We start from the raw sequence: 125,741 nt of genomic DNA on the forward strand, positions 1-125,741 counted from the left end.
ATCAGCAGCTGAATGAACAGTTTAGAATCACTCATCCGTGCTAACACAGCTGATTCTGCCTGCAGCAAGGGGTGGCACATAAATGGCACCAGCAGGAAAACATTGCTCTCCAGAGCCAGATCAGGAAAGGAGACGTCTGCAGCTTCACTGAGTTCACTGCACAACAGCCGTGCAGAAGAATGAAGACCTTCCATCACCGTGTGCTCCTCCACCACCAGACAGCAGGCTCCCTCTGTCACCCACCCTGCTGCGAGGGTTTGGTCACAGTTTTGCAAAGGAAAGGAGGCACGCAGGAGATGTCGCCTCACCCACCTGCATGGCTCACTCCAGAACTCCCCCCTGGGCTGAAGGTGAGAAGCAGCAAGCTCTGAGTGACAGCACGGCAAATGGAGCGTATGTGGAAGCACTGCTACAGATGCAACCCACAGAATGGAGTACAAAGGAAGTCACCTAAAATCACCTGAGGAACAGGAGAAAAACACAAACCCAGGTCCCTCTAGAAGAGCGTTAAGGAGGAGGAGGAGCAAAATTGTGGTTTCCAGCACAATATACCAGAAGCAGCTCAGCTGGTCCTTCCCCAGTCTCAGCAAAAGCCAAGCTGAGTTTCTTGGAGAGCTGCTACACAGCAAAGACTGAAGGCTTACTGCAGCTGGCAGCTGCGTTCGGGCCACATCATCCAGAACACACAGCATCACCTTCAGCTCATCCGGCCCCAACTTCAAGCAGCACACGGAAGGAAGACGACACCAAATACTTATCACAACACATTTAATTGCTTATGCAGTTATAAAATTACAAAGAGCGATGGGCCAGCAGTGAGAGCCACACACCTGGGGAGGCGGAATGTCAGGCAGATTTTTCCACTTATCAACAGAGATATTGAACAGCAGGTGAGAACTGCAGGATGCAGTGTGGTTTTTTTATTTGGGGGGGGGGTTTTTTATTTGGGGGGGGGGGGTGCAGAAGCAAAAGCAAACAGATCCAAGTAGAGAAAGGGTTGAGCTGATGCCCCATAGGAACCCGGAGAGGTGCAGGTTTGGGAACAACTCACCACTCCTGAGAAACGAGTTGGACACATGCAAAGGCAGCGGGGAAGGCAGCACACAACTGCTGCAGCAACAGCACCAGCACACCTGCAACGAGCACAGCTGCAGCTGTTTGCAAGCCAGGATGACAACTTCTCGCCCATTACTTTCAAGGCAGTGGAAGGTGGGGTTGGCCAATCTGAAGTGTGGTAAAAACAAAGGCATGTTACAGTTTGAAATAATTGGAATTTGCTCAATTCCTCTCGTTGGGCAACTGGAATCTGAAAGGATTCGTTTACAGTCTGAGCCACGCTTTCTTCATTGCAAGCCTTCCTTTGTGCAGCACAGACTCCAGAAAGACTGCTCTGCACATGTGGAGATGCCATTCTGCCTTGCTCTCAGATGTTCACATGTTAAACCAAGGAGACTGTTGGCCAGGACATCTGGAGCACAGAACAGGACCTTCCAAACCTCTGCAGTGGTTAATCCCCACCACTGCCTTGGACAAAGCCTCCTGTTGCTCTGCAAACACCAGCAGAATGCCTGCATGGCTAAGTGGTGCACTGAGCAGCTCAGCAAGCTACAAGGAAGGAAATTCTACAGTCTTAGTGCACGCTGCTTTGGTGCTAATGCCATTATCAGAGCCAAGAGAGCACAGCACGGGACGTAAAGCTTTCTGCTCATCAGCTCCTCAGGTCTCTGTGCTAACATACCCAGACCTGGGGGCTCCTCACTCCATCCCTCCCTTTTTCTATTACACTCAGGTCAGACACACCTTTCCTTCATGGTGACATCCATCCCTGTGTTCAGAGCTCTCAGAGATCTGCACTGAGGCCCACGTGGACAACCCCCTCCCCTCTGCTCCCAACCAATCTCCATAGAAATAGGTGTAAGGAACTCACCCAGGACCCGGGGTGCCAGAGGGAGAACTCACACAACTGGTCTTGCTGAACAGAGCCTCTGAACATACAGCCTTTGCTAATCTCACTGCACTTCTCACTTCCTGCTCCTCTGCCAGGCCCAGCCTTGTAACTGCTAGATGTGTATCTATCGCTCGTGTTTTGGAAACTCTGACATAAGAAGAGTCCAGAGCAGATAAAAGCTGTCTGCCTCAGCACATGAAAGATGAAATAGGGTAAACACACAGCTGTCGAGACAGCAGCAAAGCGTGCACACTTGCTGCCTATTTGCACATCAAGTGAAACAGCTCTTTCCCTACAGTACTCACTGGGAACAGATCCCACCGCAATTTAAGACCTGAGTTTCAGATTCCAAGTTTAAAAGCATTTCCCTCCTCCCCTCTCCCCCAGCTTTGGTTGTTTCTGTTGTCCATTTCTGTCCCTAACACTTGATGAGGGTCAAGAGGTACAGCCCAAATCCAGAGATGCTCACTGACACAAAACAAGCACTGTCCTTCCAAGGAAGGTCAGCTGAAAATGAGAGGCTGTACAGTTGCCACACAGCCACCTGCAGGCTGCCCTGGGGAACCTGGGGCCGTAGGACCATCAGAATAGAAACGCTTGGCACCACCTGATCCACGGAGCAGCAGAGTTCAGCTCCACACTCAGCTGCAAAGAGCATTTCTGGTATGTTTAAAGGGAGGAAAAAAAAACAAGTATGCACTCGTGTCATTGGGATGAAACCCCATCCTGAAGGGATGGAAACTTTGGCAGCATACTACAGCAGGGTAGTTACTGAGGGAAATGAGATTAGTTGTGTTTATCCAAGGAAATAAATATAGCCTCATATAATGACCTTGAACACCACCATCAGCTGGGACCACACACCTCCTGCTCCATCCTAGCTCCACGTTGCTCACTCACCTCAGAACACTTCTACTTTTGCTCTCTAAGGAGACCTTCCTTATTAAAACAGGAAAAAACCCCACAACTTGAACAGGCTTCCAATTAGGAGTAAAGCAAACAGGGCTCACAGTGTCACCAGTCAGTCCGTGGCACAGCACACAGCAGCACACAGAAGAAAACTACGGTGAATACGGGATCTCCCAACTCACCAATGCAAAATACCCAGGTGTAAAAACTAAGAAAGGATAAGCATCTGTATAAGTACCTCAGTTTTTGGCAGTAAAGGATAGTAAACATATTAGAGGTGATAGCAGTATCTTGCTATGTAATATGGCCTTTGTTACAACCCAGAAGTTTTGAAACTTGTGCTTAGCATACCTGCCTTGCTCGTGAGTGCTGACTGCTGAGCTGTTTGTAGTCTGCGCCAAGCCTCCAGGTACATCATCAGCAATGTCACCAGCCTTAGTCTGGAGCAAGCAGACATCTGACAGCTCCCATGGGGTTCAGTCTGCCAGCAAAGCTCACATTTAAGACTTGTGTTTTACTCTGCAGTGAGGTGCTTCACAGAAAAGCTGATAGCACTAGTAAAAAAAAGAAAAAAAAAAAAGTAATTCCAGATCATGGAATTTAGTTGTCAGCCAGAGCTTAAAGTTAGGAGACCGTGTGAGATTCCAGCACGGCTCAGCAGCTTGCTTTGGATGTGCTGAACTGTGGAGAGGATGCCACAAACTGATCAAGTCAACTGTTTAGGACAGCCAAGGGTTTTCAGAATACACAAGCCTGATCCCTTCCTTCCCAGAAGTTTTATAAGAATGGTAACAGCAGCCTTGCTGATACAGGTAGCTCCCTTAGGCAGGAGGCATCATTGTTCAGAAACGGAATGGAAGCCCGCCTCACCACAGAGCTCTGGGAAGAACAGCCACAACCGACTGCTTGACAGAAGACCTGTCAGTGGTACCCAATCCTAACAGCACCTAACAGTCACCATTCAGCAGTGGTAGGAAGTTCACACACACAGTGAAGTCAGGGTTCTGCCCTCAAGATCTGCAGTTTCCTTGTCTACTTTCTTTTCACTTCTTTGCAAACAGGCAGCAGAGCCGAGGGAAGCATCCCACATCGCTGCACAAAAGGCAAACCGGGTTCATTTTGGCAAAGGAAAGTCACACTCACCAAATGCTTTGCTAATCGTTTGTTCACTGTTATCCACTTAAGAGAAGGCACATTACAACCCTAAAAACAGACTGCAGCACTGCTCAGCCTTGGGCAGGGTCAGGGCTGTTAAGGATTTATTCCAAAGTTGCCAGAGACAGCCAGTCCTTGGGGAGTAACACAGGAGGTGCTCTGACAGAAAGGGAAATGAAAACAAGAGCATGGTTATCCAACAGAAGAGAACCCAGAAGAAAATGAACCTTTTAAAATCATTTCTATTTACACCAGCATCTGGAAAAAAGCCCCGAACCTTCACTATCAGAGCAGTGCAGTCAGCCCCAAGCTGAAGAGAAGAAAGGACTGAGAGTTATGCCTTCCAGCTGAAAACCTGAAGGCTGTTTAAATAATAGGGCTGCCACACCCTGCAGGAGCTTCCATCTAGTCTGATAGAATCATTGCTTTGGATAATTAATAAAGGTATTAAAAAAAAAAAAGTTATTGCTACTCTGCCAAGGAAACAGAACAACCTACAGGAGAGAAAGTGCATCCCTAAAAACACAAAACAAACATCAGCCACCGTAGGCTACAGATGCCCAAGTACCAGAGGTGTACACAAAGCCTCTAGCAATTCCTCCTTCCTTCCAGCTTTCTTCCTGCAGCAATTCTCTTCCTCCCTGTAAAGGCACTTCCTAGATTCTATATCCTCACGCAGGGAAACATTTCCAGTTTTCAGTCCCAACAAACAGAACACTCCCACAAACACACAACATTCAGAAGGAATTTTAATTAACAAAATGGTCCAGGAAAGGGGAGGGAGAACCCAAAAAAACAAAAAAACAAAAAAAAAACCAAAAAACAAAAAAACCAGGCCATTGCATTTGAAAGATTGCATGTCAGTCACTAGGTATGCCTGCAAGCCCATGCACAGGAAACCATTTGGACCTTTGTCAGTGCAGAACTAGTCTCAGCTTCCAAAACCACTTCTCTGCTCCTTCCTCATATAAGCTAAGTATTATATACATATATAAAAAAAATACAAACTCGAGTTTGTTATAAAGTGGCTTCTCTCTCTCTCCCCTCCTATGCTTGCTTGGCACATGAACGCATGCAAAGCTAGTAGGCCCCGAGGGCTGCACAAACAGCAGGTTTTGGCAATGAAAAAAAACAACAAAAAACACAGCTAAAATAGATAAGCAAGATTAAAAGCCACTGAATTGAAAACCATATATTTTTTTCCAATGGTATAGAATTAGAACTACAGCTACGACTTAAAACTGTAAGAGTCTGTCATCCTCTCTCCCAGCTCATGTCAAAGTTCATAGCAGCATAACACGAGATTCCTCAAGAAACATCAAGCCAGTGTTCTCTGCTTCAGGAGTGAGTTCACAGGTCAAAGTTCAGTCTGTCCGGAGGATCATGGGGGGATGCTCACTGTCTTCATCCAATCTGAGTGAGTTGGTTTCGTCTTCCAGGCAAGCTCCACCCACAGCTCCCAGGTCATCCGGATAAGCTGCAAAGAAAGGGAGCAGGAGTTTGATGATCAGCAGCACAAACCAAGGCTTGGATCCAACAAAGCAGCCATTCCAGCTGAAGTACCAGACGTTATTTGCAACAGTTTCACTGCCACCCTATGTTTGCCTTCATTATGACCACGTTTCTCCAAGCCAAGAGCAGTTTGTGATTACTCTGCATGCGTGCAACGCATATTGTTGCTTCGGGGCAGTTATGTTTTTGTACTCTCTACCCATCCATTACAGCTGCAACTGCAGAATTGATGCTGTATGTGCAGACTGCTTCCTCCACAGCTGAAACATTAGCCCAAGTGCTATACAAAGATGCTAAGAGCCATATACACAAGCTCTACTCACTTGGGAACTCCAGCACAAACTAAATTCTCATCCTCTCAACAGAGCAGCAAAATCAGGCTAAAAGGTCACAATTGCCATAAGGAACTACAGGAACACAACACCACAGACAAAAAAAAAAAAAAAAGTGCTACAAATTCAGACGCTTTGCTGGAGGTCTGGGTTCAGAACTCCTTCATAAAATAATTACAGCACCTCAAGAACCATTTGGCAAGTACTGCAGCTATTACTGAAGTAACTGAACACAGTTCAAGACAACGCTGTGCCCACAAAGCAGCACAGACGAGTGGTTCACCTGCAGAAAGCTGCGTACATGGGAGCGCTCTCCTACCACTCACCAGGGCCTCACATCACTCTCACAGCTATGAAAAGCTCAGCGCTGAAGCAGACGAGCTCACGCAGCCACCTGGAAGGCAGCAACATGCAGAGGCGCTCTGCCCCGTTCCCAGCCTTTTCCTTACCATGCCTTGTGGGTGAGGAAGGCACGTATGTACCTTTAGTCCCAGCAGCGCTGTACGGCTGCGCCACCAGCGGCCGGTCGTGGGATGCAGACTCCAGGATCTCGTTGGCCGGCTCCATGCTGCCATCGAGCCTGCCGAGAAGTGTTAGATGGAGAGGTGAGCTGCCTGGATGTAACACGGCCTTAGCTGACAGCTACACAAGAACATCTCATTAGATGTGCGAGAATACAACAGGATGAGGGTGGTCTCTTCAGGGAAGGCAGTCATCGCTTCCAATTCCATGTGCTTCTGTCATCGTGCAGGGGATATGTAACATCACACCAGGGTTTGATGGTATGATCGATCATGTAAGTAAAGCAATTGTATTACCCTATCTGTTCCCTTCAACTCTTAGAAAAAATAACAAGGCCCTGTCATATCTCCTTAAGTATTCTACAGTACTGCTACAAAACATTATTTGGCTGCTCTACATGCAAGGAATCTTAATAAGGGCACCGAGAGAGAGAGAATACAGATACAATTTCATAGGCCAGATTTCCCCCCATGAAGTTAGAGTAACACTTTCTCGTTCCTCTAACTGCTTGATTTATTGATGAAGGGAACGGTGTCAGATGCTTCAGGTTCTTGTCAAAGTAACTGAACTCAAACTGCAGAGAAAGGGGAAATGGGATCACACAGCTTACAGCAATTGGTTCTTCACTGCAGTTGGGCAGCGTTAAGTTTCTGCTGGTAAAGCAGTGCTCAGTGTAGATGGCACAAGGAAGGGCGGCACAAGGGGATTCTGTAGTTACACATTCATGTCAGAGGTCTGATAAAAAGCCAGTGTAAAGAAACGAGCTGTTCTAAGTCAGACCTCTGCAGCATGGAACTAAGATTAAGAACAAACTGAATTTTGTGAAGCCATAAAAGAAATGAAAAAATAAAAGCAACAGACCTCAACTAAGGCGAACTTACTTGTGCTGCTTCATTAGTGTGCACTCTCCTCCTTCCTGGGGGTCTAGGTTGTACATGTAGAGATACCCATCAGCAGCTCCCACCAATAAACGAGGGATCTTCTGAATTCTAGGAACGGTCAGAGGAAAGTAATGAGAGCTTAAGTGTCATATCAGCACCCTCTCCCCTTCTCCTGTGATTTCAAGCTGTTATTTTCCACACTTGCTTCTCACAGATAGGCAATACTGCTACCAGCTGCACAGACAGAACACCTAGGAAGCAGCTACATGCAAAAATAAGGTGTAACTACAATGGGGCTGATAGGATGCCCTGGGAATCAAGCAGTTCACCCAGGAAAGCAAACTGAGAAGTTACCATCCTGATATCAGCTTCGCACAACAGGTTACAGTATTTGTCTCTGGAGAAGTATTTCCTTTCTTCAGAAATGTTACAAAGCTTAATTACTGCTTAAAGGGTGCTTTGAGATCAGAGGAGAGAGACGCAGACATGAAGCAAATGAAGCACACAAACTCCAGAACCTCCATAAAATACATTTACTACTGCTCAGCTCATTGCTTTGGTAGATGTGCCAAACGGGTCCTGCCTTTGGAGAGGACAAAGAAGGTTATACTGAGTTCTCAAAATTAACTCCAATGAATGCTATGCAGTTTTAGAGACAAGAACAACACGGATTTGCTTTCAAGGACTTCTTTAACCGCTAGTCCAAATTGCTTTACTTTGCAGCAAAGTAAATGCCTTAAGCCCACAGATCTGTTCTCAACAGACTTCTCTGCAAATCAGAAGACATCTTCAAACAACTCCTCAATAGTCAACTGCTTATCCAAACACCGTGCTTTCTGTCTCTCACAGGACCATGAGCTCCAACACAGCTCTTAAGCCAGAAGAGGCTCTGCAAGCATGACAGCAACCCGTTCCTCTGAGTGCTATCCACTCAGCTGGAGAAAGTAACCCTCCAGTGCCTGCTTTGCTGTAGCTCTATGTGGCAACCCAGCGGGTGGTGAATGCAAGTACCATGGCTTTACTCACGTGGCAAGTGCACAGATATTTTTGTGCCCACAGAACGGCAGGCGGACCGTAGCAAAGGCTCTGCCCTGGTTGAACATCTCTGTTACTTGAGAGGGCAGATAGCTTGTTGAGGCCATCAGTACTTTTCCAAAGTAACCTGTCCAGGTTGTAGGCTCTTCCTGAGGTCTACAGTTCGGAAGAAACAAGAGAGATGTGTCGAACTTCGACCTCAAAATGGAGAAAGAGGTGGGTCAACACTGCAAAACCTCTTTTCATTTTGAAAGAGATTAAACAGTTACTTGTTTGTCTTCAGGGATTACTGACAGCCCTGAGATCTCAATGCACTCAATTTACACTGCAGGGCACAGTATGTCCTATAATACCCTCGGCCTGTTGCTAAAGCATGTCCTATTGTAAATGGATACTTCTGTTTATACAGCTGCGTTTCGTAACGGTTATTATACAAAAATAAGACCTACTGTAAAGAGCTGCACTTCCAGATATTATTCACCTGTTTAATCAATAACCAAACCACCGTCTCCAACAAAAGTTATAAATAAGACTGTCTTCTCAAACTGTAAATAGAAACATTTTACAGCACGGTGCTTTTTAGAATCATGAAGGCAGCTGGAAGGTTCTGCTGAGACAGATCTTCCATAATGGATGTCAGAGGTGAAAAAAATATAAATAAAAACAAATTGCCCTCACATTCCTCTGCCAAGGATGCCCAATTCCTCTTTGGCAGCAATACTTATCCTATTAATTACAAGAACAATAGGTAGATGAGGAACAGCTGCTGATTCATGACTGATTTGTCGTGTCCTTTATTTTAAAGCGCTCAAATGAAGTCTGCTCACTCTTTGAAGAGCTCACCCTATTTTTTTTTTTCCATTTCCTTGAAAAGCCCAAGGCACCTCTGAGACTTACTTTTCTTTCACAGTCTCAAGTTTGAAGATATGCACTGTCTCTGTGTTGCTGGATGCAGACAGAAACATGCCATCCATGCTGAAAGCCAACGAGCAGATGCTCACACACCTAGTGGGAAGGCACAGAGAGGAAAGAAACAACAAAGCGTTATTTTTGACCTTCTAATGCAAAAGCATCTGGTATTAGAAAAAGCCAGGGTTAAGTGACTTGTGGGAACTGACTTAAATGGGGATATTTCTTCTTCTTGGTAGGTAGGCAGAAGTCTTCCCAGACAGTCACCACTAAGAAACTCCAGAGCACTCACATGAGATGTGCTGGGATAGCGGGAAGGAACTGTGGCTGCACAGTAAAATCACAAGCTCCTTTTCTTCTGTCAGAGATTACAGGTGAGCTGCAGTTTACCCAAAGTGACTGGCTTGAACAGATTTCTCAGTCAATGCTGCTTTGTAAATAATAAGAAAAAACCCATTTCCACAGTAAAGCGTTCTGAATCTCCCAATATCTTAAAGCTGTTCAAGAGCAAGAGCCCCCTTAACAACACTTTAATTGTCAGTTAACTCTGACAAATACCAGATATGGGGGGCCCAACCAGGAACAATCTGAACTCAGCCTTACCTCTACATGAAGTAGAGTACAGCTAGAGTTACCACCACCACAAACTGCAGAACAATGTCAAAATGACTTTCAATGGCTACGGTACAAGCAGGGTTTAAAAGATGGAGAAAATTAGATGTATTGCTTCCATTTGCCTTAAAAATATAATATATCTTACAAGACTTGATCCACTTTAAACAAGTTTCCTTGCCAGTGAATTTTTAAAATGCGAGAGGAAGTAAAATCCTGACAGGATTGATTTGTAGAATAGTCAAGTCTTAAGAAGAGAAGTTGGAAGACATTCAAACTGAAAATGTGGTAAGCATACAGGCAGGGTTGGAGGAATACAACAGGCAATAATTAAGGAAGCTAGCTCAACCACAGAGCACACTGGAGATCTATTGTAAGGAATGAGCTTCAGATAACCAGCGTGGATCAGCTTTACCTCTTCACTCCCCTCCGGAATTCAAACAGTTTCTGTCCCTCTGGAATGGAAAACACTCTTATCACTGTCCCCTGCAAAGGAAAAAAAAGTCATCTTCCATTATCATTTCAAGTTCTCCCACTGTACATTAGCACTAGTGAGCAGAGTACAACAAACCATTTTGCTGTTAACTTAGCACTTAGCACAGCTGATGCACACCACATACTAGCATGAAATATTTATAGTGCTTGTTTGTAAGACGTGTTTGAAGAATGGGGAAACAACAAGGTGGGAGCTACTCATGTAGAGTACAAGCTGTGCATCAAGAACAGCTCCTCTCATTACATTTGATCATGAAAACAACCATGCTTGTTATCTGTAAGCACACTCATCTGGATGCCTTTTTGCCTTTATCTGGTGCAATCACGCTACACCTTTATATTCTAAGCTTATTAGCCAGACAGCAAAGGCTTCATGCTTTTGGATTTCTACAGTTCAGACCATTTGTCATCATGTGCCAAAGCCAGGCAAGACAACTCTCTGACTTAAACTGTGTGGCTTTCATTAGAAAGATAGCATCAAAGCAATACCATCTGATTTCTAGTAAGTACCTGCACTGACAGCAGCAACACTGAGAGGACTGCCCTGATTACAGCCCGATTACAACATACTTATTCAAATAACCTTATTATCCAACACTTTGCAGCTTGGAAGTTTAGTCAAATATAATTAACAGTTCTTAACTTAAGTCTTGTTACAACTCCAGGCCTTCTTTTTTGGCACTTGTGGGCACAACTGCGCACGCTTAAAAACAAAATTTGTTTCAGACCACTTCAGTTTATCACTGCAGGCAGATCAATAAAAGACACCTTACCTTCTCTGATGCAGTGGCAAGTTTCGAACCGCTCGCATCAAAAGCCAAAGCAGCCAAGGGACTGTCATGAGCTGGGATCATATTAGCAGCTCTCTGCAGGAGTGAATCAATAAAACAGAACCTTAGTACAGCACACCACACGTTCACAGCTTAAATCTGTGTGTGCAAGAGCACTCAATGTAAATATGAGCCTTATTTATGGACAACAATTTCAGTAACTGCTATGTGAAAGTACACAAACCACTGAAGCACACGCACAGACAGTACAAGCACAAGAAAGCTACTTAAAGACAACTCTACTAGAAGCAACTGCACTTCTACTCCATCTATCTGCCAGCTCTATTTGATGGCCTTACTTCTCTTTGTTAACATTATATAATACCTAAGTATAAAGGATACTGCAATTTTTTGTGGTTGGACCTGAATGTCTAGTAATTCTTCTTTGAGCACTTCGAGTCATTTCCAAGAACTGCATCTTTAGGAAGGAAAACAGTCTTCACAAAGACCCTTACCAGATTGATGGTGTCAAAGACCTGTACTTCTCCAATAGTTGCACTCCCTGGATAGGCCAGATAGCAGTTGTCATTGTTTATTGACAAAGCACACAACCCTAGAATGTATTCAGAAGTAAAAACAACAACATAAGAAAAAAAAATAATGAAAACAACAAAGCACAGTCAGAAAGAAGCAAATTCTAAATCTTAAAAGGTGAAGCTTTCTGACCTACGTTCAAACCTCGCAAACATCAACTCAATCATTCTCACAAGGTATCAACAGACACAGAACAGGGATAAGAAATCTCAAGAGCCAATCTGCAAGGACACTTGTTAACACAGCTACTAATAAGGTTTAGAGCAAAGTAAAAATACTGTCAGACTGACACTAACTGACCAAGTAGAAGAAATCCCTCAAGCATTAGCTTGACATAGCTTTTATTTGTGCCAAGTGCCGGAGAGATCCAGCTTGTAAGCACCTCTATTGCTTCCTTCTGACCTAACATTCCAGCACATCTGCACGAGCAGACCAGAACACGGAGGAAGCAGCTTAAGGCAGTTTAACAGCACACTCACCTGCTGGATTGGGTGGCGTCTCCCTGATTGTATGCAATACCTTCATGTCTCGTATATTGTGTATGTAAAGAGACTCTTCCAGACATACTATCAGCCTCTAGACATGGGACAGATTAAATGGTGATATGAAAAGAGAATTTGTATGAAGTTATCGATTCTAAAAAAATAGCATCCGAGCACAGCTGGTGCTTTCCAATTCAGGAAGCTTGTACCAACCTGATGGGAAGATGAGTCTGACATGAGACGCATGAGAGACCTCTTGACGAGGCTTCAATACTGCAGTAGTGCTCTCAGGCACTTGAACTGCCCAGCATACCTGACTTCTCTCAACCACACCATTGTAAATTGATTTAAATGAAAACAATTGACTCTACTAGATTGAGTAAGCAAGCCAGAATCTTCCTCTGTACCTATTTCACCCTTACTCTGCCTGCCCATGTGTATTTCTCTCCCTCTAGAGGCCAATTCACATGTGGGCCCCACTTCCTGCTTTGGCTAGAAAGAAAAATATACAAGACTTTTAAAAACTGTTTATAGAGCCTATTACTTATTCATACTCATTTGTGAGGTACTTCAAAAACAAACAAACAATTAAAGTTCTTCAATGCCTCATCTGCCCTTTGGTGACTGCATCTGGACAGCTGTTTAACGAGACCTGACCCACTTACTGCTACCTCATGGTGTCAGAAACAACAGCAGTCACTGCCTCCTTACAATTTTAAACAGGAATCCCATTACCTCACACCTGATTCTGAGGGCAGAGACGGGCACTAAGAAGAGTTCATCATTCAGATGCTATTTTCTCCACTTCAAATGAACTGGTTGAAGACAAAACCGTATGTGCAGAAGAACCTGCCAATGCCTCAGTACTACAAACACCCAACTTAAAAACTACACCAGATCAGTGACTGCATCTCAAGGATTCAAACTGTTTTTAAAAATGATAAAAACAATTTGAGGTTTAAGTTTTGGCCCATTAGAAATTGTTGCCCCCATGTATTTTCAGTTGGAATCGTCCTGTGATCCTAAACATGCAAGGGGCCATGGCAGGCCTCCAGTGCCACCACCCCCTCAAAGCAGGGTCAGCAACGTGGTCAGACCAGCCTGCTGAAGGCGTTCTGGCAAAACATGTAAACACAGAACCAGAAATTCTTCACCAAACGGGGTTACTCAGATGCCATAAAACATTCCAGCTACAGCTGGAAACATAGAAATTAATTTCAAATAGCAGTTCTGTCACCAAAGGAAAAGCCACCCACCAGAGAAACTGTCGGAATAAGCCCTACAAGCCCTCTTGCTTTCACTACAATTATTACTCACCTGCCTATTGAGTTTGACAGCCAGGATGGTGTTGGAGTAACTGTAGTTGCAAATCTCTGTCCCCTTCTTAAAGTGACAAACCTTCAGCTTGCGTGGAGCTTTAAGGCTGACGATGGCCACCAGACTGCTGGAGAACAGCCTCTCCACAATGCACACATCTTCAGTGTCAGCTGAGGAACCACAGCAAGGGAGGGGAAACAAAACACAGAGGGAGATTTCAGGGAAAGAGAACCATGTGTATTAACAGGGAATGCAGTGCAAGGCAATACAATCTAAGAACACAGACATTCTGGCACAATGGCCGAGTTAAGGCAGGATGGATAGTGAAGATCCAGAAACTTAGCATTTTGTTTTCTTTCCTCTAAAGCAATGCCATGAGCCTGCACCCCGTATTTTCCCATAAAGGAAAAGAAGAAGATTATGTAAAGAAGCTGCTAAACTCACTTGTCTTAAAACTGTTTCAGCCCCTGACATTATTCATGTATTTTTAAATACACAACGGATCACACTGATAACACCTAAAACCAATTTAAACAGCAATCCCTGAATCACAGTCTGCATGCATAACCATGAAACAGCTTTAATTTTATGTTCTGCTACAAGAGCACTGGGATACAGAGGAGGAGCCCAAGCCATCATTCAAAACCTGGGGACGACAGTGGGAGCAGAGCCTGGGATCTCCAGCAGAGAAGTTCTTCCAGAGCATCTGCTCTACTGGACCAAACTGGTAGGAGCCCAAACCCCACCAGTGGCACCCTGGCACTTTTGTCTCTCCTTCTCATGAGGTTTTGACTCACCCTCCAGGCACTGCCTTCATAGCAGCTTTTAAGCAACCCACAGAAACACACTTCAAAACAATATGGGGGCACTTAACACTCTCAGCAGACAGCCTACTCCCTTGCTGGATGAACTGCACTCAGAAACAAAGCCAGCTGCACACATGCTTCTGACACTAGAGCAGAATGAATGAAAAGCTATTCCACATCAAGAAAAAGCAGGAGTTCCCCCATCCTGCAGCTCTCCCACGGCTGCTGGCTACATCTGCCATTCCCTTAGAGGAAGGAATCAAGACAAGACGTGAGCCTGTGGCACTGATCTGTGGAAACGACCACACTCCTCAGAAATGGGAATCTGGATCGGGTCAGTGCTTAACGTGTCTGAAACCACAGAACCGCCAGAAGACAAAAGAAAGCAGCCAGCTTATTTCTGCAGGTTTCTGTTTTGACCCAGAGGCTTACCAAACAGTCGGCACCAAACAATTGGCACTGTTCTCATCACCGATGACAGGAATTCCATGAGAAAAAAAACAGAACCTCCTAACATTCTCAGTGCATTACAATGCCATCGCTGTGTAACACACCAGCTTTGAAAGTGCTTTCTTTGGGCAGTTATTTCAAGAAAACGAACAGAAAATATTTAATTCTGTACACAAGAGCAAGAAAGCAAAAGCCTCCCTGCAGAAAAGAAGGGGGGGTTTATAATGAGCATTTTCAGTCTTCATGCAACATAATTGACTTTTATCCAAATCTAATAAGCAAGATTGTATCTTTCCAGAGAAGACAAAACTGCTCACAGAGGCTTTGAAAATTCAATTTCCTCACTTTTGCAAAAGGGATAATGTGTTTTAGAAACGAGTTTGTTTTCAAGGAATTTCTCTCCATTTTCCAGATGCCACACACAGCACAGAGCTTGAAGAAGATGAACACAAAAATCTGTTTCAATAACCTCATGCATAGACTTCTAGATGCAGAAAAGTAACATAAAAGATTCCCAATCTTTAGACAGTACAGGTTATCAGCCTTCCAGCCCAGAGCCCTCCACAATAACAGCATCCTTTCAGAAGAGCCAGAGAGGAGTGGTGCACGGAGACCCCAGACCACAGCCTGATTGCCCCCTGATCCTTGAGGCTGGGGAGGGAATACTCAGCTTCTTTCCCCATCCAGGGGCAGCTGCTGGGACTTGTTTTGCTCCCAAGAAGGCAGGAGAACTGGTATTTCAGAGCTGGAACAGCAGCAGAGAACCAATGAAGAAGTGCTGTCCTATCCTGTGTTGATGCAGATTAGCCAGCAGGGAAGGACACCATCAGGAACCCAGCTGCTATGGGCATGGGGAAGTAGTAAAACAACAAACCTCCAAAACTGAAAGCACCTAAGAGGTATAAACATTCTCAGATTGTTACCACGAGGAGAATTCCTATACTACGACACAGCGACCTTCCAGAGAAAAGCTCTGTGCCTGTCCTGTAATTCAATTCACTTTAAAAATACAGGATGCACCTCTGTTCCTTTGTCTTCTCCTAACAGGAAGAAATGATAAAAGTCCCTTCACAGCTGCCAAGCCTTTTATGCTTCCTAATGAGCAACCATTCAGAAGCACCAGGATAGACTGCACATCCTACAGCCAGCTGACCCGAATTAATCATATCTTTAATGGAACCTGTTAAGTCCTATAGCAATGCTGTTAACCAGTTTGGCTTCTTTTCCTATTTGTATTTGTTTTACAAACTATATCTATATGCATGTATTTGTATTTTCTATCCACTGTGAGCACCACCAGCAAGTCAGACTGAAAATACAGTAAAAACAAAGAGCTGCAAAACGGTGCAAGCATCAACAGGGAGAGAAGAACAATCAGATGTGCTTCTATTCCATTTTTAATCCAGGTGCATGAAGAAGTTCTAAATATTCATTAGGCCTCCAAGAACTCTCCAATCCAAAACTCATTTTTATCAACTGAGCAGGGAGTCGGGTGATCTGCATCACGGTGATGTCTGTAACAGGGACAAAGAAACCTCCCATTCTTCTTAGTTGTTCTGTCAAATAAGTGACAGCCAGAGCATATGTTGTAATTTACCTCGGGCATCCACATTAAGAACTTGCAGATCACCCAAAGAACAAGGTCCTGACCAGTGCTCACCCAAAGCACAGTCTTCAGAACCACGCAGCCCTGGGGTTCTATGATTCTATGTACAAACTGAACTGGAGGCAGGGGCCTCAAAATACTTTTCCTTCCTAGGAGGTACCAGAAAAGCCCACCACCCCCATGCTGAGGTTACAGTTTTAAACATGCATTGGTGGCAAGCCCAAGACTAGAAACTATTTAACTATATATACAAAAAACTCAAGCATTTAGATGAGCAGAGGCCAAGTCAGACGGCTCACACAGGTCAAACCACCAGGTTTTCTATTAAAAGTCATCTTGCATTCCGTGCTCCATGTCTACAGGCTTAAGGGTCACAGAGGAAAATTTCTAATATGAAAGGTTAAGCTAATGCAGGCAGCCCAGAATAGACAGGACCTGAATCAGCAGCTCTCACTTCCAATCCCAGCTGCTCCACTGCAATATTCTGAATGAATTACTTTATCCTACCTATACTTTGTGTTTCAAGGACTACCTTGAAAGTTCAGCTCAACCTCTCCCAGTACGTTTCTTCAGTGTCTCATGTAACAGGAGTCCTCTTCACTGGGTCTCTTCGGGTCACATCAGGCCAGATACTGCAAGTGCCTAACATACTACAGAAGTCAGGTACCCGATTTCAACAGCATCAAATGGAATTCAAGTCACCCATTAACCAGTACAACCAGACCATGACTCAGAGGGGCAGATGGAGCTGCGACACAATTCACCCGACCACAAGGGCCTCATTTAAACGTCACAGTTACTCCTTTCCACTGACTGTACACCAGAGCAGGCTGTAACCACAGATAATAGCTGATCTGAATCACACACCACTTCCAAACTTCTGATGACACAAGGTCGGGTCACTTTGGCAATGGAGTCCAAAGACAATCCTGCTGTGATACACCAGGACTCCTGAGTGCAGGCTGACGTGGTGGCTACTGGCACTACTGCTTGCCTCTGCCTTACAACAAAGGGAGGGCTGCTTGCTCTCAGCTTTCACTGAACCATCCAACCATCTCAAAAAAGTGGAAGAAAGTTGGGAAAGCAGGGTTACTGCTTCTCCTCCAGGCGTACCTTCATTTTATCTCACATCCTGCTTAACTGTGACCCATACTTGAAAAGTTACCAGAATTTAGATTATCCAGCCTTTTGAATGGGTGAAGCTGCAGCTATTGTGTTTCACTGCAGAGATTAGGATTCAAAAATGATGACCAGGGCTTTGGATTTTTTGATAAGACTATAGGAGTGGTGACTTGCCCCAAAAAAGCCAGTACAGAGACCCCAAAAATACTCTCAAACAGTGTTGTTTTTTTGTTATACCCAGATGCTACATTACTTGGCTGCTGGACATAAAACTAGAAAAGCAAAGAGGTTCTCTTGGCTATTACCAAATTCCACAGCCTACCTTCCAAATTTAAATATGTAACACTGACACAGGCTTACCATGATAGCAATCAGTTGTTTTGTATTTGTGTGTTATTTCACCATACACTTGAGGTTCTGCTCACGTGACATTCAAACAACCAGTGAAAAAACAGAACAGTCTTATTCTTCCTGAATTCAACCAATGGAATAAAAAACATAAATAATAAAAAGGATACTCACTGCATTCATAGATCTGCTCTAATTTGTCCACAGAAGAAAGAGAGAAGAACTTGTAGCCTGATTTACTGCCAACTGCAAGGGATCTGAAAAAGAAACCAAGTCCATCAAGAACATAAACGACACCGGCTGCGAATCCCCCTTGGAGAGACTCCTACCCCATCTCACACCTCGGGTAACCCAGTAAGAAGAGAAAGTTTGACCAAGAAAAGCCATCACACACAGATAATTTCCTGAACTCTTTAAAGAGTTTGAGAATTACCCCAGCTGTGCAGTCCTGATCACATTTGATGAGATTACTGGTCCCAGCTTACAGCCCAATGGAGGCTGATCATTTCCCCAATTCCACAGAAACCAAAAGCTTCAGCGTGGAGGAAAGATGACTTGAATAATGCAACATAAACCACTGCCATCATTTCCTCATCCTGAGAGGTGACCTACAAGACCTTTTAAACTGAGGCTGTCCGGGGATTTTTTGCCTTTTATACTGTAACCTTTCCCAAGCACCCCAGGAGAGCTTTCATATATATATAAAAAAGGAATTAAATACTGCCAAATTTAATTTTCTCTGCTTTTACTTGATGACATTTCAGCATCTCCAAAGAACACCGTTAGGTCTCAGTAGTGCAAACACTCGTGCTGAATCTCTGATCAGAGGTGCTCCCAAAAATGCTCCTCACTGATGTTAAACAGATTTTAACAGCAGCAGAACATTAAAGATGAACGACCAGCCATTCTTTCCACCATTACTCCATTTTCACACTCTGCCCACAGCCCGATGCCTTTTCCAGTAAAAAAAGGTATTACATTCTGAGCTCGAAAAACCTTTAGGCTCAACTGGCAGCTCCTCACACACCAAAGCAGCTACAGAAAATTAACAGTAAACACAACAGTATGGAAGTGCACCACTGTACTTACAGCTCATATTTCTGTTGGGACACACGAAGCTGACAGATGAACACAGAGCACAGTGCATTTCAACGTGCCAAGCCGTGGAAGCCATTCAATAAGAGGCTCAGCCCCAATCCTGTCACCCCCCAAACTGCCCTCCTGAACCCCACAGGATGCCTCTCTTCCACTCACGCACTGACAATTAGTTCTGTGCTCAGGATACAACACACCCCTGGATTCCTTTTTCCTCTCCTGTATTCTCTCTCACGCTTCCAATGCCAATCCTTCTTAGACTTCAAGGCCCCCAGAAAATCAAAACCTGTTCCTAAAACTGCTCATCCTCCTGAATTAAGGTTCCAAGCAGCCAAAGCGACTTCTGCACGATGGCATGGCGTCCTCTGCTAGGAAAAAAGACACAGCTGGAACAGCCTGCTTAAGGAATTACATTTAAGAAGTCTGAAACGCTCAAATTAAAAGATTTGCCATCTAGGCAAGAGAAATAAACCTCTCCAGATGCAATAACCATGATATTAAAAAAGGAAAAAAGATATTAGGCTCGGAGACAGAGAAGCTATAAAACCAAATTTCGTTGCTGCTCTTCTAAGCCACTCTAGAAATACCAGGTTTAATTTCATTTCAGGAGGAGTTGCTATGTTCAGCAGACCGCCTTGGTTATTTGCTGGAGACTCTTCATTGTTTTTCCTGACTTTTGGACAACTCAATGAAAATCCCAATGTCACAGAAACGTGAAATTATTATTTGGTCTAAGAGAAGCTACACATCACTTTTTTCATTGTTTCCCTCAAAGGAAAGGGCAATGCAGAATGACATGGAAACCGTCTCATCACGAAGGCAGGCGAGCATTCAATTCAGCTGAAAATAAAGGAGTCACAAGATGCCTTGCAATATGAAAGAAATCCACCTAAGACATAGGAGGAGCACCTCAGTGAGAACTCCATTTTGCCAAAGAGCATGCTAATACTGCTGTGTCACTGACACCACAAAGCAAACCCATTTCCCTTGCCCTGCTGACCACCCATTCTTCATCGAAGTAAGCCCTAAGCAATGGCTGAAGAGAGCTGCATCCATGCCAAAAACCATTCGATCGAGTAGAAGCCAAAAGAAAGGCAGCATAGAAGAGATCTTTCCATCCATTGGCAACTGCTTTTTGTTACTTCTTCCTGGATCAAAGTCATGATGAACTCACAAAACATTTGCACACAAAAAGTTTCAGCTCACGTCAGCATAACTGAACTCATCACCATCATACCCACACAAGGGTAGCCAAGAAAATCAACCATTTTTCCTCTTGGTTTTTGAGGGTTTGTTTCTTTCTTCAAGTCACTCCTGAATGACTTGTTAAGAAACCACTGGAAAAAGGCTTTTTAAAATGTAACAAGAGAATCCAGGAGGCTAATTTGTATCAGTACCATCCTAACGACTTGAAATCCCATCTTCCATCACACCACCGTTACACTTAAGCCCTGCAGACACTCGATAGCTTCCTAAATGACCAAATCCCACAGAACAAGGCTCTTGGCAAAATTACCTCACCTCCTGAAAACGTGCTGCCAGATGGGAAGAAATGTGATCAATAAGCCATTCAACCAGTGCTCAGACGGGCAGTGGCCAACACGAAGACACTGCGATTCATCATCAGAAGCTCCTTTAACATCGTGGCTGTTAGGCTTTATTATCACCAATTTTCAAAAGCCAGTGAGAGGCTGGAATTGAAAAGAGATCAATATCCCCCAAACTGCCATTTTTTTCCTACCATCACACCACACAGGTGTTCTTTCAGCCCCCTGTGCAGCCCCTATCACAAGCCTTACACTGCACCCTTGGAGCTATTCCACCATCAAGGTTTCTCCCCAGTACAAAACTACCAACGCAGCTGTGATTTATGAAACTGCATTTAGCCACTTATTTTTTTTCCTCCCAAGATAATGCTGCAGTTTGATTCAAGACTACATAAATCTTGAAAGCATTTTCAAGAGCAGCTGTCATAAATAATTCAAATTAACCTCATCAAGCAACCGGTGCTTAGAAATATTTCACGTGCTCCCCTGGAGATGCTGACATTCCCTGTAAGGGCACCCACCTGCAGTGGGAAATCAGCTGGGTCCCTCTCTGGGTGCTTTAGCACAAGCCTTTTCAGATGGGTTAGGAACTGGTACAGGTTTTCTTTTGCTCCCTTAATACGAATTATTTTGCTCCCTTAATATGAATGTAGAAGAGAGCAAACCGGTTTCGCCGTTTTCATTATCATAGAGGACTTGCAGGACAAACACGACTCCAGAAGTCATTCCTATTTTAAATAACTGGTTAATTAAACCTCCTTTCATTACGATACAGTCTCATTATACTAATGCTCCAATTCATTTAAGATCCAATGTAAATTTCTAAGGAGAAAACATTTTGTGAACAAATGCTTATGATGAAGAGGGGAAAAATAATAAACAATGAAATGGAATACTGATAGAATTACTGGAAATGCTCACTTGGCTCTGTTTTCACCTCCCAGCTGTCTGCCAGAATCCAAGCTGTAACATCTTCTAGACAGGTCAGCAATGTTGGTATTTCAGTAAAAGACAATGCAGAGAACTCATACACAAAAGATTTATCAGCAGCACCAAGAACTAAAACAATTTTCACATTGCTCTTACATTAGGAAAGGAATTACTGCAAATTTAAACCTGCTACAGCAGAAGAAAACCTCCGTTGCCCATCACTTAGCATGCAGCAATAGCCCAGGACAACAGAAGGTTCAGAATCCAAGCACACATTGCTGCTCTCAGGCCAAACTCCTGTGCAAACTCACACACTGTGGAACAGCCTCTCTCATCCAGAATCATTAAGCAAGCCACCTCAGCTGCCACCTCCACTGCAGTGAGAGCAACAAGTGACTGCTTCTCTCAGCTCTCTCCTGAATGAGAGCTACCTGATCGCCTCCTCCTTCTTTCTTTTTCAATTCAGCTTTAAAGCCTTCTTAGCATAAAGATCTCTCCTGTCCTCAAGCACCATAAGTGACACCTGAACTTACGAGAACGAGGCAGAGAAGTGAATGCTCAGTGCCCAGCACTCCGTGCTCTTTGCACAAGCAGTTCAACAGCAGCATCAAGAGAAGACAGCTTTAATACAGAGATTCCAGCATCACCAGGTAATTATAACACAACTCCCCCAACAAGGAACATATTTTACAGCTTCAGAACTACGAACATTTACTCAGAACATAGAATCAGAATGGACTGACACCTGCCTCCTGCAGCTCCATACGTAACGAAGGCAGAGGCCTTGCAAACCAGGCTTCCTGATGTTTCCATTAGAAATCCAAATGCAAGGCTCTGTTTTATCCTCTCATTGGCACTGTATTCAAAACTACTGTGACTATTTGGTTTTCAAGTGTCATTACTTAATTACTTATTCTTAAAATGCAATTAAAGCTTTTCTGAAGTTTGCTGACTTCTGTTATTTCCTAAGTTACTGACATACAATTTGTAAATGGAACGCAAAGATCATTTAAGCGAAAAACTATGCTCTTTCAAAGGCATTTCTTTAGGAATATTTGTGTAACAATTCAGAGACCAAGAGCTTTACCTATTTTACAGGTGCATATAAACTTTGAGACCTTCAAGCCTTGCTTTACAAGCTACTCACCTTTACCAAGAGCGGGCACGGATGCTTCTACAAAATACTGAGCTCCTCTCACAAGCTTTAAACCTCAGGATGGAAACGTGCCATACAGCACCTCTCCCAGAGGGAACACAAGCAGTGCTCGAGAGCTCTTACGTGGTGCTCTTACTGAGCATCTGTCATTACAGATTTGCAGTGCTGAAACACACCTGGCACCACCATCACCGAGAGCCTCTGCGGCTCGGTTCTGACTTCTGCTCCGTCAGCTTGCTTATCTGTAAGCCGGAGCTTCTGCCAGGCCAAGTTGTGCAATGATTGATTTACAGGGGGAGAAGGGCCAGGGCCAAACAAGCGTGCCAACATCATCTGAAAGTGACCTCCTCTGTTCTTCCTTGATGAAAATATGTCGTATCAAAGAGAAGCCACAAACCACCTGCTTCTGTTGCTTCATAGGTGGAGCGTTCTCTGGCAGTTCCACTCCCTGCCAATACCTCCAAACCCCGATGTAAACAAAGCTTAGGGAAATAAGGAATAAATAAGCAAGACAGCCTATGTAATAATGCAGATGCAATTTCAACAGACAAGAGAGCATCACTGCGCATAGCATCTACAAATGAACATCAAAAAAAGTTAAAAACTGAAGGAAAAAAGCTAGAATCAAGTTAGAGAAAACATCTCAGTCGTCAGGAATTGGGACAACTGGAAAAAGCTGTAGCAACATTTATACTGACAACGTTCCTTTAAGCACCAGCAGTCCAAACTCCCAAGGATAAAAACCATCACTAAGCACATCCCTTTTCCTACAGGAGGCAGTCATTAATCACCAAACCTTCCACAAAGACTACAAAAACACCTGTTCTTACCACCTCCTCCTAAGTGTCCTTTTCTGATGCGCAGCAATTGGCTTTGCTATTCAGGTGAGCCAGAGAAATTAGAGCACGCACGGAACTGGCACTCTTCTGAAGCTTTAACACACAGACAATGCACTCACATAATTTATTTCCCAGTTTTGTCTGCTGGCAGTTTTTCTAATTATAAAGCACACCTTAAAATACGATGTGAGCTTTGCTGACTGGAAGGATATAAACAAAGCTTGTCTTTCACATGCTGGCTGAAAGAACTGCATTTGCTCACTCTGCCTGTCTCAAAAAGGACTTACTACTTAGAATGCAAGTTTTAAACAAGCAAGCTTTTGAAGGCCCAGCATGGGAAAGTGTAATTCATCCCTAATAAGAGCTCTTCATCTCTCCTCACCTGGTAAATTGTAATCTTCTAGATGTCTAGAGGAGCATACCAATAAACCCAGACAGCTGACCTCTTGTTTCTCTATTCAAACAAGAAATTAACACATATCATAAGCAGAAAAAAATATGGAGAAAAAAAAAAAAAACCAATAAAAACATCTTAAGTTTTTAAGTTAAGGCACTCACAATCACTAAGTCATACTCAGTTTAAGAACTAGAATGCAAGTTGGTTATCTGTGTCATACAGTATGTCAAACAAGTGTTTTAGCTACAAACTGCTCCCAGAGGTGTTGCAGAGTTACTGTTTTATACTTTTTCTTAAATAGATTTCTTCACAGATACTAGCAGAATTTTTATTTTTTTGTTACAGCTCAGTGATCTGTAAATATATACAGCTAAAATGCAGTTACAAACTGGCAGCTCCTTTAAAGAAGGAGAAATAGTAAAGCTTTTATTTTAAAGCTCAGATCATCAACCTGGACAGCACAGCTTCACTTCAAGAACTTATATAAGGACCTTTATAAATTATAACAGAAACAGGTGACAGATCTCCCACTTACTACGACTTATCTGGTAATGAGTAAAAAATGGTACCTGAGCACAACACAGGCATGTTTTATATGCACAACGACAGAGCAAGCTCTGCATTGGACTCGATGAAAAACAGCTGCAGAAGTCTTCAGTGTGAATCAACACACTGAATGGATAACTATTTACTTGCAAACGCACTGGAGGCTCTCTCCCACCACTCAGTCATTTCTAAGTTCTCCTGCCTCAGGTCTCCACTTCTTCATCCCCACCCCAGAACCCCCAACATAACCTACAAAAGCAAACAGAGCATCTCCTTCACGGATGTGACCCTTCTCCTCAGTCCTGGCAGCTGTCATAAGCAATCTTCTTGCCTTCAAAATGCCCACATGCTACAATATATGAGGAAAAGTGTTAAAGTTGCTGTGAGAGAGCCAAGCAAGCTGTTTAGAAAAAAAGAAAACCAACAACAAAACATCACAACACACGGATTACACTCAGTGATGCCAACCTGAAGTCATTTCCTCTTACTCACTTCCTAAAATAAAACTCCTCCTTTCACATGCTCTTTCAGCTATTTCCCACTAGTTTCATTTCCTAAGTATTTCAAACAGGCAGATTCTTCCTCACTGCTACAACTATCAGCATTTCTTCAAATGAAAGACACTGCTCTTCAACACCCCATACAACATTAATGCCTCCTAGCCTAAGAATGCCTCAATTATCAATAATTATGGGACGTGCAGCACGAACTACCTGACCCTTTTCAGAATTTAAATCAACCACAGAAGACAAAGGGAAGTTCAAGGACCACGCAAGAAGCCTTTTTTCCAAACCCGAGGTAATCTGCTTCACAGAGCTGGATGGAAAGAGCCACAGTGAGCATCTGGGCTACAATCCCCTGGAAGACCTGGGTCTCTCCTAAAGATTTGGGTCTCCCTCGACGATCTGGGTGGCATTGAGGAGCACACAGCCCTCCCTCCCCACCCCACAGAAGCGAAGGCTGAGCTGCCCAGGTCAGTGTCCCAGAGATAGATGAGACAAGAGGACTGGATGGTCCCTATGAGATGCCCTGCAGCCCAGGGCACGGATATACGACCCTTCCCACGCCTCCTCTGAAACAACGAGGGGAAGCCAAGCCCCACACGGCGGTGAGGAGGAGAGAAGTTGCAATGGAAGCATTTATAGGAGCAGGGGCGGAAGGAGGAATGGGGGAAGGGGAGCCCCTAAAACAGCAGGGATGAAGGTCCCACTTCAGGGCTCCCCTTCACCTCAGAGTCCCCCCCCGCCCCCAGAGCCCAACCCCCCCAAATCCCCTCAGACCCCTTCAGATCCCCTCAGACCCCCCCACACCTCCCAGCCCTCCCATACCGGCGCCACCCCCTTACGTGTTGTCCTGGTTGAAGTTAGCGAAGAGCAGATGGCCGCTGCCGGCGTCACCGCTCTGCCCGGCCAAGTTCATGGCGGGACAACCCTCAACCTCCCCCGTCCGGCGGGGGGACGCCTCCAAAAGGCAGACGCAACTCAAGCCCGGCCGCCCCGGCCCGCTCCACACGCCCGCGGCCTCCTCATCGCCGCCAGCGCCTTGTTTACGCTGCGGGCGGCACAGAGGCCCCGCGCAGGCGCTGCCCCGCCCCCGCCCCGTAGTTGCGCATGCGCTCATCGGCGCCGCCCGCTCTCGCGGTCACCGTCCCGCCGCCGCGCATGCGCCGCCTCCCAGAGTGGGAGGAGCCGCGCATGCGCTATGGAGGTGGCGCCGAGCACGGTTGGGCGAAGGGCGGGGAGATGGGGGGTGTTGTAGCGTTGCAAAGCTTAGCGGGGAGCGAGAGGGCCGGCGAGCGGATGGGAGGCTGCCGGTTGGAGGTGGCGCTGTCCGCGCGGTCACGTGACTGTCACCGCGCCGCGGGGTGCGGGTGGCGCTGCCCGAGCTCTGCAGTTCCACTCCGTGCCGCGAGAGGTCCTCAGCGCTCAGCTGTGGGTCCGTGCGCTGAGCGGGGGGGGGGGGGGGGTGGCAGCGGATCGGGGTTACACGGGGATCCCCCCCCCTCCGTGTCCGTCAGTCCTTCTGTCCCTGCACTGCGACTGTCCCTATTGCAGGGGGGCGGTAGAACCTCCTGGGAACTGTTGGAGTGAGCGCGGTGCCGCCATGGTGATGCTCAGAGTGCGGCTACTCCCATCACATGTGGGTCATTATTCCCATCACATCTGGGTTATTCCCGTTAAATATGGGTTATTCCCATCACATGTAGGTTGTTATTCCCATCACATACGGCTGATTGCCATGAATAAGGATGTGATCCTACCAGGATCCGGCCCAGGGGAGTCCCCAGCTGCAGGACCTGCACAATCTGAGGCCTCACGTGTATTTGGGGAGGCTTCCTGACCTGCGTCTTGATGAGACGACCAAAAATCACTGCTTCTGGGGCATCCCAGCATCTCAGAAACCCTCCTTGTGAGCGATCATTCAGACTAAGTTTTACACACTATTTTAAAATTATTTTCAGTAGTGTTTTTTTCCCCCCAGTATTAGAAGCAAGGCGTTCTCCGCATGGTTTATGCCTTTCTTCAGCCTGAAGAGGGTTTGCTTTCAGCTGCCTGTAGTGCTTCGTTAGTCCATGCAAGATCTAAATAGCAAAAAAGCAATGCGTTGTGCAAGATAATTTGCTAATTGGTAGGAAACCTCGATTAAAACTATAAAGCAGCATGTAAAGATCTGTGGGCTCGGGGCATGGGGTTGGAGCCGTTCCCCTGCAGGATTTCGTGAGGCTTTCGTTGCCATAACAACTGCAGCCAGGCTTCAAAAATAGTAACTTATTTTTCATTCCATTCGCCTTTTGCCCTCTGAGACGGATCTATTTTGGGAGTGATGGTTCAATTTTGGTGCCCTCCACCACTGCCCCCAGCCGAGGGTTTCGGGTGGGTTTATGTGGGTAAAGGGGATTTGTTGCTGTTCTCCATCTAAGTGCAGAGAAAGGTGAAGCGGGGAGCAGGCATCACAAAGCAGCCTTTGCCAAAGCCTTGTCATCCTGAAGCTGGGGAAGGAACTTGGAAAAACAAACCCCAAAGCGTAGGAGAGGGCTTGGGAGTGATCTCATTGCATGGCAGCATGAACCCATCACCCACAGCAAGGGCCCAGATACAGTGGGAAGGTCTCCCTGGAGCAGGGACATATTCATTCTCTTGTCCCCTCCTTGGTTCCAGCGCTGGAAATCATGCAAAGAAGCTGAGCCCAGTGGATCCCATCACATGGAGCATCCCCCTCCCATGCGTCCCACGGAGGGAACGAAGCTGCACTTGGAGGGGGTTGCACAGAGTTAATTGGTGCTTTGAATTACATAGCACACAGATGCCCCTCTGCTGCAGGGATGTAGTGTTCACTTGGATGCAAAAAGGAGCTTCAAAGCATGATTTGGAACTGATGGAAAATGATGTTCTCAAGGAAATTTTTAACTGCTTTGGCTCTGTGGAGCCGCGTGCGATTGATTTTTCATGGAAACAACCATACGAGTACACCCTGCTCGAGGAGACGCCTGTGGCACATGGAGATGTTCCCCCTTCGTCCCATCACCCTTGTTACAGCATCAGTAAGGACAAACTGTATTTGGGGACATTAGGGCTCCCCTCCTCCAGGTTCTGCTGTCCCTATGGCCCCTTCCTTGTCCCTCACCTGCTAGCCTGAAGGCACCCTCATCATAGAACCACAAAGGTTGGAGAAGACCTCCAAGGTAACCGGGTCCAGCTCAAACCCGTTCCCACCATGACACCAAACCATGTCCCTCAGCACCACTTCACCATCGCTCTTGAACACCTGCAGGGACGGTGACCCGGCTGCCTCCTGCAGGTGCGTATCAGCGCCTCAACAACCAACCTGGGACTGGGAGGGGATGGAGGCTTTGGATGGAGGCTCGTGGGTCCGCACCCCTGCACACCCCTCTGTGACAGCTGGAGCAAAACCATCAGCTCACAGAAAGCCGTGGGACAGAAGGAACAAAATCCCCCCGATAAAATAAAGAAAAGCAAAATCAAAGCCGAACGTCTCCCTTCGGGGGGCTGGAGGGGGGGGGGGAGGGCAGGCAGGGGCACCTCAAAAGGCACCCACAGTCTCCACCACGCTCGCTGCTCCCTCCATCCCTCGCTTTAATTACATTTTCAATTCAAATCTGCTGCTATTTGATCCGCCGGGGGTGTGTGTCTATGAGCGGGGGGTATTTTTAGCTGTGCTTAAAGCTGCCTGGGTGGATAAGAGAGATTGTGCAGGTTGCCGCGACCAGGCGGAGCGGGACGGGATTTGTCCCCCCTCCTCTTCTCCTCCCCATCTTTGCCCATTTGCTGGCTGTGAGCGGGGCTGGCTGCCTCTCCAGCTGCCTCCCTTTCGGTCGCCTTTGTTTTTCCCCGGATTCTTCTCTTGTGCAACAGGGGGGCGAGGCTGCCCTCTTCTTCTCCTCCTCCGCGGCATTTCGGACCCGACGGAACCCATGAAGTCGCTGCGGGTCCGCAGGGCATCGCCACCCTCGTGGGGTTCGGGGACCCCCGGGCTCCTCACCCCACACTGAGCCGCCCGTGGCCGCGTCCCGGGACGCCCCATGGCACCGCCGCGATGCTGGCGTCCGGAGCCCTGGATTTCCAGAAGACGCGCTACGCCAGGTAAAGCCCTCGGCGCGGGGATTGCTTTGCTTTGTGCCCCGGCCCCTTGGATCAAGCCAGAACCCAAATCGAACCCTGAGAGACCTTCAAAAGGTGCTGAGTGCCTCAAAGCGCAGGGCAGGTGCAGGCTGTTCCCCTCACCTGCAGGCACACGTTGTCTTTCAGGATAAGGATGCCTGTTCCTTTTTGCAACCATAAGGGATTCAGAGCATCGCTCCATGTAGCAGGGATGGGGTTTGCTGCCGTTTGGACCTACCGACCTCATATGCCACCAGCCTAAGGCACGTGGACCAAATAGGTGGTAGAGGGGGTGCTGGGTCTAAGGACTGGTCCTGGAATTCCCCACTGGGTTTAACTCTGTTCTCCTCCCACTGCTAGGGCACTCAGCTCAGTTCTCAGCTGCCACAGACCTACTGCTGAGTGCTGACCCCCATGGGAGTTACCAGCTTATGGGGAACCTAAGGGCTGTGTAATGTCTGGCCATAGGATGCTAGGGAGGTCCTGGGACAGGCTTTGTCCTCAGCTCCCTGCCTGGGGATGTTTCCATCTTTGCACAGAGCTCTGTAAATAGTGCAGTCTCGGGGGTCACCAATGTCTGTTTCTGCCCCAGCAAAGTCCTGGTGCTGCTGTCAGGGTCAGATACCCCCCCTCCAGAAAGAAATGAAAAGGAAGGGTGGTGATGTTCTTGCTCCAAGCAGGAGAACCCCTGACTGCCTTCACTGGGGGGAGACGCAGAGGCAGCACCTGGCCCAAAACTCCTCCCGAGAACAGAACTCAAACATTTTTTTCCCAGCCAGCTTGCAAAGGGCCATTGGAAAATGGAGCCAAGCCAAGTTCAGTGCACCCAGAACGGGGAGAAAACAGTGCATTTGTTTCATGGCAGCTGTGCTTTGAGGGATAGAAGCAAAGCAGAGCTGTTCCCCATCACAGTCCATCTGCTATCCTGGTCCCTCGATCTCCCCCAAAATCAGCATCCTTAAAGCTTGCTGTGGTCCTTATGGAAACAGCTTGTTAAATGAGTGTGTTGGAAAGGACACTGCACAAGAATGGGAGTACAGGGCGTGGGAAGGGTCAGGCCTTCGGGGTGTTCTTGATCCATCACTGGGTGCAAGAGTCTGGATGGGGAGCAGGGCGACATAAACGCTCCCCCAGCTCTCACCCCATGACGTACTGATGTGGTCACCAGCATGTGATGCTCACCCAGAGCTCCCTATGTCTCCACAGAGATCCTCTTACCCCAGTGCTTAAAAATAACCATTCACTAATCCCCATCCCCCTGGGCTCCACATAGCAGCTCTCCTCTCTTTCTAAACGCTCTTCCATACCACACCTCAAAAGAGACCCTAAAACCACTCTTTCTCTCATGCGAGCAGCTCCCCCAGCTCCATTGGGCCATGGGTGACGGGGACAAGCATGAGTGGGAGTTGCAGCAACATCAGCACTGCTCCTTCAGGGCATCATCAGCATCTTGTCATATCTTTCCAGAGGGTAAAGAACTCTCAATTCCTCAGAAAATATAGCAAAAAGTTTCCTTTGTGGTGGAAAGGCCTGGAACAGCTCCATTTTTAATGTCTTTTATCTAATTTCAAGTGAGGACCAAGAAAGGAGGAACTTGGCCATCAATACACCTGCCAGCAGGAATAAATAAAACACAACGACCTGTTGGGTGGGAGCTGCAGTGGTTTCAACAGAGATGAAAGGCAATGGGATCAATGCAGGAGCAGCCTGAAAACCACAGGGAGAAACCCAGGGCTGGAGGGCACTGAGTGCTCTCAGGTGGGCTTTGGGGATGGAGCACTGCTCTTGAAAGAAGGGAGGCAGAGGGGGTGTCCCCATTTCCCACTGTAGCAGTGGATCAGTGTGGTCACATCATCCCTGGAACCCATTGGGGCCAGGTCACAGGCCAGTAAACGATCCCTCCCTTACCCTGTGCTGCTTTGGCTCGCTTTTCACTGTGGGCTCTCTATTGGGTGCCTGTGTGCAACAGCAGTTCAGCTCAGGTCTCCCTGCAGGCACATAAATGCTTCTCAACATTGGGCCATCAGGAACTGTAATTGAAAGGAAACAAGATTACATGGGGAGCGGCTGCATCTGGCCAGGTCCTGCAGCTCTGGAGTAGAGCAGCCAGGGTGAGGGCACTGCTGGGAGCTGCAGCCTGCACTGAATCACTATAATTAAGTGGTACAGGCTCAGGATTTGATTTGCCCACAGAAGAGGCTCCACGTCTTATTGCATTTGCTTGTCTTGCCCTGCACAGAGGAGCAGCAGCCAGGATAGTCCTCATGACAGGACTGTCTATAGGTGCCTGCTCCAGCCTTGTCTGCATGGCATGTAGAATGTGAGCGAGCACTGCCACATCCACCAGCACTGAGGGATGGAGTGAAAGGTCAGGGGAGAAATTCAATGCTCCCTGCTAAGCAAGGAGACACAGACTGGTCCCATCCTGTGCATCTCTGGGAGCCATCAGTGCAGAAGGCAGCAAAAGCATTGGGGTGTTCAGACTCCAAATGCACAAAGACTCAGCCTAGGCAGAGCAATTGCACTGGGAGCATTTTCTCCTTGTTTGCTTTGTAAAGGAAGCACAAGCAGCCCTCATCTGCTCCCACACACACAGAGCTGTTTTCCAAGATCTCTACTTCCCCCGCAGCCCGTATGATGAAGCAGTGAGAAGGGGAATGCTTTCAGCATTAGGATGGCAGCTCTGGAGGGGCAGGGGCTGCTCATGGGTCACACTGTGCCCATTGGGACCTGCAGTGCTGACCGGGGAACCCCGAGAGAGACCCCATGAAAAATAGGATCACCACATCCCACCAAAATATTGACTCAGCTTAGAAGCAGTTTGACTCACCCTCTGAAGTCAGCACTGCTAGAACTCATGCATGAAGTTTGTCCAGATTGCAGTTGTTGCATCCAGGTACTGGGAAGGCAATGAGTGCTCACAGCATCCTCAGCACAGTTGGTTGGAGATGGGGACATCCCCCCCCAGACCATCCATCTCCTTCCTTTGGGATGGGTCGGGGGAGCAGGCAGAAATCACTGCATGTGCAAGCCCCATAGGCAGCCAAGTCAAATGCTGCTGGGGAAGGGCAGTCTCTTTTCCAGCTGAGAAATGGGTGCACCACGTCCATCCTCCAGCTGGTGTTAGATATCAGCCTGATGTGATTCCTTGGCACAGCTCACCCTGGCCCATTCCATGAGATAGCAGTCAGTGCATACATGGAACGTGAGGCACTGCCCAGCGTAGCTGACTGGTGCACAGGAGATGCGGGCTCTGCAGGACTCAGGCACCCTTTGGAACTTTCCAGGTGAAACTGAACCTTAAGCCACAAACATTTTCATGCAGTGCTCGTAATCCTGAGTTAGGGGAGCTCTATGGGATATCTCCTGATGAGGCCAAATACCACCAACATCACAGTGCTTGCTTCAGTCACCAATGAGCTGAGCAGTCCTGAGTTCCAGGAAAGTTGGGGTCCAAAGCTGTGCTCCTACACTGCACTTTGGTGCAGATGATACTGCTTGAAACCATTCTGCTTCCTGGCTGGTGAAATGGTTCAGCCAGGGAGGGAATGCTCAGGAACCGTACCACTGACCTCTGTGCTCACAGTGATGCAGGCTAGGCAGTGAGAAGCATGCCCAATTCCTTCCCCAGCAAACAAATAGCAAATAAGGGGAGTTTTCAGCCCTGGAAGCAGCCCTGCAAACATCCACTGAGCACCTGGGGGATCAGAGTCATGTTGTGACTAATCAGGGCTCGCCAGGACCAAATGAAACAATAAGTCCCAGCTCAGAAAGTTATTTGGGAAGCACTCACAGATCCCATCTGCTGTGAATAAACAACAGCTCTGCTGTGGCTGCGGGGTCACGAGTTGCTTCAGAAGAGCTGGAGATGCTGTCTGTACAGAGAGCAGAAAGCTGCCGGAGAGAAAAATAAGTATCCATACCTAAAGGAGCACCATATGTTCTGTAGGAGCACACATGGGAGCAGAGGCTCCAATGGGGCACATGCCTGCGTGGGCAGCTCCACAGATGGCAGTGCCAGGCAGCATCAGCTTCTGCATTTTTGCTTCCCCATGGAGAATGTAAGCCCTCCTCTGCACCTTCACGTGCAGCACACTGAGCTGATTGTGAGCTGCAAAGGAGCTCAAGAGGATGGAGCCTCTTACAGGAGCTGCAGTTGGAGCTTTATCAGATTATGGGAAAGAAGCAGTGCACACCAAGTCCCAGCTTAGAGGGGTGCTGTAGCAGCATGTGCACAACCACAAGCCCAAAGACCAAGCCCTGGCATCAGCACAAGGTATTCTGCCTCCAGGCTCATTAGGGCAAACACAGGCCATGTGCAGAGAGGGTGTGGGGTGGTCAGCCCTGCAGGGCCGCATCTGCTCCATCTCTGCACTGCACACATCACAGCACACACATGCTCCCAAGCCTTGCTCTATCAAGGAACACCCAGAAGGATCTTACCACCACATCAGCATCCAGTAAAGGCTGTTGCTTTCTCCATCCATCCTCACTGCAGTAAGCCGCTACCAGGGTGCAACCCTGTTTCTCCTTGAGCAGGAGGCACAACAAAGCAGCTCCCACTTCCAAAAGCATGAAAACAAACTCTGAGTCAGCTCTGCCCTTTTATAAGCCATTCACAGGTGAAACCCAAAGCAATCAGCTGCTCCAGGTCATTCCCTTCACCTGCCAGCACCCAGCATTGACTGTTGGTGGGCAGAGGATGTGCTGGCTGTGCCCAACTCTTTGATGCAGAGATGTATGAGATGTGGAATGTATACAGCTCGACACAGAACAATGTCAGACACTCCAATACACCCCCATGAGCCGTCCCAAGGATTCATTTAACTGATCCCTGTTTTCACTTTCTTCTTTCCCAGCACTGGCAAAGCCAGGCAGAGCTGGCTGATTTTTTGAGGTCAGAACTCTGTTCCTGGACAGAAGTCTTTAAAAAACAAAAAAAACAAAAAAAACCCAAACCCACAAAAACACAAAAACCCACAACTACAAAACAAGAAGAAGAAAAAAAAAACAAAAAAAAAACCAAAAAAAACAGAGTGGGAGAAAGAGAAGGAGAAAGAAGCAAGCCTGGGAAGCTGTCTCTGTGCTCTGGCCCGGCTGCTGGAGACAAGGGGCTCTTTGTTCCTCTGGGCTGAGCCGGGTGCTTGGGCCCTTTTCAGTCTCCCTTGCTGGGCAAGGGGCCCGGGGAGGGCAGGCACAGCTCTGGGGCTGCAGCAGTGACCCATGTTTGGTCCCCACCAATTCTGGGAGCAAAACGATTCTGGGAGCCCTGAGGGCTGTGCTAAACCCTGGGGTGCTCTGCTTCTCATGCGCTGTCCCAAAGAAGAGAATAGGCTCGTGCTCCCATCACGGAGGTTTTAAACTTTTCTGTGCCTTTTGGGCTTTGCAGTCACGCAGTGTTTGCTGAAATGCTTTGCCCAAAGGGCTGGGAGGGCTGTGGGAACAGACCTCCCCTCTGTGCCCCTCACAGCCACCGCCACGGGGTCAGGATGGAGCAGCAGCAGGCGCGGGGCTCTGTTAAAAAAATAAATGCAAGGAAAGGCTGTGTGCATGTTACCCCAGCAACTGCAACGTCACGAGGGACGTCTGGGCCTGCAGCCCCACTTCTCCTGGTTATGAAAAGGGAAAAGAGAAAGAGAAGCAGAAAGCGAGGGGGACCTGGGGACAGTCTCCTGGCAACGTGGGGCAGCGGTGGCCTCCAGCAGGGGGGGACGTGGCTGGGGCATGGGGAGTGCAGCCAGCCCTGGTGGCCCTGGTGGAATGGGGGGAACCCAGTGTCCCCATGATGGAGGTGGCATCTCCAGGGGTGGAGGGGGCAGTCCCAGGGATACTCAATTGCGTCCTGGCTGTGGGCAGCACTGGTTTCCTTAAGGTCTAACGTACATTGTAAGCAACATCCCCTCTATTTGCAGAGCACAGGGAGCTGAACCCCTCTGTTTCTCTCCCTCAGGGTCACCCTCAGCCCTGCAGCAAGGTCCAGCCAACCCCCAGCCCCTGGCTGTGCACAGCTGTGCTGTGAAACATGCTGCAGATGGTGCAGAGCAAACAGGGTCAGGGAGCAATTAGACCATCTCCTGCCCCTGCACCCGGCTGTCCTGGTCTGATCTGCAGCAAAAAGCATCTTCAAATCACTCTTTATGAGAGGCAGACAGGGAAGGATGGCCCATTATTCCCTTTCTCTATGCTCACCCTGTTGGAGAAGGCAGTGGGGCATGGCTGCTTTCAGGGACGCGCATTGAATTTGCTCCCAGTACAGCACCACCTACCCGGCAGTGGGCTGCTGGCACAGCTCTTTATTGCTCCGTGTGCATTGATCTGATGGGGGAAATCGATACGTTCCTCTGCACGCCAGGAGCAATCCGATACTTCAGGCAAAGAGAACCAGAATAAAAAAGAAGAAAGTTTCCTAGGGAGCATGGCATGGCTTCCCCAGCAGCGATCAGCTCTGGGACACTTGCTGGGGCTATGGGGTGGGTGCAGGTGGTACCCTGCCCTCCAAAAGGGCTTTCCCAGTCCTCCCATTCCTTGATGTGTTTCTCTCCCTGCTCCATTGCAGGTTCATGAACCACCGTGTTCCCTCCAACCGCAGGTACCAGCCGACAGATTACGAGCATGCGGCCAACTGTGCCACACACGCGGTGAGTCTGTGTCCCCTTCTGGGGTATGGGACAGTGCCCGGCCCCGGGGGTCACCTAAAAACATCAGCAATCAGCCCTGCAGCCCTTGAGGGTCTCAGGGTTGGGATGAGCAGCTCTGCCTGGTGCTCTGGGAATGCTCTCCTTCCTGCTCCAGCCCTGGTGTGAGATGGTCCTTTTCGGATGGCCCTCAGCAGAGTAGGAATATTTGGCAAAGCATGGCTCCCCCTAAGAAGGAGAATTTTCACACCAGGAGCAGCAATGGGGCTGTCTGTACAGTGATGGGAGTGAGCCCCCCGAGGAGCTTCTGGCTCCTGCTCCAAGCCCACGGCATGGCTAAGAGGTGCTGGTCCTCCTCGTGCCCTCCTCCTCCTCCATGCCCCTGCTTGCCTGCACTTCTGTGTGGTGAAGTGCGGGGACCATAGATCAACTGCTCAGTGGGCATGCAAGTTGTGACCAGCAGGCTCTTTCTCCTCCCAGTTCTGGATCCTGCCCAGCATCCTCGGCAGTTCCATCCTCTACGTCCTCTCCGACGACCGGTGGGAGACCATCTCAGCCTGGATCTATGGCTTTGGCTTGTCCAGCCTCTTCATCGTCTCCACCATCTTCCACACCATCTCCTGGAAGAAGAGGCATCTCAGGTACCAGGTCTGCCCACTGGGGGCTCAATCTCGTGTCTGTAATTGTAGCACAGCCCAAATCCTCTTGGTCAAAGTTTTTCTGAGCTATGCCAATGGGAAAAAGCATTTTCTTTTCTTTTTGCAAACGTATCTGGTTTTACAGAGCACAGTGCCACGGGCTCTGACTCCATCTGTATGTCCATCCTGCAGGACCGTGGAGCACTGCTTGCACATGTTTGACAGGATGGTGATTTACTTCTTCATTGCAGCATCGTATGCTCCATGGTGAGTGCCCGGCGTGCTCAGTCCTAATAGAAGGCAGAAACCAGCCCAAAAGTAATGGTCAGAGATTGCACGTTTTCATTAGAACTTCCCATTCTCTGCATTTCAACCACTTTCAGCTGATGTTATGGGTGGGAAGGGCAAGGGAACCATTTGCTCCAGCACCTCCTGCCTGCAGGAGGGCTGGGGCACAGCAGAAGGTTGGGATGCAGAAAGATGGGGCACAGCAGCAGGTTGGGGTGCAGCAAAAGATTTGGGGTGCCCCTCACCGCAGCCCTGGGTCTTGCAGGCTGAACCTAAGGGAGCTGGGGCCCTGGGCCTCCCACATGCGCTGGATCATCTGGATCATGGCATCTGTCGGCACCGTCTACGTGTTCTTCTTCCACGAGAGGTCAGTGCCTTTCCCCAGCCCAGCTCTGCCCTTCCTTCCCCAAAAGCCCCCGTGCAACAGTCCAACTGTGAGAGAGGCCATAGACGGAGACGCGCGGATAGGCAGACAGACGTGGGGTCCCTGGGCAGCCTCCTGGGCAGGAGGATCGCATCCTTACCCCGTACGCTGTGTTTTTAGGAGGCTGCAGCTCTGTGGCAGGGATGTGGGAGTGAGGATGTGCTGTCATGACTGTGTTCTTCCACGGGGTGGCACCAAATGGAAAGCTAAAGCCCCCAAAGCCTTTCCAAAACCCTCTGTACGAGCTGCCAGCTCGCGCCTGGACGTGGGAACTCCTGTGGTGGCACCCGTAGATGGATGAGATATAAATGTAAAATCCGACCCTGCCTCCAAGCACCTTCTCCATTGGCTGCAGGTACAAGCTGGTGGAGCTGGTGTGCTACGTGATCATGGGCTTCTTCCCTGCCTTGGTCATCCTCTCCATGGTAAGCCATGCTGGGAAGCACGTGGGCTCAGCACGAGGGCATGTCCAGTGGGGTTGGGATGCTCCAGGAGGTTGGCAGGGTCCAGCCTGCAGGCAGTTGGTGATGGATGAGGTGATCATCAAAGATGATGTGGTTCGATTGCGATTCGGGTGCCCTGCACGTACCGCGTGTGCCCGTGGCCGTCTCCAAAGGAGCTGCTCTCCATGCTTCATTGTATTGAGAGCATCTGAGCAAAGCTGAGCTGCTGGCCATAAGGAGGGGTTGGTGTAGGACGAGGCTCTGACACGTTGCTGGTGGTGACCATACTGTCCCTGTGCTTTTCTCTCAGCCCAACAGGGATGGCCTCCCAGAGCTGGTGGCCGGCGGGATTTTCTACTGCCTGGGCATGATCTTCTTCAAAAGTGATGGCCGCATCCCCTTCGCCCACGCCATCTGGCACCTCTTTGTGGCCACTGGAGCTGGCATCCATTACTATGCCATTTGGAGGTACCTCTACCGGCCCGATGCACTGGAGGCCAAAACGTCCCGATAGACGCCTTAAGGACACTTCGCATCCATGGGGACATGGAAGGGGAGCAGGGAGGGGAGCCCGGGCCGTGGGCTCACCCCGAAGCCTCCTGCTGCCCCCTGCATGATTTTGATTTTAAACAGATTTTTCTTTTTTAACCTTGAGAACTGTTTATTTTTTTAGGCAATGTTTTCATAACATGGTGACCACCTGAAGGGCTGCAGGCAATAGGGGAGCTTCGCTCACCCTGCTAACCCCAAGCATCCCATTGGGGCCGTGTCCCCACACTTCCTTGGCTGGTGACACCCTGGGGACCTGCAGCAAGCTCACAGCCATCCCAGCCTGCGGAGGCAGAGTGGAGCCCCCTAAAAAAGGCTTGAGTGGAGCGCTCATTGGCACACCTGCTTGGTCCACAAATGGTCAGAAATCACTTCAGCATCAGCCTTCCCCTCCCATGCTCTTGACAGGAAGGTCCTGAATCAACAAAGCCTTACTTGCCATTGAAACTTGAATCTCTTCCAGCGTTCTCCAGACTCCAATGCACCAGAAAACCCTTTCTCCAAACCAGTATTAAGCACACGTCTCGGTGTGTTCCCCCTGGACAGGCCCTTAGAGCCCTTCCAGCTGTTTTCTCCTAGGGTCTCTTGGTTTCCTTGCTGCTCTCGGTGTCACCTGGCTGCATTTGGGCTGTCCTGATCCTGGAGCTTGAAGTGCTCAGCCTTGGTTTCATTATCCCAGGAGAAGGCCTTGGTAGTGGCTCCACACAGCCGTGCCATTTTGCAGCAAATTACCAAAGAGAAGTTTCCCAGATGCTCTTCCCCTCTTGACATGGTGGCTGTGGTCTTCATGTGGGCAAAAAAAAAAACCTTTTTCCATAGGCAAAGGGTTCCAAGAAGGGGCTGTGCCCTGCGTCCCAGCCTGGCACAGGGCTGCTGGGGCTCTGCCCTTGGTGTCCCAGAGCAGCCTTCAGCCTGGAGGGCTCTCAGGGTGACAGGAGGTCTTGGGGACAGGAGGGGATGGACCTGGTGAGGTCTCTGTCATCATTTCCCCCAAGTCCCCAGGATGAGGCCTTTTTCCTTTGCCCAACACTTCTCAGCCCTGTGGGAGGGAGAAGAGGGAAGAACTGAGCACTGAGTGATGGGCAGTTTGTGGGGTGAATTTGGGGTCAGAATAGAAGGTCCAAGACTGCAAGCTGCCGTTTTTGCTATCTGGCAAGTCATTACTCTACTCCGTGCCTCAGTTTCCCCAGCTGTAAATTGGGGGTGCAGACAGTGACCAATCTCACAGGGCTCAGTTTGGGCGCTGTGGAGCAGCTGGAGGATGGCTGGTCATTCACAGGCACCGTGCTCCATCTGTCACTGAGTTTGTCACCAGTGGTACATGGTGGCACTGGGTTGAGTGCACCCAGCTCTCCTCCCCCACACCGAGGATCAGCCCCATTGCAACATCCCCTGGCAGAGGCTGCCCGTGGGGTTTTGTCCCTGGGCTTTGTCCCACACCATTAATCTCAGAAGCGTCCTGGGGACGTGCAGCCCAGAAGGACCTTTCTGAGGCCACCACAGAGCGCACTGAGGACATCACCACTTGCCTATCCCCATGCTGAGCCTCTCCTTTATGTGCCCTTTCCTTCTACAGCGGGGCAGGATGCACAACATGCTATCTGTTTGTCAGCCTATTTCGTACTAATTTTAAACAATTCGTAACGTCTGTGAAGGAGCTCCCTTTTTAGCATCTTGTATTTTTCACCATCCATTCTTGGTCAAGCAGTATTTTATATTTAACACAGTACTGGATCAAATTAAAAGCAAAACTGAGGAAGATAACACTAGCGAATGATGTTTCCTGTGGAGTAGGGTTGAAATAAAAACTCAAGATACCTCACTATTGCTTGCGTGTTAAGTCAGAACGAGTTTCCCAAAACATAAGGAAATGAACTCATTTTTGGTCCGACTTGCCCTAAATAGCATCACTCGGTGGTGAAAGCAGAGAGCGCAGCGATGGAGCGCTGAGCACCGGCACACTTCACTGCACGGATGGCCCCGGCATCCCCTCAGCTCAGCGCACTTGGGAAAGGAGAAAGGCAGAAAGGTCTCAGTTGAGTCGGGACCCCGAAATCGGGACCCCCCCCCTGCGTCACGGCCAGCTGCTTCAGGCACAGTCCGGCCCCATCCCGCAGTGGCCCCGTGCGCCCACACGCTGCCCTCTCCCTCGCACCGCCCCGCTGTCCCCACGCTGCCCTGAGGCCGTGACGCCGCCGAACTTGTCCCCAAGCCCGACCCCATCACCCCACCCGCCCGGGGCCGCTGCTCGGGGCGCTGTTGGGGCAGCGGAGGCCGCGGGGTGGCGCCGCGGGGTCGCTCAGCTCCTCTCCGTTCCGCTCCGTTCCGCTCCGCCCCGGCCCCGCACGCAGCGCACCGCACCGCACCGCACCGCACCGCCGGGGCTGCGCCTGGTGAGTACCTTCCGAGGGGGGCAGCGGGACGGCGGGGCGCCTTGCTTCTTTATGATCATTATTTGTCATTTATTTCATCGGTGTTTTTGAAGTGGGGGGTTTAGCATCGCCGGGACATCCTACCCCCAATCCCTCCGCGCAAACGCGGATCCCTCGCTTGTCCCCGCTGTTGTCTCCGGGATGGAGTCTTCGGGACCCCGTTGCGATAGGGACGTTTGGACGCCGTCTTCGGGAGAGGAGGGCAGGCGAGAGTCTAGGCTTGCCTGGTTGCCACTGGAGACCAAACCTGCCCTGCGAGCCGCGCCGGGCACAGGAGGGCTGCACCATGGGACGCAGCACCTTGGCACCATCATCCTAACGTGCACTCTTGGGACCCCTCTGCCCTTCGAGCCCTCTGTCCCACTGCCTGCCCGGCTGGATCCGTCCTCCACCCACCACTTGGGTGCTTTATGCCTTCACCATGCCCTTTGGGATCCTGCCCCTATTGGGGTTGCACTCATTGGTGCTGCACTCACATTACTGGTTCTGCACGCAGCTGCTTGGCACCATGGTGGCATCCCAAAGCCTTGGCAGATAATCTGGGGACACTGCGCTTTGCAGCAGGCTGGTGAGGTTTCTTGCTGAGTTATAACTTTAGCAGAGAAAACTCAGGGGAGGTTTCTACTTGCTGGGGAAGTGCTTATTTTCTGTGCTCTCCAGGATCAGTTAATTATCACTAGAAAAAAATATATATTGCCAAGGTCTCATAATTAGGCTGCCTGCTGCGACTGGGCTGCTTGGAAGGCTGTGGAAAGCAAGCTCTCTTTGTGAAATGTTTTTTGGATGTGTGAATAGAGCTGCACAGGCAGAAGGCGGTCACTGGGACTTGGTACTGGAGAGCTGGCGCACGTTTGTGGCTCAAAAGACCCTGCAAAAGGAGGATAAAAATAAAAAGCAAGGAAAAAAAGGGAGCTGCTTCAAGGCCTCCTCCTGTAGGTCCCAAATCATTGTGATCTGGTTGTGAAGTTGTTGTTGCCTATAGGAATGGCTGGCTGTTTGCTGTCCCATTGGAACAGCCCTGGGTTGGTTGGGCTCCGGGTGCCGTCGTGGAGAGGTGCTGCTAATAATAACACCATAAGGAGTTTACCCACACTGATCCGGCTCAGGACAGCAGTGGGCTGGAGCTGACATTACCAGCCTGGCCCCAGATTAGACAGATAAAAACTCACACAATAACGAGCCGTGCTGCAAAGCAGAGATTGGGTGCTGCCTTTTGGGGAGGGGGTGCAGGGGTTCTCCATGGAGGGCGTGGGCAGCGGCGCTGGGCTGCAGGGAGGGGATCTGCAGAGGTTTGCAGCCAGGCTGAGTGTGCCAGCACCGGGCTGTTCTCATTTCCTCTGCTCTCTGAGTTCTAATTTGTTCCACATTGCAGTGCTGGGGCGGCCTCTCCCTCCCCACAGCATCCAGGCTGCAGCCGTTCTCGCTGTACTGAGGCTGTGAGTCTGCGTGGTTTCCATTAGAAAACAAAAAACAAACAAAAAAAAACATTTGAAAAAAAAAAAAAGGGGAAATTTTTCAAACAGGGCTCTGTGCAAATAACCTTTCTGGGATGGTCACAGCTGGAACCTCGCTGGCCATCCGTGATGTGCACACGTGGGCAGCGCCGTGCAGAGCTGAGATGGGATGAGCCCTGGGGATGTCGCTGTAATAGCGACCGAGTGCTGTAATAGCAGTGGTGACCTGGTGGCTACAGATGGATGGGTCCAATCCCATCCCCCAGGCAGGAGGAGGGATCCAGTTTGGGCCTGGGCTGATTAAAGAGCTCAGCACCAGGAAGACATTCCTGCCACCGACGTGGCGGGTGGAAAATAGAGCCTGATGAGCAGAAGTGGTTCCACCCCCTGACATGCAGAGAGCCAGCCCCCTTGGAGTATGGCTTGGTGAGGGGTTTGAGTTAGGAGAGGTGATACTCCTGCCAAAATCTGCACTCTGTGGTATTAAAAAAGTCACTCCAGTCCGGTGTTTAGAGGTGGCATTATCCAGCATCAAGAAAGCCCACACGAAATACACCCGATCTATTTGAAAGGCTGTTATCAGAGCAGATCTCACTGCTGGGCACTGCTGCCTACTGCCCTGCCTCAAAGCATTTCGGTGCTTTGATCGCTTGTTTGGGAGGAGATAGAAATGGTTTTTGGGAAATCTATGGCTCACACAGTGCTCATAGCTTGGACAAAGCTGGGCAAACAAAACGCATCCCAACGACGGCAGGCTGCGAAAGGGAAATCTTTCTGCTCCCAAAAATAACAAGAGGAGCTTGGAGTGTTTTCCTGTCCCTGACGTGTTGGGGTGAGCACAGCCCGTGTCCTGCAGGAGCTGCTGGGGCTGTGTGTCTGTCTGCCTTTCTGAGAACTGGGAGTTTTCACATTAATGACAATTTGCTCTGGAAAAACAAACAGAAAGTTCATTCGCTGTGTGAATATGTTGTATTTCATCGTAGAAAGGCTTTGGTTGGAAGGGACCAGTCCTTGGCCCATGGTGTGGCACCGTCAGATCTGGATTTGTGCTGGCAGCAACCAAAAGGAGCTCCTACACCTGGCTGGGAGAGGGGTGCAGAAAGCACCCTACAGCCAAGGATGAGAGCAACCCCTGCTTTGCCCACTTCTCATCAGTTCAGGATGGATGGGGCTCAATTAAAGCATCCAAACACTCTCGCAGGGGAGAAAATAGGTGGTAGCCAACAGCTCATTAATTGCACGGAGCAAAGCATGACAGGAATCAATGTCTGGCAGCCGAAGCCAGACACGCTGGAAAGAAGGCATAAATATTTAAGCAGCGGGAGTGATTAATCACAGCAGCAAAGGAAGGTGGGGGGGTGCCCAGGCCCTCTTGGTGCTGTGCATCCCAACCAGCACCTGGCAGAGGGCTCTCCCGTAGCCCACTGCTGGGCTGAATTGAGCCCACTCTCTGCTCCTGGCTGGGGAATTTAATGGAGTGGTGCTTTAGTCTTGAATTGCCATGGGCTCTTTTCTGCAGCTCTATCTCATGCCCTGCTGTCTACTTCTGATAACACCCATGAAATCACACTGCAGGTGCAGCTTCTCCCTCGCATGTTTGGTTCCTGCTGGTCCCATTCCTGCATATCTGCACTAAGGAAAGTGAGGGGATGCTGCTTGGTGGCACTCCTCAATCTTCAGCAAAACACACCAAGATCCTGGGCCAAGGTCCAGGAGAAATAAATCCTGATGGGCGTATGATTGGGCTCTGGCTGCAGGACCCATTGTGTACCCATGGGTGTCTCCAGGGATGCACGGGCTTGGGGAAAGCAGTTAGATCAGCAGCAAGCCTGTAACCTCCATTTCCTCTACACTGTCCCTTTCTGATCTCATTTCTCCTCCTTTCACTATTCTCTCCCTGCCCTCTTTGCTGTCCATGCCTGGGTTTCCTCCAGCACTCTTCCTGCTGAGATGGGTCCTGAGCTTGGAGCTGGGCTGAGATATCCCACCCATGGGTGATGGGTTTCTGCCACACTGTGGATGCTGCATCCTTCCTGCAGCCCTCACCAGTTGCTTTGAAGGAAGGAGGAATAAAACTGTTGCGGCTCCAGGTGGGTCAGCAGTGCTGCACATCACTGGTGGTGCATGGCATCTCTGAGCCCCCAGAGCAGAAGAGGGCACTGCGGTGGCTCTGAGCAGCCCGTGACTTCTCCTCCTCTTCCTCCTACAGACAGATGTGTGCTGGGACCATGTGTGCTGGGGGGATGCCCACTCTGAGGAAGAGGACGGATGGAAGGACGGCGAGCCCGTGAGAAGGATGGCGAGGTAAGGGCAGCAGAAGGAGAAAGACCACTGGGATGTCTGCCTGGTGGATGGACCGTGTGTTTGTCACAGCACTGTAGAATGAGCACAGAATGAGCTGGCTTGGGTGTGATGTCCCACGAGATCAGGGAGACGTGCAGCCACCCCAGGCTGGGGGCAGGCAGGGGTTGTGCAGGTGGGCTGGTCCTGATGGGGCTCACCTCACTGCTGCTCCGGCTGCTGAGCAGATGAGCAACCGAAGGGTTTGTCTCAATCTGGGCTTTGTGTTTTTCCAAGCACTTGCTCTGTGAAAAGCCTCTGCCGCTGCTCTCTGCAGGTGCTGTGTCTGATAGAAAGAAAATAGCAGTGCTATAAATACCGAATTGAAAGAGGCAGCAACCTGCCTGCCATGTGGGCATGGAGGAGTGACCTCATGGCAGCAGATGTTGCAAGGTTTCCCTCTGTGCCGTGGGTAGTGCAGAGCAGAGGAGATTAAATCTGCCCACCTGATCCAGTGGCTCAGTGGCAAAGATTTATCTCCTGCATCCTTGTTCGCAGCGGTTTCTGCATGCAGCAGTTGGGGTTTTGGGGGTACCCTGTCCTGCTCCCAAGTGGAATCTGCCTCAGCACCCATTGACATGAAGGGGCAACCCAGGCAGGAGCAGCCCCTGACACAAAGGAGCTGCAGCTCCAGCCTTGTCCCCGCTTAGTTTCCCCAGTTACAAGGGGGGCCAGAAGGTTGTGAGATGTCCCTGGGGTGAGAGGGGTGACCAGAGGTGCAGCAGCCTCCCAGGCTCGTCCTGCAGCCGTGGAACTCACTGGTGCCTCAGTTTCCCCATCTGCAGCATTCCAGGCTCTCCTGGCCCCGGGAGATCCCCGCCCTGCAGAAATCCTTTGTGCACAGAAGCGAGGCTGTTCCCAGTGGGAAGGTGACCTCTTCCATTAGCAGCAGGGACGCTTTTTCTTCCTGAATTAGATGGCAGCGTGGAGGCTGTCCAGGGTTGGCATCACTGCTGACAGTGCTGGAGCTGCACCGAGCTGGGTCCTGCTGAGCACACACAGAGCCACCCACATCCCCAGCCATGTTCTTTTCCCAGTGGAGGTGGACAACAAACACGCATTTCAGGCACTGTGCTTGGCGATGCCGCCGTGTGCTTTAACGTCCTCTGCAAACCGGCAGCAGGATTTGCCAGAGCAAGGACGTTTATGGAAAGGCCAATTGGAGCCCGTTTTCACCCTGTGCCTCTCAGTGAGCAGAAGCGTTTAGCAGCGACCTCCGAGTAATTCAATTTGCACTCGAGCTTTCTGTTTCACCTCTAAAAAATGGGATTGCTCCACAAACTCGTTAGAGAAAGTGGCTCCGAGGCGCTGGCTCCCACCCAGGCTGGGCTCTGCAGGTCCCACTTTGCTGCTGGGCTCTGCTCTCCTCCCAGCGCAGATGTGCTTAGGCAGGAGGGACCTCACAGTGCACACGGCAGAAATTAACCTCCCCGGGACAAATCCGTGCTGCAGTGTCTGTGTGGTGCAGAGGAGCTGCACCAGGGGAACCTCCATCCCGTGCTGCTGCCTCTGGAAGCCTCAGCATCACCTCCCCGGCTCATCCCCGTCCCTCGGGGGGTGGCTGCCACGCTCACCCCTGATCTCTCCCTATCCCTGTTCCCAGCTGCCGCTCGTGACGACGTCCCACGCGATGTTCTATGGGTCCTCCTCCACCATGGCTCCACCATCCAAGAGCCGGCTGAAGCGTCAGAGCCGCCTCTTCTCCCAGGTCCTGTACAGGACGCTGAGCTACAAGGACCGCAGCTCCACCTCCGCCTTCCCAGACGGGGATGACCCAGCTGAGCTCTCCACTCAACTTTCGGCTCCCGGCATCCTGAAGATTTTTGGAGGCAACATCTGTGTGGGCACCAACTACAAGAGCGTTCTGGCCACGGGCAGCTCGGGGGCACTGGAGCTGGTGAAGGAGGCTCTGGAGCGCTACGGGCTGAGCCAGCTGAATGCCGGGCAGTACGCGCTGTGCGACGTCATCGGGAGGTTCGAGGGACCCGAGAAGCGGTGGCAGACTGAGGGGCTGAGGGTTCTCGGGGACCATGAGAAGCCGCTGCTCATCCAGGACCTGTGGAAGCCCCGGGAGGGATTCTCAAGGCGGCTGGAGCTGCGGCGGCGGGCGGAGGTGGAGGAGATGGCAGCCAGGGATGTGGATACCACCACTGCAGGTCAGGGGCAGCGGCTTGGGGGTGTTTGTGTGGGGGTGGTGGTGGGGGCAGGAGCTGCGTTTTGGTTGCAGTGCTCTTAGCGCTTCCCTCCGTGGGGAATTTGGGACCCCAGCTGGATGCCCACTTGCGGCACAGAATCTTTAAGGCTGGAAAAGAGCTTCAAGATCACCAACCCCAACCCATCCCAGCATGACACCAAACCACATCCCTCAGTGCCACATCTCTGTGGTTCTGGAACACCTCCAGTGATCCCAGTGACCCCACCACTCCCAGGGCAGCAGTGCCAGTGCTCCTTGGGAGAAGAAATTTTTCCCTGTTATCCAACCTGAGCATCCCCTGGCACAACTTAAGGCCATCACTCCTCTTCCTTTCAGGTGCAAGGAGCTGCTGCAGTGCTCCTGGGGGTCAGGGATGAGGCACCGAGGTGGGTGCCCCTCTCCTCTCCAGTAGGGATCAGGGCAATGCTAAGTGCTTTGCAAGGGCGCTGGCTCTAAAGAAAGAAAAAAACAGTTTTTAAATAGAAAACAGGGCAAGACCTAAGTGCTAAACTCACAGTCAGATGCGGCTGCATGTGGTGGGAGAGCTGTGCCACGGCTCTTCAGAGGCTGCCAGCATGAGCCCAAGGTGACATCAGCTCCGGATGACACCAACCATTGTCCCAGTTGGGACAGGGCCGGCAGCACTCACACCTCAACCCGGGCACTGTGAGAAGGGCACTGCCCTCATTTCTCATGTTTTTATTTTTTTAAAACCTTTTCTGCAGCCAGTCAGGCTTTTCTGAGACGAAGACCCCCAGCCACAATTATTCATGCTATCTGCTTGACAGATGTACTACTAAAACCTCACTTCTGCTGCTGTCCCATTCAGCTGGGCCCATCCCCAGCCTCCCCACCCCATGCTGGTGATGCTGCTCCAAGCACACAGAGCATCTGCTCCCCTCTCTTCGGCAGCACCTCAAAGGGAAATGTGGCTCCTGGTGCAGTGGGGACCATGAGTGCTACCAGCAGGGTCACCCTGCCACCACTCCTATGTCCCTTTGCCATGAGCTGAGCATCAGCTGTGTGCCTGGGGCAGCAGGGCGCTGGCATGGAAAATGTGGCTTCTGTGCAAAACTAAAAGGAGAGGCAGCTGGAGGCTGTCTGGGAGGAAAGCAGATTGGGAGCCATAGGGAAATAGCTGTAGGTAACTGCCCCCACACAGGGCATCGCAATGGGACACTGCTGCTGAGCCAGGGGGGAAGGCCCCACAACCACAAGCCCACAAGTAAGGAAGCAAATGGCTTAAGAGTTTTATCTGCTCGGTTACCCATTATCCTAATTAGTTTATTAGCTGCTTCCCAGGGGGGAGGGAGGTGTGCGCTCCTGGCACCACTCCTCTGCAGTGCAGGTGGAGCAGCTCTGTGGGAAACGAGGCTTCACTCAGCCCTGCTCCTTTTGGGGAGCGATGTGGGGCAGCTGGGGGCAGAGCACCACAAAGTAGGGATGCATTCAGCTCCTCCCAGGCACCCCATTGCATGCCGTTCCCTGTGCTGGTTGGGTTTCCCTGTGAAGCTGCAGACCGAACCACGTGCTGTGCAAACCATGGGAGTGAAACCTCTTCCCTTCCAACACGCTCTGTTGGTACCACTGAGGCACACCTTGGCACAGCTGCAGCCAGGGAATGTTCCCTACAGGGGCTGCTCAGCAATTCACATCAGAAAGGGCGTTTGCCCCAAATTAGAAACAAATCTCTCCTGCGTCCCTTGCAGTTATTTATGAGCTGATTCATTTCCCAACCAGGAGCAGGGCACCTCTTCCCTGGGCTGAAAAAAGAGGCAGAACCCGTGGAGATCCCATGCAGCAAAGCCAGCAGGTTTACCCCAGGATGTGGGGTGGGTTTGGGGACAGCCAGGCAGGAGAAGGCACTGCTAAAGAGCTGGAGGCATACCTTGGCTAATGGATGGACTTTGTTTCATTCAGGAAAAGAACTGTTTATATTTCCAGCACAGCTCTGGGTTTGCGGGGGAGTCGGTGACGGAGGCTCTATGGGCAGTGAAAACACAGCTTTTTCCTCAGTGGGTTTCCTATGCAAAGCTAACACAGTACAGACTGCCCTCAGATAAGGGAACAGTGATGGCAGGGGGACCCCGAGCCCCCCGGCTTGAGGAGCTGCACCAGAGCTGCCCTCATGTCCCTGTTTGGGGCCAGGCAGTGGGGTGACACAGTGCGCCCTCAGAGCTCTGCTCCCACACTCGTGGCATGCCCGTGTTTCACATCTGCGGTGCAGTGTGATGAACCCCACTGCCTTTTAAAGGGGGCATGGGGAGGGTCTGTCCCCCTCTTGGCAGTGGCTGCAGGCTGTGCTGTGCCCTAATCCCACAGCATGCCAACACCGGGTGCTATTTTCTCCTCCCCCCCCCCCCATCCCTACCATTTTCCCACCAAAGGAGCGCTCGATTTAAAACAAACAAAAATGTATTTTGGTGCATGCAGCCCATTCCTCACCAAATAAGGCAGACGACAGGTTTGTTTTTGGGCTCTGGCTTACATGTGTCCCTTTAAGCAGCCCCAGACTCTGTGCATTGCCGTCCCCAAATCCCTCTGGCTGTCCCCAAGCCCTCCATTCTGCCGTTCTGTAATGCAGAGGTACGAGCTCCGACTCTACAACTTCATCCTATCGCTGCTGCAGAGCCAGAGCCCTGTGGGGGGGATCCCATAGGAACTCCCCTATGGGTTTGGGGACGCTGCTGCCTTAGGGCTCTCTGCTCATTCGCTCCAAATCCCATTCGTCTTGCAGCCAGCGCTGCTCGGGGGAAGGTGCTGAGCGCTGGGTCCTGCGGCGGCTCTGCGGCTCGCAGCTCCCTGCCTGCTTCCCTGGGGGCTGAGGGGCCTCTCAGCCCCGCTCGCCGCCAGCAGGCAGCATCCAGGCTCTTATTTTTCCGTGTTTTTTTTTTCTTTTTTCTTCCCCCCACCTCCTCTAAAAAAATTCAGCTTGTTTTCTCTCCAGCCCCGCTTTCCACCGGCAGCGCAGGGGATGCTGTGGATGCGGAGCTCCCCGGTTGCCCCGCGGTCAGTGGGGACATGGGGGAGGGGGGAAGGGACGGGCTGCGGGTCCCTCTTTTTGTTATCGAGGGGGCACAAAACTCCCCTCTCTTGGGGGACATCGCCCCGGGGGATGGGGGTTCGCTCCGACGCCGCCTCCTATTCCCCACCGCGGCGGGTTTCGGGATGCTGCCGGTCCAGCATCAGAGCTGAGCGCAGCGCATCTCTCCCCCCGCAGGCATCAACGCCCAAGCGAGGAAGCTGCAGCGGCACCGGGCGCGGGGGGCCATGCGGGTGCTGGCGGGCGCTAAGCGGCTCGGCACCCCCCCGGCCCTGCGGCGCAGCCTCAGCGAGAGCAGCCTGGGCCGCCCCCGGGACGAGGAGCTCCGGCGGCACTGCCCCGCGCTGCGCGGCCCCGAGGAGCGGAGCGGGAGCAGCATGCGGTATTCCCTCTACCACTCCCCGCACCTCCTGCTCCTGCAGGGCTACAGCCAGCAGCATGTAAGCACCGCGCAGCTCTCGCCGCCCCGCCAACCTTTCTTCTTTTCTTTTTTATTTTTTTGTTGCTCCTTAAGCTTATGGGGATGGGGAGCTTTATGCATGGCCGGTGTTTCCTGGGGGAGGGGCGGGGTTGGGGTGAAAGAGCATCCTTAGGAAAATGAGTTTGTGTGGGGTTGGGATGTACAATCCGTCCTGCCCGGCTGCGGTGCAGGCTGGGGATGTGGCTATGGGGCTGGTGGAGAGACGCCTCAGAAAAGCCCCACGGCAGAGTCCTTGCCCCGGTGCAATGCAGAGCCTGTTCTGCAGGATGGTGCCGAGCGCTGCCCCGTCCCCGTCTGGCTGCCTCCGGTAAATGTAATGAGAGGTGGTACGAGACAGCGCGTCTGGGAGCGCTGGCACTGGGAGAACTGGAAAGGACTGGGACGGCTCTTTTGGTTAATGGTTGCTTTGTCCAGGCGGAATATCTGGCTGGTCCGAGATTTCCAGCTCTGTCCCAATGTGACACCAGCGCTGCAGCTCTCCTCTGTCTGTGCTAATGCAGCTGGGGAAACTGAGGCACCGGCGTGCAGGCAGACAGGGGCAGCCCCCTCAGCCTGCTTGGTGGCCATCGCTGCAGCTGGGAGGAGGGCTCCTTCTGCCCAGAGCAGCCCCATCTGTTACATGCCTGGAGTTACGGTGCCCATTTGTTGGGCTTGCTCTGCCCGTTTGCACATCTGGGTGCAGAAGCAGCAGGGTGCACAAGGGTCCTGGCTGCACTGCCCACGCTTTTTGTGCTGCGTGAGCTCCCCATCTGTGCAAGGGAAAAAAGAAGAGAGAACCGTGGTTCTGCCAAGGCCATGCGTGGGGGTGGCAGGGGGCTGTAGACCCCACTGATTCTGCATGCCCCCCCCCTCACAGGACAGCCTGGTGTACCTGCTGAACCGCGAGCAGCACACGGTGGGCCAGAGGACGCAGGCGAGCAAACCCAGCATCAGCCTTTCGGCGCCGGACGTCTTACCCCTGCACTGCACCATCAGGAGGCTGCGAGCATCGTGGCACCACTCAGAGGAGAAGTTGGTGCTGGAGCCCATCGCCGGTGCCAACGTCTCTGTTAACTTCTCCGCGGTGACCCGGACCGTTGTGCTGCGGCACGGGGACCTGCTGTCCCTCGGGCTCTATTACCTGCTGCTCTACAAGGACCCCACGAATGCACAACCGCTGCCGGCACAGACCCTGCTGAGGCTGCGGGCCCTGCACCCCGATGGCCCCTCTGTATGTGGGACGTGCGGCAGCCTGCTGAAAGAGCAGGGGGGGCTCGATGCCAACCGACAGAGCCCTGAGCCCAGCGACGGTCCCAGGGCTCCCCGCAGGAGGCTGCAGCTGGAGTTTGAGCCAGAGGTCGAGGATGTGCTGCTGCGGCGCATCATGACGCTGATCGAGCCGGGGGGGGATGACCACAAGCTGGCACCTGCCTTTCTGCTGTGCCTCTGCATCCAGCACTCGGCCACCAGCTTCCAGCCTGGGGACTTTGGGCAGCTGCTGCTCAAAGCGGCCAAAATGATCCAGAGGACAGTGTGGGTCAGTTGGCACTGGGGGGGTGGGGACAGCGGGGATCCCCTCGGCTCCCACCCTGGTCCCCATGTGCAGCAATGCCAGCAGTCACCATCTGTGCTCTCTCTTTCTCTCCCTGCCCAGGAGCGCACACGGGAGCTGGCTGAGAAGCAATCCCAGCAGTAAGTGCCACCCTTCTTTCTTTGCCCCCAAACTGGGAGAATTCAGCCCAATTCTCCCTCCCATCCAGCTGTGCCCACCCAGCTGCCAGCACAGATGCACATGGCATTTCCCTGCTAAATCCCATGAATTTGTATCTATCTTCATTTTGCCACTGGCCCCACTGCCAGTCCCAAATTCCAGGCTCCAAAGCAGCATCTGGAGAAACCATCAGTGCTTGTGCTGAGGTCTCCTTAAGGGCAACCTCCCAGCCCTTTGCTACAGCAGGAAAAAGTGCTTCAGCCATTGAGAAACCTCCCAGCTGCTTTCTATTTGTTTTGTTTTATTTTGGAACGGCCCAGTGCTGGGCAGGCTGAGTTTAACCACCAGACCTGGCAGCAACAGCAGCACAGATCTGTTGGGGAGATCTGCTCTGCAGCAATTCCTGCAGATGGGTTGGATCCATCATTGGGGTCCCCCAGTGGCGCCAACAAAACCTATCCTGCAGAGCAGGATCTCCCAGCTTGCTGCTTGCACAGGGCTTTCCTAAAGCTCAGCAGTGGGATGCAAAAGCTCTCTGCTGCTTTTTGGGTTGGTTTCACCCCAAATCCCTCAGTGATGAGCAGTGATACTGCAATGTCTGCTCTGTCCCCCCCCCAGCCAGGACCCTGCTGCCCTGTCGTGTTTCACCATTGCGGACCTGCTGCCAGACCTGCAGCACATCCTCTTCTGGATGTCCAACGCCATTGAGGTGCTCTACTTTGTCCAGCAGAAGTCCCCCACCTACATCCAGAGCATGGAGGAGGAGATGGATGTCAAAGGTAGTGCCTGGGGCTGCTGCTCACTCCATGGCCCCCCTCGACCCTGCTGATCCCTGCCTGCATGCAGTACTTGGTGCCCTTGAGATGAAAGGGAAAAAGGGGAAAAGGAAGAAATCAGCTTCTAAGTCCAATTTCATCCTGTTTGGGGATGTCATGCTGGGAGAGTCAGTAACCCCACCCTAAGGGAACATGGGGTGCAGTGGACCTGCAGGGTCTGGGGCTGTATGGGTACCCGCAGCCATCAGATGGCCCCGCCAGGTTTGCTCCTTGATTTCTCCCTCCATCCCTTAGGCTCCAAGGAGTCTCTGTTCTCCTCGACCATCACAGCCAGCGAGGAGGCGATGACGGTGCTGGAGGAGGTGATCATGTACACATTCCAGCAGTGTGTCTATTACATCTCCAAGGTACGCAGTGCCCAGGGGCACCGCCGCCAACGTGAGCATCCCCAGCAGTTCTGCAGGAGTTGTTCAGCTTCTGCAACACCGAGATGTTTTCCTTCGGGCTGAAGTGCCTCGCTTTTGGGCGCAGCCCAGGAAAAGTATTGGATGACCGTGGTGTGCTTCTCTGCTTGGGAGGAGGTGTTGGGGAGAACATAATGCTGCGATTCAGGGCACGATGGAAAGCAGCCCCGGGGCTGGTGGGGAACAGAGCAGGCAGTGTGTGGCCAGAGAAAGGTGTCTGTGTGCAGGGATGCTCCGTGCTCGCCACTCCCTCACCCTCACCCCAGCAGTGATGGGTGTAAAGTGCTGCTCTCCTACCCAGGCTCCTGCACAAGTAAACAAACGGGCCGGGTTCTGTTCAGCTCAGCTCCTTCTGCTTCCTGCAGTGTCTGTACATCTCGCTGCCGGCCCTGCTGGAGTGCAACCCCTTCCAGAATGAGAGCCATGAGGGCTGGCGGGCGGCCCCACCGCTGCCCGAGGAGCTGCACCGCGTGGTGCTCATCTACCAGGCAGCCCTGGACCTGCTCCGGCAGTATGAGGTGCACCCTGAGATCACCTCCCAGATGTTTGCCTACCTCTTCTTCTTCTCCAACACGCTGCTCTTCAACCAGCTCCTGGATAAGGGTCAGTCCCTGTCCTCCTCTTGGTTCTCCCTCATTGGGCTGATACAGGGAATAGACCTTCTGAGACCCCCCCGTCCTTCCCGGTGCCCCCTGGGGAGAGGGGCTTTGAGCAGCTGGAGGTGGGCAGGTCCCACGCTGGTATGAGGAAGCCAAGCACAAACCTGGCTGCTGAGCCCATGTCTTTTCTTTCCCAAGTGCTCCATCCCCAGCATCCTGCTTGTTTCACATTTCATGGCTTTGGCTTTTGCTGTGCCACTTTGCTACCAGGCTCTTATTGAGCTGTTTCCAAGCACAGTTCCCCTGTACCCATAGAGCAGACACAGATGCTCCCTCCAAGGTTCCCATTTCCAGGAGGGTTTTAACCCCAACCCCAAATCCAAACACATCTCCAACCCCAACCCCATCCTCATCTTCAACTCTAACCCCATTCTCATTCTCATACCCAAACTCATCTTCAACCCCATTCTCATTCTCCTCCTCATCCCCAAACCTAAACTCATAATCAACTCCAGCTGTATCTGCATCCCCATCTCCAAACCCATCCTTGACCCCAACCCTATCCTCATTGTCAATCCCAATCCCAACCCCAACACTTTTCAGTCTGAAAGCAATTTGCTCCACGGAGAGCTTCTCACTAATGAACCATTGCACCCTGCCTTGTAATTGAGGAACAGGATGGTGCTCGTTAACCCTAATTATCACTAACATCCCTGCCTCACGGCAGTCTCCTTGCCCCAGCCACAATTACCGCCAGGCAAGGTCTGCCACTGAGTCACAGCCACTGGGGACATTAACGTGGGGACATATGTGGGGATTTGTTCTGTAGGGCAGCTCTATCCTATGTTCTCTGGCTGAACGTGGGGGTTCCATTGCCCAACCCGTGCTGTGCCCCACAGGCTCCTCTCTTGGCTGCTTCCATTGGTCGCAGGGTGTGAAGCTGCGAGCCAGCATGCGGCTGCTGCTGGAGTGGCTGCGTGGAGCCGGCTTTGAGCAGCTCTCCCAGCAGTTCTTTGCTAAACTCACCAGCGTGGCCAACCTGGTGGCCATGCCCGGCTCCCAGCTGCTGCAGGTGAGGTGCTGGCCACGTTGGGTTTGGGATGGAGGTGATGGGATGGTATTCACCCCCTGTGCTGTCTCTTTGCCCAGATGACGTGGCCAACCCTGAGAGCTGAGTTCCCAGCGCTGAGCCCTGCGCAGCTGCATCGGGTGCTGAGCCAGTGCCAGGCGGCCATGGAGGTGGGCAACGTGGCAGCATGGCAGCCCTGGGATGAGGAGAGCACGGCCGCCTTCCAGCCTGGTGAGCCCCCTGCCCTGCATGCTGCTGTCACCCAAAAGCTTTTATGGATCAACCAAACGGGCAGCGCCCTTCAAACTGCAAGGGTCTTGTGGGTAACTGTGGTCATCAGGGTAACCATAGTCGTATGGTATTGGGATATGAAGGATGCAAGTGTGCTCAGTGCCCTGCGTACCCAAGTGATGCTGCTTGGAGGCACAGTGGGGCTGTGGGGCAGGATCTGCCTGCCCTGTCATCCCCCTTTGTCTGCCCTGCAGACGCAGTGCTGGAGTCTTTTGACAACCACCCTCCCATCGTCCTGCCCAGCGCGGGCTTCAAGGTGGACCTGGAGGTGGAGACGTTGGATGACAACATCTACCGGCACCTCCTCTACGTCCGCCACTTCCTCTGGAGCCTGCAGAGCAAGAGCCCCCAGGGCAGCGAGGGGCCGTGCTCAGCCCCTCCAAAGGTCAGGGAACCTTTCTTTTCACAAGGAGCAGTCAGGTGTTGCAACAAGGCAGTGGTGGGGTCACCATCCTTGGTGGTGTTCCGGAACCGCGTGGATGTGGCACTGAATTGGTTTGGTGTCGTGGTGGGGTTGATCTTGGGGATCTCGGAGGTCTTTTCCCACCAGGAGTCTCCTCCTGTGCTGGGGATGCTCACAGCCACCACAGCCACCAACCTGAGCAGCGCACAAACTGCTCAGGTTTCGATGGCAGGGTGATGGAGGGCACCTATGGGGTGGCAGCTGCTTACCTAGGTTCCCACTTTTCTCCTTTCTAAGAGCGAGCCACCGATCGTGCCAGAAGTGCTGGAAGTGACTCCAAGCCCAGTTATGACCCCAGGGAGCACTGTTCCCCCATCGGGCCGCTGCACCCCTGGCGGCTGCACCAACCTGGAGGGGGATGAGCCCCCCCCGCTCACCTCCACCACCAATGGGTGCCCCTGCCAGCACACCGCCAGCGAGCAGCAGCTCCAGGAGAAGCTCCAGCAGCTGCAGCTGGGCAGAGGCCCGGCCCCCCCGGCCCCCTCCTGCCTGCTTACACCCCCCACCACACCCCTGAACTTCGACTCTGCCTGCCCCGAGTCCCCGCAGGGCACAACCAAGGGGCTGCAGGACCCGCGGAGGAACGGGATGAGCAGCACCAAAGGCGGCAGCCCTGAAGGTAAGGAGGGCTGACACTGCCTGAAAGGGTGCGGGAAGGGGGGGACAGAGCCTGCACGGCCACACTGGGTGCCCATTTCCAGCACACGTGGCTCTTGTGCGGATTTTCAGTGCTTGGGCTCGGGGAGAGCACGTAGAGCGTCTCACCGTTCGAGGTCCCAGAAGGGAAGCAGCCCTAGGGAGAGCCCAGGTTGGCTTTGATGGGAATTCCTCGATAGAGCATATGAGGGGCGGTGATGGAGCAGTAACACGATGGTCCCCCTGCTGGCAGGCTGCTCGCCGACCCCCTACGACTTCCCCACGCCGGAGTCCTCCAGCCGCAGCTCGGCCACCGACGACTTCTGCTACGTCTTTGTGGTGGAGCTGGAGAGGGGAGCGCTGGGGCTGGGGATGGGGCTGATCGACGGCTTGGTGAGTGCGCAGCAATGGCTCTGCCAGGAGCTGTGGGGGCACGTGTGGCATGGAACGCATAATTACCAAAGCTGATGGCTGTGCATGGAACTGAGCAGCTTTGACTGGGGCCAGTGAGGCGCGGAGCGATCTCTGGCAGCTCTGCTGCAGGGTCGCTGCCTGCTATGCCCAGCACAGCTGCCTGCAGCTGGAGGCAGCCAACGGGGGGAGGAAGATGACTCAAGTGAGGGATTTCCTCCATCCTTTGGTGCGTGGCAAAGCCAAGCAGGGCAGCGGGGAGGGATCACAGGTTTCCCGTGTCCTCTCTGCTCGCTCACTGCCTCCCTCCCAGCAGCACACACCGCTGGGCTCCCCGGGCATTTACATCCGCACGCTGATTGAGGGCAGCCCTGCGGCGGCTGATGGCAGGCTGGCCATCGGGGACCGCATCCTGGCCGTCAACGGCACCAGTCTCATCGGGGCCGATTACCAAAGGTGGGTGACACCCCGCTGCTGGGGCTGGGATGTCAGAGATGGGGAAGGCAGGTGCTTGGGGTGGGGTGAAAGAGGGAGCGGGGAGAAAAAGCATAGGAGCGCATTTCAGAGCTGAAGATGAGCCCGGTGTGGCTGCTGCTGTCATCGAGGGGATGGAGGTAGAGAGGTGTGGATTCAGGATGTGGTCCTTGGTGAACAGATGTAGCACTCATCTCTCCCTGTTGTTGCTCTGCAGTGCTGTGGACCTCATCCGCTCTGGAGGGAAGAAGCTGAGGTTTCTGGTTGCCAAATCAGACATGGAAATAGCCAAAAAAATCATCTCCAGCTCTGCATCCTCTTAACTCTCGTATGAGGTATGAGGGTCTGTCAGCAGTTGCAGCTCTGGTTAGGGTCGAGCTGATGGAGCCCAGGGTGCACAAGGGAGGGCCAGGACTGCACAGCTGCCCTCAATTTGCTTCCCAGCACCTTACCCTGCACTGCAGCAGATGGAAGGACACACCGGGGTGCTGCACGCTTCTCCCCAGCAGCATAGAGCTCCTCGTCCCTCCCCAGCTGATGGCCCCGCATGGCCTTCCTTGCTCAGTCACGGGCGTTCAGGATGCCGTTCCAGTTCTCCTGTTACACTTTCACATTTGCAGGTCAGGTTCAAGACAGCACTGAGATATCAAGGTTGCAGAGCCAGGCCCTGACAGCAGCAGGGTGGGCTGGAAAAGAAGCAGGTGCAGGAGCCCAGCTCTGTGATGGTAAACACAGCACAAGCACCCAGAGCAGGATCCCAAGCAGGACGCCTTGCCAGGAGCTCCGGTGCCATACCTGACATCAGGTGCCTTTCTGCTGCTGGGCTCCAATCTCACTGCCCCCAGCCCTGCTGCAGGAGGGGATGCAGCTTCAGCCAAGGGCTGACACCACCAGCAGTTCCCTGAGACAGCCTGAGCCCTGGAGAATAGAGCTCTCATCCTTGCACTGGCACTACAGCCCTGGCAGATCCCCAGCCCAGCCCCCAGAGCTGGCCCAGCAGAGTGGGGCATTCTGGAGCAGCCAGGTTCACTCTCCCCATGCAGGAGGTGCTGGCACCGCATCCTGTCCACTCCCTCCTCTTCAGGGCCATTGCAAGGCTGCCCTGTATCCCACCCAGCTCAGAGCATCTCAGAAGTGCTGCTGCTACTGGGCTACCAGGTGATGGGATGCAGCACAGGCTGGAAGAAAGTCAGGCTTCAGAGTCCCAGCAGCAGTTCTTCGACCCGCAGCCTGCAGCACAGTGTGGCAGGGCTGCACTGGCAGCTCCACCAGGCGACTGCTTGGTCCCTGCATGCACAGCTTCTAAGTCTTCTGCGTGCTTTTAGCAACATTAAAGGGATAAACCCAACCTGATTTCCGCATATAGAGATATTGAGATCTTGTTTAGCTGAACCCTATTAAAACAGTCTGCCATGAAGCCCTGCATCAAGCCCTGAACTTACAGCAGCATGATCTAAGCTCCGGCAGCAAATCAGATATTACCATTGCATCTCACAACAACAGCTCTCCGAGGATTGTGATGCTAAAAAGGGGATGCTTAACAGGGTTGGCCTTAATTAAACCTCAGATATTTCATTGCTACAGTTTGCTTTCTGGGCTCAGTCTTGCAGTTGGCAGGAGAGAGATGTCAGAATAACCTGTGCAGGAGAAACACTTCACACACCAGATTTGAGTGCAGCCTGGCCTGACTTCTCTCAGGCAAGACGGACAAAGAACCTTTACTGAGACAGTTAGTGCCTTGCTTTTGTGCTGGGCCATGATCATACCAACCAGCCTCCAGCAGGGACTGGAAGCAGTGTGTCACTCAGCCACTGACTCAGCTCCACTGGGTGAGCAGAGGCTCAGGGCTCCTGGTGACGCTGGTGATTCACTTGACTTTGACTCAGGAGTTGAGCTGGTTCCTGAGCTCTGTAGAGCAGGAAAGGGGCTGCTCAGAGCCCCTGGTAAAATTGCATGCACTCCTTCCTTCTCTCTGCCCAGGAACCAGGGCTTCGTGGTGGCCTGGTGTACACTAGCCTGAATTGGAGCTGCACTCTGGCCAATTCAGTCATACCAGAGCAAAATCCTTTGCTCTCTCTGGGGCCTGACTCCCTAAGCACACCTGGAGGCACTGTACGGCCCCAGAGCTTTGTGTTACAGTGCAGTGAAATATTGAAACAAATTGTAAACAAACCCTAGTATTTACTGGTGTGCATGAGGGCTTGCTTTTCCTGGGAGGAGTGGGATGTATTTACTTTTCTGTTTGTTAATACTGTACAGCTCAGATATGTATAATAAACTTCTTGTGCAGATAAAGAGCACAGCATGGCACCTGCTTGACAGGAGGCAGATGAGAAATGCTCTTGGTGTCAACAATAAACTGGATTGATCAATCTCTCTAAGCTTCTGTCTGGTAAATGTCCCTCAGATCTCAATGTGTTTGCTGTGAAAGTAAGACAAAAGAGCAGTGAAGGCTCACAACAGATTTAATGGAGCCACTTCTGCTTTCTCTGCCTCAGAAAGGACTTTGCTTGGCAAGCAGAGGTGACGGGAATCACGTGTGTAGCCAGGGTGCAGTCAGGGGAAAGGAGGGAAGAGGATGCATGTCAACAAAGGGATGTGATGGGCTGGCAGGGTGGTAATGCAGGCACTCACTCACTCATTCACACAAACCCACTTATTTTCAATCCATACTGGCCCGGAAGAGGTAGGACAGGAATAGGAGGTAGAAAAAGCAACAGATGCTACCAGAGAGATGCACAAAAACAGGCTGCAATCCAAAGAGCAGCCTCAGCTCTACTTATTCCTGTTTTCTGTTTCGTTCACAATCATTTGTTCCTCGTTTCCAGTTCAGAGCACTCAGCCTTGAGTGCTGGCTGTGTCAGATCAGTTACAGTAGAAGCTGGAGCCTCCCACAAACCCCACACCCTCACCCCGGCACAAAGCCAGGAGCTGGCTCTAGGAGACTGGTCACTATCCTCAGAGCAGAAGGCAGGGTGTCATACACTTCCTTCTGAAACCGTGTGCGGGCCACATCCACAGATGCTGTGAACACAAACTGAGCCACACTTGGCATTTTTAGGAGGTTCATGAGCTCGGTTGCCCGGGTAAGGATCTCCTCACGGTCCTCCTCGCAGTACACAGAGGTGACAGCAGGGCTCTGCACAAACGTCCTCATCTTGGACAGGAACAAGGACACCCTGCAGGAGAGAACGACACAAACTTCAGCTGGTAGAGCCTCGCACCCGGCAGGGTCACTATGCAATCATGTGGACCACAGAAGACTGTTGCAAGCAAACACCAGACGCCAATTGTCCTTTGCCCTTATGCACAGAGAGTCTGTCAGCAGATGAAGCCCACTTCCTCAAGCTGCCTCCCTACAGTTTGCTTCCTCTGTTCTCTTTCACTTCCAGGTTCCATCAGTTGCCAAGTATCATCATCTAACACTGCAAACATCTGTGTTTGGATCCACCAGATCTGCAAGTTTCTGCCATTTTGCCCTTGTCTGCCATCAGTCCTTACCTGGGGATCAAGTCCTGGCTGCGAGCTGCCAGCTTGGTCAAGGCAGTCATAAGGACAGCAATGGCACGGGGTGCACAGCTGGGGACACTGGCTTGCGGTCGGACCTGGGTGACTTCAAACAGCACAGCCTCCAGAGCCTCAAAGAAGCGGTTGATCTGTTCCACAGTGCAGCGCTTGTCATAGGACACAGACATGTACTCTCCAATAGCCCAGACCTGAAACAAAGGCAGATGTACTCAGGGCAACCAGAAGGAAAGGGGATCTTATCGCAGTTTAGGCAATAGCAAATCAGATGATGTCATGCTAAGACAGGATAAAGGAGGAAAGAGAAGCTGACCAACAGATGGCACTGCAGCCGGGACACACTTGGCAGAAGCAGGCAGGCCCCGCTTACCACGTGGGTGAAGATGGGCTCCTTGTTCTGGATGCTGCTGACGGTTCCTGAGAACTCCAGCAGCTCTTTGGACAGTTCCACAACGAGCGCAGGGCGCAGCTTGCAGAGCATCACCAGCTGTGAGCTCAGCACCCTGCAGGAGAGATGGAGAGAGCTCAGACCACAGCCAAGGCACTTGTCACCAAACCGAGGAGGTGCTGGCAGCATCCAACTACTAGCACAGCAGCTGCACGCTCGGGAAGGTCACAACTACAACAGCTGCTGTGCTGTCCTGGGAAGCCAGGCTGCAGGCAGCAGAAGGGCTGAGAGCTTGGCCAGGCCTTCTGTTCTGTCTCACCTATGCACGTCATCTTTAAATGCTGGGATCTCGTAGAGCTGGTCGCTTCTCTGCAGCACCAGCACCACCAGCTGGTTTATCAGAGATGCATCTGCAAACTGAGAAACAACCTCTGCTTCAGCAACACTGGTGACTTCCAGCAACCAAAACTCAAATTGATCAGCCAGAGAGGACTATGCCAGCACAGAGACTGCCTGGTACAGCAGCAGAGCAGTGCATAAAGCTGGTACCAGGCACTCGTTCTGCACTCGCTCACAGCTGCCTGGAAAACAACTGTGAACCCTGATACTGCACCACAGAGCTCTCTTCCTTCTTTGGATGAAGCGGGCAGCTCAGTGCAGCTCTCTGCCAGTACTGGACCACCCCATTCTCTCACTTCATATACCCTTCTGCTGAAGTTGCACTGTGTTAACACTCCTTGCTGTGATTGTTCTTCACCTAACAAGAAATCCCCGCAGGACGTGTGGAAGTCAAACTGCCCAAAAAGCACTTACCTCAGCCACCACACTGAAAAAGAGCTCCAGCAAGACAGGGACAGTGTCTGCACACTGCATGACCCTTGGGCTGCTGGCCAGGGATCCCAGCAACTGTCGGAGTGGAATCAGCCTGCAGGCAGTAAAGAAGCTACTGATAAAAGTGTGCTCCCAACCACTCCCTTGTCTTCCCTTCCCTATAGCCCACAGAGCTTTAGAGAACTTGGCAGAACTCATGCAGGGAGGGAAGGTCAAGCCCACCTCAGCCCAGATGAACGCAGCTATGCCTTTCCTAGCAATCCCAGTGCTGCCTCCCAGACGTGGCAGGCCGAATCAAACCCTCATGGCAGTCTCCTAAAGCAACTTCCTACCTCTCCTGGAAGTCTTCAGAAACAGATTCGACACGGAGAAGGTACTGGAATGCACTCCTGTAGAGGGGATTGCGAAAGGCCTCCAGGCAGGCAGCTGGCTTCACAGCAGGATCACAGGCAGCCCTCTCAGCAGATGGGAGAGAGGAAGACCTAGAAGGAGGGACACACAGAATGTGCTGAATTGTGAGAATGGGCCAGGCTACGGCTGGAATCCTGAGCAATGGAGTAACACATTTGCTGCTGAAACAGGGACATTAACTTAGTCTAACCCAAGTGCCCTGGAAGCCAGAGAACCAGAATGTCTGAAGTGGTGAGAAACAGACCTCAACCAACTTCTTGTATCTAGGATGGCTTCCTTTTCTGAGCGCTCCAAAAAGAGCTGCTAATGTCAGAGAACAAAAGGAAGAGCAGAAGTACAGCAGTGAGTACAGCCAGCTCCAATGCTTTCCCATCTCCCTGGACACTCTTCCAGTCCCCTTTTTCCCAGTTTGGGAAAAAACTTCTGTCTGCTTCCAAAACACAGCCAGCAAAGGGGAGCAAGAGCAGGGAAGGGAGGGACGACCCACTAGTCCATGTCTCTGTGGAGGCAGTGGCTGATGGCAGACACTCCAGCACAAGGCAACAGTTTGGATCTGTATGCAGGTGATGAAATGACAACAGCTCTGAGCTTCAAAGACAGTCCAGTAGTGAGGTGTAACAGCTCTCTTTCTGTGCACATCACATTACCAGGAAAACTGGGCTGATGTCTGTGCAGCTTTGTGCTAACCTGACTGCAACCTCTCACTCCGACAGCAGCAGCCAGAGGGCAGCTGAAGCTCAGGGAAGCGTGTAGTCAACATCAAAACCCTGATAAGCAAGTGAGAGGAAGGGCAGTTAGCATTACCTCATCTGCACATCCAGAGCTGCTGTCAGACAGGGCAGGTCAAGCAACAAATGGAAAATCTCAATGGCTGTTCCTGCATCCAGCAGAAATGGAAGAATATCCACAAACTCAGCAATAAGGGGCGGGCTGTTCCATGCCAGAAACTGTAAGAAAGCAGTACAGACTGCTGCACTATCCCCAGGGTTCCACCACATGGCCAAGACAATTCTCACACTGTGACCAAAAGGGATCAGGAACGGAAAGTCACTTCTGAAAAGCAGAAACAAAGACTAAGAGTTCAGCCAAGAACCGGGGAGGCTGCTGGTGGCTCAACACACCCACTTAGAAGCTGATTTAATGGTGAGCAAGTTGAAATGTTTCAAGTTTCCCAAAGCCAAACTGCTGTGTCCTAACTGTGCACCCTGCGCTACGCACTGATGTAATACCAACCCACACTCCCCTCTCCTGGTAGAGCTAATCACACCCAGAACCCTCTTTCCACCTCAAACTCACTATTTTCTAAGTCTTCCTTACCCATCCCTCTTGCCTGTGCCCTGCCACAGAAGTATAATGGTGGGCTGTGGGGTGTGCTGAAAGCAAGGATTTGGAGGCATAGAAAAGAAGCACAGCAGGCTGTCTCCTGCGCTGCTCTGGCAAGATGTACCTTGAAGAGATTTGGGAAACTCTGCCTGAATATGCTGGAGGTCTCAGTGAAGAGCCGGCTGTTGTCTTTGCAGAACAGGACAAATTCAAAAGCCAGAGATGAGTTGTGGAAGAGCTGAGCTGGGATATCAGTGAATAAGTGCTTGTAGATTGCATCAGAGTCCGCAGCAGCCATCTCGCCTGGGAGGATACAGCACATTCCTGAGCACAGCTCACCCAGCAGTCCTGTCAACAGGGGCTCCAAGGATACGCAAGAACTAAATCTGGGTGTGTTTTTCTACAAAACACAGGACAGCCCAGCTTCTGACTCTCCAGGAGTGGGATCATGAATCCTGGAGTACAGCCAAAGCTGAATTATAACCTCCAGCAGCCAGCAAACTGCCAGGACAAAAGCTGTGCTGTGAGTATGCCAGACTGATTTGTGGAGGATGACTTACCATGATTTAGGAAGAACTGGGCAATGGGCAGCAGTGCCCTGGCATAAGTGGCATCCCCGCTGATCCTGCCATGCAAGATCTTCAGGAAGGATGCTGCACGGTACACATAGGAGGAGTCCTGTTTGCAGATGATGTCCATGATTGTCACTGCCTCAATGAGACACTGCAGAAGGGCAGAGAGCCAGATCACAGTGGGAGGAAGTCACAGCACTGAGAGCTTCAGCCCCATCCCCGTGTACTTACAGCTTTCTGCAGGTCTCCATCAGCTTTCTTCAGGGCCTCTGCCAGAGAAATATGTCTAAGTTAAATCTGGAGTCCAAACAGGAATGTTAGGCTGTCAGTATGAGCACTAGTCCAGATTTCAGGACAGGTGGGAACGCATACTGATCCAAATTCCAGGCTAGTAAGAATCACACTCCACAGCATCCCTACAAATCAAAGTCAGGAGGCAGGCTTAAGGAGTACAAGACAAACACTGGCACTGCAGCCAGTCCTATGCCTCCAGCCTCATTGTGGATGCCAGGGAGTGAGACCTCAGCCCAAAGAAGCAGCAAAGCAGAAGCATTTTCAAGAACACTACAAGGAGGGCTCATGGCAGGACTCACGGCGATTGCTCTGCTCCATCAGCCGCTGGCAGTACTCAAAAGCTTTCTCCCGCAGACGCTCCCTTGGGGGAAGCAGGCGACTCGACGTGGATGAAGTCGAGACCACAGACATAACAGACCTGTCCATTTCTGATTTGTCACCTAGAGAATAAGGGTTATCACGTATCAGCTCGCATCACAGGCATTGCAGCCCACTTGCTGCTGAGCAACAGAGGGGGAGGGGTCTGTCCCCAGGCACACTGCAAAGTAAAGAAGGCTGGGAAGAAGGCAGTCACACAGGAATACTAAGGAAATGCCATCTCCCACAACCTACATCCTCTTCCTCAGGGACACGTGGCATTTTGCCTGAAACCAGGGAACACTGAATGAATAAATCCTTGCAAAAGTGTCAGAAAGCATCAGCCAGGAGGTTTTGTCTTAGTCCAAGAGCTCTAAATTCTTGCCCACCCTCCGGCCTCTTGCTGGATTTCTGGCACAGCCACCTCATGAAGTCAGAACACATCTACCTCTTGGGGGGTGCAAACCCACCCTTGTCTGCAGCCCTTTGATTCAAACCTGAATTCGGTGTGTTCATCTCCTTGCCCCCATAGCACAGCAGCCATTTCTGCAGCATGGAGAAGGTTTGCATGTTGAGCCACTGATCCTCTGTGTAGTGCTGACCCAGCGAGAGCACCGTGAAGAAGTCTGTGGCAATGGCACCATCCACCTCTGTGACAGGGCCAGGCTGGGAGGAAAGATGCAGCAGGTAAGGCCCCCAAAGACAGGTGAGGTGAGAGGGCAAGGAAAACTCCCCTGAGCTCGTGGAGACCAGCAGTCCTTGTTCACATGCACTGTGCACTGCAGTGGGGCAGTCTTCTACAGCCAGAGAAGCCAGCAGCACTGCATCCTCCTCCCCACCCAAAATACCTCTAGCTCTTCCCTCCCACTCACAAGGCTTTTACTCCAAGGTATGTGGCCAACTAATGATTCTCACCCAAAAACTATTTCATAAGTTCCTTCTCTACAGCAGGACTCCTAAATTTTGAAGCTACAAATACCCTTACTTTGATTTCTTATGCCTTTTGTCTACATATTCCCCAAGAAAGTGACCAAAGAGAGCAGCACTTCCAGATTTATCAGAAGTTGATTATAACAGCAGGCTGCTGACAAGCAAACACCCCTGTGAGATAACCACAGCAATTCAACACTGACCTGTCTGGTTCTGGGATTGGAGAAGAAGCCTCCAGAGGGCTGAGCGACTCCTTGCTGAGTACTTGCATACCTCAGCCAGTCAGCCATCTTCTTGCTGACCACATTGATCTGCTCTGTACAAAGAAAATCACAAGCTCACAGCTAGATCAGAGAAGCAGTCTCTGCAGCACACCTCTACTGCTCTTCAGCTGTCTTTCTATTTCTCTTTGCCCAATACTCTTCAGAATATCTGCAGTTTCACATTCCACTGCATCTAGAGACCCATACCAAAGCTAAGGGATGTGTTAATTTGATACAAATCTGTACAGAACTCTGTCCCCTGAAAGGAACCCAAGCAGCTGATGGCCCAATCTGTTCTTTAAGTGGCACAATGTACCTCTCCCAAGCTCACTTTCCTTGTGGTAGAGATGTCACTTTTAAGAGCACTTTCCAAGTCCTTCTCCCATCCAAAGTCTTCAAGGACCTCTCTGATCACTATGCAGATCAAAGCCAGATGGTAATCCCAGGTCTCCTACACACTTACCTTCAGTTAGAGCTTCTGGTGACAGACTGACGACATTTGAAAGGATGGGAAGAAGATACCGAGAGCTCTGACCCTCAGGCAATCTTCCTTCCAGGGCCTTCACAACACGCTGTCCCACAGCAGACACTGCAGCCTTCTCCTCTCCCTTCAAAATAAAGCAGAGGTAAAGCCAGGCAGATAATCTCTTAACAGCACTACAGACCAATACCACACAAAACTCCTCCACCAGGCATCGATTCCAGTGTCAAGGATAGAAACAACTGACAGCACAGGCTATTTTACCATGTCTAACAGAGTTCTTCAGCAATGTGAATTCATAGATCTCAGGAGGGGAAAGTTCTCTGATGGAGCAACACGTTTGTGGACAAACATCACCTGAGCTGGGAATCAAAAGCTGCAGCGGCTGCCCTCAAATTAAACACTACTTTGATCCATCAATTCCAGAGCAGTGAGTACAAGCATTAACCGCTCCCCTTGCGGTCAGCTTTCTAGCTGCTAAATAGAAATTTATGAACAGAAAATGGAGCGTTGCAACATGTTAGAGGACTCTCTGCTTAGTCCATATCCTCACAGTGAGGAAAATAAAGCCGTTACAGCTGTGGTTCTGAGATGCCAAGAAACCCTTCTGTCCAAAATCTTTTCTTTTTAACAATAACAGGTGGACGCAGCCTTTGGAGAGACTTTCCTTCCACATGAGCATTATCATGCCAACAAGAACTAAACCTTCTCTGCTGCTTGGGGTCCTGGACAGCTGTTTGTTGAAGGTGGGGAACAAATATTAATTTCTAACAGTCTCCATCTAATGTCAGCTTTGTACCTGATAGCTGGAAGCAATTAGGAAACAACAGGCAAGTTTCCAATGAGAAACGTCATATTAGAACCTCACCCACGACTGGTTACTTTCTGTGCTCCTCTAGCAAACAGATGGGGGCAAACTGACCAAAGGAAAGAAAGACCCTGTTAAAAAGGAAGCTTAAAGTTTGGGGATCCTTACGGTGAAGGAAAAAGGAGAGAGACCCTCATCCTGTCCCACAGATACGTCGCTGCTGCCTACTGCAAACAATGGTGCTGCTTATGTGCATTACTGATGTGTTTCCTCCTGCTACTCAGAGGAAAATCTGGCTGGACTAAAATCAATGGCAGGTTTCCAGCTCCTAATGCAACCCCAGAGGCTGTGCCTTCTGGTAAGCCAAAAGCTTTATCAGAAGAACATCAGTTTTACAGAGCCAAGGGGGACAGGCAGGTAGGCAGAGAGAAGAAAGACAATTTCCATCCAAAACAGCAACAAATACAGACCATATTTTTAAAGGTTCTGCCTAAGCAGGGCTGTGTTCATGGCAGGGGCTGCCACTCACTGCTCCATTTTTAGCCATTAGAAGTGATTCTGAAACAGCTAAAATGCAGCATGTTTTAGTAGTGTCAAGAATTAGGAAAACCTCTTTCTAGTTTTAGTTAGAATCTAAGAAAAATTAAAACACAAGGTACGTTTGTATCCTGTAAGTGTGCAAAACAAAAATATAGGAGACATTGCTGAGCATACAGTGAGACTCAAAGTGAAAAACTTCAGATGGATTAAGAAAAATGCTTTATCTTTAGCAGGCAAGAGAAGCAAAGGGAGAAGGAAAAAAGCAAGGTGAGGTTTCCAGTTTATTTCTCAGAGAGCAATCAACGTGGATGGAACACAAAAAAGCGAGTTCTCATGTTTCCTTCTCCGTGGAGAATCCAGGTCTTTGAATCAGTATCCAAATTTGTATTAAAGAAGTTCCCAGTTTTTCCTACACAAAACAGACTAATAACATTCCCTGAACGGACAGGGAAATAACTGTTTTCTCCTGCATATCACCAGCTGATTTTCACTCCCCATGAGCTCAACAAACACAGAGAAGAATCAGAAAACAAATCCATATTAACAAGGGGACACCCGCCTTGTGAGGCAGCTCACCTGGGCCAGCAGGACGGAGGAGACCAAGCTCAGCAGCTTTGTGTCATGGATCCTATGGCAGGAGAGGCGCAGCCCATCGCAGGGTGCCATCTCTCTCAGGAGGGCAGCGCACAGCAGCTGGATCTGCTCGGGGCACTTGGGTGAGCACAGCACGGCCTGCAGCAGCTCCACGAGTTGAGCATCCAGCCTGCGGGGTCAGCAAAGCGTTAGGAGCGGAGCTGCGTGCCTACAGCCTGCACGTCTGTGCCGCTGGCATCATCTCGCTTCACAGCGACCCTGATTAATGCCTTAATTATCATCCGAATTCCGTCCCTTCGCACGGTTTGTGACACGGCGCCCGCTACACTCGCTGAGAAGGGACGGTGGCCCTCTGCAAGGGGAAAATGGCACAAACAGGGCTTTAACTCTTACGCCGAACGCACTGTTTACAAAAAGGAGCGCTCCCTCAAAGCTCCAGCCCTCCCCTCCCACCTTCTCGGCTCAAACAACGCACGCTTTGCCTTCACACAGCTGGCACTCACCGACGGGGGCTCTTGCTGGCGGCCAGGACGAGGTGCAGCCGCTGCAGGCAGTCCGCGGCCTCGGCGCCCGGCTCCGGGCCCTGCAGCTGGGCAGCAACGCGGGCGGCGAACCTGCTCAGCTCGTCCTCCTGCACCTCCCTGCGAGGGACGAGAGGACGTAAGGACGAGAGGACCCGGCCCTCGCACACCCCGAGCCGCCCCGCGTCCCGTTACCTGGCTTGCTTCAGGAAGCTCTCGGCCGCCGCCGTGCCCATCCCGCCTGCGCTCCCTGCACGCTGCCCCCCTCCCGGTCCGTCGCCAACGCGCTCCCCCTGAGCAGAGCGGTCCGCAGCGCCGGGCCCGGGGCACGCGGCGGCCCTGCGCGAAGGTTCCGCCCTAGGGACGTTCCGAGGGGGGGAGCACAGCCGTGGTTGGTGCGGAAGAAAGCGCTGTCACAGAGCGGGTGTCTGAGCGCTGGGAGGAGGAGCGCAGGCCAATTCCGCTTTGTTAATTAGTTGGCGGTTACAACGTTGTTATTCGGCACCAGGGAGCGAAGCAGCGCCGGGCTCCGCCGCGTGATACCAGCGCAGGTTCGGGAACCTCAGCGGCCCGCATAGAGCAAAGGACGTTCGGAACAGCTGCTCAGCAGCAGGGGCTGCAGCTCTCTGACACATCCTCCCCTGATGCTGACAGCCCTGTGGCTCCGCGCAGCCCTCTGCCTGATGGACTCCTTAGCACTCATTAGCAGCGTGCCTTGGCAATTAGCCACCGCAGCACCGGCTCCCTTTTACCCTCAGAGGCAGCAGCATCCCTGAGCCCAGCTGTCAACAGCACGGCCAGTGCAGGGAGCAGGGCGGAGAGGAGCAGCAGAGCTCTGGTTTTCTCCCATGCCTTCTCCTCTGGCTGCATGCCTGGTGGGCACAGGGATACAGGGATGCCTCCACAACCATAAACAGCCAAAAAAAAGGCTCTGGATGAACGTCTGTGCTGAACAACACACTTTTTTTAAAAATTATTATTTTTTTTAATTTTTTTAAATAATATTTTAAACGTGGAAGCATTAATCGAATGTAGATAACTTTGTGCCAGCTGTGGTTTCGAAAATACTCCTATTCAATTTTGGAGCTCAGAATTAGTCAAAATAAATCAAGAATTTAAATTCTAGCTCCTTTATGAGGACGAGGAATGCCAAAAGTAATTGTGTAACTTGGGTACAGTGAATACAGAAGTAATTTCTGTCACCATACACATCCACGAAACAGTGATTGTAAGTCACAGGCAAAGCTTCTGCTGTAGCTCACCTCTCAAAATGACATTTTGTTTCACTCCTTGATGGAATGAAAACTAAAGCTTGAGAAGAGCCTGGTAACCCTCACAGGGGGCATTAGGGGTCTCAAACACATGCACAGCTACCTGTAGACTCTGAAACAGAGCGTCCAAATCTCCTATCTTCTTCCATATGAAAAGGAAAAAAAAAAAAGGCAAAAATACTTACCCAACCAAGTTTACCACAGGAAAAAACACCTTCTTGGTCAGTCAGAGTGGAACAGCGCTGTCAAAAATCATCGGCTCTGTGCGAGCACAAAGTTCTGCATCTCATCTGACGCCAGCCACAACTTGCTGAGACAGTGCTGCATCCAGAGGGATCAGCTGCCAGGGTGGGGGGGAGGCTCAGCCTGGTTTTAAGCCCCCTCAGTGTCACCCAGGGAGCGTGCAGGTCTGTCACTGGAAAGCAGCAAGCGATTTCAGGGCATCTTCTCTTTCATATATAATTTTATTTCTGGTTATAGAAACAAATGCTAAGAGGAGAAGCAACACTCCCCATCCACATACATCAAATTAAGGTAACAGAACACTTGAAATAAATGAAAAAAAAATCGTAGAAATTTAAAACTTTGTTATAGCTTTAAAATATTACTGTTCTTGGTACATTAGAAATCACATTCAGATCTCAAATCAGTTAAAAAAAAAAATTATGGCTCCGTATTTGAAAAACAACACAACCCACTGTATCCCATTTGATGCAGAAATGCAGGCTCTGCTCCTCAGGTGCTGGTTGTGCTGTCAGCACTGCTGGGATGCAGAGCTGCAACGCGGCCTGGTGAGATGATGGACTTCCCAACTGCTGCCCCAAATGCAGCTCTTTCACTTGGGATACACACACACCTTGCTTTTTAAAAAGCACTGACTGTGAAAACAAGTCACAAAAAAAAGTACTTTTGATATCAGTCTTACAAAAGAAAACCCCAAACGTCTTGCTGGAGCTCGTACAGGCAACACCAGGAACTGAAATGCAGGCATGGCTTTCTCCCCCTTCACAATTCCTTAAATTAAGTGCTGAATCCAGGCGACAGGGGTAAGGCTGCTCGTAACAGAGCCAGTTCTGCTTCTGTCCCAGCACTGCAGTATCCTGGTCCTCGTCCCACTGCAGCTTTCCCACATGACTTGGTGTGAATGCAATCACAGAATGGAGGGAGACTCCAACTGCCTTTTTTTTTTTTCTTTTTCTTGTAAAGAAAACATTCAGAATCTGACCAGGGCTTCCAGCTTCACCACCCACTGCTCACACAGCTTCTGATTTATCCCAAGACAGCTTCAGACAGTTCTTTGGACAGCAGTCTGGACAAGGCCATCCCATCGTGGTACAAATGGCACACATGGAACCCAAGACCACCTTGTAAAGCTGTTATACTTTAAAACCATTTTCCATAATGTTACAATTGAACACTTTTTTTTTTTTTTTCCAAACATTGCTTTCTTTTCCATTAAAAAAGCTCTTACAAAGCACAATACTCTGATTCTCTCTGCTTTAAGACCATCTTGGGGGCTGGAATACAGTGAATTTAGCCTTACAGCAATCCCCTAAACCCTATCCCTGCTGTGAAACCAACCTGCCTTCTTAGCCTGTCCAAATCTAAGGAGCAGCACTCAGCACAGCAAAGCATCAGCATCTCCTGCACTGGACTTTTAGCAGCAAGGCAGCGAAACAGAAGGAAACATCACTTTTTCTGCTCCAATTAAATCACATTACTTGAGCTAACAGGCTTTTCTCCTCAACCCCTAGCTTTACGGAAGGCTCTGTTTCAGATTGCTTTCAGTGAAACTGAGTGAGATAGAAGTGAGACTGGATGGTCTGGATCAAGGATACCAAGGTATGAGATGCTGCATGTGTTGCTTAACCCAGCAGCAGACATGAAGTAGTAATCAAATAATACCAAATAACAGGGAAGGCTGGTTGTCACAAGGGTTTTTTTTTCTCCTCTTCTTTTCTTTTTACTTTCTTTCTACTGAGAAGGAAAGCTGTTTCCTTTCACTGCTCCTATTCTTGTATATATACAAGGTTCCTCCTTGTAACACCTTCAAACCCTGTTTTGCCTCAAATATCAAAGCCCAACCAGCAGACAGTAAGCAGAAACCGAGGCAAAGCATTTGCTCAGGTCCTCACAAAGGAATTGCAGCTCTAGTAAGAGCTCTTCAGATTAGGAAGCCCAGTATCACGTGCTTTTAAGAATAGTTCTCACAGCCCCAAGTAGGTCAAAAATGCATGTTTCTGAATTTAGCATCCTGGAGTTAAACCAGGACTGAAATTTGACAGGTTAGGGAAAATTTATTCTCTGTGAATAGAGACCTCATATCCCATAAAGAGAGGGAAGTGTAAAAGGAGAAAAATCCCACCATGAAGAAACTGTTCCTCTGTGCCCCAATGATAGTTCACCCCCCGACAGACAGACAGAGGAGCTCCTCAGCCTCACAGCATCCTCACAGACCCTCCATCCGTTCCCTCTGTTAGCAAGAGGGTCCCATTACTTACACAGCAGAAGCATAAAGAACTCCCCAATACCACATCTAGAGATAAATGGAGACAAGAAAGGCTTCCAGCTTTCATGAGTGCCAGTTGGGGGTTTTCTTGCCAGGAAAGCAGCACGGACTGTGGGTGCTGAGTGCATGACAAAGCCAGGAGCTCCTACACAAGGCAGATGCAAGCACCGCAGCGCCTCATCTGCTCTGCGAGAGGGAAACAGCAATCAGTGAAGGAAAGCTGCTTCTGCAGGCTGCCCACATCTGCCACACAAACAGGTACGTTGTTCTTTCCAAATCAGTGCCCGGTGCAGGAATTTGTCGACATACGGTATAAAAGTCTGTGTAAAGTACCACTGAAGAGAAAGAAATAGTCACGGACCGTTTATATATCTATATTTACACACTCACACACATTAATAAATATAAAATTTATGTTTACACAGATCTAACTTAATATTCTCTGGAAAAAAAAAAAAAATTATTTAAAGAATTTCTACCTTAGCTGCCACCCATGAATTGTCAGTGGGTTCTTCTATCTTGAGAGCAAAGGGGGAGACTTGGCACAAGTTCTTTCTGAAGCATAAAGTGACACACGAGGAGAGGACCAGCCAGACCTTCTGAAGGGTTTAATTCAGGGTTGGTAAATCAGAAAGGTATCAAAAAGCACAGGTACCAAACTCGATTACAAATCTGGAATTTAAACAACAGCGTTCCAAGAAAACCCCAGTATTGTTCAAAATGCTTTGCTTAGAACAAAGTAAAATGCTCGTTGCTCTATTACTGCCCTGTGAAAGCCATCTAACAGAGCAAGCCCACCATCTCAGCTAGGTGCATTCACTGCTGCTTACTACACACTCACAGTCCTGCAAACAATCCGGCCAGCAGCGTGTGCTGCTCTAACCCTGTCAGCCAGTTGTTGGGGGCTCAGAGATGTTCCAGCACAAAGCTACCTTCTGGGCAGGTCCACACCAACATGCAAGCACTGCTTCAGCCTCATCAGCTCCAGCCAGCCAGATGACATCGCAGTGATTGTTTTTCCCAGCACAGCTGGCTCCACTGTGAGCTACACTTCATGGCAGTAGTGTATGCTACAGCAATAGCAGCTTCGGCATAATTTTTACCCAGAAGGAAACAAGAAGTTACATGATTGAACCATCTGTTGTGTAACTGCAACCTAACGTACAGATTCTCACCAGATGCAGACCTTCAAGCAATTGCATTGAGTTAGGAGCTGGATTAAAGGACTCCAGAGTCAATAGAAATAGCTACAAATATAAGGGAAAAATTGTGGCAGAGAGAGGAAATGAGAACTTGACCGAGAGCCTGTCTGACGAGGGAAAAGATCATCTGCTGCAGGATGGCATCTGTAACCTCAAAAGCCCAAAGTAAGGACAAAGCTGTGAAGCCAAGTCACACACCTTTAGAGCTTCCTGCTTAATGCCAGAGTCCAACCTATGAGCAGCAGGACTGGCAAACCTGTGAGATTTTGCTCCAGCACAGAAGCTCGAGGTAAAATCCCACTGGAATGAATTCAGCATTTGATACTGCATCTGGAGTACTGCGTGCAGCTTTGGGCTCACCAGTGCACAACAGGGAGGGATCTTCTGTCAGAATTCTACCTTGGAGGCTTGAGCACCCAAAGTGCAGAAGAGGTGGAGATAACCAGGCTGCTGCCTTCAGAGGAAGCAGCAAAGCAGGGGATAAATCTTACCCATGCCTTCAGCTGCCTGGTTGGGAGATGCAGAGCAAGGCTCTCCTTGGAGGTGTGTAGTGATGGGAAGGAGGCATTGACATGCAGGGATGCAAAAACCTTCCACCTCGTGGTCAGACATGAGAGGAAGGACCAGAGTTGTGGAAGCTCCATCTAAAGGCATTTATAACTCAGCTGCACGTGAACATGGTGACCTAATCTCATCAGACCTGCTCTGAACACGAGGCTGTAGCAGAGACATCCAGAGGCCTCTTCCAGCCCAAATTACTCTGCTTTTCTAGGCAGCTACTTGCCAGTAACAGACACAGAAATCTAGACCTGAGATCTGATCTTCCCTTACATTGCAGTGTTACATGATTTACATTCATCACAGCGATAAACTATGATTTAGGAGACACAGTTTAAATCTGAAAGACAAGGAAGATGGAAACAAGCAACCAGTTTGAGTTTAGAGATTAAATGCAGTAAGACTAAGGAAACAGCTTTTGATCCAGCAGGAAAAGTCCTGAGCTATTCCTGAATTAGGCCCTTGTATTAAAGACTCCAAATCCAAGTGCAGCAGGGAAGTGCTTCTCCTTTCACCCAGCATTCTGGCTGTCACCTAGACACTAGTGGACATCAGAGCAACACTGAACACCTTGCTAGGAAACCCTCTTACTAACAGAGACAAAAGGCCCTGTAAGTCAGTGCAAAGTGCTCCACATCACCCCACAGGAAGGCTCAGGTCAGCCACTCTCACTTGCTTAGATACAGCTGCATAATCTTTTGTTCTTCGAACTGTGCTTTACTGCTGGCGTTTCTCTACTGAAAAAGGGGAAAAATGTGGAAGTTAACTGTAAATGACAGTTACAAGTACACAAGATGTCTGAAACATGTGCAAACCAAGTTTATTCCTTCCCAGTATCTGGAGCCAGATCGCAGCACTGATTGCAGGAGCACTGCAAAAGCATCAGGTGTTATTTAACTACTTCTCTCCCAAAGCTTTCACGTGGTTCTCACGGCACTCTCCTAAGCAGACTGCGTCCAGCAGTAACATTTCTAACACACAGAACGAAAGTTAAAAACTGACCTTTTTCATCAAGCTCTGGAGCTACATGCATCCCACAGGTATTTGCATCCTTGTGTCCCCGGATAGAACTTAAGCAAGGTGCTGCTTCAGGCAGCAGATAACAGTGAGAGTGTGTGCTACAAGGGGCAGAATTAATGGCACGGGGAAGGAGGGAGACAGAGAGAATAAGTTGTCAAGAAGAATTTATGAGCTAATCATGAACTCCATTTCTGTGTTCAGCACAGCGTTGTTATCACTACATCAGATTAAATGATCTCACTGTAAAAAAAGCTTCCTGTCTCACACGAACCACAGTCAAGACAAAACAATAACTGAGGAATTCAGATGAAAAAAACCCAAAACAACTGCATTCAGCGTTTGCAAACGGAGGCAACAAAAGTTGCTATAAACTGACCACAACCAAAGCAAAATTAGTCTGTCGGAGGCACAGTGAAAAGAGAACTCACGTGTTATGAAGTCAGTTTGAAAATCTTCTTAGGTCCAAGTGATAGGAGGTTAACTAATCAGCGTGCCTTGACCTTTGTTATACAGACAGCAGCAGATGCAGCAAAACGCCTTACTCCTCTCCCCACCAAAGCTCTCTCAGCAGCATTGTAACACAGAAATCCCATTGGGCTGAAGCACGAGATCCAGGCACCTCCAGCAGATGGCTGAACAGATCAGGGAGATTTGCTTGTGGCCAACTTGCACTTAAACCACAAGGCGCTCTGAGCCACACAAGGAAGACTGAGAAAGCATTGTTCTGTTCCAAATACGGAGGAGGCAAATCTATGGAGTCGACCTGAAGACAGACTTAGAGGTATCACTGAAATAGCAGCTGGTTTACAAGAACACCACAGTTCAGCTGATGTATTGCTACGGTGCTGGACTAGCATAGAGAAGTCTCAGTCCCAATGACTTAGAACTTCTAAAAGGAAAGGAGCAATAAAGAAACATTTTGCCACAGAAATTTGGCAGCTTCAGACAGTGCTCTGCTGGTTGTTCATCTTGAGCTGACTCACCCAATGTGCTGGAAAATCAGACTGCTTCAGGACAGCTCTCTAGTCTCAGGGCTGTTTCAGAGGTGTGCCTGGATCTAAGCAGCATTCATCTGAATGCAATGATTAATTATGGACTCACTTTGCTGCACTCTCCCTCGTAGCTTCTTCCTTGAAGCCCATTTTATTGAATTCTGCCTTGAAAAGGCTACAGAGAAAACAGAGCTGATGTGTCTCTTTTCCAGTCTGCTGCACCTAGTCCTCCTGACAGGAAACATAACGGCTAGAGGTTGGCCTGCTTCAATTACTTTGTGGGCTGGAACAATCCTCCACAAGAATAATTTCCAAGTACTAAAACACAGCCTAATAACTTGGCACTGAAGGCACACAAATTACGAAGGCCTAGCTGTAGAGAAATGAACTGTCCCAAATACTTTTGCAGGCCCATGACTGTAGACTGTGACCACAAATCATGAGACCACAGCATTCTTTCTTACTTTCAGAAATATTTCTCACAAAACAATTGGCTTGAGAATAAAATGCACTTGGGTTTTATTCAAGTGGTGGGACAGAGCTATTGAATAGGATTTGGCAAACAGAAAGGAAACCTAGAAGGGAACAAGTGATGCTAGATGCTACTGCGTGGATTTTCTCTCCCTCTTCAAATTTCATCAGACATAAATTGCTGTGGTTTAACCTTCCAAAGCCATCAACCCCATCCCTGTTAAGTCACTCTTGCCATTAATAAAGCCATAACATTTTGTAAGTTACAGAGTCTCTGCTGTGTTGCCAGAAGACAAATTAACCAAGGGGATCACACACAAGTGTAAAGCTGAAAGGGTCAGCTGGAGCTGTGCAGAAGCTGATTCCTTTGCCAGTCACAGGTTCCACACACAGCCACTTCTCCACTCAAGTCTGCTTTGCTTGTAAGATGTACTACATGAAGAGCCTGGAATACAGTTTAAATAATTCCTCCTTCTACTGGCCAACTCAAACAATCTAAAAGGTAGGGCAGACAGGAGATGGAGCTGAAGAATGAAAGGAAGCCTCTGAATTCCTTTTGGAAAACCTGTTTAATACCTCCAGTGACTCTTAAACATGGAAAATAAAAGGTCTCTTTCGCCTTGGTCTCTACACACAGAATTTCTACTAAATGCTGTGTGAGCTCTGGTGCCTCTCACACTTGCCCTTAATCTTTCTCTCAGAAAAATAACAAAGGAGCATTGCTATCAGCCTCTTCCACCCATGGGAGAGAGTTGGAGACAGATTCCTACCCAGCTCTGGCATCCTGAACATCACCCATCTAGCTGAGGATGCCACTGCCAGTCAAGATGAAGGCAGACCACTTCAGTGCAGGAGACCAGGCAACATTTTCTTAGGTTTATGGGGACCAGTGGCTTTGATATCTTTGATGTGCAGTGCTAATTTGAACAGACCCTGGTGCTGGAGAGCACAGTATGTGATCACAAAAATAATATCAAAAACACATACAACCTCTGAGACACCCTTCCCCACACGATCCTCAGACATTAAGATACTTGGGATGTTGTCCAAAGCAAGTGATGAATAACTGTAAGAAGTCACTGAAGGTACAAAACCTTTTAATATCTTTACAGGAACCAAATTAACACAGTTCCTCTGTCATCTCATTCTCCCTCAGAGGAAATGGAGAGAAATTGCATCTGGAAATCCAGGAGGTTGAGCTCTGCAACTCTTCCTCCTGAACCTCCTCATAAATAAACATTCATTAATACTCAGATTTTTTCTGTTTTAGAAAAAAAATTAATCTGCCTTTTTCTTTAAGCTTGGTACCATGTTTCTTTAATGCTGTTGTTGTGAGATACTGCACCCATTTTTCAGTATTTGACTGCCTTAGCTGGCCTTTTAAAAATGGTCCTACATTTCAAAGCTTGGAGAAGCGCAGTATTAAGGCATTTCCAGGGAGCAGAATGTATCTGTGTTACATTCCTTTAGATGCTGAACTGCAAATCCCATCCCCTTGGAGCCAAAAGGGGAAAATACAGTTAAAAAAAAAAATCCCAGCAGTCATACAATCAGTTGTCTGTATTTTTTTTTTTTTTTTTTTTTTTTTTTTGGAATCTTTAAAAAACAAAGAAGAAAAAAAAAAGGAAAAAATATCCCATAGGTAAAGACAGAACAGAGTTCCAGGTACGGGTGCTCAGGAGGGGTTTTCCATTCTTGTCTTTTTGGCACCTTGTGATTCTAACAGCTGTTGACCTCCCATTTTAAAAAAATCTGCCATTAAAAAGAGCTCTGTTGGCTATGTTTAGAGCTGTTACAGTTGTGGTTTGTTTTCTTTGAAAGCTGCGTTAGGGGCTGCTGCCATCCCATGCCCACCCCACACCACTCCAGCTCCTCCCACCGGTTCTTCATTCACTGGTTGCCTGTCCTTGTGGCACTGTAGATGTGATGACTCCAGTCGGGGCCTGGACTGCTCCGCTGGACTCTTCTATCCGGGGTCTTTTGACTTCAGGTTCACTGGAGGAGGCTGCTGCTGTCTCTTCAGTCCCTGTCTCACATACCCGGCTGACTACAACAGGAGTGGATGAGCTGGCCTGGGCTGCGAGAAGCTGCAAAGGATTTGTAAGAGCTGGGAAGTGAAAGAAAAGAGAATCAGTGTGGTAAACAATGCAAGTGTTTGTCATTCCAGAAAACAAAACCACCACAGTCAAATGCAGCACCTCAGCACGCATTCAAACTGTGCTCCAAACCATTTTGTAAGGCTTGTTGGCCTCCTTTCTCTCTCCCCCCACAACAATCCCAGTTTTATGCAAGTTCACCAAACTGGTAATAACCTCTTTCAACAGTGAACTTCCTTTTTGTTTTTTTCTTCCACTCCATTGTCAAACACAGCATTAACACTGGAACATTCACCTCCAGAAAATCAATTCTCTGCCAGAATCACAGCACACCTCTTGGAGAGGCAGTTCTCTAGCTACCTAAAATCATACCTTCTTGCAAGCTACAACATGAGTGTTGCACCTCTGGTATTGAGGGTTCTCCTTATCCCATCTGAGACTGCCAAAAAGACAGCTGGGGCAGAGCTTGCACAGTAAGAGCAACCAGTCTGTTGGGACACTGGATTACAATCCAAATATTGACTGCATTGATGTCTTGCTCGTCAAAGGGGCAGGAAGGTTTTACAGCTTACACCAAACAATCTAATGTGTTCCCACTAGAACTGGAATCCAAACTTTGGAATTGCTGGCTCCCCTATATTGTACTTCAGTACTGACTAAAGTCTCCTATCTTCCCATTAATAAAAGTGGTGAGAAAAAAAAGACTATATAAATAGCAGCTCTGCGTAAAAACGTCTACAATTCCTAGTTCCAGACAAAGAGTGTGCTCACACACTGCCTTTGGCACACATCACCACTTGGAAAACAAAACAAACGCAGGTTTTGGACTCTGCATCAATAAGAAAAGCAGCCAAAGGGGACTCAGGAGACAGCACATCCTCTGCCCTGCAGACTGACTTGCAAAGGATGGAATAACAGAACATTATGGTGCGCTCACTGCTACGTGCATCAAAAAGAAGCCTTAAGATAAATAAACAAAGGAAACAGAACAAAGGTCCTCAAAACCCAGAGATTTCTGCCAAGGCATGGGAAGAAAGCTACACAGTATCAAGAGGATGAAAGAGAGAAATAGGATAAGGATGTGGGCAGAGACTACAACTTAGTGACTGACAAAGTACCTAAGCCCTGCAGCTGAAGAGAAGCTGACTTTGTACAGATGAGTCAAGAGATTGAGGCTCCATTTTGTTAACTAGAACATTCACTATGTATTACAAAAACCTAAACCCTTAGACACAACTGGAATACTTCTATCATAATGAGAGAGCCAGAAAAATAACTTGCTGAGATCAGAATATCTTGACATAAATGCAAAATAAAAACTGACTCTACATTATACAACACTACTGCAGGGCAGTAAGAACTGCCACCTGCTTTATGTAATCTTTGCTGCATAAAAATCTTATTGCTATTAATTTCTCATTGCTCCAATAAGATTCTGGCAATTCCAAGTGCAAGCCACACTTTCTGCCTCAGAAAATTCCATAAAAGGTTCCTATTCTGCTTTAAAGAAGTCATCAAAACTTCACCAGTGCCCTTCATTTCCAACTCCCTGTAAGCATCAGCTTGGGCCAGCAGAGATACTTAGCATCTCATTGGCAAGGGCAGCAAGAAGCCTGGATGCTACCACCCTCAGTCATCATCCTTAACTGCACAAAACCTGAGGTGCTGAGCAAGCACAAAAAGAAACTGGCAAGACACAGCTAGCAAGAAATTTTAAAAATCAGGGTTGACAAATGACTACAACACATCCTGTATACAAACAGCCCTACATTCATTCACCTGATGAAATGCATCTTATTTCTCCCAGTCTCTAAGACCCGAAGAAGGGAAAGTATGTTATTTTCTTAATGCTCTATGGAACCATATTTCACAAGATCTAAAGAGCACCGCTGGAATTTTATTATTTGGCATGCTGAAAGCAAAGGCTATTTGTCAGAGGAAAATAAATGAAAAAGCAGAGGCTTAATGAAAGAATCGCTAACACTTTCAACTAGGAACCCCCAAAAGTGTAAGTAGCAATACATGCATAGGCAAGAGCAAAGAGATATTGGACTTCCCTGAAACAGAATTAGGTAGCAAAACTTATCCATCAAGGAGACCTGAGCAAACACAGGCAGACTGTATCTATGACTGACATTTACAACCACAGAAGTTGCCAAATTTATAACCTTTGGCACCGACCACGTGGAATAACTTGCATAACTAAGAAGGGAAAGACCTCCTCACTTGACAACTGAACTGCAAAGCTTGGAGAGCAATCAAAACAAAGCCTACCATAAGCACTGCCGGTGATGCTGTTGGTGGGGACAGCATGCTTGCCGTTCTGGGTGACCGCCCGCACGGGGAGCTGATGCTGCCCAATGGTCACTGGAGCTGCCTGCTGAAGGATCGTGACGGTCTGTCCTGGAACACCCTGTGCCATTTGGCTGGCAACTGTCTGAATAACACGGCTGGCGGTGGGTATTGTGGCAAAGGCGATCGTTGGCTTTTCATCCATACCTGCTTGGAGAGCAGAACAGACAGCAATTATTTAGCACCCAGCTGGTCTAGGAGCAGGCTTTCTTCTCATTAACGCTGTCGCAGTAACACATATCCCGGGCTTACAAATGTTTAAATACCTCAGCACCACAAAGTCACTTGCCTTTGATGTGTCTTATAATGTTTATACGGTGGAAATGGAAAGCACTGCTTCACAGGTTTTCAGCTTAGTCACAATAGTAACATATTTGGCCTCCAAGGAGCTCAGGATTCCTGGAGGCCTAACCCTGTGAGAATTGCTTTAGGCAAGACCAGGCTCTATATACACATTTTCTGTGGGTTGCCTCATAGCACGCAGTCAGCTCTGAGAAGGTAATGACTCACTTACCTGCTCACTGCAAACAGGGACATAAGAACAGGGCATATCAGTCCCTCTGAAATGCTCTTTTTGAAGCTTATCAGAAGCCAGGGATGAATATTTGAAAACATTAAGTTATGCATAATTACTCTAAACATATTAAGATTTTTTTTTTTTTTTTTTTTTTTAAAAACAGCATAAGCCACCCAGCCAAAAAAAAAATAAAAAAAAATCAGGACTGTAAATCAGATGGACCGTAAGCATTAAGCAGAGAGCTGCAGAAAGAATGACTGGAAGCAAGAGCAGAAAAGGCAAGGAAAGCTTGGGGATTAGGAATGAAGAGGTTACAAGTGGAAATAAAATGGACAAATAGGGAAAGAACAAACGACAGCAAGAACTAGTGAATGAAAGAAGGGAGCAGGTGACAGGCAGCTGCAACTGTGCTTCAGCAACATGAACGGGATATAGATAGGAATTTCCAGAGAATGTGAATGAAATTCAAACATAATAACCAGTGCTAAAACAAAAAAAAAGCCAATGATCCTGGTACTGCTGTAGAGGAGGCCTTTGTTGTAACTGGTATTTGAAAGTTGCTTTCATGACGTACCACCTACAAGTTCCAGCTTTCCCCTAGGAAACTGAGCTGGCAGAATAGAAACACTGTCATTTACTGACGAGGCCGTCCTGAAGCTTCAGCCCATCTCTCATGCCATCAAGCAGCATCCATTTCCATGCCATGCCCAGGGGAATAATACACACGCATAATATTGATACAGGGGCTAGCAAATATTTAAAGCACTTCATTTTTTTCAATCTTCACAGCCTGTTAGATTTGCTCTCCAAAGATGACAAGGGAACACAGTACTCCTGCTCAATGGTGGAAACATCAGCCTGACGAATTCCTACTCAAGTTTATCTAGACAAGCACCTTTTATTAAGGGCTAAGCACCCAGTGAGTGAAACTGATGTCTGATTCTCCCCCACACTCCAAGCCTGCTTGATTTATTAGTGAAGTAGCAAGAGAAGTGACAAGCTACCTCGGTGGTCACCAGCTAAGTCCAACACTGCTCCTGCAGCTTCATGAGCTCCTCCTGCTGTGCCCTGATTTGTGAGGATGTATCCGTTTGCAGAGTTTGCAGAGGAGGTCACAACTCGAACCATTGTAACAGTGGGAGCTTGTTGAACGACGTGAATTGCATGACACGAAGGCTGTTGAGAAGTCACTATTGATGCTGGCATGTAAGCAACTGGTTTTGCCACCAGAGTAGATGGCCGAGGAGGAGGAACAGCCATAATCACTGGCTGGGCACTGACTGGAGATCCTAAAGAGAAAACAGAAACATGCACAAATAGAAGATGTTAAAAAACATGGAAAAAAGCTTCTACATGTTTTACCTGTACACTTCCTGTATCTGCAGTATTTAATCCTTCAACAGAGGCAAGATGTGAGGGTAGGTAAAAAAAAATTTTGAAAACGTCACCTCCAGTCTTTTATTTACTAACACACAAAGACCAAAATTGACATTTTAGCACTGCTTTGTGAACAAATAACATGATAGAGCCCCAAACATGAGGCTTTACATAATGAGCTTTGCCTTCCAACTCACTTCAACAGGAAGACCAAGGCCAATTACAGCTGACAAGCAGGTACTTACCTGGGCTAGTATTATCAAGGCTCTGGCCACAGCACCGTGGAGCTCTGCACAGGCAAGATGATCTTACCATGAAGCCTTGAAAATTACTGAGTCAGCTATGCACTGCCATGGCTACTCTGCTATGAGTTCCTTAGAGACACGTAGATTAAGGTTTGCTCATGTGTTTCTATACATTCCTTTACCTCCTGCCCCTTCGTACAAAGGCTAATTAGAAAAACGATCTGAAGTTGCACATGCGTCACCAGTCTCTAACAAAGTCCAAGACTTAAATCCTCCTCCAACGGACTGGCAGGAACATTCCTGCAGCGTTCCCAGCATAGCACTCAGCACAGTGGAAAGTCACCTGCTGCGAAACAAGAGCTACTCACCAGGTGCACTCTGTGAATACCGATACTCCGGAACTGAGGCTAATTTTGACCCAAAGTCGTGATCGTGTGGAATGGGTGAGCCTTCCCTTGACAGGCACTCTGGAGTCTGTAGGCCACTAGAGTGAGGGGACAGCAGGCCAGGGTGAGTTGGGGAGGCTGGAGCACTCCTGGAACACCAGAACACAGTGTTGGCAGGTGTAGACGTATTTTGACCACAAGACAGCAGCAGAGACCAAGCTTTGTCTCCATCAGAGGAAAGATAGCTATTCTCCCACATTACTTACCCACTGTAGTCTTGCTGGGAAAAGCTGAAAGGCGCACAGTAACCCCACTAACACTCTAGCACCAAATACAGTCACGTTATTCCTGGCTGAAGGCAACTGGACACTTCAGAGTGTGGTTACCGTTTCAGTACTAACTGCTGACAGAGAAGCTGAATGTGCCTCACATTCAGACCAGTTTTGCAGTTTCAGGCCATTCTCAAAGGATGTTTGTCAGTGTTTGAGAGAGTAGGAGAAAAATGCACAGTAGATGCAAGTGGCCAGACCCATATGCACTCAGCTGAGCTGTTGCTACTCCTTTCTCAACCACTTTGTTCCCACTTCGGGTCCCACATGGCCACTAAATGCATAAGGAACTCAAACACGGATCTGCTAATCAGCTGAAAAATCTCTCCTTGTTTTCCTCCATCTTAGACAGAAGGAATGTGAGGAGGAGTGCTACACGACGCTGCTCCAGCTAGAGCTACACTGCATGAAGCCCACAGGGACAGGGCTCAGAGAAAGCTGTTGCTGCACACAGCTCCTCTCAGCAGCCCCACCACTGGCTGGAGCACTTACACAGAACAGCCCCCACCGCTTAAAGCCACAGTCAGCATGATGTTCCCTATAAGAGAGAGCTTTAAATACCACAAAAGTTATTCCCACTGTGATCTAATCCACATATAAACACAGCTTTCCCAAAATTAAAGACTGGCATCTGGAAACATTTACTGTTTTGAATTTCTTTGAAATGCTACCAAAGCAGATACGTTATTTGATGCATTTGTACTTGGGTTCAGTTTTTTTTTTTTTTTTTTAAACACTTAAAGTCAGAACAATTTTCAGATTATGCCCCAGGACTACTTAATTATATTACCATTCCAAAAGCTATAAGCAGAATTCAAGTTTGCTCACTGTACTTCAGGAGAAGGTTGGTTGTTCTCTTTGTAATGAGTTCAGCATGGAGATTAGAGGGCAGTGATGTTACCTGGAGGAGAGAGGCCCAAAAGGTGTTCGGAAGCAGGACACTCCTCTTTGCCTTCTTTTTCTAAATGCTTGCTCTACAAGTTTAGCTTCAGAGGCGGGGTCAATCCGCCAAAAGGAGCCCTTTCCAGGTTCCTCCTGGGAGCGTGGGACTTTAATAAAGTAACGGTTCAAGGAGAGGTTGTGCCGAATGGAATTCTGCAGGAAGCACAAGAATGAGGTGATTATTTCACCGTGAGGAAGCCGGTAACAAAGGCAAACTGATTTTGCCACACAGCTTGGAAAAATAAGATCTATGCTGCCCGAAACAGCGTTGAAGATAGAAACAAGTCACTTAACCCATGGAGCTCCGAAATCACAGGAGAAATGCAAGAGAAAACCTGGGGAAATTAGTGAGACACGGAGCTCCTACTAGCCGTACAGAAATGTGGGTTTGCTCAGTACTATACAATCACTTGAATATACCTGGAGTCAGCAAGTACAGTAGCTTTTGCTATGGAAAAGAATGAAAGCAGAGCTTTTGCTGAGGCAGGGGGAAAGCAGTGTAAACCACATCAGAATTCTCTCAAGGCAGGTTGTATTCAAGGCAAGACGAAGAAACTGTTTGAGCTTGTGCTAACTGCTTACCTGCAAACGATCACTGGGATGCCCAAACATGCCCTAAAGGACACTGCATCTCATGGTAATTGTAATGTAGGCCAGACAGCTATCTGAGAAGAATCCATTATTGATGCAGCACTAGTCCAGCACCATAAGCTCTCCAGATGTTGGCAGGACTAATTATCCTTGTCATTGACAAAGCCCACCTGAGCAGGTTTAACACTGCCTTTTGGGCCAGGGAAAGGCTCAGCAAGCCCAAGTATTCATAAGCTCTTTTCTCTTCCACTTTCATGACAGAACAGGAGCTTTTGCAGTTGCCTTAGACAAGCCCTTCACGAGAAAAGCCTTAAAGTGGTACTGGTCAGCTAGAAAAAGGCAACTTCACCCTCTTCTGAAATGCAGCTGTCTTTAAGGCAGGATGCAGCAACTGCTTCAAGGAGCACAGCTCTGCTGAGCAGGTTAAGGCAGGAAGTGAATACCACAATTAATTAGAGCTGTGGGGAAAAGCCAGGGAGGCTGAACATATCAATTCCAAATGTACTCAAAGAGCACCAAGCCGTGCTGCTCCTGCCAGCAGAACACAATGAAATCAGCAGCTGCAAGAGTCTTTCCAGCTGCATTGGTGTGTTATATTCAAATGACAACACCCATTTCAGAGGTGTGATGCCAAGAACAAGCCTGAAAGCAGGTGGAGCTGTGGTTTCTGAGACTTTGAAAGCAGCCCTCAAGTTGAACATTTAAGTCTGATTTAGCATGTGTTAACTACATGCAAGCTCTCCTGCGAAGCTGGTCAGATTTCCTTTCATACCACATGAGGAGCTTTGAGCCTGTGCTTTCCAAGTTCCTATTCTGAGATTCAAACCCTGGAAACTCTGATTTAGGCAATGCAGTAGAATAAACTGGGAAAAGAAAACACCTGTGATGATTTAAGGCTGTATTACGATTTAAAAACAGGATTTCAGTGTTTGGGCATTTGTTTGGACAGATCACTCCAGAGAAAGACACGGGTAACTATCTGGGCAAGGGTGTTACTGAGAGTAAGGACGTGGAAAAATAAATAAAGAAACAAAAGTGAAAGACAGATGATTGGAATCAAAATCGTTTCAGAAAACAACCCACTGGTAACACTACATCACCCTAGAAAGTATTTACAAAAGATAATTGCCCACAAGCAAATTAGCTAGCTTATGTTACACAAATTCATTCTGGGAACAGTCAAAGCAGCTCCATTCTCAGTGCCCCAAAACTTTATTAAATGTATTTCAAAGCAGATAAGACCTGTCAAAGTAGTTTAAAAACTTGTCATATCAAGAACTCACCTGCCAGCCTTTGTCAGCAGTCCTGTAGTATGGATAATGCTTGGTAATGTGGGCATAGATTCCACTTAGTGTTAATTGCCTGTCTGGTGCTGAAGATATAGCCTGCACAATTAGCTGAGCATAAGAGTAGGGTGGCTTGGACTCATCCTAAGAAAAAATATGAAAGTTTAGTTATTTCCTACACTAGAATTCATCAACAACCCCAAGTAATAAAAGCACGTTAGGCAGTAGTTTCACAGATGCAAACAGAGCACAAGGATGGGCAATTAAAAGCATCATCTCTTTCACCCCCCCCACCACAGCACAAGTATCTGTGCACAAACAGAACTAGAGGACTAAACCAGATCAAGGTATCTTGGCATCCTGTACCCTCCACCCCCCAACACACGCAAAAAGGGTAACTTTAACGTGCCTCCATTCTCCACTGGATTTGTGATGTGCTTATATTGGCACAAGGAACAGAACAAGGATGAGTAATTGTAAGCAAAGAGTTACAGGGTGTAGGACACATTCACTGCTCTCAGTGTTCATGAAATTGAAGCCTTCAATCCCACTCAGCTACAACTAAAGCTTTGCCAGGCTCATGCAAGTATGCTAACCAGCTGCCCTCCTAGCAACAAGCCCAATATGAAACTTAATTCTGTTCCTTCTGTCTCCAGCAGGTTTAGTTTCATTCTAGGAACTTTAATTCATTTGCAGATCTCGTGTTCCTACATTAGTCCATCAACAACAGCCTTTCTTGTCTCAAGGGAGAATCAAATATACAAGTCGTCATCTAGTGTTGTGCTGCTCCACCCAATCTCAAATGAGGTGGTTTTGAATCTACACCTTTAACTTTGATCTGAAGATCAGCTCACCAACATGAAAAGTTATCAATTTAACTCAGTTATTTTTCAATCTAAATTTCATTGCTGCTCTCCTCGTTTAATGCTTGTTTGACAGGCATGTGTTTGTTTTGAAAGCTGACTGCACATTTCTCATAGCAAGGATCCAGTTTCTCCCCCTGCTTCCCTTTTCCTCAGATGTGCTTTGCAAAATACCGTTAATTAAAAGGAGAAATCAAGACTGAATTCTAATGCTCCTCTATATGGGTTCTTGATTTATCAAACAAGCAAGACAAAGTACTCCTGCTCAACCCTTTTAATGAATGGCTTGCATGCATTTCAGACAGCCAAGCAAGCAGATTCATCATCCAGCACAAGATGCTGCTGCTTTGAAGCTATGGTCTCAAAACCCCGGAGGATAACACACACAGCAGCCTCATGGCAGAGGATATTCTTAGACCCTTTTAACTACACTCAACACTTCCAGGTCTTAAGCTTCCCAACGAGCACGGCTGGGTAAGTAATGTTTCTCTGAACCTTTGGGCTGTCCCCGCCAGATGCATCTGCCTGCTGTTCTGATGCTGCTTTTGCTGCATACTCTGCTGCCAGCTGCAGATCCGAGGTAATGTTGTGAACAAAACGATATCCTGAGGATCCAGCACCACGTGGACTGGCCGGGCAAGAGTTGGGTACACTGAAAAGGCAAAGAGAAAGTAAATTTGTTTATTTATTCACAAGATGCCCAGTTCTTAATTCCCAGATACCAAAAGGATCTCAAGCCACAGAGAAGCATCACTCGCTGGACTCATTTTTTGCCCTTAGGGCTTATCCAAGGCACAGAAAGATGGAAAATAAATACAAATCACACGTAATCGAAGATGAAACTGAAATTCCTACAAGTCCTCATACACAAACACACACCTGCACTTTCTACAATCACAAGAGAACAGTCTCAAAGCACTGAATGTTTTTTCTGTATGCAGGACTTAGAAAAACACATGCACTGTAATGGGAAGGAGTAACGACAGAAATAACTGGCTGGTGAAACCTATGAGAACACCATCACTCTCCTTCTGATGTAGGCAATGTTTACTCCGTTTTCCTTACAGACAGGGGCTATGCACTTCTATTGTATTGTAGCTAAAATACTCAGCTCAGACACCTGCCATGAGGGCCCCTGTGGAACACAAACCATCTTTAGAAGATCAGACACAATGCCACGATTAGTGCTCCATGGCAGGAGGCAGCTATTTCCCTGATTCACAAGCACACAAGTGTAGCTATCAATAGAGAGCTGCAATCACTTCTATACAGTGTGAAGGCAACTCATCAGCTTTGGCAAGCATGGGGAAGGGACATTTAGAACCTGAGAATTACCACGAGATGGCATTACAGGAACACCTACAGAGATGGAAAACCATGCTGAAGCTGATAAAAAGCTACAAACAAGTAAAAGATCACTGTAATTTACAGCACCGCTCAGACACACAGAAATGAGTGCTCCAAGATGAGAACTAATCAGAGAGACATGTCTGAGGATCACACATCTGAGATTGGTAGCACACAGAGACCAGGAGGAAAGGGATGAGGTGGAAACCCGAAGGTCTGAAGTTTCCCTTTTCCATCTCTCCATTGTTCTGTGTTGCCCTGCATAGAGGGAAAGGCAGAGGGGTGGCTAAATTCCAGGTTTACACAGTGTCTGCTGCATAAGAGCAGAGAAACAATGAACAAAACAATACACAGGAGATGCACACAGCAAAACAAGCAGATCAAACTGTATGAAAAGATGCAAAACGAAGCCCGTTGCTGGGAATCAGAGGGTGGTAGAACTGGCATCAACAATCCTCTTTCCAGGAAATGCCCAACAGCAGTGTGAGCCCTGACAGAAATAAAAGCAGTAACTGATACTCACCCAGCACTGGGCTCAGTGCTGTAAGGAAAACAGAACACAGTCCATTCCTCAATAAGGTGATGCTATCTAAAGAGCATTCCCACGCACGTGTGTGGATGGATAGGACGTGGTGAGACACCCCTTGTTTGCTCAATGGGCAACACCTCCAGAGCAAAAGCAAGCTGACAGGAAAGAACGAGTGTTCCCTAACACAGCCCACTCTGTAAGCTGAGAAGTGCTGCTTCTCATTGCAATATCTTTGCAAACGGTTGCAATGCTGAGCTCAGCACAACCAAGACTGCTTCTTTCTAAAAGTGGATCACAGGATTGGAGGGGAAAGCAGGGGAAAGGGAAAAGAAAACAAAACATCCCAACCACAACGAATCCCTGTAACAGGGAACACAGATTCACTCCTCTCCCAGCCAGGACTGAGCCATACAAACCACTGCACGGGGCTCAGTAATGCCTCCAGCGCCCGCTGACAACCTTTATTGATGGGCCCAAACATAAATCTGTCTTTGCAAGAGATACAGGCACTTTTTACCTAGTTCTGAGAGAAGCAGAGAGCTGTTTGTGCAGGAAAATGAATCCAAAATTTGCTCTTCTTTGCTCTGAGCCCACTCTGTAAGTGGATAATGCTTCAGCACAGAAGTACTCCTGATGCCTCAGTCTACACGCACAGAGCTGGTTTGAATTTAATTATTCTGCTGTCACTTCTCAAAAGCTTCTCCATGCACACGCTGCTTCTATTGTGCAGATAATTACAAATGAAAGTAATTTTCATACATGAAGCAATGACAAATCAAAAACACAGCAATTCTTTTTATCTTGGTGTTTGGCACACGAGCAATTATTGTAACACACAGACTAAGATGGGAATAGGATGAAACAGTTTGCTGGTTTGTTCTTCATTTGCAGAATTACATTAACAGCAAGCCACAAACAGCAGCTAAAGCTTAGGTCAAGGATATGGAAGAGAGAAGTCCTCCAGAAAATCACACACCTCAGGGCCGTATGCCTGCCCTCCTCATCAGCTCTCTTTTCCTTTTAAACTACTGAAGCTTCAAAAACTGTCCCATGCAGTTCAGATGCAGGAATTGATTCAATTCTTCAAGATAGTAAAGAAAATAGTTCCATTTTTACTATTCACATTTGGGCTGCTGAAGCTGATAATGAGCTTTAGGCACAACTTGTTGCTTTAAATAAATATGCGAATGAAAAACCTCTCCCCTTGCAGGGCTATCATTCTAATGAGTGCTGACGAAGCCCCTCCAACCAAAGTGCTCTTAACTTTCTGAGCCTGGTAGGTCCCTGATGAAGCAGCCACGGCAGTATCTGAAGATTTGGGAGAAGCACTGTTCTTTCACCACAACAGAACTTCCATCCAGGTAGAGCTGCCTCCTTTCAGCCTGGGTCTGTTATCAATTCAAGAGACGTGGGTAGAGAACAAACAACATGAACCTTAAGCCCCTTCACTCAAGGCAGGGTGAAACATTGCTGAGTGTTCAAGCTCTCAGTCAATCATCAGTGAGCTCTTAAAGGGGAAAAAAAAAAAAGAGCTGACAACTGAAATGACAACAAGGTGACACAGTCTGCTCCCCCCATACAAACACAGGACAGAAGGAGTGGAGAAATAGTTTTACTAAAAATACCCCTTCTGAGGATTAAGTTCAAATTAAACTTCAGTGCAGGTGAAAGAAAACAAGCAAACACAATGCAGTGACATCATTTGCCTGGAGTTCCTGGAATTCTGCTCACCACCCAGAGCAGGAGCTGCCCAGGGACATTCGCCTGCATTCACACCTCCTTATAACAAATATGAAGCAAAGAAAGAAGAAAAGCTTTTCCCTACAAATATCTGTTTGTGCTATAAAATCAAGTGTGGGGAAAGTGGTTATGATTTGCTGGATATTAATACTGCATCAATACTTGAAGAGATGGAATCCATTCTAATACTATAGACTTCTACTGGGTAAAGCTACAGCTGGGTATGCACCCCAGCTTACTGCTGTGACCCAGGCACACTGTCCATGCAAACACTCTTTAGCTTGCAAACAATATAATATAATATAATAATTTGCTTTAAGCTTTTATGCTACAGAAGAGGGCGTTTTGGAGAGGAAGCACGTGTCCCTCAACGGCATACAAAACAACACGTAAGCACACCAGCTGCATTTGCTCAGTGTGATCCCTGTCACACCATGGTTAATGCCTCTACACTCAGATTCACCAAGGATTCAGGGTCTTGAAACTGTTACTGCAGGCAGTCAGTGGGCTCGAGCTCCCGAAACACTGCACTGAGACCCAGCTTTAGACCAGACTACAGCCACATGCTGAATCACAGTGGTCCTTTGCAGCATGTTTTCCATTTAAAACTTGACCTTTGGTTTGTAAGGTCAGAAAGACGAGGGTTGAACACAGTCTCTGTGATAAACTCACCCGTGTAACAGGCAAGTGTGCCTTTTAAACTCAGAGCTTACAGCTGGCTATAGAGAACGTGGCATCTTACAGCATCATGATTCACTTCTGACTCCTGCCAACAAGAATCTAGCCTCTAAAGTTCATAGCACTCTTCAGCAATGAAAAAGCCTTCAGATAGATACCAGCTACTGGAGAAGTACAACTCGCTGCACTGCTGCTGGAATGCTCCAGATTGGCGTGCTTTAACTAAAGAATAAAGGAGTGCAAAACTAGGGTGTACTGTTGTGCACATGGTGTGACCACAGCATGCTGCTCTCTCATCTCCTTACAAATAAACTCACAATGCAACAGGATCAGAAAAGGTACTGACTGGTGTAGGCAGGATGATCAAAGACAGGGAACTGATTCTGAGCACGAATTAGCATCACTGCATGCTTTCCTACATCACCCCAAAGAGGCAGAATCCTGGGCTAGGTGGTCTGTTACCTGAATGCACGCAATGACTTATGTAGAGATCTCCAGCTTGTCCCAGTTTAACAATATTTCTCAGATAGGGGGTAGGCAATAAACGGTTAAATGATTTATTTATAGTCACACAAGTCCACAAGCAAGCTGGGAACAGAAACACTCCCAAATTCCAGTGCCAATTTCCCCAGAAGGAGAGGCAGTAAGAGAATGCGGGAAAACTGCCCTGTTACTTCATTCCATTCTCCCTCAAGAAAGGTGTCTGTAGGGCTCAAGGTACAGGAGCTCAACTGAAGCCAGGTGTGTGCATAAAGCACTCCCTGCCTGTGACCAAGAGGAAGCGTTACCTGCGAGCGCACATGAAGCTGTTCACTTTGTTCACCTGAGCAGGAGGTGCCTTGCTAAAGAGCAGGGAAAACCTCCTGTGGTTTAGGATATGGCACATGGCAGTCTTTGCAAAATGCCCAAATAAACACTTCTGAAGCACGTACAGATGTAGTAGCAGTGCTAAGAGTAACCACCAATATAAAGATTCCCATCTGAACAAATGTTTTCCTTTTCTTAAGTCCCAATTCCACTACAAAGGAAGAATCCCCATTTCTTAACAAGATCTTCTCCAGTCTCCTCCCCAAATGCAAAGGGAAGGCATTTTCCTGCACGCTCAGACTACAGTTAGAGAAATGCCACATATCTCAGCCTATTCCTATATTCCATTTCAAGCACACGGGATACCAAAAGACACAGGGATTTTTTCCTCTCCACGTGTAACAGGCAGGAATCAGGTCAAAGTACAGCAGTGCAGCTTGCGAAACGAGCATTTCCACCAGACACCAATCAGAACCCATGGGTGCAAATCCTCTGCCGCTCTCCTTCCCCAGCCCAGCCCCAAAAATGTAACTCAAAGAGCAGCAAGTCCTTGCATGTTGCCTGTTTCAAACAGGTTTCAAAAACAATCCCCGGTGGTGAGGCTGCCAAACAGAGTTGGATTTTGATGTGAAAGGAGAAATCTGAGAGCTACTCTGCCTCATGCTGGAAATAAAAAATGACCCAAAGCTGTTGAACAAGCCACAGCGAGAAAGTTATCTATCCACAGAAGTTCAAATTGTTTATACTTGTCTCTGCTCCAGTGGTCCCCCTGTTAGCAAGGAAGTGAGCTCACTCCATCTGTGGATTCAGTGCACGTTTCACAGCAGCGTCGAGCAGGGGAAGGGAAAAGGAAGTGCTCGTGTAGCTGTGACATACGCACCCTTTCCTCCAGCACATGGCTTGGCACTGCTCCACCAGCACATGGTCCATTATCTGAAATAAACATGCGTAGGAGCTCCCAAGCCTGCTATAGATTGTTGTGTTGCTTCTGGGATGTACACGCAGCGTGCTAGCTGGCCTGTGGCTGGGAGACGAGGGCGATTAAAAATAATCACCGTTCTGTCCAACGGTGGGAGGGACCAGAGCCTGAATCCAGGAAGCAATGGATAACCGAGACAATGCAAAGAGCCTGCAAAAAGCCTGCCTTGGAGCTCTTCACTTACGTGGCTCACAATGCTGCAGACAGGAGGAAAGGCCAATATTTACGCATCCTGCTCCACAGCAGGTATATAACCACTGAAATCAGGGTTCATCCAGCTCATCTCATGCCTTTAGAGAACCATGCAAGTCCCCATCAAAACCCAAGTGTTCTGAAATGGTGTTGTCATGTAACACAGCACACAGGACTCCACGTGAGTGTTCCTTCCTACCACCTTACCCTCCCATGCTGCTTTACAGAATAAAAGCCCAATACATAATTTACCTACTACACGCTCTTGGAAAGTAGTTATGACACCACATGTGCATAAAAAGCAGGCAATGAATTTAAATGACCTGTTAAAGACCACAACACACATTGGTGGCTTAGCTGACAGAACTGCAGCTCCTCTGAATAACCCACAAGCAGAGCATGCAGCTGAACTGATTGCGTAGTGGAAAGGGGGAAAAAAGGAGTAAGGTTGAAAAATGTGCAACTTCTAGAACTGTAACAGTTCAGCTGACACCTTCTGTTTTGCTAATCAAACCTACAAAAAAAGCACAGAAGGATGGCAACTGCTCGATCTATTGGTCTCATTCATTTCACTGCAGACCAGGTATTGATCACTCTAGCAGTGCCTGACCGTGGGTGGCACATTAAGTATCAACAGTTCTCTAAAACAGAAGGCTGGGGTCAGTCCACACACAGAGGCACTTCTCAAGCAGCAGTTGGAGGAAGAGCCCTGTGAGAAACGAAGGGCTTTTTTATGATTTATTTTTTTACTGATGAAGACTGTATATGTAAGTGAGATAGCCATGCCCTTCCAGTGAAGTACAAGACAAAGTGTTCAACTCCACAGCCACCCCGGTATAGAGATAAGCCAGCAGAAGCAGCAGCTGTGAAACGTGAATAACGATGCTGAGCTCTGCAGTGCAGCAGCTTGAATTTCCTTGTTGTAGCACTACTTTCTCAGATGCTTGCTGCACAGGTGAAGAGCTTCAAGTCATCAGTAAGGGTGTCACCAAAAGAGGGTTTTCCAAATGCAAGCACAGAATCTTTAAGCTGTGCACTGAAAGGACTTTCAGTCCTTGACTTCTGAAACTCATAATAAGCATCAGATATATTTCCCAGCATGCAGAGGTGAATTTAGCCAAGCTACAGAAGGCTTTCAGACAGCTTTTCAGAGCCTTGAATCTACTGAGAAGAGAACTGTGCCTGAATCCACGTGCTCTGCCCTTTCTTATGATGCCTGAAGTGGACAAACTGCTTCTACTTGGTTCTCACAGCCACAGCAGCCTTTCTTTTTCAGAATATGTAAGTTTGTGTTTGTTTGCTTGTTTTTCCAACAGATTTTTGAACTCAGAGCAGGAAGAAATAAGCCATGTCTGTGTGTCAGCCTCACCGAGTGTGCTGCCAGCCAATATTTTCCCTTAAAGCTGTACAACAGCATCGAAAACATCTGCAAGCAGCCTCTCCTGGAGATAAACTGCCTTGCTAAGGAAACAGTGGAAACATGTCTCCCCAGGAGTGAGCAAGAATCTTGCTTTGCAAAGCTGCTGAGGGTGGCAGGTTGGGTTTTGTTTAACTAAAGCTCACTCCCTCTCTAGGCGGTGCGCTCTGCAGAGGGAAAATAAATAGGCTGGAAAAAAACAGAGCGGCTCACAGGGGGGGGAATCTGCAGGGAAGCAAAGCTGCAATGTAAACAGGGAACAGAACGGCGGTCAGGAGGGCAGGGCTGGTGCTGGGAGCACAGTGCCTGGTGCAGGAGTGCAGTACGGCCCTGGCCACACAGGGTGGAGGCAGGAAGAGGGGCTGGGAGCTGTTTTCCAAAAAGGAAATTTCACCCAGCCAACGATTTCCAAACTGCAATAATTTTCCACGGGCCAATCAGGGAGGAGCAAGGCAAACGCACCAAATTAGGAAAGTAAATACTAGAAGGGGGAAAGGGAGGAGGAGGAGGAGGAAAGCAGAGCCGGTGGAAACGCCTCCAGATGCTGTCAGGGAATGGGGTCCTGGGCTGAGCCCCTCTGGCCCTGGGGAAGGGGAAGAGGGCACTGTGTGAAGGCTGCGTGCTGATACAAGGATACCAAGAGAGCAGTTTGCTGCTCTGGGAGACCGATGGCAGAGCTCACACTGATGTGCTGCACCAACAGTGCTCCCTTTCTGAGAGCCAAGAACCCAAATCCTGTCCCAGAGCGTGGCTGCAGGACAAGAGAGCTGCAAGACCCCTCAGAGGGAGAGGAGAAGGCTGCAGGGGCCCAATGAGGATGTTTACAAACGTGTCAGTCCCTCCTCTGTAAGAGGAACTCAGAAATGAAAAGGAATTTGGCAAGCGAAACCTCAGATGTCTTTTGAGGTTTTCTGAAGCCTCTGCTGGGTTTGCTTCTGCTCAAGACAAACGGATGCAATCATTAATCATCCTCAGTAAACACTCCGTTAGGGGCCGAGCACAATTCAACACCACTATTTCCACTTTCTCCTTATGCAAAAGAAACATTCTCCAGGAGTCAAATATCAGTCGCAGGCATATGCCAGAGTCAAAGATACAGCCCCTGCGAGTAACAGAAACCACACCATGCTGCATACGATGACTGAATGGAAACTAACTCCCATATGCTGGCAGAGAAACCATCCCCCTCCCCTCCCAGCAACAAGCTTCATCTAAAAAGAGAAGGTTAAATATAAACCCAAAGCAATGCCTGAACAGAGGGCTGAAACCACAGCCACCTCCAGCTCCCTCTTTCTAGAGTATCTGCACTGCACATCTGTGCAGCTCTGCAAGCGGGGAAAAACCCAAACAAGCAAATGCCTCCAGACCCATGCAAAACCTGCCTGGCTCTATTGTGACACTGAAGTCATTCTCAGCAGTGTAAATTTGAATACTACTTGCTGAATGAGTGCTAGCTGACAGGAGATGTTTGTGTACTGCAGCTTGTTACAAAGCTATGGACAAGAAAACAAAGCGAAGGCTGTCTGTCACTATTCCCAGGTGCACTCTGATATTCGGAGGCTGCACTTTTAAAACTGTAACACATCACCCTGTATCATGAACACACCTTACTATAGTTAGCAAGTAAGTTTCACTACATTTTAAGTGTTAAATGAGATCACTGCAAGAAGATAACATCAACTCCTTACTGAGGAAGAAGTAGGGAATTCAAGTCAGTAACATGACATTCAGGTTATTTCTCTCACACATTCTTGAATCAGATGATTTACCAAACAGGATACTTGCACAGATGAACACTGAAATTGCTACAGCCCCTCAGCACGTGGTCAGCATCCTTCCCATTTCCTTCTATTGCCAGGAAAGCACATGCCAGTGGCCACCCTTGTCCCCAGCTCCAGATAACACGGCACCACCCAGCAACAACGGAATATTATGGAGATAAAAATAAAACTAGCCGTCCTAACAGAGACCATTTGCTTGCTTTCTTTTCTCCATATATATCAGTAGTTCTGGAGAGATCGTTCTAATTCCATAGCCAAAGATAGACTAACAGCTCCATGCTGTGAAACCAATGCTCGAGGGCAGCCCCCCACCCTTTGAGCTCTCAGACAAAACCACGCATCCAGGCTATGAAGATTTTAACCATCCTTCATAATGCTCAACTTCAGATATTTAACCAGTTGTTTTTAATGGGGCACACCACGCATGGAGGATATCAGATAAGCAGCATAAAGCTGACAGACACTGGTAGGAGAAGAGAGACAGAGCTTCTAGAAAGCACAAAGGAAAACAAAAAGAACCACAGCATCACTGGGGATAATTATCATCTCACCTGATTGTGCCAGTGGGGGATGGGAGGGGGCTGACCACACTGCGGAGATCCGGCTCCGGGATGTGGATCTTCAGAGGAGAAATTTGAGGGTAAAGAGGCCGAAGGGGAGGCGACGAAGCTTCCTCTTTTACTTCTTCTTTGTGGTATAAAGATGTGAACTGGATCTTTATAACCGTGCTAGGGAATCGAAAAGTACATCTGTGCAGGAAAAAAAGAAAAAGGGAAAGCCACTGTCACACAAGATGTTGAACATTCTAAGTGTTTTTATATGCAATTACTGAAAAATTACTCCATTCACAGCACAAAAACCCACCGCTCTCTCTCCAGCATCTCTCAGTTCTGAGCCCCAAGCAGGAATTGCTCATCCTTCACAAATCACTGCATAGGTATCACTGGGATTTCAGGTGCGGGCTGGAGGTTTGGGCAGACTGAATGATTTCCCCAAGGTCACGTATCCCATCAATGACTACGCATGATGTAGAAATAAAATGACATACTTCTGGGCTCCTGCTATATCGAGGACTAGAAATCATCTTTTATTAGCTCAATGCACGTACCTCAGAAAGGTATGAGTTACTTGAAAGTATCAAGACCATAAGCAACAGGGAGCATTAAGCCATAAAGACCAGAGAGCAACAGACAGCATCCTCTACATACTGTACAGCCAAAACACACTGTTTTCTCTGCACATGATGCTGAAGGATCATCTAGCAGGTTTCAGATTGAACACCACATATTCAGGAGCACCCCCCTTTAGGCAGCATGGTTTATTACTAAAAGTCAGAACAGGGCCTTTGCAAGCCTATGGGGTCTCATTTCCTTACAAAGAACATTGATTTCTTAATTGCTACTTTAAAAAAATAAAAAGAAGTTGCACATTTACATGAGGCTACATCCAGCCTTCAAGAAACAATGTGGAAATTCAAAAGCCAACTAGGACTGACGTTTCCCATACTCGAACAGAAAGCTTTCCAATTCATAGTGCCTACAATAGGCTCAGGGCTGTAAAAGCGAGTGCGCTGCAATTCTACTCACTGTGCTTCAATTAAACAATGATGTGCAATCAATAGAAGCCTTCCAGGGATCATTTCACTGATACTAAGGTTAAAGAAGCAGGAAATAAAAACCAGGTTTTATCCTGGGAAAGGCCAGCAGAGCACAGCAGCTGTGCTGGCCTCCAGCATCACGTCTGTAGAAGGAAATGAAGGGACTCGGGTGGTGCTGCTCCAGCACTGAGCGCTGCTGTGAGCTGAACATTAATTCTTTTCACCCGTTCGTTATTAGATCCTGAATGGTGACAGAACCAGGTGGTAGGCAAGCAGGTCAGTAGTTGTGACTGAGTCATCTCAACACTGCTACTGATAGAAATGCAGGGCAACAACCCCACTGCTGCTCTACAAACGCTCCCTGCTCTTTGCGCCACATAATCCAGCTCTGCTGTAAGGTAATGTTCAGAAGCTTGCTACAAAATGTGCAAAATTATCATTCTGGCATAGGAAGCTCATTCCCATCTCATCCCAAAGAAGCTGGCTCAGCATTTTGCAACATGGAATCATGACGGCTTTGCTGCATCCAGTGGGAGTTTACACTGCCTCTCATTCATTTCAAAGGTCCCACCACCTGTGCTCGTTAATACATTAAATGAGAACATCATTGCTGGCAATGCAGTCTCATCATGTTTATCCAGCTCTTCTAACCACTGTTCCCAGCAGGCTCCATACACGAGTGCAATTCAGAGTGGCAGTGGCCCTGCAGTGCACACCAGCAGCACACACAGCTACTGAGATGAGCCTGAATCAGGCCCAGGGAAACACCAGACTGGATTTTAAGCTTTTGTTCTGTTGCAGGGATTTGCCTGTAGAAAGAGCAAGGAGTACATACATTTGCACTGAGCAACTCGTGGACTAAGGCTCAGTACAAAGCTTCCTTGTTTCTCAAGTGTTCACTAAGAAAAGCCAAGCTTTCTCTGGGGGGGTTCTGTGCTGCAGTGCCAGGTACACAGCATTTGAGCCCAGGATGGATCAGGCCATGTGTAACAGTGCTCCACACAGCCCTGGCCTGCTGCTGATCTCAGTGGTTCCCAGTGCAGAGCCTCCAGGTAGCTGTGCAGCACTGCCCAGGCCGCCAGTTCATGAGCACAGGCAATCTGCACAGAGCTAACATTTAGTTTTTCTAAACTCATAAGCCAAGCTGAAATTGGAAGCCTGAACTAACGCAGTAAACGTGTGCCAAGAGGCTGGCCTGCCTCGCTGTGCTGTTCCTCAGGTCCTCCCAACACGACTGGATTCAGACACGTGATTTACCCGCACTGCAAGGGGGGGGGGGGGGGGGGGGGGGAAGGAACAGAGGGGCTGGGCTGGCTGCAATCACATTGCTACAGATAGGGACTGGAGCAGAACCCAGCACACACTGCTAGCTGTAAGGCATTCTGCTAGCTAGCATGCATGTGGCCACTATGCAAGGACCGTTACAGCAACCACGGCCATGCAACAAGCAGGGACAGCCTCTGCACGGCCCCTGAGCTGCCTCCATCAGCACATCCTCACCAGTGCTGGGGAACTGCGGCAGTGAGAAATCAGGGAAGTGTAATTTCTGCATCGTGGCAAAGCTTGCTTTTCATTACACTACAGCAGAATGCAGTTTTAATGAGCTTTTCTAATTGTTTCCTTCATTAACCTCTTTCATTCCAAAGAGGATAAATGCAAATTGCATTAGTCCTATTCAGAAAGGAGGCACAGGAGTTAAGTCTGTGGGAGTTATGCACCTACAGAAGATAAGCAGGACAAGGCTGACAGCCCAGACAGAGCTGAGCATGCATTCCTTCAGACTGCTGTATATACTGGAGGTCATTTAAGCAGAATTTTACTACTTGATCCATGTTGCATGATTCCTATCAATGAGACACAGAAATTACTACTGCTGCTTAACATTTCCACCATGAGAATAGCTCAATCTGGAAGCACTCATCAGACAACATAAAAGGCACGATGAAGATCCAAAGGTGTCTGAGATGCAGCTCTGAAGCACCTCAGAAATTCCCAGCTGATCACAAGGGGATAAATGAAGGTCTGCAAAAGCCTCCTAGTTGGCTGCAGGCAGCGAGCAGCTTGCTTCTATTGCAGCAGCACAGAGCTCCACAGATAACGTGCTGCAGTCAGCTGCAGCCTGCAGTTCTAGCCCTATAAAGCAATCTGCTCTACTCAATACAATTATATCACGTTATATACATCTTAATTTCTTGTGGGAAAAGGGAAATGGGAAATTCCCATTTCTCTCGGATGTCATGCAAGGCAGTGGGTGCATTTGTCTTCAAACCAAGAGCACGCACACATAGCAAGCTCCATCAATTGCAAAGAAACAATTTGTGCCTTGTGGGATTACAGGCAGGAGAAAGTCAAAGAGAGTGGACTGCCGGCTCCCTGCTGGGCGCAGGCTATGTGTACACACTGCAGACCGAGGAGAGAAGGAGAGCATATGCCACGCGTGGCTGCAGTGATACAAAGGATGTTGCTACAAGTTCTGCTTTGCTTTCACTAAGACAGAATGTCAGAAGTTTCCTGGCCGCGCTCCTGGCGCTGACACGCAGCGCTGTGCTATTGGGCTCCTTCATGTGGCAAACCAGCGCCAGCGACCGCAAGCATTTCACCTATGTGAGGTCTGAAAATAAAATGCTGGGAAACACCAGGCTTTACATAAACATCCACCCTAAAGCAGCCCTCGCTGAGAACGGGTAGGGGACAAAACAACAAAAGCAACAAACCCCACCACGACAACTCCATACCCCATGTGACATCATACATAATACCCAGGAATGCTCTCCCCCTCCTCAAAGCACATTTTACTGATGCAAAGGAAACTGAGATGCGTTTGCCAAAACACAGTACCACCACAAACAGAAGCTACGACATGCACTGTTCCTTTGTTAGAGCACCCTGTGTGCTGCTCAACACTAAATGGCTGCTGCTAAGCACAAGAAAAGAGACTTGGAAGGGAGACAGGAAACTGCTGGATTTACACCGTAAAAAAGCACTGTGACAAAGTGGAGAAAACATATCTGTATACATACACATTTATAAATATATAAAACACCATTCCAGTCCATTATGCAAAAGGCAGTAACCAGAGCAGAAAGCTGCAGAGTGCTACATGAGGTGCCATCAGCAGGTCAGCCCACCTCAGCTGACCTCACTGTCCCACGATGCCCCCAACCTTGCTGTCCTGAGCGCTGCGAGCATTAAATACAACAGTAGCACTGCTATGTTCATCCCTGCTACTAACAGTCTTGAGATGCAGGTTGAACAAGAAACACTTTATGAAATGCTTCATTGAAAAATAACACTTTTTGCAATTTGCATCAGACCAGAAAGGCAGGTCTGGGGTTTCCATTCACAAAATAAAAAGAGAGCTCACCATAATCCCTTCGCTGCAGCTGCCACTTTTTCCTATTAAACTCGCAGCCCCTGTTACTACACTGCTGACTCTCAATACCTACATCTTTCCCGCTGCCTCATCATGCAAAGGGACACAGCTGTATCCCAAGCCTGCAGTTAGCTCCAGAATCAGTGAATTGCTGAGGTTCAAACATGGACAACCAGCTCTTTAAGTACAGCAGCAAGAGTTGTGATGGAACTGAACTACACCATTACTAGCTAAAACTTGACCAAGGATTCCCCAAAAAGTCCTCTTAAAAGAGATATTAAATCCTCCCATAACTTCTCTGAAACCAATTTCTTCTTCCTACCAAGTGCACATAGTTCACCCTGAATAATATCACGTTTATTTCCATGCATGAAGTCCCAGAGACACACTGTGTTTCCCAGCTCAAGTGAGAAACTGCCTTCAGCCATCACCACTGCCAGTTATTGCAAAGGACTCCATTTCACCAGCGGGCAAGACAGACACATCTCACCCTTTGGGCAATGTGTGGGGTAAAGATGAACAGTTCAGGTCATGATCAATGCACAGCAGTGCACGGGCAGTCCCTACAGAGATGTGCCTGTTAGCTCCCATTACAGCTCCCTTCTGTTGTCAGTTAAGGGAAGAGCAAATTGGTTGCATCTATGAAAAGGAAGTTCCCACTAAGTCATATAAACACACTCCCTATTCGTGTGATGCTTTGAAAGAGTCTGAAATGAGGAGCCTCGGACAACATGAAAGACTCTCTGGGAAAGTTTACCCAATATCAAACTAAATTTAGTTAGGAGGGGTTAAAGGTTTACTTCGCTAACCTAGCCAGGTACCTGAGCCCCAGAGGTCTGCCCATGGACAGAGAGGCAAACTGCCAAACATAAGAACTGCAAGATGCTCTAATTGCTGTGAGCGCTGCACAACAGCAGAGCTGTGAGCTCCTGGCTGAGGACTGCTGCTTTGTGATGCTCTGGGACCACGCAGAGCCCAGCCCAGCGCTGTGCAGAGCTGCAGCATTTCCAAAGCCAACGGTGGTACCCAGCCCAAAACAAAACCTAACTGTGAAGTGCTCAGGGCGATTCCTATCCCTGTTTACATTTTAGTTTGCAGAACAAGCAAAAATCTATTTTCTCCATCTTTCGTAAGAATAAGCTAACTCTGATAGGAATAACCATGGGAAGGACTGTGCTCCAGATGATTACTTTGCTGAACTGCAGCTGTCTGAAGCAGCAAGGTAGGCAAAAGTGAGAGCAGTAAAATCTCCTTCCAATTGAAAGTGAATGACTATGAATGTTTGGAAGGAACGTCATGAAACCAAACAAGCAGCTCTGTAAAGCTGTCTAAGCTGTCACAGGAGATTATGCACTACTCACCCCTCCTTTATAATAAAACAATACTAAAATCGTCCAGCATTTCCTGTTCCCCTCCCTACCCCAGATTTTATATTTTAAGTAACACTTTGTAAACAAGACCTGTAAGAATCCTGCTGTAACATCTTGGGTAGCACTGCCTGCATTCCAAACGAACAAGTTAATTGCACTGAGGCTACAGGAGGAGTTCTGGAAGAGCGAAAACAAATCCATTTTATTCTCTTAAGTCTAAATACACGTCACAGAGCAGGCATGTACCTGTCACCGTGGCAATTTAAAGTCATTCTATTTGTTTTCTTTACACATCTCTTTAGGCAGAGGGACAGGAGCAGCACAGCTGCTGGGTTTTTAAGAGTGCTTCATTCATTCTGAAGGTTACTGCAGTCCTAAAGTAATAGGATTTTCAGCATTTGCTATTTCTCTTTCAATCACACTCCTGATCTGACCAGATTTAACAGAAATCCCATTCAAGTCTAACCCATAAAGTCCAGAGAAATATCTGTGATTCTCAGTAAAATAATCTGTTGCTTTTAGGAAGAGATGAGAGAAGGGTCTGTGAGTCAATGGTGAAGCTCAGAATCCTCAGCTCCCTGATGAAGGCCGTGTGGACACTTCAGTGTATTTGCTCCTCCTGGAACAAAGCAACTCAGTGCAGACAGGAGGCGAGGCAGCACTGCAGAGCTCCCTGCAAACACACCTCTACTACTGCTGGCCACTGCCACTTAATGAGAGGAAAAGCTGAGAACCAGTAACGGTGACTTTTAAACACATCCAAAGGAAACTGAGGCCAGAAAGCACGGAGCTTACCTGCAATCTCTGTAACCACCACAAAGATGGAACAATCCAAAGTGCTCATTCTCAGCTATTCCATAGGGCACAATACGTGCTTACATTCAGGAAGGCTGGTTTCCAGCTAAGCAGCCACCTGAGCTTTCCACTCACTCACCTTGCATGCTCCAACAAAATCCCTTTATATTTATTTTATATCCATCATGCTGAGCATTGCAGATACACCCATCAAGCCACTCAATCTCGTGCAGTTTTACTTTAACACGATCTAATCTGCACCTATGCTGTAAGAGGCACTTTCTTCTCCCTCTCTGCCTTTCCTTCCCATCAACCATTTCCTCTTAGCATCACCCCATGTGCCAATAGCACAGTGCACACAAGTGCTGAACTGATGTAACGAGTTGCTCTTTTGGTTGGAGAACACTGTCAGGCAGCCCAGTGCTGCTCTGGCCTCACCTACCACATGGCAGCACGAGCCCAGCAAAAGCGAGGCATGAAAACATGGATGGAAATTCCAAGGAGGAATGAAAGAAGGAAGTACCAGCAGAACTGCTGTAGATTTGTGTCAGGCTATTAAGGAAAGCATATGTGACTACAGACTCTGATTTAAGCATCACATGATCCAAACTTTACCTTCTCCTTTCTGAAAAGAAAATACAATTCATTATGAGAAAAGCTCTGCTCTTTATCAGGGAAGTCCTATCAGCCATCTTGCTGATGGCTTTGAGGCTGGAAATTTTCAAAAGATTCTGAAACTGAGAAGTCACAGTTCTTGAGAGAAGCAAGAACAGTGAGACAGATAGCTAAGAAGGGACAGTGCATAAAAAAAAGTTAGGGTTGACAATTGTCACAGACATGGCACTGTGCTTCTTGCCAACTCTTAGCTGGAACTGCACACACAGTAAAGGATTTGTTCGTTAATGAGAGCTGCCACAGGTCACACTGGGATTTGCCTAACACTGCATATCATCATACCTGGAATGAGGCTTCAACACAGCTAGACAAGATTTCAAGTGAGCAAAGAGCGTGTACAGGCAAGTGCATCTATTTAAAACAAACACTACCAGCAGCATCAGGCAAAACCACAACTGATGCATAGCTACGTCTCTTAGAAGCACCAAGCAAAGGAGCTGCCATGAGTGTTTCTATCAAGCTCAGCTGCACAGGGCTTCCCTTCATGCACCAAGGCTCCCTGCCATGCACAGACAGATGCTCCAATTGGGATTTCACCCATCTCCTTTGAAGAACGCAGCGTTCACAGAAAGTTGGGGCCAACTTTGGGATTCCTGTCTGTGCAGCAGCACACACAGCCTCACACGCAGATTCCTCCTCTCCTGGTCCTGCAGACATCCCATCCCACCTGGGGCACTGCACAGCTCGGGGCAGCAGCGCATGGAGAGCAGCCAGGCAGGTGGGGGAGAACACAGCACCCCAGGGCTGAGCAGGAAAGCTGAAAAGGAAGAGATAGCAGGAGCCCAGCCCAGTGAACATCAAAATGCTGCTTGGGTTCACATACATTTTCTTTAAAAGCATGCAGAAAATAGATTGCTTTTTATTTTTTTTTTTGTGAGGTTCAAACAGCTTGATGTTGTCAGGAGAGCTTCCACCAAAGCACCATGCTGTGCAACTTGAAAAAACAATCACTTACTCTGCACAGCTTCTCCACAATCTCTTAGAGACTCTCTAGCAAATCTTTTAATTGCTGTCACAGAGCAAACTGACAAAACGAGCATCAGCACTGTCCAAACAACAGCAGCTAATTTTTCAAGTGAGAACGCGCTAAATTGTTCTGCACTGCAGAGTTTCTAGTGAAGAATCTAAAGCTATATTTTTATTTTCACATTCCTTACAGCTCTTTAATAACATTCAGATTTTACTATTTGAAAATTATTTGAGATGTCAGGCACAGCTTTACTTCAAGATTCACAGAATCCTGTAATTGAAGAATATCTGGAGTTGGAAAGGACCAAAATCTCCTGTTTCTGCACAAGGCAGAAAAAAGGAAAAAAACCTTAAGGTATTGCTGTTGCCTTTTCTTGTTTGTGTGGGTAATTAAATACCACAGCATTGTCAGGGAGTAAATTCAGTAAGAAAACAAGATCTCTTAGGGAAGAACATCATGGCGATTGCTGAGAAGAGTACATCAATCAGGGAACAGAGGGCAGCAGAGGGGTTCCTCTGGAGCCACCACCCTGCCTGGGGAGCTCACCTTATGGACGGGTCTTTTCCAGATCCAACCATCCCCAACACTGCAGCACAGGTCTCACAGTAAAGCTGCTGACTCCAGTACCAAAAATATCTACCTGAAGCAGCTGCCATCTCCTCCACAAGGCTATTAGAGCACAAAGGAGGAGTCTGCAGTTTCCAGACCCAACCTTTCCAAAAATCCTTCAGCAGAAGCCCCTGTAAGCCAGCTGGGAATGGCTTTTCATGCATTTCAATACCTGCAAAAGAGCTGAAGGATATTCCTGAGAAACAGTCACTACCACTTCTCTTTGAACTCAGTGGAGCACCAGTCAACCCTCACCTGACGGGGGATGAATTCACGTTTTTACAAACAGAACAGAAATAACAACTAAATATGAAGGCTTAAATAAAGCTTAATCCAAACGTGGATTAACAAAAGTGGTTGTTAATAATCAGATTAAGATATGTAGGATGATCTCACAAATGAAGCCTTGGTACAGTCTGAAGAGTATAATTAACAGGCTTTAATAACAAATCGCATTAAGGCAGATTTTTGGTACTTGGGTCAGTGACACAGTGAAAGCCCACCACACAGCCAGCCACGTTAAGCGCCCATCATACAACAGCAGCTCCTGGGTGCCTAACGATCAGGAACAGAGAAACGGAGGTGATGTTATAATTGTACCTCACTCAGTTTCACATTTCAAAACATTGGAGTCAGCTTCAAAATATGCCATTCACTCCAAATGGGCAGCACCGGGCACAGGGCTTGCTATCAGAAGATGAATTCCTCTTCGCCTCCCACTCCTCTGCAAAGAGCAGGCTGCAGCTCAGCAGCACAGACTGGAGATGAGCTGCGTGCAGTCAGCCTGCAGCATCAGAAGGGCTGACTGCTCTGCCAGTGCTAACATGTGGGCATAACCATCTTACCTGCACCCACAAATACTGGATGTGACATTACACCAATTTAAATGAGTCCACAGCACTAACAGTTACAGTTGTCTTTTTATCAGTGTAGGTGGCAGGTTTTATTTTTTATTATTTTTAAGCTCTCTGGAAGGCGAATTCTGGCCCCACTTCTCCCAGCCACAGAGGCTGCTCTGTTCCTGTGAACTCCTCACTGTAAACAACCTCATGTCTCTGAGCAAACTGCTAAGGTAGAGCAAACTCCTTTCCTTGCATGTCATACGGTCAGCCACGTCCTACCCCAGCACTGCCACACTCGTCAGCTAACGTCTCCCATGGGTGGTGCCTCCCAGTGCAAAAACAGTGGAGAGAAATAAGCAGCAGCACCACTTTGCAATGTATGAACTCTTCCCACCAAGGCTGGCTGGCAGCAGCAGCACTTGTGTTTAGATAGGGCTGGCTGCCAGCACCAGAAAGTTTCGCTATCAGCACTGCAGATGACTGATACGATCTGTAACACACAGCAAACCTATTATGTTGTTTTGTTGTGTGTGTGGTTGTATACATAAAAATAAGGAGTAGTTAAGGAGCTGCATGTCACACAAGGGCTTTACACACTGCTGCCGCCATCATCATTGAAACCGTTCCTTCACCAACTAATAAATATCTGATCTTCAGAGAAAATATAAATTATGTGCAACATCGTGGGGGGAGGGACAACATCTCTTTCCTCACCCAGCCTCCTAACTGCAGAAATCCCTTCCCACGTTCAGCAGATCATGCTGAGAGTACTACCAATATTGCACTTCAGTATCTGTGATAGCAAAGAGGCTAAGAAACACCATTTCAGCTCCAAAGGAAGATGACAGCTTTCATGAACTTACCTCTAACTTTGTCATTTCTAAATTTTCACTATAAATATTTTCCTAACGATTGGTCGCCTATCGGCCTTGTGTTTTGAGCCACTTGTACACCAGCATTAGCTTTTAAAAGGGTATGCCCAGAATAAGTCTTACACTTAAAACTCCCATGGGTCATAACCCCACTGGCATGTTTTAAAGCCTTGGATCTTTGAAAGCCTCTCCCACCCAGAGACAGCTCACGGTTCCTAAAGCAGCAGGGTGACCTCAGAGCCCACAAGCTCAAGAGGAAAGAGGCCACCAGCAGCATGCAGAGCCTCACTGGAGCTTTGGATGCACCCTACACAGAAGGCAGTGCCCATGGCTATCAGTCCTGTGTCACCACGCAGCAGCCAGTCTGATCCACCGCCGCCAGCAGACACGTGTGCCACAGCAATAACATCACCTGCAGCTGGAAATAAACACAGATGACCAACCAACCACTCCCTCCTCCCAGCCTCCTTCACGCCAATAAATCTCAACCTGCCTGTTTGAGCAATGTTTAATCATAAACAGTTTTGAACATGCTCCAGCACATAAACAAAGGTGAGTAGGAGAAAAGCGAGGAGCCCAATCCATGCTGCTGAACCAGGGAGCAGCGCCAAGCAGGAAACTGCTGAGGAATGGGATGCAAGCACCTGGCATTCATTTAAACAACCACCATGCAACATTAAAGCACACAGAACTGCGACCACAGGAGGTTTTCAAGGACTAAATGCATTAACATTCTTGGTTCTCTTAAAAAGAAATAAAAAATAAAAAAAAAAAAAAAAAAAAAGAAAAGAAAAACCAAGTTGCTGAGAACACCCACTTAGATGCATTAAAAGTGAACTAGCATCATTGATCTCATCCCACTGCCATCTCCAAAGCAGTCATCTTGATTCCCTTCTGTGCTGCTAATCAAGCTAAAATTAACTCCTCTCCTCCTGCTCACTGCACGTGCCAGCAGCAGCACAACCAACATGGGCAGAATCAATTATTCTTCGACGCTGGGGCATCTTCTGGGGACAAAAATTCATTTCAAAGGGATTTTGCTCTGACAGCAGATATCACAGATAAATATCAGAGATATTTATCTTGCCTTAGCATTCAGTTTTGAGCTCATCTATTTTAGATTCTGGTGTGATTTTTCAATGGAAAGAGAAAAGCCAAAGCAAAAACAAACCCCCAACCCTATCAGATAACATCCATTAAACAAAGCTAAGCACAGATCAATTGGCAGAATGACAGAAGCAGAAAAAAAATCCCTCACAGTCTGAAGATACACATTCTTTAAAAGTGCTTGACAGCAGCTGGGGTTATGCAATTAAAAACAAAAAAGAAAAACTGATGCACAGCACAGTGGCAAATAGGGTTATTTCACCCATCCTTATTGTAACGCACTGTCCCACTGGGTTAACTCCAGGCATGAAGGACAGCTTGTATGGCACAGGGCAGGACAGCAGCTCTTTATGTTCTGCTGTCACATCCCCAGCCCATCACCATCCTTCATGTGGTGCTCACAAACCCTCTGCCATCAGGCTTCCACGTCAGACACTACACCAGGTCTCGAGTTGTGCTTTCCAAGGTCTCGGAGGCATTCCTGTAGGAATACTGAGCCCCACCGAATCCCCCAGACCCACAGCACAGCTCCCAGCCCTGATGGCTGAGGACACGCAGATGCAGCACAGGGCAGCTGTAGGCTCCCAGAGTGCAGTTGCTGTTGGTGAGCACCCAGACTGACAGCGGTTGGTTCTCTGGAGGCGTTACAGCCACGGCAAGCACCCTGCAGCACATGCTCACCCACACGCCGTTTCTGCTACTCCCCATTCATCATGGGCTGTTTTCCCCATCTACGACAGCCCTGAAGAGGAGTCTGGCTTCAATTGTACCACATCAGAGACCACAAGAAGTGACTCAGCAAAGCATGGCCACTACCAGCATCCCTCACTTCTTCCTTGCTTCTGTGAAACTGGAGAGCCCTTCTGAGCAACCTTCCAAGCCTGATCTTGGTTAAAATTGAAAAGGTCAATATTCACTATTTTCCTCCTTTGCTCATCTTGGCAGAAACACTCAACTAAGTACGTTTCTCCCCCAGTCATAAACCACAATTAACACCTACCCCCGCGCCAAAAAAAGCCCCACCTGCACCCACGCTTTGGGGAACTTCCCCCCAACAGCCTCTACAAAAAGTTCTGATTTCAATAAGTAGCAATCACGGAGCTAAACGTGCAGTGACACATGGAACAGGCAGCAGTTCCCTGGACCCTGCAGCCGGGCCGTTATTCATTTCCATACCTAACCCAAAACCAAGCATCTTAAGGCTTGGCTCAATGCTGGGGAATTTCCAGCTTGCCACAGAAATGTGGCCACACGCAGCTCTGTCCCAACCCATTTTCCTACTTCCCAGCTTCTTCGTTATTACTATACGAATTCAAGTATTTCTATACCCTAGAGAAGGAGAAATTGGCCACCTATAACGATCAGGGCATTAGATCTCTTAATAACCACCAGAGAAAGAGACACTTGTTTCAGCATCTTTGTTGGATCCACTACAGCAGTTTGATTCTCATGTAAATCTCATTTGCAATGCCATCAACTCAGTTCTAATGGGCCATTCATCACGGAGGGCTCTCCTTCAAGCAGCCAGCTGGTCTCCTTGAAAGGTCTCCCAAGCCACCGAGGAGACTTGCTTCCAAAGCTAAGAGCTACCTACAAACATGTTAGCCAAGGCGGTGCAACACAAAATAACCTCCGTAAAGCTCAAAGATCTTAATTCCCACACATATACTCCAAAAAAACCCTTGTGTGGGATGCTGCTAACCTTTGAATTCAATCAGTCTCTAAGAGGGCTTAACACAGAGCGTGACTGTGATGTATTTTCCTTCGAGGCTGGTTCAGCTCATTTAGAAAGTGATTTGGAGGGAGCCAATGTGCTATTTATGTACGTTATAAAAAACGACCCATATGGACTCAGACTCTGCAAAATGCTCGCTCCAGTCCGTTCCACTCCCTCTGAAGACATTTCACAACTCATTCAATGCCCAGCAGAGGAAGCCAGGATCAGGGTTTTAAAAGCTGCTCTGGGGTAATTTAGATGTTTTAAAAGCTGGCATCTTTTGGACTCAGAGCCAAAAGAAGCATCTGGGGCGACACAGAGCATCTCTCACATGTGTCTACAAAGTGACACCCACCTGCAGTCTCCATGATGCTGACACTGAAACTGAAGGTTAGAAGAGGATCCCAAGCACAATTTGGTACGACAAAGTCTTCCTATTAAAGAAGCAGGAAATAAATTCATCTTGCTGTGATTTCATCCTAAGGCAAAGGTGCACCAGACTGCCTTAGGACAGACACCCAGCAGGACACGGCTAAGAGAGTAAACATTTTAAAATATCCCCCAAATTCAAGTATTTTAAATCCTACCAGAATACATGAATGTGCTGAGGAGTTTCTTCCATGCAAAGAACTCCACCAAGTAAAATGACAATGGCACACACACAGTGACAGCTCACATGCCAGCTGCCTCCACAATGGTACCATTACCTTAAAATGGGGACATTTCTGAGAGTTAATTTCCCATATTGCTGCCATACCCTAACGTCCCTACCTCCTTCACTTCCATACAGCATACAGACCTAGGGAAACATTTCAATTCAGTGCACTCATCTTACCTCAGATTTGGAATCACTGTGCAAGAAAGAAATGTTTCCCAGGTTCATTCTGAGGGTCAGCTGGCAGCAAATTGCTGATCTGGGACACGCTGGTGTAAACAGCCCACATGCAAGTCCAGACTAAGTGACTGCACCTATTTCTAACAGCTGGTTTGCATGCACCTCGTTTATAAGAAAACACATAAGCAATGTTTTTATTGAACCAGTGCACATAAGGAATATTCTCTTAAGAACTCCTACACTTGAAGGAAACATTAGTGCTTGCCTTAATATTCCAATCAGAAAAGCATTAGCAGCACAGCTTGCTTTAGCCTTTTGACTTCCTCTGCAGGCATTACCGGGGCAATACAGCTTCATTATGGCTTGTCTCACCTTGCTGAGCTGATAGTTCCACAGCCAAAGGGACAGAAGGTGGCAAAGCCGCCCAATTGCCTGCCTTGTTGACAGCCAACACCCCTGTACACATGGCAGGCAGGCAGCCAACCTGAGGGACAGCATCTTATGCAAGCCATGAAATAATCAAAAATAAATAAATAAATAAATAAAATCAATAACTACCCAGCAGTTGGCGTATCTCCCACACCAAGAGCTGACACTTTAGTTTGGGCTACACCTCAAACTGAATATGAAAAGCAAAACCATTCCTGGTCTACCCATCGGGTGGAAGCCAAATTTGCCTTGTATGTCTTGTCCTTTCCTCCTCCCACACGCTCCAGAGTTAGTGCATTTCAGAGTCCGTGGTTCTTATGCCCCGGAGAGAGGAAAGGCCTTCAGTTGCTCAAGAGCAATTCCTTCAGCAAGTGCACGAACTGGCTCTGCAGGGAGTCCAGTCGTGCTCACTGGTGCCTTCTGTACGTGGCCTTAAGGGAGACGGAAGATTAAACCAGTTTGTGTGGGAAGACTTCCCAAGCCTCTCTTCAAAGCCGCACAAAGCAGGAAAAAAAAAAAAAAGGCCTTAGCTACAATGTTGTATTTCAGGGGAGGGGAAGGATGCCTTTTCCATTGTGCCTATGGCACTCTGGAGGCTTATTTTGTCTCTTTGCTCTGTTCTAGAAGATGGAGCAGATTTTTACCTGTACATGGAAAGATACAGACTTACACACTGCTTCAAGAGTGTTCTAGCAAGCGATAATGATGTGCTTTCTTCCATCTATCCTCCTATTCTAATCACCCAGCATGTATAACAACCAAAGGCTGTCCATCTTCGCTCCCTCTGCTAAGGTACAATTCCCAGCTCATTGCTGCTTTCTCTCTCCCCAGCTGTCAACATGTCATCAGGCAACAGGAAAATTACCTACCCAGTATGCTGAAAAGAGGGAGAAAAACACCGAAACAAATTGGAGCCTGCACATACACAACAAGTGACAGCCTGAGAAATTAAGCTCCTTTTTGAACTACTAAAAATAGACTGGGAAGGGAGAGAAGGGACTATCAATCAAATCTTACTTAGAGTTGCTGAATATTCAAAGAACAGGCTTCTAACAGAGTGCTCTCTCAAGATTACTAGAGATTTTCATGATAAAAAATGCACGAGGACAAGAAGGAAGGAGTAGAATGAGGAGCAAAATACACAAGACAGAAGTGGATACAGAGTATTAATTAGGCCATTAAGACCCTTAAATGTTTTACCGTCCAATAAAATATGCATTTCATAAAAATTAAGTGTCATGCAAAAGTAATGCACACATGAATTTTATTGAGCTGCTCTAAAGGAACCGAAGATGTAAATCACCAGCAGGAAACATCTATGGACAAGAGAGAGCAGGCATTAAGTGCATCTGCATTAGGAAAACAGAGGAATAACAGTTTCTTCCCAGCTGTATATTCTTTAGCTATGGGATATTGGTGCTGCACCTAACGACAAGCAGCCTGCAGTACACTGCAGTGGGAAGAGGCACAAATACTTGAAAAAAGCCATTCCGTGGTTAATACTGGATTATTCACTGGAATGAGCAAATGCATTTAGACTGTACAGTAATTTGCACTCACAATTAGTCAATTAACCAAATAATCTGGAAGTACATGAAGATGTCTTTTCACAGCCCGCATTTAGAAGACAAAACGCTGCTTCAGCCTCTTCACCCTACAGGCCGGCACAAAATATCCCCACAAAGGATCCTTACTTCCCCAGACCCTCACCTGCCCTGTTTCTCAGGGTGAATCTGCACTCTGCTGTACCAGAACAGTGACATCTGAGCTAAATCTCCCCTGGTTTAGTTTAAAACCATTCCCTAATTGTCCATCACTATCAGAACGTGTAAAAAGTTGCTCTCCCACTGTTTATCAGCTCCCTTTAGGCATAGGAGGGCTGCAATGAGGTCTTCTTGGAGCCTTCTCTTCCCCAGCCTGCACACCCCCAGCTCTCAGCCTGCCCCCACTGCAGAGGTGCTCCAACCTCTGAGCATCCCCATGCTCTCCTCTGCACCCACCCCACCAGCCCCATGATGTCCTTGTGCTGGAGGCCCCACAGTGGCTTTTTGGGCACCCAACAGCCCCCATCCTCAGAGCACACCAACACTCCAGCTGCAGGAACTTCAGGCCACGCCAGAAAGCAGCCACTGCTGCACAAGGGCCAGTCATAAGCCTTTATTTGTATGGCATGAGCGGTGAATTCAAGTAGTTTCCTGTTCTTTACCAACATCCTGTTGCCACATCTACCCCTCCAGGAAACTGTAACACCGAGCAAGAGAATTTGGCATCCCACAGAACAGCCCTGATGACAAATGGCAATCAGAGCAGTTGCTAAGAGCTTTCTTGCAAAGAACACAACCACATCAATCCGGCTGTCATTTATACACTCGGTTATTCTGCAGAAGACCGCGTGGCCCATCTTCTGAAAGAAAACAAAATAGATGCTCTTTTGATCACAACGCACATGATTTGTTACCTCGAGTCAAAACCGGAACTCTGCAGCGAGGATGTTCACCCCGAAATAACCGAGATGTGAATTACTACAGATCTCATGATTTTTCTTCCAGTTTCTGTAAAAGCAAAACCTCTCAGACTCATTCATCCCCTGGAGTTCTATATACAGCAACAGTGCTCACTGGAAGAATCCCGCAGTCAGCTGAGCATGCATGCCATGACCAAGAGGCTGCTAGCACAACGTTCCCCCAGCACAACGTGAATCCACATTTAAGCCTTCAGAGCTGAGGCTCTGCACAAGACAAGCATGGCACGCTCTGCTTAGATCCATCTTTTTATAGTCAACATGTCAGCTAAGCCGAACTGAGCTTGGTTTAAAGGAATACATAAGGGAGCTACGCAGTGAGCTTTGCATAGCGCTGGTTTATACTCACAGCCTGACTTACAGCACTGCTATTTTTGAATCAACAAATCGAGTGCTGGTTTCATGTAATGAGAAGCTTTCCTTAAACGTTTAACATAAGCCGTGACAAATTGAGTTGCGTAGCTAAGAGTTATTGCTCGACATAAATTCCATAATTAAAATAAAGTAAGCCTTTATCGCAGTCTTGCTGTGCAACAAAAAACCCATTCAGGTCTTTGAAATCAGAGCATGAAAAATGTAAGATAAAGAACTAAGATAGCAAACCTTTAAAGAGTTCCTAGCAGGAGTAAAACCACCATCCACCACAGCTGCAGCACAGCAAATGATGCGCTTCGAACAAAGAACCACCGCCACGCTGCAAACACAGATTATGCAATGTTTAAGAAGTAGAACTGCACGAGGAGCTGTCGGAGTGCTTCAGAAACAACGGCACAGCGCTCGTGGTTATGTGGTCAGAGCAGTTCCTGGGCACGCACTGCGACAGCATCGGCCTCACTGCAAGAACAGGGGCTGAGCAGCTCGTGAGCTCATCAGACACCGCGTACATCTCCACTTTCCTGGAGTATGGCAGCTTTTCTGTTAAGCTGTGCCCTGAGCTACGGGCCAGCAATGCCCAACCTCCCTGAGGAAGGGAACGGAGCACTGCTGAGCTCAGCTCTCTGATCCTGCTTGGGTGCAGAACCCAACGGCAGCGACAGCCGTGCTGCCCCAGCACGACGTGAGCTGTGCACTGCCACAGAGATGAACACACGCACAGGATTTCTTCAGATCAGCACCCTCAGATGTGCTCTGAGCACTGGACTACTTATTTGTGCCAAGTGTTAGTACCTAGGAAAATCCCTTTATAAATAAGGCAGCGGGTTCATAATAAAATGCCACATGTACATTACATTGCCAGTTTATAATGGGGCCTATACACAGAGATAAATACACATGCATTTAACTCTGCAGTTTAACTCCACATAGCCATACATCTCCTTTCCACGCATTTTACACTTCAAGAACTACTCCATTCATTGCTTCTATTTCCTAAATCCCAAGAAGAACTTCAGGCTTAAGAACTGTTTAACGCTTATAAATCTCGTGCTGAAAATACCAATTTACACTGAAAAAAAGAAAGTTTCAGCTCCATTAATAGTTCTAGTGCAAAGCCACAGAACAGGCACAAAGGCCACAAGCAAATATGCCATGAAATATTCACAGGCAAGCACCATTTTCCAGCCATTGAGCCCTCAGTTCAGAAAGCTCAAGTGCCATTATCAGGCTACGCTCAATCAACATTTGCAGTTTTTAGTCAATAGGACTTTTGTACTTAGGAGCATTTGAAAACCTGACCCGTAGCTGCTTAAAATTCAGGTTAGCAAGCTCAGCTTCCAGCTTCTGTCTCAGATCCTTCACTTCCAGGGGTGGAAAATGCTCAGTTTAATTATTGGAAGCCTCCAGCTCATTACCGTTGCTTCTAAAAACTGAGTTTATTTCTGAAGATTGCAAAGGAAAGATTAAAAATCCTGTGTTGGAATGATGCTGTAAACACTTGATTACATGGTAAGTCTGAAGCAATTATTGTCTTAAATGGGAATAATTACTTCGGGTAACGACTCCCACATTATCTTCAGCTTTAACTTGTATCGATAGTTTCAAATAAGACCACAGCACAGCCTACCAACAGTCTGGAGGTTTCTAATACAAGCCCAGATATTTCTCCCCAGATTTCCACTAGCACAGCTAAGAACAGCTTCTAGCAATCCTTAATTTTATTTAAGCACTTAATGTAAGTGCTTCCATGATTTCATCTTGATTTATCTGAGCGCTTGCTGCAGTGCGACACTCGCGTTAATTAAACAGATTAAGGGGCGTTCGGCTGCACTGCGGCCCTCCGCTTTTCCACCCACTTTGTTTCTAACTGTCATTAACCTCGAGGAAATGCCCTCCTTGTTGGTCATTACTGCTTAATTATACTCCACAGTTATGTCATCACATCTGTGAAATATAATCTTCCATAACACAGCTGTGAAAGGCGATCCGCCCGGCCGGCAGCGAGATCCTGCTCACAGCAGACGACAGAACGCGTGATGGGGACGGAGGAAGCGGTGCAGAGCTCCTCTGCGAGGCCCTTGGTTCAGAGCAGGGCTGCTGTTTTGGGAGGCACGGGGAATCTTCAGAATGAAACACCTCCAGCTCATCCTATTCCTCCCATCCCCGCCCCTCCCAACGAAGCCTTCTGTAGGTTTGAAGGATGTTTGCTTCCAAACTCAGAAGAGGGTTTACAGCACACAAGTTTCGTAAGAGTGAAATGAGAGGAGACCTCAGAAATGGAATGTGCGAGTCCAAGATTTATGTTTTAGCATGAATTACACGTGGAAGATGCATTTTTTCCTGGAACCCTCTCATGATCTCATGATGCACAATCACTCCTTCGCTTGTAATAGCGGAATACAGCAGCGACTGCATTGACACAAAGGAAATAGGACTTGGCAGATTTTTTGCTATCCTTTACAAACAACAGATAGCAAAAAGAAAAGGGATGGCTATTCAGACGAGCAGCTCTAAGAGATCACCGTCACAAGGGTGTCCACCTAAATCATCAAATGGAGCAGCCATGAATTTCTAAATCTTAATACCAGCCATGCATTTTACTGGCAGATAGAGATGATGTGGCTGTTCCAAACAGGGCTGTGATGTTACCACAAAATAGTACTCAGGAAAAAAAAAAAAGTACAGCTGGAATTGTAAAGCCTGTGTACTAAGACTTATTTCTACTCCCCCTCCCCCCCCCCATATTTTGGCAATATTAGCTGGCTAGCAACAAGCACACAGACTGCTCTGCAGAAGAGAAATGGCACTGAGCGACGCTTTGTTTGCTCACTCAGTGGGCACGTGTGGGGCTGAGGGTGCAACGGGGAAAGGAGCTGGCTGATGTTCCACGCCTGGGGACAAAAGCAAGCAGAAAAAGCCTCACTCAATTCTGTGCTTCAACAGGATTTATTTTTTCCCCCTCTTGTCTGGGTTACAAAGCGTTGCCTGGCCAGGAGAAGGCGAGGAGTTGTTTACCTGCTTGAAGTATGGGGGCAAATTCCTTTAGATCAGTGCAAAACATTTTTCTGCTCCAGAACTCAGAAAGGGAGGAGCACACCAAGTTCCTTTATGTAGCTCAAACAGTGGCCGAGCAAGGAGGATGCCTTACTGTGCAGAGCTCATAACTGCATTAAACACTTCCCTGCACGGCAAAGGAAAATTGCTGTTCCCACTCCAGAAGTCAAGAGCAAATGGAAGGGGGGGGGGCACGGGGGTGTACAGGCAACCAACTCCTTGCTTGAGAGGGAGCACAATGCTTATGATTAACCAAGTGAAGAAATAGGACGGCAGGGAGGGGAGAGCTTGGACAAATAAACCGAGAACCAGAGGGAGCGACGCAACAGAGCTGCCCTGGGCTTTGGGTGGTCTTGTTTTACAAAGCAAGATTAATTAAACTGACATTGAAGGAGATCTCTTTCAGAAAATGAAACACGTTACAAACTAAAATGCCTCGGAGAGCGAGTAGCTAGGGAGTTATAACCAAATTACTAAGTACAAAATGAAGCAGCCTGCAGAGGAAATGAGTAATTAAAAAACCCTCCCCTGAGCAACAGGCTGGCTAGAGAGGGATAACTGCAGGACCCTTGTGCTGGAGGTGTGCGGTACCAGAGCCAAGCGCTGCTGGATGGAAACAGATGTTTCATACAAACAGCCAACAGCGTCGTAGAACACAATAAAACATCACCCCTGCCCTTACAGAATGCATCAGCCACAGCCTGCCCAGTGTGGCCTGAAGGATGCATGCAGGAATTACATCACCCACTGCCACCACACTGCCACCTCCGGGGCGAAGCTCCGCAGTAGTTGGACAGTGCTCAGCAACCATAAACAATATTTTCAGAGGAAGAACACGATTAACGGCGACCTCATCGTTCTTTCTGGGCCTTCCTCAAACAAGAAAGCTTATTTAGAATAGAAAGATGTCTCTGCAGCCTTCGGTGCTTTGTGAGTGGAACAAAAGTACGCAGGGCACTGCTCTGCAGGGGTCCTGGTGGGCAGCACCACCTCTGCTCCATAGAGAGTCAACACACAATTGGCCAACCCTGAAACACGCACTCAGACAAAAGTGGTTCTCCAACTTTTTCCACTAAAACTTTTCCAAGGCAGACAAACCCTGGGCGTAGCAAGCTTCGGCCCGCTGGGGAAAGCCTTCCTTCTCATTCATCTTCTGGGAATCCCTGAAGGGCCACCAGTTGGACACCAGCCTGCTGGCAGCGGCGTGCGGGAGAAGCACCACAGAGGAGGAGCACCCTACGGTGAGGAGCTCACGTTTCTTCCCCAGATGTGGTTCAACCAGCCGCTAACCCAGCCCTGCTAACACCCCCCGTTACGGTCACGGGCTGCTGGAAGGCGACATCCCCTGCAGACGCTGAGGTGGATTCGCTGCCTTCAGCGAGCAGAACCCCCTCCCCACCACCACCGCAGCCTCCAGCAGACACACAGCCACCCTTCTGCCACCTCCACGCCAGGCATCCCTCAATTCTCCGCGAGCCGGGGGAGGCCCCAAAGCCCCGTCCTCAACAGCGGCCCCTCGGAGGAACCACCGTCGCTCCCTTCTTAGCTCTCCGCGGACTCTCCCCGTCCCTCTCAGTCCCTCTCCCGGCCCGCAGCCCCGCAGTGCCGCCTCCCCCCCGGCCCAGCCCGACCCGCACCGGCGGCACTCACTGCGGCGGGAGCTGCAGGGCCGGGCCGCCGCGGCGCTGGAAGGCGCCGTCCACGAAGACTCCGTTCTTGCCGAGGCAGCGCAGGTAGAAATGCGGCTCCTGGAAGCTGAGCTGCAGGTGCCGCCTGGAGATGAAGCTGGAGTGGCCCATGTTGACGTCCACCGAGCCCTGCGAGGAGTTGCGGCCTATGGTGACGGCCGGCTGCCGCATGAGGAACTCGAACTCGCGGCCCTGCAGCCGAGCCAGCACCGGGCCGGGGGCGGGCGGCGCGGCCGGGGGCGGCGGCCCGGGAGGGGGCGCGGCGGCGGGGCTGCAGGGCGCAGAGCGCAGCGCCAGCAGAGCCCGCGCCCCGCTGCTGTCCTCCCCGACTTCGGCCATGTTCCCAGGCAGGGAGCGAGCCAGCGTGCCGGCCTCCGGGGCGGAGCCGGCGGGGCGGGAGGGGGGAAGGACGGGGCGGAGCGGGAGCCGGGCCGGGCCCCGCCGACGCCGCCGCTGCCGCTTTCCCCGGCCTCTCCTTCCAGCCCCGCCGGCCGGGCCGGGCCGGGCACCGCCGCGGTTTATAGCGCGGGGCGGGGGCGAGCCGGGCTGCGGGCTCAGGGCAGCGCCGGGGGCGCGGCGCCGCCTGCAGGCACCGAGCGGTCACCGCCCGGCGCGGAGCGCCGTTACTCGGGCAGGTGCCGAGGATCCGTGCGAGCCGCTTCGTGCGGGATCCTCGCGTCGAGTCGCTCCGCGGAGCTGGCGAGGCGCTGCCGGGAGCCCCGCTTCCTACCGAGCCGCCCCGCAGCTCCGAGCCCGCCCGGCATTGCTCCTTCGGGCACTCGCGCCAAGCCCGTGGCAGCCGTTTTAATCGCCGCTCGGTGCTGATAGCTGCAGCCTTCTGCAGAGCCTTCTGCCTTCCGAAGCTCGTCCCGCGTACGCTGAGGCGTGTGATTAAAAACCAATCTTTAAATGCATTCTTTAGTGCGAGGGGTTGCGTGTGTTTACCTTGCATCGCATTACTTCGTACTTCCATACGTATCACAGAATCACCAAGGTTGGAGAAGACCTGCAAGATCATCCAGTCCAACCATCACCAATAGCTCTCACTGAACCATAACCCTCAACACAACGTCCAAACAAATGTGTTCACAAATAGTTATTTGTATTATCTATCTAATAAAGATCTCGTTCTTTGCAGCAATAACGTGTGCATGGATACTGTATACACTTCTAGTTACATTATCCGGATTAAAATGCTACAACTCTTCAGATCAGCCAAGCCGCTGATACTTTGTATAATCCCAGAAAATAATACCAGTTCGAAAATCTTAAGAGAAGAAGCAGCCATAATTGCTGATTGCTTTGGCTCTGCAGCTCTTAGCAAAGCTGCTTCGGAGCTGAAAGATGGAGAAGAAAATCCCATAACTGGTCAAAAGGGCAGAGCGAATTTCAGATAGGAGGCTGTAATTAAACGTGCTGGAGTCAGCCCAGGACTGCAGGGTTAATACCTCTGTTCCTGGAATTGAGCTGTTCGATGACTGTTGAGCTTTCGGGACCTGGGTCAAACATCTCACCTCAACTTCAGTGAGAGCAATTTGTGCCACTACCAATGGAGGGGAAGAAAGACCAACACCACCCAACAGAACTCCAGCATCGCTGCTATACAGCAGTGCTTGCTCTCAGTGGGACACAGTGTGGCACAGCAAAAGTCTGCAGTCTGCAGGGCAGGAGAGGGAAGAAAGGCATCCCTGGAGGTGCATCAGCGAATGCTCACGGCTTGAAAATAAGGTGTGGTCATCTGGTAGGTGAGAGCGAGCTCATGCCATTTGTTCCTTCACATTGGGGCGGGAGAACTGCTCAAAATGGCCCCAGGTAGCAAGTGTGTGTGTGAGAGCAGGCAAAGTGAAATGGGCATTGTTTTGGAAGTGCCTAAAGAAGAGAAAGCAGCACCGGAGGAGTGTGAGGTTCACAGCGCATGGCTTTGGCTCTTCCAGATCCCTGCACTGAGCCATACACCCTGTAGGGCCAGGTAGGATCAGCGCTGGGGTGAGGCATCCCAGGTGATGGCAGGGAGTGTTTCTGTGGCTGCATAGGAAAACAGGCTGTGGGGTTGTACCTACAGGAGGTACCGGCAGCCCAGCCCAGCCCAGCTATGTACAAAACAGGATCAGGTGGAATAAAGAAACAGGATTGCTCCTCGCTGCTATGTATGTATGTTCCTATCATGCCTCAGCTGCCCATCCTCCTGCAGGATTAATTCCCAGAGCTCACTGTGGAGGCCCAGAGCTCAGCTCTAATCCACCTGCAAACAGCACCGAGGCTCCTGCAGACAAGGAACCTCTCTGCACTCCTCCAATCTCCTAATCCTGCTTAAAGTCAAAACTGCAGTCCTAAAGTAAATGGCCAATGTAAATGCATCTGGAATTGTTTGAATTAAATTAATCTCATTCCATATGGCTGGATTGACTTTAGAGTGGTTCATTTTCCTCGGCAGGTTTTAGATGGATGTGTCTGCAGGTGTGGCCAAACTTCCTGACTCTACACGTTGCATACCAAAATATTCAGGTGGCTGGGAGCCAGCAAACTGCAGGGAGCTGGGGGAGCAGCAGTGCTGAGAGCTGGCAGGGCCCTGGGGACAGAGGGGACAATGCAGACCCTGCGTCACCTGCTCAGTGTGCCCAGGAGTTGGTGCCATGCAAGAATTTGCCACCCTGGCCTTCTCATACGCTCCAAATATGGGGTGTATACCCTGCCTGTGCAGCCATGCTTGTGCCCTGGCAGAAATAGCCCACTGGGGAAAATCCTTCATAGAATCATTGAATCACAGAACCATAAATGCTGAAAAAAAAAACCTTCTGAGATCATCAGCTTCAATCCCAACCCATCCCACTATGACACCAAACCACATCCTTCAGTGCCACATCCACCATCCAGGGATGTTGACTCCATCACCTCCCTGGGCAGCAGTGTCAGTGCATCACCACTCTTTCAGAGAAAAAAATTTTTCCTAATATCCAACTTGAATGTTCCCTGGTGCAACTTAAGTCCCTCACCTTGCTTCATTGCCTCTGTGCAATAGGCCAGTCTTACCAGGTCAGGAGATTAGACACCCAAAAAAGCATCTTGAGATGAGGGCAGAGAAAACAGCAAGGACAGACTCAGCACTGTGCAGAGAATGGCACAGAACCTGTCTTTCCTTTGTCAAATATTTGTTTGGAAGTGTGTCACTGCTGACGATCTTAGTGTAGCAATATACAGCAGGAATCTGCTCGGTGTTATCAGCTGTGGGCAAATGAATGTAATGGGTTGTTATGGTCACCCAGATACCACTGCACTAGGCAAACAGAAATCTTGCAAAAACAGTGATAAAAGGGGACATCTCTACATTTATCTGCTGGATGGCATCTGCTTAAAAACAATGTCTGGAAGTTAAATGCTGCATTTCTCCAGCACTTCATGTGGCCATTCCCCATTATTGTGATGCATGCAGGCCGAATGCACGTTTATCCAGTCCCTACTCTACAAAGAATCTGCCTGACTTCAGCAGCACAGGAAATCTCTTCTACCCCCAAACCACAGTAAACTGAACAGCAGCTAGGACAGAGGAGATGTGAGCTGCACACCCGGCATGAGCTGCTCACTGTTTTTATCCAGCAGCTTGACGATGCACTGCTGCTAACAATGAAAACCAGTTTAGCCCTGACCTGGGGAAGGAGGAGGAGAGCAATGAAGGAAAGCAATTACTCCAAGGAAGAGAGGCTCTGCTGCTTCCGTGCAAGCCCAGTCCTGCATTTCTCAGCCTGATTGGGCTCAGGATGAAGCAGCTTCCACTGGCATAAAGCAGGCATCCTTAGCAAGAGGGCAGATGTTTCACACGCAAACCTAAGGGAGAAATACAAAAGGAGAAAGCAGTGTTCTCCCCAGTCCAGCTGCTCCTGCACAGCTCCCTGCAATCCTTTCCCCATTCCCTTTCCCCTTGCCCTCCCCTCAGCCACTCAGCAGGCATTAAACACTTTCAGGCTTTCTGTCCAAGCTGATGTGAAGCAGATGCAGGCCGAGCAGCCTGTAGCTGTGGGGATGCTTTCCCTGCACACCTGCATGCAGGGCAGCCTCACTCCTTCCTCTAGCAGTGTGGGTTCAAATTCCCCTTTTCTGCTTTTAGGAAATCACAGGCTGTGACATGGGAGCAGAGGGCTCTTATGCTCCTCTTTTAGGATTTTCCTTTTAACTGAGCCAATACAAGAAATAAAAAAAAAATCTGGGCTGCTGTTTTGTTCTGAAACACAACCAGGTGAACAAGGGCACCTGTCCCATGTGTGAGCACAGTCCTCCTCCCCTGCTCCCATTCACACCCATTTTTCCCAGTTCTGTTGAACAATCTGTGCTGCTGATCTGTGCTCCTTTCCAGCAGTGTCCCTCTGCCCTGCCCTGGGACAGCCCATACACAGCAGCATGGATCCAACTCACTGCTGGGGGTCAAGGGGAGAAACAGAGCCCTGATCCAGATGGGCTGATATGAAGGGGCTCACAGTGGAGGAGGTGAAGCATTGATCCGGGGATTCTTTATTTTCCTGCACTGCTTTTAACCAGCAGAAGGCTGAAGCAAACAACATCAGAAACATGGTAGAAGCACTCTCAGTCCCCAAAGCTCCCAGAGATGCCAAACACCATTTTTCCTAAAGCCAATGGGCTGCTGTGCTGGAATGGCCCTGGTGCTGGGAGATGGGGCTCAGTGAGATGCTGCATCTTTCTGTCACAATGAGTATTTTTGCATTTCTCCATCAGCTGTGCTCCTGTTTACTGTAAGCTCCAGCACGCCGCAAATGTTTCCATCACAGTTTATTTCACTTTGATTTTTTTTTTTCTTCAAATCACACTTATCAGGACTGTATTTTCACAGCAAATTCTCAGAAATACAATAAAGACCCAGGAACATCTGATGCCCAGACTCTGCCTTTCCCTAAGACATTATGTGATCTGCTCATTTCCAATGCAGATCTGCTGTCAACTGCATTCGAATCCGTGCCAGGGAGTGCCTGATGTACGAGCGCCCGTTTTGGAAAGCCTTGAACAAGACCATTTGTTGTCGAGAGAATTTTACAAAACCAATACCATTTCATGGGCTGCACTTAAAATAATTCATAAACTTTACACTGTGAAGTGCTATTAAAGCCTTAAACCCACTCAGCTAACTTTCTTTCGATTTGGCTTGAAACTCGGGCCTTGGTGAGATATACGACACACACCAGCTCTGAATTATTTGCTGTAGTCCTTTCTGAATGATCCCACTTTCTCAGTTTCTGTCGATATGAACAGAGAGAAAAACACACAAGCACGCAAACTTTTCAACAGCGAAAAACAACTGAACCAATAAATACAAAAGCTGATATCAAACATGACGCTGCTCAGACTGAAATGATATGGTTTTGGACTTTTATGAGCATCCTGAGCCTACACTGCCTGTCTGCTGCTGCAGTGAGGTCTGTGTGGTGTCTGGAGGGCTGGGAGCAGCTGATCTGAAATATCTTACATTACAACCTGCCTGAGAAGCTGGAAAGCTGATAAAGCTGCAGTTTGCCCAGTGTGATTACATGAGGTTTAAGCAGAAAACCCACAGCCTGGATGCTGGCTGTCCCAAATGCAGCGATCCAAGCTGATCCCACCTGCCCTCTTCTCTGCAGGTACAAACCTCACACAGAGCTCAGGGCGATGTGGAATCACCTCTATCCTGTGAGCATCTCCCTCTGCAGCCCCCACCCTGTGTCATCCCAGTGCTGCTGACAGCTGCATTGAGGTCTTCTTTACTGAGCCCCCCTCCCAGCAATGCACAACCTCCCCATCACCCTGCAGGTGAAATGCTGTGCTTGAAAAGGTTAATGAGCAGCACTGTGCAAAGCCATACTGCAAGGAAAGGAAAATCTTTGGGTTC

At 48.8% G+C, this 125,741-nt stretch overlaps 5 protein-coding genes across 6 annotated transcripts; 2 read left to right on the plus strand and 3 right to left on the minus strand.

Annotated features, from left to right (window-relative positions):
- Positions 1–5,376: 5,376 nt before the first annotated feature.
- Positions 5,377–25,734, minus strand: WIPI2 (WD repeat domain, phosphoinositide interacting 2; the record flags this gene model as incomplete). Of its 2 annotated transcripts, none has more annotated exons than XM_079543062.1 (12): positions 5,377–5,489; positions 6,339–6,436; positions 7,260–7,367; positions 8,286–8,450; positions 9,192–9,299; positions 10,231–10,301; positions 11,084–11,176; positions 11,596–11,693; positions 12,154–12,250; positions 13,474–13,643; positions 17,980–18,062; positions 25,661–25,734. In XM_079543062.1, the coding sequence occupies 12 exons, from the start codon at positions 25,732–25,734 to the stop codon at positions 5,377–5,379; spliced, it is 1,278 nt and encodes a 425-aa protein (XP_079399188.1). The 2 variants fall into 2 exon arrangements, with proteins under 2 accessions (XP_079399188.1, XP_079399187.1); XM_079543061.1 differs by having other exon boundaries at positions 6,306–6,436.
- Positions 25,735–28,869: 3,135 nt separating this feature from the next.
- MMD2 (monocyte to macrophage differentiation associated 2) lies at positions 28,870–37,876 on the plus strand (the record flags this gene model as incomplete). The annotated part of the gene is made up of 7 exons (XM_079543149.1): positions 28,870–28,916; positions 35,491–35,572; positions 36,050–36,210; positions 36,400–36,474; positions 36,761–36,862; positions 37,275–37,344; positions 37,673–37,876. The coding sequence occupies 7 exons, from the start codon at positions 28,870–28,872 to the stop codon at positions 37,874–37,876; spliced, it is 741 nt and encodes a 246-aa protein (XP_079399275.1).
- A 6,189-nt stretch (positions 37,877–44,065) lies between these two features.
- On the plus strand, positions 44,066–57,051 carry RADIL (Rap associating with DIL domain; the record flags this gene model as incomplete). Its single annotated transcript, XM_079542878.1, has 15 exons — positions 44,066–44,101; positions 45,741–46,293; positions 49,552–49,814; positions 50,712–51,371; positions 51,489–51,526; positions 52,164–52,324; positions 52,616–52,728; positions 53,151–53,388; positions 54,284–54,456; positions 54,534–54,684; positions 54,939–55,129; positions 55,445–55,826; positions 56,097–56,236; positions 56,568–56,710; positions 56,946–57,051. The coding sequence occupies 15 exons, from the start codon at positions 44,066–44,068 to the stop codon at positions 57,049–57,051; spliced, it is 3,348 nt and encodes a 1,115-aa protein (XP_079399004.1).
- A 2,585-nt stretch (positions 57,052–59,636) lies between these two features.
- AP5Z1 (adaptor related protein complex 5 subunit zeta 1) lies at positions 59,637–68,802 on the minus strand (the record flags this gene model as incomplete). Its single annotated transcript, XM_079543148.1, has 17 exons — positions 59,637–59,907; positions 60,230–60,444; positions 60,624–60,756; positions 60,961–61,058; positions 61,455–61,566; positions 61,805–61,954; positions 62,688–62,830; positions 63,331–63,509; positions 63,767–63,929; positions 64,010–64,047; positions 64,372–64,512; positions 64,927–65,095; positions 65,563–65,675; positions 66,086–66,230; positions 68,028–68,214; positions 68,549–68,686; positions 68,762–68,802. 17 exons carry the CDS (start codon positions 68,800–68,802, stop codon positions 59,637–59,639), a joined length of 2,436 nt encoding a protein of 811 aa, XP_079399274.1.
- Positions 68,803–78,475: 9,673 nt separating this feature from the next.
- FOXK1 (forkhead box K1) lies at positions 78,476–120,211 on the minus strand (the record flags this gene model as incomplete). The annotated part of the gene is made up of 9 exons (XM_079543147.1): positions 78,476–78,696; positions 80,960–81,184; positions 82,559–82,843; positions 83,545–83,711; positions 84,793–84,986; positions 86,708–86,854; positions 88,069–88,225; positions 97,595–97,792; positions 119,835–120,211. The coding sequence occupies 9 exons, from the start codon at positions 120,209–120,211 to the stop codon at positions 78,476–78,478; spliced, it is 1,971 nt and encodes a 656-aa protein (XP_079399273.1).
- Positions 120,212–125,741: the final 5,530 nt, after the last annotated feature.

This window comes from Tetrao urogallus, assembly GCF_951394365.1.
Source record: "Tetrao urogallus genome assembly, chromosome: 15".
Lineage (NCBI taxonomy): Eukaryota > Metazoa > Chordata > Aves > Galliformes > Phasianidae > Tetrao > Tetrao urogallus.